At 48.9% G+C, this 108,371-nt stretch overlaps 1 protein-coding gene across 4 annotated transcripts; it reads right to left on the bottom strand.

Moving 5' to 3' along the window:
* Positions 1–15,012: 15,012 nt before the first annotated feature.
* On the bottom strand, positions 15,013–89,360 carry ACSS2 (acyl-CoA synthetase short chain family member 2). Of its 4 annotated transcripts, none has more exons than XM_039498327.1 (19): positions 89,149–89,360; positions 86,428–86,623; positions 43,882–43,973; positions 42,910–43,013; positions 42,398–42,470; positions 41,405–41,480; positions 40,381–40,498; positions 37,783–37,821; positions 31,765–31,902; positions 31,219–31,389; positions 28,829–28,962; positions 26,528–26,660; positions 25,819–25,875; positions 25,251–25,331; positions 23,645–23,753; positions 23,346–23,414; positions 18,840–19,016; positions 17,305–17,379; positions 15,013–16,986 (listed from the first exon to the last, which is right to left on the bottom strand). In XM_039498327.1, the coding sequence occupies exons 1-19, from the start codon at positions 89,270–89,272 to the stop codon at positions 16,859–16,861; spliced, it is 2,094 nt and encodes a 697-aa protein (XP_039354261.1). In that variant the 5' UTR covers positions 89,273–89,360; the 3' UTR covers positions 15,013–16,858. The 4 variants fall into 4 exon arrangements, with proteins under 4 accessions (XP_039354261.1, XP_039354265.1, XP_039354262.1 ...); XM_039498331.1 differs by lacking the exon at positions 89,149–89,360 and adding an exon at positions 87,727–87,748; XM_039498328.1 differs by lacking the exon at positions 37,783–37,821 and having other exon boundaries at positions 89,149–89,359.
* Between the last annotated feature and the right edge of the window lie 19,011 nt (positions 89,361–108,371).

Here is a 108,371-nt window from a genome sequence, read left to right as displayed (position 1 = left end):
GGTGCGCATCAGAGAAGCTTTGAAAACGAGCTTCATCAATGGCCAGGGTACAGTGTGACTGCTGTGTTTGTTGATGAACACCCACCCCCCTTGATTGACTCATTCCCTGTAAGCAACTCACCCTCCCCCTTCGAGTACAGCTTACTTATGCAAATAAAGGCACTATATTTTAAAAATCATGATTTATTTATTAATTCATTATAAAAAGAGGGAGAGAAGTAAGGGTGTGGTTTTGGAGGAGGATAGGAGGGATGGAGAAGGGCAGTAAAAACATTTCACAGTAATGACAGCCTTCTGGTTGGGCTGTCCACGGGGGTGGAGTGGGCGGGTGCACGGAGCCTCCCCCCATGCGTTCTTACACGTCTGGGTGAGGAGGATGTGGAACATGGTGAGGGTTGAGGGTGGTTATACAGGGGCTGCAGCGGCACTTTGTGATCCTGCTGCCGTTCCTGAAGCTCCACCAGACGCCGGAGCATGTCAGTTTGATCACGCAGCAGCCCCAAAGTTGCATCCTGCCACCGCTGATTTTCCTGCCGGTCTTCCTGCCGCCACCTCTCATCTCGGGTGTCTCTCCTGTCCTCACGTTTACTGGCATCTTTCCTGTAATTTGATACCACGTCCTTCCACTCATTCAGATGAGCTCTTTCCTTGCGTGTAACTTCCATAATATCCGAGAACATTTCATCTCGCGTCTTCTTTTTCCTCTACCTTATCTGTGCTAACCTTTGGGATGGAGTAGGGAGGCTTGAAAAATTTGCAGCTGCATGAGGGAGAGAAGTATTTAAAAAGATACATTTTACAGAACAATGGTTATACTCTTTCACAGTGAACAGCACTATTCACCTTACATAGCACATGTGATTTACCTACAAGGTCGCATTTTTCATCTTAATACTGAGTGCCTGCAGCTCTGGGGTTACAGATCTCACAGACACAGGTCTGGGCATCAGAATTCAGCTTGCATGCAGCCATGGTAAGCCACTGTCTTTCGGCTTCTGCAGTGATTTACCCCTCCCCCCAACGCATGGCTAATACCATGCTAGCTCCCTGCTAATCAACACCCTTCCCCGCCACTGCCTGTCTGGTAGCTTGGGGAAGATCCCCACTGACCAAACACGAAAAAGATCATCGGTATTTCACTCCTCCCCCCCCGCTTGGCTACGTGCAGGAAAGGGTTTTCTTTTAAGCTGCTGCAGTCCACGAACCCAGTAGGAAAATGGCCATCCCCCTTACTTAAATTCCTGATTTTCAACCAGGTTACCCTGAACGATATCACTTTGCTGAGGATAACACAGTGAGACAAAGAACGGATGCTTCTTGAATGCCAGCAATCACCGGGACCATACGCAGCTATGCTTTGCCATGCAATGATACCTGATTACTTGCTACATGCATGGCGTGGTAAAGTGTCCTACCATGGTGGACGGAACAAGGCTGCCTTGCCCAGAAACCTTCTGCAAAGGCTTCTGGAGTACCTCCAGGAGTGCTTCATCGAGATGTCCCTGGAGGATTTCCGCTCAATCCCCAGACATGTTAACAAACTTTTCTAATTAACTATACTGTCAGCGAATGCATCCCAAGTCCTCAGGGCAAATCAATCATTAAAAAACGCTTGCTTAAAAAACAATCTTTGATATTTGCAAAGGTACACTCACCAGAAGTCCCTTCCATGGCTTCATTGTCTGGCGTAGTGGGTTGGGAGGGTAATTCCGTCAGGGTGAGAAAAAGCTCCTGGCTGTTGGGGCTCACGGAGTGCTGTGTGCTCTCTGCAAGGTCATCCTCCTCACCTTCTTCATCGTCATCTTCCCTGTCCGCATAATCCTCAGACATGGCAGAGATTACAACCCCCACCTCGGAATCCATGGACAGGTGTGGGGTACTTGTGGTGCAGCCCCCTAAAATAGCATGCAGCTCAGCATAGAAGCGGCATGTTTTTGGCCCTGCCCCGGACCTTCTGTTTGCTTCTTTGTTTTTCTGGTAGGCTTGTCTGAGCTCCTTGACTTTCACTCTGCACTGCAGTGAGTCCCTGGTGTGGCCTTTATCCGTCATAGACCTTGCAATTCTTTCAAATACTTTTTCATTTTGTCTTTTTGAATGCAGTTCTGTTAGCACTGAATCCTCTCCCCAGATAGCGATCAGATCCAGTACCTCCCATGCAGTCCATGCTGGGGCTCTTTTTCGATTCTCAGGAGACTGCATTCTTACCTGTGCAGCTGAGCTTTGCGTGGTCACCTGTGCTGATGAGCTCTCCACGCTGGGGAAGCAGGAAATGAATTTCAAAACTTCGCAGGGCTTTTCCTGTTTATCTGGCCAGTGCATCAGAGGTCAGAATGCTGTCCAGAGCGGTCACAGTGGTGCACTGTGGGATACCGCCCGGAGGCCAATACCGTTGATTTGCGGCCACACTAACCCTATTCCGATATGTTAATCCCGATATTAGCGCTACTCCTCTCATCGGGGAGGAGTACAGAAACTGATTTAAAGAGCCATTAAAATCGATATAAGGGGCCTCTTAGTGTGGACGGGTGTGGCATTAAATCGGTTTAACGCTCCTAAAACTGGTTTAAACGCGTAGTGTAGACCAGGCCTCAGACAAGCTCTTACCATGAAGCGTGGGGAAAAGAGGTTAATCTGAACCCTCTAGGGTAGGGGTTGGCAACCTTTCAGAAGTGCTGTGCCGAGTCTTCATTTATTCACTCTAATTTAAGGTTTCACGTGCCAGTAACACATTTTAATGTTTTTAGCAGCTCTTTCTATAAGTCTATAACATATAACTAAACTATTGTTGTATGTAAAGTAAATAAGGTTTTTAAAATATTTAAGAAGCTTTGTTTAAAATTAAATTAAAATGCAGAGCCTCCCGGACCGGTGGCCAGGACCAGGGCAGCGTAAGTGCCACTGAAAATAAGCTCTTTGGCACCCGTGCCGTAGGTTGCCTACCCCTGCTCTAGGGCTAGATGATAAAACCAAAGAACCATGCAGGAGGGCTGGGAAACTTGGCCTGAAATACAAAATGTGTGGGCTAAAAATTCTCTGGACACAGAAAAAGTACAGACCTTAGTTACCTTGGAGGGAGATATTCCCCCATTGGTTAAACAATATCCAATACCCCAGGAAGCAAAGGAATCATTATGACAGGGCCTGACTTTTGCGCATAGCCTGGTTTTTGCTGATTTTGGTTCAGCCCTTGCACCAGGCCCCAGGCTCTCTATTTACTACTGCCTCCTGATTCTACGCCGAGGAATTAGCAATTCCTGCCTGGAGGAGGCAGCAGTACTGTTTGCACTGGAGTGTAATTATGCCTTTTGGCACACAGGACACGCCTGGTCTGTTCTGGTGCTGCCTAGTTCTTGTGTGCGGTTTAGTACAGATTGGTTCCTCTTCACTCAAAGTAATCAACTCACTAGCTTCAGACTGAGCAGGAAAAAAGTAGCTAAGCAGAACTGCAGCCTCCGTTCAATGTGATTTTCACAGAGCTTCTCTGCTATGGCAGTGCTTTATCTGTTCAGCTTACTGCTTGCAACCCCCAGTAATTTCACCCTACCCAGCCAGCTGATGGCTTTACTGTTACGGGCAAAACCAACTCTATCTTGGAACGAGGGGTTATTGATAGTAGCAGAATAAAGTGCCTGGGGCTAAAAAAGTCTATCTGATCCCTCTGTGATGTTAAGTAGAGAAGAAGAGTGGCTAGATGAGTCTGGTCCCTTCCCCCATGTCGCTGTTACGTGATTACATTGCACACACAAAAACTACCTAAAGCTGCTGAGGTTGCAGAGTTAAGTGCGTCAATGTTAGGAAATTCCAGGACTAAGGTTGCCTGTGAAATCTTAATTCAGCCCCCTTGGTCCACATGCATTTGGGTACAGTCTTTCATTAATTTAGTCTTTAATTTAGTTACATGGTCACATGGTACATTTTCAACAGGCCTTTCCTCATTCCGTGCACAGGATGTCCAGCACTCACTGCGTGAGCAGCTGTTTGGTTTGTTGTTGTTTAGTCAGTGGCCCCAGACCTTATTTACTGCACACGTTTCACACCCTGGTCTCATACAGAATTGAGTTCCTCTCGGGGTTGGTACTCATCACTATGGTATCCACACAGGGCCAGATTAACCTTTTGTGGGCCTGGCTCCAAACATGTTTGTGGCCCCCATGGGGGCAATGGAGCATGGCGCAGGGAGGTCAGTCCTCAGAGCGAGGGGCCAGCCAGAGGCAATGGAGCATGGCACTGCTGGGGCGGCCCTGCTCCCAGCCCAGTGCGAGGGCACTAGTTACAAACCAGTAGTTGCCAAATGCACAGTGGCCCACCTGGCCCTGTGCAGCCAGTGTGCCCCTTCCCCTCGGGGATGGGCCCATGCTGTGCCACACAGCCCCCCTTGCCCAACACGAACACCACCACCCCCAACTCCCCGGACCTGCTATGCCCAGCACCCCTTCCACAAATGTACAGCACCCCAGACATCACCACCCAGGCCCACAACCCCAATACAACTGCCCAGGACCCCCACAGAACCCCCATTCCCTAGTGCCCCAACACACACATCTTCCCCGTCCCAGAGACCCACTCCCCCAAGCCCTGCCTCCTAGCCGCACTCACCAGCCCTGCAGGGAAGTGTCTGTATCTGCTGGGCTGAGCCAACAACGCATCCAGGGCTGTCCTGGGGCGCGGAATTGCTCCTGCCCCTTGGGAGTTTCGCAGTCAGCCAGGCTAGTGCCTGCCCTGGCTGGGCTCCCTCAGGGCCTACTTGCCTGGAGGGGCCCAGCCAAGCCCCCCACACTGTTCCCTCCCCGCTAAAATGACTGAGACTGGTCAGGCTTCTGCACCAGTCCCAGGTGGCTCAGCTCCAGGGAGACCGGCAGGGCCCCACAGGGAAGCAGGGACTAGCTGGAGGTATGCTGGGGTCCAGCCAGGGGGCAGAGAGGAGCTGGTGGGTGGGATCAGGGGGTGGAGAGGAGCCCTAGGCTGACCAGTGAGATTTGGGGGGGAGAGGGGTTCCCCAGCTCATTTTGAGATGCCTATGACCTGGTTTTTAAGAGTACTTAGCATTTTATAGCACTTTATGTATTCAAAAGAAGCAGCAAAGAATCCTGTGGCACCTTATAGACTAACAGACGTTTTGCAGCATGAGCTTTCGTGGGTGAATACCCACTTCTTCGGATACATCCCACGAAAGCTCATGCTGCAAAATGTCTGTTAGTCTATAAGGTGCCACAGGATTCTTTGCTGCTTCTACAGAACCAGACTAACACGGCTACCCCTCTGATATGTATTCAAACACTCCCAGTGACTGTAACGCGTTCAAACACTCCCGGTGACTGTAGTTGCAACAGAGTGCTCAGCACTACTGCAAATCAGGTGCCAGGTCTCAAGGTGGGCACCCGGAAAATGAGGCACACACCATTAGTGACCACCTGTGAAGTTCTTGATAATGACTTGCCTAGCATCGCGTGGGAACTCTGCCAGAGGTAGGGCTAGACTCCAGGTCAGTAATCAAGTGCTATAAGGAGACCCACCTTTCCCTCATGCTCCTCTACCTCATGTGCAGCCTTAATCCTGGAATCTCCTACCTTTTCTGCGCTTCCCTGTGCCACCTTAATGTTCTTTTTAACATTGTTTCTGTGTGTATAATTTCCTAGAAATCCCACCATGTTGACACCCCCATGGTGCATCAGCAGGGCTGGCACCTTAGCTCCACCATACAGACCCCTGGCAGCTGATAGCAAGAGTAGCTTGTCATCCTGTGTGTGGACAGCGCTGTGGGGGAGGGGACACTTTTGCCAGTGGGTTCTACAGGTATTGGCTGACAGCACAGGAATGGTGAGATCTATGAATTTTAGGGTCTAGTGTTGGCTCTGGAGGGGAGCGTTCTCTACTTGGACAGACTTTTCTCCTTGATTGTCTCCCCCTTTGGCCTGTCCTCTCCACACTGTCCCAGTCCTGCTCCTCTCCCATGGCTCTTTGTCCCAGGGAAAAGCCTTCTGTGCCCCCAGCAAGCACTCTATGCAAATAAGTTTAATTTTATGCAAATCAATCTACTTTTTTTGGTCAGCAAATGTTGGTAGGTGCAGCGTACACATCCATTATTTAGGGTGACTGACATTACAGGGCTGGTGTCATTATAAATCCCTAGGTTATACCCACCCTGGAAATTCAGTTAAAATGAAACATGAGAGCTGTAGGCCTGGTAGGCTCTAAAGATGCCCTGGGAAGGCACCAGACAGCCTGAGCGCTGCCCTAGAGTGAGAGCCACCATGGAGGGAGACTATTCAATAAAGCCAACAGTTTGTTAAGAAGCCGTTTGAGCTGTGCCTACAAACACCATAGGGCATGAATCATACTTGCATGGTTACTGCATGGGCTTACTACAGAGCAGAGTTACACGTGTGGGTGGCTTAACTGTGTTTTTAACAGTTTGGGTTTATTTAAGTATAACTTTAACTCTGAATTTCTTGAGTTTATAATGCTCAGTTTGGGGATAATTACAGCACTCCTATCATGCCGATTGCCCTGACTTACTAATGTCCTCGCACACTTCGCTGAATTTTAATGTCATTTTTGTCTGGGCGTATTAAGTTGTACTGCTGCATTTGCTATTCCTGTTGTACATTTGTACCTGAGGACAGGGGTGCCTGGAGCATATGGCTCGGCCTCCTTAATTTAGCATTTGCATAAATCTAACTAAACAAATAGCCCAGGCCCAGCCCATTTTCTCTGCACATTTGCTAGCGGAGGCCTGTTCCCCACTTCGCTTGCCCCACCTGCATCCTGTTCCATGTCAGACCCCTCCAAGCACCCCTAGAAAAGGCCTCTCTCCACCCCCAGCCGGCTCAAGCCCTCCCCTGAACTCCTGTCCTCCCTTTCTGTCCCCCTCCCCACCCATTGCTGTGACAACACTCAGTGCTGGGGGCAGGTGAGAGTCTCACTGACGCAGCACTGTTCTGTGGGTGCTGTGCCTGGAACCGCCCTGCTGCAGCCGGGAACAGTTACACACTCCTAGACATGAAGGGCAGAAGAGCCCCGCGTGATAATTTCGCAGCACTTTCCAGAGCGATTGGTCTGACCCTTGTGTTGCGATAAAGTCTAGTGTTGCCTCCTCATAACCAAGGCTCTCTCCTGCCGCAGGGCTGCTGCTGTAGTGCAGACCAGTATCACGCACTGCACATTCACGGGAACTTCCCTGCTGAGAAACTGGCACTAGGGAATACTAAACGCCAAGGCTGGGCTATGAAGAGCTGCTAGATCACTGGCGCTTAGGGTGGCCACCCACCCTCAGCAGGCGGCACATCTCAAGAAAAGGCCTGAGCTGGAGGCAGCAGCTCATTCCCATGCGTCCCCTGCATGGAACTGTTGGCAATTGAGCCCCCACGCCCCAGTTACTGTTACACAGAGAGGCAGAGGCCTCTGGAAAAGATCCCTGCTTCCCCTCTCTGATACCCTCCATGAGAGGGGAGCAGACCAGCCTGGCCCCTGGCTGCAGGAGTTAATATGGTGGGGACGGGAAGCAGGAGATAATATGGGGGAGTCAGAGAGCGGCTTGTGCCACACCCTGGGTCTGAGCAGCCCCAAAGGCCATGGGAGTGTGGATTGGGCGCTGAACTTCATTGCTTGGGGCCCACTCTAGGCTGAGGCAGGAGCCATTGAGACCAACGTGAGTGGGGTGAGGCCAGCAGGTCATAACGATGGAGTGGGGAACCCGGATAGTTTAATAACATGCGATTGTTTAGCTGGGACCATCTGAAAGGACATGGGTGTTGTGGGAGAGTTGAAGCACAGAGGTGAGCCTGGGCCGATGACACTTGAGCCTGTTCTTCCCCCCCTCCCCCCCCCGTTGTGATGCAGGGAAAAGAGGGCTAGTAAAGTCATTTCTTCTGCACTGTTCTTCAGCACCCCGGCAGGCCTCACGGGGAGGTGGGAATGGGGCATCCAGCTCCCCGCGACATCATGGGGAACAGGTGTTGGTACTGCCCACATGAAGTCAGTTCATCACAACTTCCCCTGGTGCCTCAGTTCCCAAGGGCGATGGTCTCTCCCTGAAGGTGCAGAGGTTCCAGTAGCTCCTAGTCCCTCCTGCTGGGCCCTGGCCTGGCGCAGAGACCGTGGCGATGAGCTCAGGCTGCAGTGCTGGGGGTCACCTGGGCCAGTACAGGTGCCTGGGGGAGCCGACCCTGTCCCGATGCCTTAGTGGGGCTGTGAAAGCCCTGCCTCTGCCCTGCTTACGGGGAGCCCCATACCACACAAGGGAGGCTCATGGGGCTAGGGGCCACCTGGCTTCCTGGGGCCTTCTCAGGAAGGAGGTGACAGGGAGACATTAGGCACCAACATCTCCTCCCTGATCCAGACCACCAGGCCCCATTTTGGCCAATACCCATCTGTTAGGATATAGATAGGCCTGTCTGTAAAGGCCTGTACATTAAGAATTTAGGTACGTTTATCATTTAGCTAGTTAGAGGTATAAAAGAGAATCAGAATCACCGTCTGCCTGTGCAAGGCCTTCTCTCACTGACACAGCCTGAGGCCCTGTTCTTAAGCTAAGGACTTTGGCTAAGCAGTGGACGCAGCCATAAACTGGAAAGCGAATAGTCATGTCCTCACATTTCAAACCAGTCTCATTGAAATAAGGCAATTGGGGGCTCTTAGAAAGGTGACCCGATCTATCACCTCCAGAGAAAGGGAAGCGCCTAGAAGACGTAAAAGGAAATTTAGTTTGATAGTTTTCTCTTTGGCAAGAACTCACTTATCAATAGACATAGTTGGGAAACCCTTATGTCTTTACAGATGTAGTTGTGAAATCCTCACTTCTGTATTGTTTTGTCATTATCGTTCTCACTTTGCTATTGTTTATTTGCATGGTCTCTGTCTGGTTCTGTGATTGTTTCTGGCTGCTGTATAATTCATTTGGCTGGGTGTAAGCTAATTAAGGTGGTGGGATATAATTGGTTAGCTAATCATGTTACAATATGTTAGGCCTGGTTAGGTAAATTTCAGTAAAATGCTTGGTTAAGGTATAGCTGAGAATATTACTATATAAATTAGGGGCAAGCAGGAAGTAAGTTGGGATTCAAAAATAAAGAAAAAGGAACTTGGATTTAAGCTTGCTGGAAGTTCACCCCAATAAACATTGAATTGTTTGCACCTTCGGACTTCGGGTATTGTTGCTCTCTGTTCACGTGAGACGGACCAGGGAAGTGGGAGAGTGAAGGAATAAGTCCTTTAACATCTTGGTGCCGTGACTCGGATACATCGCATCAGATAGGTGAATGGCAGCCTGTAAGTCTCCCTCCCCAACAGTCCACTTGGAGGGGGTATGGCGAACTCTCGTGGTGGTTGTTGCAGGTTCTGGCAAGCTGGGGTAATGGATTTTTGAACAAATGGATAAGGAAGAATCAGGGCCCATACCAGGTGCAGGGGTCCACCTGGGATGAGATTAAGAAGGAGATGGGGGAGGTTTTGGGAGACCCCAAGGGAAAGGCGTGTAGGGAAAAGGGACTGGTATTACAAGGTTTGTGTGCTGGGATGGCATACTGGCTAAAAAGGGAAGCCGATCTCCTCCAACACATTAAGGATTTGGAGGGGAAAGTGGATCATCAATGGATTTTAACAGAAAAATCTGCGTTAGCGGTAGAGGTTTTGAAGGCATAGGATGCTGCACGGACAGAGGAGTCTTGTGAGGCAATCCGGCGAGAGAGGAATGAACTGCTGGGGAGAGTAGGAGACTTAGAGGAGGAATTGTATTAATGGAAACATGGGGGCAATGGACTTGGGGACCCCAAACCATCCACCCCCACTAATGGAACGGAAGGAGACACGTCCAACACCCTACCCTGAAAATACACTGTACCCACCACTGTCGGTGGACATTGTAAGCTGTCAACTCACAGTTACAGCCCCTGCAAGAGAGGCTACCCGGAAGGAACTGCAGGAGGCAGGAACAGTGGCTTTGGTTGCAGGGTGGGGGGACCATGCTCCACAAGTAGTAGAACAGGCAGAAATCCGCCCCTTGTCCCTGAAGGACGGGGAAGCAGTACTGGGCCATTTGGGAAAGGTTCCCTGGGATGATTGGGATCAGTTTGTGCTGTGGCTAGTGGAGGTGGGCAGGGAGATGGAGGGTCTAATTCATGAGGACCAGGTGATCATATAGTGTAGTCGTTTGGGACAGGGAATCGATGTGGCAGGACTTGTGCACCCATTTCTAATCTCCGGACAGGTGGCAAAACAGTTGTTTGGGATGTACTCTTGTACTCTCATGCTGCGGGGACAAATAAGATAAAGCAAATCCCTGGGGAAACAGGGTGGGATGCACTTAATCACATACAGGCATGGGCACGGTGCTGGGTGGATCCCCTGGACGGTCCATGGGTGATACCCCAGACAGGGGCACCAGGACCTGGTGAGGGTGTGGAGCATGGTAGGGGTGCGGAATTGCTGGAGAAATGGTTGGAGCTGAGCGATGCGCAGGTCATGGGGCACTTAAGGTTGCAGCACCCTGAACTTGCTCCCAATCAGCTACCCCAGTCTCTGGAACAGGCAGATGTGTGGAGGCAGATGCCTCGAGGGGGAGAGCCAGTTCATGTTATTACTGCGGGGGATCAGTACTGGGTCAGCCCAGAAGGGAGGATGTAGAGGGAGAGGTCGTAGCTTTGGGCGGGGGAGTCAGGGACGAGTGGGCAGCACAACAGATCCTGAGGCTGCAGGCTGAACTGACTACCCAAGATCTTACCAGATCAGGGGGAAAGTGGCCCTGGAGGCCAGGAGACTGGGACTGCCTGAAATGCCAGAAATGCAATTTTGCATGGAGACAGGAATGTGTTCAGTGCCAGGACCCCCGGTTCCCCTGCGAACCAATGGGAGGGACAGAGGTGGGTGCTGCGACTTAGGGGCACCCTGGGAGGCATCCTGTCCATGTTCTCAGTTTAGGACGGGATGCATCTGGTCGCTCCACGCTCCAGGGGGCGATCGAAGGGAGTTCCATGAGAAATTTTTTGATAGACACTGGAGCAGCCATCAGCTTAACCACATGGGGGCAGGGGAGGCCCTCAGAAGGAACTGTGACAATTGTAGGGGGAACGGGAGGTAGGGGCAACAAACAGTTAACCCTGAGGTGGGGACAGATCAAAGGAATCTGGGGGAAAGGGGAGATTATGTGGGGTTGTAATGATGTGCTTAATCTGTTGGGGGCAGGAGATTTACACAAACTGGGACTTGTACTGGATTTAGCCAATCAGGTGTGTTTACTGGGGCAGACGCAGGACGGTCAGGGCTATACCATTCCTATGGGGACAGCCACTATGACCATTAAAGCAGCACATGCCCTCCCACCACACCTGGCAGGGTGGGAACACATCCCTGTGTGGGCTACGGATAACCTGGATTGTGGTAGGGGCAGCATGGAGGTACTGCTAGAACAGGGGTAGGCAACCTATGGCACGTGTGCCGAAGGCGGCATGCGAGCTGATTTTCAGTGGCACTCACACTGCCTGGGTCCTGGCCACTGGTCCAGGGGGCTCTGCATTTTAATTTAATTTTAAATGAAGCTTCTTAAACATTTACAAAACCTTATTTACTTTACATACAACAATAGTTTAGTTATATATTATAGACAGAGAAAGAGACCTTCTAAAAATGTTAAAATGTGTTACTGGCACGCAAAACCTTAAATTAGAGGGAATAAATGAAGACTCGGCACAGCACTTCTGAAAGGTTGTCGACCCCTGTGCTAGAGGGAGGGAACCCTCCCCCACAGAACCAATATCCTATTCCTTGTGAGGCATTGGCAGAGGTGGGGGCAACTCTTGGGGAATTGGAACAACAATTCAATTGAAGGGTGAGGGGACACACCTGGAATTGTCATCAGAAAAGGGGATTGTGGGCAGCAGGGAACACTATGCTGGATACATGGAATCTGGGGGACGAGTGGGTAACCAAACAATTAGTAAGCCAAGATGTGAGGTTTCAACAACAAATTAATGAATTAATGGCACAGCAACTATCGGCAGTTACCACAGGGTGGAGGACAGCAGCAGAGGTAAACTTGTAGTTAACTCACTGGGCAGGGGACCTGGTGACGTGGGTGGGGGATGGCTTCAGAAGATTAACATGGGGAGAAGTGTGTGTAGGTATTCAAAATGCTCAGTTAATAATGTTAATGGATATTATGAGAGATGCTTGGTCAGAACAATGGCCTTCAGTATTGAACTGGGAGGCTAGCCCATATTTATCCACAATTGCAAAAACATACCCATCTACCTGGAAAATAACATCCCCAACCTGCGGGGACCGATCTTGTGAAATTGTTACTATTATACCATGGGAAGTAAATGCAAATAAGGTGGTTCCCCTTGGACCCTATGGAAGGGGGAGCACGTTGGGAGCCACGTAGAAATAGGCCGGGGCGGGGGGTGGAATGGGGTAAATTGAACTGTCATCACATTAAGCAGTTGTATATCCAGAGAAGGAATATGGATGTGCAGACTATGGAGGAGCAGAATCAGTGGCCTATTACAAAGGTGGGGCATCTATGTCTATGGGGTACGGTGTATTCTGTTGGGAATGTATGCAATCCTGCAATATAACACTAGGAGGCAAAATCCTTCCAATATATGACCAAATTATGAACGTCTATACTCTGCCACCTGGACTATGGTGCACCAATGGCTCAGTGGACTTAATCATTGTAAATAATCGAACCAGCACCTACTACCCCATGCTGTACCAAGTAGTTGAATTGGTTTGGACAATACCAAATTTCACAGTGGCTATTCAATGGACACACAATATGGACAAAACTACACAAACATTACAAGAGCAACTTGCTGCAAGCAATAGTTGGACACACTTACAGTACACACTACAGGATAGTGCTGACAAAATTTTAACCCTATCAAAGGAGGAGAAGCAGTGGTTTTGGTGGTGGCCAGGATGTTGGACCATACTGCAGTGGTCAAGACTCTTGGTGTTGCTGTGGATTATCATAGCAGCTGGTGTACTGTTAACTGTATTTCTGTTACGTTGTATATGGAAATGATCAAGGGGGGCACAACCCCCTAGAAAACAGCCACTAATTATAACCTATAAGTAATGTAGTAAGCCTTCCTTCCCCAGTGTACTAGACAATCTGGACCGAACCTTCTCGGGCCCACTCTAACGGGAAAGCTGGAACACTAATTGGAATAGGTGTGGTCTGCCCATACAAAAGAAGTGCAAGGCACAGTACTACACAAGGGGTAGTGGGACAGATAGAATAGTGACACCTTCCACCTTGATGCCTGCCCCTATCAGGATGTGTGTCACCATATGTCCTGTGCTTTTCCAGGAATACCTGGGCAGGAGAATCCCAAAAGAAAAACGGGGGGCGGGTTGGAGTTTTAGGATATAGATAGTCAGGCCTGTCTGTAAAGGCCTATATGTTAAGAATTTAGGTACACCTCTACCTCGATATAACGCTGTCCTTGGGAGCCAAAAAATCTTACCGCATTATAGGTGAAACCGTGTTATATTGAACTTGCTTTGATCCACCGGAGTGCGCAGTGGAACAACTCATTGAGGGTGTTGGTGTATTCTCCACCACTGACAATTTTTAATATCAAGATTTGATGTTCTTCTAGAAGATGTGCTCTAGGAATGATTTTGGGGCAGTTCTGTGGCCTATTATACAGGAGATCAGAATAGATGATCACAACGGTCCTTCTGGTCTTGGCCTATGACCCTATAAAGGTAGAAGCAGCAAAGAATCCTGTGGCACCTTATAGACTAACAGATGTTTATAAAGGTAAAAGATGTTGCAGTGGGTCCAATACTAGGGGAAAGCATGTGATTACGTGGAGGTTAATTAATTAATATCTTTTATTGGACCAACTTCTGTTGGTGAAAGAGACAAGCTTTCAAACTCCACAGAGCTCTTCTGAAGGTCTGGGAAAAGTACTCAGTGTCACAGCTAAACAGAAGGTGGAACAGATTGCTTAGCATGAGGAGTTAATACACATTTCAAGGGACCATTCAAGGTGAATTGGCCCATTAACATCTCTCCACTCATGGGGGCGGGGGAGGCAGGTGCAGGGGGAGTCAGGGGGCAGTTGTTACTGGGTTACAGTTTGTTGTAATGAACCATAAATCCAGTGTCTGTTCATTTCATGATTTTTAGTGTCTAGCAGAGTTACGCATTTAAGCTCCCAGGCTCGTGTTCTGAAGGTGCTGTGCAGGTTTCCTTGGAGGATGAGGACTGAGAGGTCAGACCCAACGTGATCGCTTTGGGAGAAGTGTTCACCCACAGGTGACAGGGTGGTTTTGTCTTTAATCATTTCCCTGTGTGGGTTCATATGAAAGCATCATGATTGTCTGGCTATGGGACCCTTCATAACTTCTCAGGACAGCTGGGCTGATGCTCACTTTCCCCAACCGGCAGCCCTCTGCGAGAGGAGCACATCCAGCAAGGAGAAGCCATTCTTGCGGGACACCCCTAGTTAAGTGCTTGGCGATTCACTGCAATCCTGAGCAAAACAGCATCTCCAGGGCGAGTGGAGGGCTGAAGGGCTGTGAAATCCAGTGAGACATGAATGGAGGACAAAGGTTTCCAGGCTGCCATGCAGTGAGCTGGAGTGCCCCCCCATCCCTGCACCTTTATGTGAAATCTGTAGGTCTCCCATCAGTGATCTCATGTGCTGCAGCAAGGCTCCATCTTGGGCTTTGATCTCCATAACCCGCAGTTTCAGCTAAACATGGTTTATGGACAATGACAAGAAGTCCAGTCACTGCCTGCCTGCAAACCTCCTGCCGGTATACACTGGTCACACAGAAACAGGACACGGATCTGAATCTATTGCACACTCAGATTTACCGTAACTGCAGAATTTAAACTCCTGCCCCAAAATTCCAGGTGCCTTCTGCATCAGGTGAGTGATGGTGCAGATCTGAAGCGGTAAGTCCCAGCCCAAATCCACGAGGGCACTGCAACTAAGATCTCCATTTACCAACCACCCCCAGACCGTCACCTGCAAATAGCGAGCGCTCCAGAGTAGGTTTCATTTTTATTTCATTGAGTTTTATTCCAACTAGAACAGGAGTCTAGCTGTTTTCCAACCAAAATTACAGACCAAGATAACAAAGGACAATATGGTTTTGAAGCTATTCCTATGAACAGAATGTAGCAGGTTAAAGGCCCAGTCCCATTGCTGTTGATTACACAGGTCAAACGGATACACAGAGGTTACAGATCACAGACATGTACATGTAGCATAAGAACAGCAGAAGTGAGTGACATTTAGCAATGAGACAACTCAGGGCGACCCTAACGTTATCGATTAGGACTTGGCTTTTGGGACAGAGCTTGAATTTGTTTTGGCCAAGTGCCAAATAGTTGTATGGATAATTCCAGCATTTTTTGGGCAGCCACAAGACAGCCAGGGTTGCACATTTGAAAACCTACTTTCTCCGTATGTTAACGTGTAAATTATCAAATGAGCCTGGAAGCCATTTCTAACACAAACACATCACAAAGGCAGTGTCTCCCCAGAGCAGTCCCAAGGCACGGCCGGAATTAAGCAGCATGGAAACTGACTCGTAGCAGAAACCCTGTCACCATCCGTAGCCTTCATTGTCAGGTATGTTCAGGCTGTCGGTCCCGAGTCCGAGCAAGGGTTTTCCCACCATGAGGCAGCACGTCCGATTTAAAGCGTAGACTTGATTTAAACCCCTTTCACTCCGTTTTTCGGATGAGGAAGCACCTGGTTGGAATAGTAAGGCCCTGCCTGCCCCTTTCCACGTACTGTGAGACGGGACACCTCTGGATACGGGTCCTGTTTGCCTAGCAACGGGGAAGACACCTCTGCATAGTTCTCAATCACCTTTCCTTTGATATGTGTAGCACCCACTCTCCCGCCCCTCCCCCCAAGGCAACTGGATGAGCTATCCCTACGGAGATTAACTGGCACCAGCATGATCTACTGGAACCAGCAATTGGACAGCAATAGCACACTATGGAGCACAGCACGTCCCAGCACTGAACTCAGCCCTTCCTGACTGTGATTCCCTCATACATCCACTGCTCATGGAGGACCCAGTGCTGGGACAATCTAACTCCTGGTGCCAAGCAGTTAACATAACAAAATATTGGTACCAAAAGAGTTATATAAAACGTCACTAATCCCCAAAGCCCCCAGCCACACACTACTCCCTTGCCGAGCCCTGGAGAGCTCAGCTAACATACAGCTCAGACTAAACAGATTTGGTGGAAAGAAAATTAAAAATAACTTGCACAGCTACAGAGTTGCAGATGCTTTTTCCAAAACTCCCCTCAGCCTCCAACAGATGGATACAGAAGCAGCAGCTTATTTGCAATGTGGATAGTGGCAGACGAATCCCAGTATACTCTGGTTTACTGAGAGCAATTCCAGTCGTTCTGCATTAACTTAGAGAGATTGTTGCCGGGAATCTGTTGGAGCCCAAGGCGCATAACTACTGTTTGGGAGCAAAACACCATTTGCCATCAAACCACCAATCCCCACTCTGGGCAGGATGCCAGGCCCTGCCCATTACACAAAGTCAATTTAAAAAACATGAATAAAATGATGGAAAAGAAAACAATGCAAGTCATTCTGCAATGAGTGACTGAGGCTGGAATTTCAGATACGCAGTATCAATCAACAACATAATGTACATCCTCTCCAGAGGCACAGACAGCTAGATATAACACAGAGAGAGGACCAGCTCGAGAGCCCATCTTCGCCTCACTGATGGCATTTCACATTCAACTTGACAGGTAATGGCTTCTCTTCCCCAGTGAATACAATACTCCTCCGGACGGCCCCTGCTCTACTAGGACTTGGTGCTTCGGCGTCTCTAGTCTGAAGGACGGCATGCAGCTCTGCTACAGCACAGTGTCACACCTGTTGCTGAACAGGTGGTTTATAACAGCTGGATCTGCCACAGTTGAGGTATCTCCCAGATCTCGGTCGTTCTTTGCAATCTTCCTTAGTAAGCGCCTCATAATTTTACCTGTCAAACAAAGAGCTGTGGTGATTCACCTGTATGTCCAGAGAGTCAAACCAAGACTCAGTAGGTTTTCAGGGGGCTCCCACTGAATAAGCCATACTGGGACATAGATTTCTTCAAGTCTAGACATGCAGAGACCTGGGCAATCCAAGACAGCTGGACCCCACCAAAACCTATTGTAATTATCCTAGACTGCTGATCCCCACTGGGAGCACTCCGGTGACTCCCTTCCTCCGGGGCTGCCCAGCCTGCAGACACCAGGAGCTCTGCTGCTTGCTTCCCAAATGGTGTATCTGAGAAGAGTGAACCAGGACTCCTTACCTGAGCGGGTCTTGGGCAGACCAGGAGCATGCTGGATGTAATCAGGGGTTGCTATCGGTCCAATTTTTTCTCTAACTACAAAACAGAGATTTTCAGTATAATTATTAAGATTTCCCAGAGCTGCTTTTTAGGGCAAAGTGACTCAGTGAGAGCTGGAACTCAAGTGAGCAGCAAGTGGGACAAACGAGCCCACCAGGGCTGCACTGCGATGACTCCGATATCTCCGCTGTTGGCAAAGGTGCGGATGTTTGCAGAATGGGGCCAGGCAGCACAATTGCACTGCTCAGGATTCTGCACCTGGAGACCCAGGGCTGGAGGGGAGGAGAGTGCATGCAGCTCTCTACAAAACACATGTTCTCCAGCTGCAGGAGAGATGTTTGACCATTTCTATTCTCTCTCCATTGCTTCTAGGGCGCACTTAAGGACCTGAAATTAAGACAGCTTTCCCCAGGGTTTGTGCCCATTTCCACATAGCAATGAATGACCCCCCTCAGGGTTCCCCTGGAGCAACAGGCAACCTGGCTGCATTTTGTTTGCTGCCTTGTTCACGCACCACAGTCATCTCGGATGTCAATGGAGCTCATGTCAGTTTAGCTGGACTCCCACATGCATCACATCACACCCATCTATTTAACTGCTCTGGTACGGTGCACTGGATTCACCACCAGCTTACACGAGCTCTTCCAGTCTCCCATCCCGCTTGGTACCACGTATGTGAGTTTACAGCAGCAAATGATGAGCCAGGAGAGGAATACAAAGAGACTCCCATGGGGCCTCTGCATGCCCATCACTGTCACTATCACTGTCTTCATGCCCATCCGCTAGCAGTATGGATGGGCTTTGGAAGGGACGCCCTGAGGCGGACGTGAGACCTGGACTGACATTCCCTCCCCTTCTAGGAAAACCAAGTCCACAGACATTGACCAAAACATTTTGGTTTCAGTTAAAAGGCAGCAGCAAGCACAGCAACCCATACGGTCCATGCACCAGCACAGATCACAGCTGCAAGAACCACGCATGCAGCTCCCTCCCAGCAGCACCCACGCCTGCCTCCAACACACACTCAGCGAGCGGAGCTGGGGAATGAGGGGTCTGGGCACATGCCAGCACAACAGCCCCCATGCCCGGGTCTGGAGAGGCAGAGGCTGTCCTGGAAAGCAGGAGCCTCATGCCACTGCCAGCTCACAGGAGGCAGGGGGTGTCACATGAGCAGCCACAACATTGGGAGATCTAATTTTAGCCTCTGCCAGCCCTGGGACTCGACCCTTTTCCTTGATGCTGCTTTGTTACCCAGGCTGCAGGGGCACAAGGGGCTCAGATGGGAACTGGCCATAGCCCTGGCAGGGAACTGGTGTTCTCTAGGCAAGAGGCACCTTCCTTTGGCGAGGCCACATTGCTTCACTCCCCAGCAGGCATGTCAGCCCCTGCAGAGCCTTCGCCACGTCCAGCAGAGCCCTCCCCTCTTCTCTGGCGACAGGGGGCACCTACCACAACAAACCCTACACAAAAAATGCCGACAGCTCTGCCGCCGTTACCTTGTTTTCTCAATTCGTCCATCAGGGCCATGGTGAATTTTTGGCCATCCCTCAAGGTCACAAAGCAGTAGAGGCATTCGCCTTTCACTGGGTGGGGGTGACTCACCACTGCAGCCTCAGAAACGGAGGAGTGCTCCACCAGGGCAGACTCCACCTCCGCGGTGCTCAGCAGGTGGCCTGGAAAGAAAGAGGCAGCACTTTGCTGAGTCCAGCAGTGTCTGGCTCCCTTGCTCCAGAAGGGCTCGCTGCAGAAGGGCCCTGGGAGTGAACAGGGCCCCTAAGCTCCAGTTGGGTGGTCTGTTTGCATGCACTACAATGGACTCTTGGGAGATTCTGCTCGGAGCCTATGAGCAGCCCCAACCTCGTTCTGGGGAGACAGCAACGGTCCCTCCCTTGTGCCATGTGCCCCACCCCTGGATACTTGACAAACAGCAGGAGCTTTGTGTAAACAAAGGGAGAAGCCCAGGAAGCTACATTCTGTCCAGAACACGTGTCTCTGAGCCGGTCCTTCCATGGCTGGGCAAGCTGCCACCAACCACTGGGTGCTGATAACACCTAGCTAGCCCACTGGAATTTAATGACACACCGAGCAGAGCTACCCATTAGTTATGGGCTGTCACAGAACTGTCACTTTATCACACTAACGCCCATGGTACAGGAGAATCTGCATTCCTACCATACCCCAGCCAAAGGCAGAGGGAGCAGGTAACCAACAGGCCACCTCTGTCAGTTACAGGAGGCAGCCGGGGAGCAGGAAGCAGAGTCCAAAAGTCAATGGTCACTTTAGTAGAGCGTTTGATACACTGCACTGAAATCTTACTAGCAAACTTCAGTCAAGCTACTATGGAGAGGAGCAATTTCATGGGGACTGACACTGGCTGAAGGGCCATAAACAAAGAGTAATAACCAGTAGCAAGCTGAGGGAGGCACCTTGTAGGCAGCACAGAATTCAGGGGTGCATAGCATGTTAGTGACACTCCCAGAGTACATTAAAGCAAAAACAGAAAAAGAACCAGGGACCTGGTGAGATGAGAAGTGCAGGCAGGATCCTACACGGAAAGCCGGCTGAAAGACACCATCGATAGCAGGGGTGCAGACAGCACTACTGCCAAAAAAGAGCTAGGATCCATAGCGCACAGTGAATTGGAAGCAGCCTGCAGTACGACAGGGCAGCAGAATGGCTGAGGCGATAGTGGAGAGCATACACAGAAGCTAACCGATAGAGCCTATCAAAGTAACCTGACATCTTTTTTTTAAATGAGATTACAAGTGGTGTGAAAAAAATAATAGTGTTGATGTAATAGACTTAGACTTCTGTAAGGCATTGACTACCGCACGACATTTTGATTGAAAAACTATCAAGATTTAAAATAAACCTGGCACACATTAAATGGATTAAAATCTGGCTAACCAATAGGTCTGAAAATGTCACTGTAAGTGGGTAATCATTATTGAAGGGGTGGGTTTCTAGTGGGGTGCTGCGAGATTTGTTCTGGGCCCTACTTTATTTAACATTTCTATCAACGACCTGGAAGAAAATAGAAAATTGTCACTGAAAAAGTTCACGGATGACACAAAAACTGGAGGAGGGGTTAATAATGAAGAGGACAGGTCACTGATTCAGAGTGCTCTGGATTGCTTGGTAAGCTGGGTGCAAGCAAACAATGTGAGTTTAAATACGGCTACATGTAAATGCATACATCTAGATACAAACAATGTCAGCCACACTTACAGGATGGAGGATCTATTCTGGAAGCAGTGACTGAAAAAGATTTGCAGGTTGTGGTGAATAATCAGCTGAACATGAGCTTCCAGTGTAACACTGTGGCCAAAAGGGCTAATGCAATCCTGGGATGCACAAACAGGGGAAACTCGAACAGGAGTAGAGAGGTTATTTTGCCTCCTGTATTTGGCACTGGTGCAAACTGCCGCTGGAATCCTGTGTCCAGTTCTGGTGTCCACAATTCAAGAAGGATGATGATAAATTGGAGATGGTTCAGAGAGGAGCCATGAGAATGAGTAAAGGGTTAGAAAACCTGCCTTATAGTGATAGACTCAAAAAGCTCAACCAATTTAGCTTAACAAAGGGTGACTAGATCACAGTCTACAAGTACTTACATGGGGAACCAATATTTAATAATGGGCTCTTCAGTCTAGCACAGGGGAAGGTCTAATAGGGTCCAATGACTGGGAGCGGAAGCTAGACACATTCAGGTGTAAGTGTTTAACAGGAGGGGAATTAACCAATGGAACAACTTACCAAGGGCCCTGGTGGACTCTCCATCACTGGCAATTTCCAAAACAAGATGGGCTGTTTTCCTAAAAGCTCTGCTCTAGGTGTTTTTGTGGGGCAGGTCTCTGGCCTGTGTTACGCAGGAGACCAGACTGGATCACCACAATGGGCCCTTCTGGCCATGGACTCTATGATTCTATGTAACAACCTGCTGTGTCATGGAGCAGTAACCCAACGCGGTCTCCTCAGACCTTACCCAGCGTACGATAACCAGCACTGGGAACTGCCTTACAAGAGATGAGGGAAAAAACTGAGGGAGCTCGGAGGGGGAGGAAAGGATTGTGTTTCAGAAAGGTTTAGAAGAATGTCTCCAGCTCCAGGCACCAGCTTAGCAAGCAGGTGCTTGGGGCGGCCACTCTGGAGAGGGGCGGTAGGTCCAGCTATTCGGCAGAGGGTCCCTCACTCCCGGTCGGAGCGAAGGACCTCCCGCTGAAATGCCGCAGATCGTGATCGCGGCTTTTTTTTTTTTTTTTTGGCTGCTTGGGGCGGCAAAACCCCTGGAGCGGGCCCTGCCAGCTCGACCAAATGATAGAGGGGGGAGAGAGAGAGAGAGAGAACCAGCAACCAGGATCCGACTCGGCATGCCAGCAAGGGAGGGGTTATTTAGCCTGATACACTGAATGAGGAGCAATGGGATAGAGGGAATTAGAGACATTGGCTGAACCTCAGACAAAGCTTCCAGACTGCATGGTCATCAGCCCTGTGGAATCGTCTCCCTGGCAGTAGGCAGGCACCATACCTGGAGACAAGATAAAGCACCAGAGAATGGCTGGGGACAGCCTGCCCTGGCTCCGGGAACAGGGGCTAATTTCACCAGGAGCTTCCCCCTCTCCCAAATGTCTACAAGTCAGATTAACAATGTTATTTACATGGTGCCTTTAATCCACTAGCAGGAAGCGGTAACCATGGTAATGCGTCTCACTGAGCTCCTAGAGCATTCCCTGCTGGTCACTACTCACACTCCTCCAAAGAGAGGCAGGCTGGCAAGGCCCTGCCACGAGGCCAGTCCCGCTGGGTTCAGTGGAAGTGCTCCTGTAAATGATGCCTCCAGACACCTGGCAGGCATGACAGTGGGATGTCTCTCAAGTTACGACTCTGGTTTGTATCATGGGCTGAACACACGTCTGACCCTGCTTACTATTGTCCTGTATTGCAGCCAGCACCTCGTTTAGGAAAGGTGCGTGATGCCTTCCGGAAGGAATATCGCTGAGAAGATGGCAATTGAGGGCCACTAACTCCAAATGTCTCAATTACCAGCCCCTACCCATGCACCGATGGATCTTCTGCACAGGGACTTGCAGGGTGGGGCGAGTATGACTGGGGGAGGGGCCTGGAGTGTCCCAGTGGAGCACCTGCAAAAGGGACAGGAACTCTAAGAGCAGAGGTGCTGCTCTGAGTGGGGAGCCAACCGCTGCCTCATGTATGATGGCCTGGTAGGAGAGAGAGGGCAGACAGGACATGATGTAGCTGGAAATTCTAACAAACCTTACTCTGAGGGCGAGATCAGACTGTGGAGGGGGGTTTCAGGACTTTTGTTATTTTTGGCTCTTGAGCTATTTAAGAGTAAAGTCACCGTGGGTAAGAAATTCCTTTGCTAAGCCTGTGTTCCTTGCTTTTATGCCGCACTGTCCATGAAAGAGTTAAACTAGAAGCCCAGTGTGCTCACAGCCTAGATGGAACTCTAGGGGAGCACGTGTAAGTGACAGGGGAGCTCGGGATGTTTCATCCACCAGATTCTGGATCTGTGTGGTTGGATGAAGGTGTCCCAGGTCCTCAGACAAGAGTGCGCCGGAGGGTCCAAGAGCTTGAAACTGTGACTAGTCTCTACACAGACTCAGCTCTTTTGGAAACCTGGGGCTCAGGAACTGGCTGCACTCATAGGCTGGTGACAGCATAGAGGGACAATGGGCCAGGCTGCAACAGCTAGTGCTTGAGTAAGCCCCACGCATGGCTGGCTACAGACAGTTTACTGGCTGTGTGCTTCCCTTCTCAGTAGCTTCAGCTGAGACTATCCAGCTGTGGCCAGAGGCTGTGCAAACAGCCACTGGTGTGAGTGCGCCTCATGCTGGGCGAGGAAGAACTTGCTGCCGGTGGCTGGGAGTGAGGGGGGATTCCCTCTCTCACTGCTTTGTAAAGGTTAGCTGGAATTTTTAACCTGCACCTTTAAAACACGTGCCTCCTCTCTCCACCACAGCCAAAGGGTCTGTTCTCACCAGAGACGTTCAGCATATCGTCGATGCGCCCCGTGATCCAGTAATAGCCGTCCTTATCTCTCTTGCAGCCTACAAAGAACCAGTCACCAGCATGAGGACACAGCAGCAGAACTCAATGCATCTGACAAACGAGTCAGGGAATGGAATGCAGTGAGATCCCAGGGGCTCTCCCACCCCATGTGCTGCTAATCCCCAGCTAGCAGAACAGCCTACCAACCCTCCTGCTCAGAAAGCAGGGATACCGAGGAGGCCACACAAGCTGCCACTCCCTGGGACAAGGCTGCTGCCTGAAGTCTTACCATCTCCTGTCACGTAGTACCCTGGGAACTTCTTGAAATAGGTGGTCTCAAATCGCTGGTGGTTCCTGTACACTGTGCGCATTATTCCAGGCCAGGGCTGCTTAAATACCTGTGGGAGAGGATATAGAGATGTGGCATAGAATCAGGAAGCCCCTCCGGTACACAGCCTTACATGAGCATGAGTTCTTGGCCTAAGTTGTAGGTCACGGTCTCTAATGGGCTCTTACTTACACAGCCAGAGAAAGACAGAGGAGTCTAGCCAGCAGATAGCCATGTCTGTCTCCTGCATTACTCCTGGGCCTATTCACTAGCTCAGGCCCATACTACCCTTTGTCCGATCTCTGATCTCAGCTGCCGAGAGCAGGATGCTACAGCGTTTTAACCAAAGTCTCTCAGCACCCAACACACAAAGGGCAATATGCTGCTTCTACCTTTACATCCCCATAATTGTATAGTCATTAATTACAGGGTATGAAGTGTGTTTTGTCCCTTGCAGAGAAACCGTAGATTCCAAGGCCAGAAGGGTCGACTGTGATCGTCTAATCTGACTTCTAGAACAGTGGTTCTCAACCAGGGGTCCAGGGCCCCTTGAGGGGCTGTGAGCAGGTTTCAGAGGGTCCACCAAGCAGGGCTGGCATTAGACTTGCTGCAGCCCAGGGTAGAAAGCCAAAGCCCTGCTGCATGGAGCTCAAGCCCAGGGCCTGCCGCATGGGGGCTCAAGTCGAAGCCTGAGCAACTTAGCCTCACGGGACCCCCTGTGGTGTGGGGCCTCATGCAATTGCTCTACTTGATACCCCTAATTCTGGCCCTGGGTTTTATATAGAAAAACAGCTGTTGTGGCACACGTGGGCCATGGCACATTGGGGGGGGGCTCAGAAAGAAATAGGTTGAGAACCCCATTCTAGAACATGGGCCATAGAACTTCCCCCCAATAATTCCCAAGCCATACCTGTTAGAAAAACATCCTACCTTGAGTTAAAAACTGTCAGTGATGGAGAATCCACCGTGACCCTCAGTAAAAGATTTAATCGTATAGGGAAGAGCTGCTCCCTCATTATGAGGGACATAAGTAAGATCTCCCACGGGGCAGCCAATATTAGAGAGGTAGGACACTGCCCTATCAACATCCCGGATTCCCAAACAGTTGCAATCACTGACTTCACCCCGAGCATCAGCTCATGCTGCAGAGAGCTGATGGCTGGGAAAGCCCCAGGTCCCCTTGCTCCTGATGGCGCACTCTACCGCAAACTTCCTAAAGAGGGGAGGATCTCACTAAATAGCCTTTAATCCCCCGTCCGCAACACTTTCTTCAATTATACAATAGCTCTGATGACAATCTACGGGACTCCTACACTGGCGGTTAGAGTCCAACGTCATTTCTAATGGCACAAGAACGTCTTGCAGCACAGATGTGAAAAGTGTAACTAGACATGCTTGTGAGGGGATAATCTCACACCAGTTCAGGTCCCTGGCTTGGAACCAACACGCATGTGACTCCTGCTCCCCAGTGGGAACCAGCCAGTCACCCGGTGAGCCCCAGCTTCTCCACGGCCCTGGTGTAACTGTGACAGGGCTTGGTCCGAGCCTAAGATCAGCAGTTCTTTACCAGGTAGCCTTCTGCTTCTCCCTCCAGCTCCTCCCCGGATTCATCCAGGATAGCAGGGACAACACCGAAGAATGGAAACGTCTGCAGGAGATGTTCATGGAAAGAGAAAGTTGAACAGTACGAATTAAAATCCCTTAAAACAGACAAAGGAAGCGCAGAGTGAGCCTGACTTTTGGGAGGGATTCAGTCCCTGAGTGTCTGCCAGTAACCATACAGATGGAGCAGTAAGTCTCTCGCTAGGCTCCATTATGGCCATAGATCCCCAGGGAATTCACCCCTGCTTAGGCCTGGCTCAACCCCTTCCAGCCAATGCTCATGCTGCCCAGGCTTTGGGGAGGGAGAGTTCCCCCCACAGATTATCTAGGGAGTTCAGTATCACGCCTGCACTGGGCAACGTAGCAAACCAGGTAGTTACGCTCACGGAGGGCCCTGTCGACACAAATGGGGCCTTACAGGTGACACTGAGCCTAGGCCCCAGCCCAAGTCACTGCCCCGGAAAAATCCCAGCAGCAGGAGAGCACAGAACAGAGCACGCCAGCCACAGGGCGCTTGAATGGTTTCTACTCACCGCGGAGCCCGGCTTCAAGGGTGTGGCAGCGGGGAGCGGCGTCAGCACATGGCCACCCTGCGGGAGGAAGCAACAGAGATCAGCCATTCACACTGCCTGGCCCCTCACACACAGACACTACCCTGCCCTGGATTGTGCTCGGATGCTGGGCAGCAGCTCGGGGCACGGCGGGAGGAGGGACTGGTGCACAGGCAGGATGTGTGGCAGGGAGTAATGCACTGGGGCAGCTTGGCAGAAGACAAGAAACAGAGGGAGGAGTGCGGGGGCACAATGACGTATGGGCTGAGGAGAGGCAAATGAGATGCCTGGAGAGCAGTAACAGCAGCAGCCAGTTGGACACAATAGGAACAGGAGGCCAGAGAGCTTGGTCTTCTACCCCGCCAGCCCCTAGCAGTGCCCCTGTCTGAGAGGCGGGCCCCTTACTGCCTTGTAATCAGAGATGCACCGGGCAGGGGGGAAACAGGAACAAGCTCCCCACTCACCCCTAGCCTCCATGGGAGCATGTGTGGCTGTGACGCTCCCTGGGCTCCCGGGAAGGTTAGACCCCATTGTGCTGACACGACACTGGAGCAAGCCCGCAGAGCAGCCTGGCACCTCACAGGGACTGAAGGGGGGCAGCGCCTGGCACCCTTAGAGGTTACAGAACTCCCAGGGCTCCCTGCTCTCAACCAGGGGGAGGTCTGAGGTGAGCTGGCAGGGAGGAACTCACAGTCTCTGTCTGCCAGAAGGTATCCACGATGGGACACCTCTCTTCTCCAACCACCTGATAGTACCACAGCCAGGCTTCGGGGTTGATGGGCTCCCCGACCGTCCCCAACACTTTCAAGGATTTCCTGCTGTACCTGCAGTGACAAGCAGTGGGTTTCACACATGCGCACGCGCTCTCTAGCCTGGACCGGGCCACAGGGAGACTGGCTCATAGCCCTGTTTCTGAGCTTGCCCAACCCGGACAGCCAACTTCGGCATAGGGGACCTCACTGACCATCCAGTTTGGGTTTTCAAGAGCTCCTCCAGGACCCAGCGTGTGCGGAGAGGGGAAGTACACAGAGCAGCAGCAGAGCCAGCCCCTTGGTCTGACCCACAAAGACACTCCCTAGCAGTAACGGCAGCTCAGACAGCAAGGACTAGAGTCCTTGCAGACTATAAGCTCAGGGCAACTTCTGTTCCCATCAGCCTTCTCAGTCCCTCCACAGTGTCTGGGAACATCAGGCTGGTGGTGGACATGGAACACCTCCAATGCAGGAGCTCTCTGTGCCCAGCACACACCCCTGCAGTCCCGCTCCAGGGCTGATGGGAGTTGTCCTGCCACGTAATCCGGCCATAGCCCAGAACTCTGGCATCAGAACATGAGGTAGGTGTTTCAGACTCTACCTAAGATCAAGCCAGGGGCAGCACTGAGAAGTGACATAAAGCAGCTCACCATAACCCACTGCCCAGGGTTCAGAAACGCAACCTCCAGATTCCTGGTGCCCACTTACAAGCATCGTAACAGGAAGGTTCTCCCAGTTGTGCAGGCCAGACACAGCACAGACTCATTGACTCAGGCTTTAGAGCCAGACACGATCATCTAGTCTGACCTCTTGCACATCGCAGGCCACAGAACCTCACTCACCCTCTCCTGTAACAGACCCCTAACCTCTGGCTGAGTTACTCAAGCCCCCAGATCATGGTTTAAAGACTTCAAGTTACAGAGTACCCACCATTTACACTAGTTTAAACCTGCAAGTGACCCAGGCCCCATGCTGCAGAGGAAGGTGAAAAACCACCAGGGTCTCTGCCAATCTGACCTGGGGAAAATTCCTTCCCAATCCCAAATATGGCAATCAGATAGACCCTGAGCACTTGGGCAAGACCCCGCAGCCAGACGCCTGGGAAAGAATTCTCTGCAGTAACTCAGAGCCCTCCCCATCTAGTGTCCCATCACCGGCCACTGGGGATATTTGCTGCTTGCAGTGGCAGAGCGGGTACATGCCATCACAGGCAGTCTCATAGATTCATAGATTCTAGGGCTGGAAGGGACCTCGAGAGGTCATCGAGTCCAGTCCCCTGCCCTCATGGCAGGACCAAATACTGTCTAGACTATCCCTGATAGACATCTATCTAACCTACTCTTAAATATCTCCAGAGATGGAGATTCCACAACCTCCCTAGGCAGTTTATTCCAGTGTTTACCTAGGTAACCCATTCCAGTTCTTCACCACCCCCTTTCAGGTAGTTGAAAGCAGCTATCAAATCGAAACACCTACCCATAAGTTTAACCACCCTGACAGTTAGGAATTTTTTCCTAATGTCCAACCTAAATCTCCCTTGCTGCAGTTTAAGCCCATTGCTTCTTGTTCTATCCTTAGAGGCTAAGATGAACAAGTTTTCTCCCTCTTCCTTATGACACCCTTTTAGATACCTGAAAACTGCTATCAAGTCCCCTCTCAGTCTTCTCTTTTCTAAGCTAAACAAACCCAATTCTTTCAGCCTCCTTCGTAGGTCATGTTCTCTAGACCTTTAATCATTCTTGTTGCTCTTCTCTGGACCCTCTCCAATTTCTCCACATCTTTCTTGAAATGCGGTGCCCAGAACTGGACACAATACTCCAATTGAGGCCTAATCAGCGCAGAGTAGAGCGGAAGAATGACTTCTCGTGTCTTGCTCACACAACACCTGTTAATGCATCACAGAATCATGTCTGCTTTTTTTTGCAACAGCATCACACTGTTGACTCATCAGAGCATCCCCTCCATATACTTATCAAGCTCAGTCTTGAAACAAGTTAGGTGTTTGCCCCACAGCTCCCCTTGGAAGGCTGTTCCAGAACATCACTCCTCCGACAGTTAGAAACCTTCATCTAAAGAAAATGCTCCAGACAGCTGCTCTTGGGGATCCACAACCCATCTGCTCAAGGAGGGCAGGGAGCTCTCAGGCAACTAGTCCCAAGCCAGTCCTGTGCTCTGGGGTCCTACTGCCTTGTGCCCACGGAGCTATCGGGGTCCCTCCCCCGCTGGGGAGCTGTGCTTACTTTTTGACGGGCTCATCGCCGTACTTCATGAGCAGTCGGATGGCTGTGGGCGCAGTGTAGAACTTGGTCACCTGGTACTTGTCAATGATGCTCCACATGCGGCTGACGTCTGGATAGATGGGCAGACCTTCAAACTGAGCGTGAGACACCAGTCAGCACAGCCACTGCCCAGCCCTTGTGACGGGCCCTGGGGAGAGCCTGGCACCCTGCCCTGGAACCCAGGCAGCTGAGACTGAGCACAGCGGGGCCCAGGGGATGCTGGGAGCCCACCTCGCTCCAGGCAGACCAGGCATTAGGCCTAGGCTCTGCTCTGTTCAGGCAGCCCTCTGTGCCACCGAGTAAGGCAGGGACCAGGTCTCCTCCACGATCCGGGCTGGGAACCTCTCCTGAGCTGAGCACAGCTGTGCTTGGGGGCACGAAGGAACAAGAGCAGATCAGAGGTAGGGATCTAAGCTACCCCGGCCCCCCCACCAGCCAGTGCTCCAATCAGGGGCGGCTTTAGACATTTCGCCGCCTCAAGCACGGCAGCACGCCGCAGGGGGCGCTCTGCTGGTCCCACAGCTCCGGTGGACCTCCCGCAGGCACGCCTGCGGAGGGTCCACCGAAGCCGTGGGACCAGCGGACCCTCCGCAGGCACGCCGCTGAAGGCTGGCGACCGGCAGAGCGCCCCCCGCAGCATGCCGCCCCAAGCACGTGCTTGGCTTGCTGGGGCCTGGAGCCGCCCCTGGCTCCAATGGCTCCCAAGGTTCAGCAGTTCTGCAGAGGCGAGGGCCCAGAGACCACTGGTGTATGTCCTTTAGGTTGGAGATTAAGGGTGACTGGCTCTTCATGCCTCCCCTGCTCCTCCCAGTCCCAACCCCCGCCTCACTTTTTCCCACTCCAGGGAGAGCTCCCCCTGCACACTCACGAGGGCTGGCAGGGCTTTCCTCCCCGCAGGCACAGCCCCCTCTGCTGCACCCCCTGCTGGTTCTGGGCTCCATGGCTTATCAGCGCCAGGTAGGGACACATCTCCCAGGCAAGTGGGAGAGAAGGCCAAGTGCAGACTGGCTCCAGCCAGACGACGGCCAACGTGGCCCCTTCTCAGGACAGCCATAGCACAGAGCCTCCTGGATGTGGGTCCTGCAGCTCGCCCCCAAGACAGGTGGGGAAAGCCAGCCCTACCATCCCAGAGAACGCAGCTAATGCAGGCTATCGGAACAAGGACAGCAGAAAACTTCCGTGTTCCAGAACTGCACTGGGCCTGGAGGGCGTAACACACGGCTTGCAGACCCTGCCATCCTGCTTGGCATCGCCCCAGAAAGGAAAAAAAAAGTTCTTCCTCCTCCTCTTCCCCCCGAGGAGTCTGGGGTCTGACAAGTCCCTGCCCTGGTTTTGCTGGGGTTCCTGAGTGGGGGTGCTGCCAGCCTCTCTTCCAAGTGTCCTTCAGGCACTGGAGATAAATGTGCTAGCAAAGCATCACAGCAGCAAGACAAAACCCCTCCCAACAGCAGCTCTGCTTTCATGCTGTCCCAATACCCTGATTCATTCACTCTCCCATCCCCGCAGCATCCTCCAGGCCCTAAGGGCAAACAAAAACCACTTGTTTTCTTACACAAGTGTGGAAGTACAGAAAGAACTGACAGGGATTTGTAGGGGATCTTAATGCATGACAGTCTTTGTTAGCCAGAGTTAGGCTTGCTGTAACCCTAATAACGCGAGATTTGTAGAAGCGAGGATTGTGTGAGGCGAGCAGAAAAGAACTGTGTGAGAAGTTGTTTTGACTTTGTGTAGATAATGTGTAGATAGACTGGCGTCTCTCAGAAGTGAGAAAAACAAGATATCAGGATGACCCATGTATAAACAAAATGTGGCTGTTGCTTATTATTGTCTGTAACAAAAGTATAAATGCTTGTTGTAATTGTTTACCTATTGAGAGACCTGTCTAGGAAGGGGAGACCCTATGTCCTAGTGCACTCTCTCCCTGCTGTAGCTGCTAAACAGAATAAAGTATCTGACTCTGCTGCACCCAAACAAAAAGCGAGAACTGAGTTTTTCTCCGACACAAGAATCTCACAAACCAAGCCCTTCCTGCCTTATCACAAAGCAGTGAGAGCAACAGGCACTGGCCTCCTCTGCTGAGCCCTCCAACTCCACTTTGTGAGGCCTGCATACCGGGTGCCTCGCCCTCCTCACGGGGCAGCACTCTGCTGTTGCAGCCTCCAAGGCGCTGGTTACTGCACAGCATACGCACTGACTCCCAGGCTGCTTTTCAAATGAGGTAGAGAGAAGAGCAGGTCACAAGGGCAGGGGGTTGTGCTCATTGCAGAAACAGACAGATATCAAGGGAGGCTGCTCAGCAGCAGGCTGGTCTCTACCTTTGGGGAGAAGCTCCCAGCCCTCACAGAACTTACCAATACACTGGTTGCCCCATTTGCCAGTGGTCCGTAAGTGAGGTAGGAGTGGCCAGTTATCCATCCGATGTCAGCCGTGCACCAGTAAATGTCCTCAGGATGGTGATCAAACACATACTTAAAGGTAGCAGCTGTAAAAATCATATATCCACCCACCGTATGCACAACGCCCTGCAACAAGAACACGTGATCAGCAGGGGACGCTTCAAAGGCAAAGCCACCCCCAGCCCTCCCAAGCTGACCAGCACCAGACTGGCAAGTACCAGGAGCAGGACTTCAGAGTCTGAACTGGAAAAAGACAGCTCCATCCCAAAGCTTCCACCTCTCCAGCTCACAGCTCGCGCAAAGTGCAGCAGAAAAAACAGAACCGTAAACTAAGTACTTCATCGAGTGCTCCATACCTGAAGTATGAGCGTGGTTCATCTCTAACTTCCCCCAGGGGGTAAGCCCCTATTACTGATATCTCTGAGACCTAAGGACTAGTTCCCATTACAGACATCATTTCTGGCCAGCGAAGCAGTATGAGTTAGCCATTGTGAAAGATACCTTGGGTTTCCCAGTTGATCCACTGGTGTAAAGAATGAACAGCTCATCTTCAGCATCGCACCATTCAGGCTCACACTCCTTGCTGGCATTCTTCATAAGCTCATGCCACCAAAGGTCAACATGGGAATTCCATGGAGTCTGAAGAAAAGTGAGAGATGGAGGGGATGATCTCCAAAGGCAGCTAGACTGGGCAAGCAGAACACGCTGTAGCAGAAGGCTAATCAGCTCGGAACAGTGCTGCATGTTCCATGCCCCTGAGCACACCCCTGCTGCAAAATCATGCTTCAGAACCACAGCCTCCATTAAAAAAAGGGATGTTTCGCACCTACAGGGTTACCAAGAAAACTTTTAAAACGTGACCTGAGCATAACAGGTGCAGCAAACGTCGGCTCAAGTCTGCAAACAACCTGAAACTACTGACACACCCCCATCCACCACAAGAACTTGGCAGTGCAGTTAGTATTAAAATACCTAGCCCAAGGGACGCTGTGCCAATGGGTATTCATCAAGCCTCCAGGTTTTCCTTTATTGGAAGCTGCACAGACGCTCAACTGGTCAAAGAACCAGGGGGCCGTGCTGCAGAATTTGGGTCCAGTCTGCTGTGGAGGACACAGGCCTCAAGTGGAGACAACCGCAACGTGGCTCAGGGCCTTTCCTGGCCATCAGTGCCAAGCTGCGCGAGCTAGTGGCCATTAACCTGACAGCCACTGTTCATGTAACTGAATATCTCCCCTCTAAGGAATGACATCCCTTCCCAGCTATGCACAGACAAACCTGACACACTCTCCTATCTTACTGGAGAGGCGGCATTGCACTGCCCTGCACGGAGCTGGCCAGTACCCAGGAGAAGGGGCAGGGTTAATAGCCAGCTAGAAAGCCCAGTACAACGCCCCTTTGTGCTTTCACTGCCCATCAAGCCACAGAATCCGACCTGGCAAAGACTCGCCCACCTCCCAAGAGCCTCGCCAGGCTGTTCTCAACACAACACTCTTTGGCACTTTGTTCAGTCTAGTTTTAAGATGTCTCAAGTGATGGGGCTTGCAGCCTTTATGGAAACTTATGTCCCACTCATCACCATCACTTAGTTTAGCGTACACGGTTTATCTTTCCACCATCCCTGAGAAGTCAATCTCTGCAGCTCCCTCCATCGCGTCTGTGGCTGGGCTCTGAGCCCCCTCCAGTTTGTCAATACAGTTCTGGGAACATGCTGCTCACAAATGAAAGCAGCATTCCACAGACAGCTGCTCCAGTGCCACATGCACGACTTATCTCCCTCCACTGGAACGTGGGGCCTCCGAGCTGCACCTGGGTCTCCTTCGGCAGCCATTTCACCTTGCTCACTCAGCTGGGAGGGAAACCCTAGGCCCATCCGGCAAAGCTTTTCCCATTCTGCCTTGGTATGAAAGTAAAACTGTACATGTGAGATTGCCCCCTAGTGCCCTCAGTGCAGCCCTGCACAAGTTTCCTTTCTTCGATCCCCAAATAAACTCCACACAGGATTCTCCAGTCCAATCACAACAGTCCTCCTTAGGGTTTGATTTACTAACAAAGTTCAAAACTAAACACAAGAGTTTTCTCTCCAGTCAGGCACAGCCCAAGCTCCCCGCGTCTGCTTAAAGTACTTCCTTCCCTAGCAGGCTACTCTCAGCTGTTCTCAGCAGCAGCAATTCCTCAGAGGAAGGGATCGGACTTCTTCAAGGGACGGCAAAGAAGAAGGCTGGGCTGCTGTCTGGTAGGAGGAGGAAGCGGATTCAGCATTGTAGGAACATAGGGTTTTGTAGCAATTCCTACAATGGAGTTAAGGTCTAACTTGCCTGAAGCATGAGGGTTTATATCCATTATGGTTTGGTCTTGTCTAATGTAACTGAGGAGATCCTCATTACCCACCATATACGAATCCTTTGTTAGAGAGACCAGGTGGGCAAAGTAGTATCTTTTATTGGACCAGTAACAGATATTCCCTCATCCACCTTGTGTCTCTAATAGCCTGGGACTGACACAGCTACAACTACAGTGCATAATCCTTTGTTGGGATTCAGCTACGTCGGTGTCTTCCGTGGTGGCTTGTGGCAGAGAGTTCCACACGTAATTATAAACTAAGAATATTCCTTCTTTTTCAGTGTTAAACTTGTTGCCTATAAAATTAACTGAATGATTCCTTGTTCCTTTATTATGAGAATGGGAGATCCTGTTGCCCAATCTCCCTTCTCTATATTGTCTATATCACATCCCTTCTTACACATGTCCTCTCTAAATAGTCCTAATCTTTCACACTCTCTTTATATGGCAGTATAGTACTAAGTTTTCCTCACCCATCTCTGCATCCCACCACCACCACCCCCTGCCCCATCCCGTCTGCTATATCCTTTTTGAGACAGGATGATCAGAAGCAAAACCAGCATTCTGGGTGAGAGCAGGTCAATTTAAATAATCAATCAATTTATTTCCCAAGACTTATGATTTCTCTCCCCTTTGAGCAGATGCTTTCACTGAGCTGTACATAGAAATGCTTCTGTCTTTCCCTTGAATTATTAGTTAGCTTGGAATCTATCAATGTGTTGGAGAAACTCAAATTATTTTAACCCGCAGTATCTTGTACTCATCCTCAGTGGCATTAATATGCTATCATGTACTCTGCCCACATTCCTGGCTTTATCAGAGGTCCCTCGGAAGTTCTTCACACACCATTAGTTAAGTTACTGAAGACTACGATCTGAAAGTTTTGCCATTTTACTGCCCCTTGTAGAACGGAACTTCGTGGCAACCCACTATTAACTTCTATCAATATTGAAAACTCCCCATTTTATTCCCACTCTGTTTCCTGTGTCAGCCAGTTTCTGATCCATGACAGTAGTTTGCCTCTCAGCTCATGACTACTTGGTTTCCTTAATAGCCCTCTCGTGAAAGACTTGTCAAACACATTTTTGAAGCCCAAAAAAGTATCAATGGGTTCTCCTTTACCTACCATTTTGCTGACATGTTCAGAGTTCTGTTCTGGGGTCTGAGACAACTAAGGAGGCATATGATAAAAGTGCGTCAAATCACAAATGGAGTGGAGAAAGCAAATAAAGAAATTTTATTTACCCCTTTCACATAACACAAGAACCCAGGGTCACCTGATGAAATTAATAGGCATCAGGTTTAAAAACAAAAACAAGCAAGCAAGCAAACAAACAAATGGAAGTACTTCTTCACACAACACACCGTCAACCTGTGGAACTAGTTGCCAGGGAATGTTGTGAAGGCCAAAATTGCAACTGTGATCAAAAAGAACTAGATAAGTGTACGGAGGATAGGTTCATCAATGGCTACTGGCCAAGATGGTCAGAGATGCAACCTCATGCTCTGGGTAACCCTAAGCTTCTAACTGCCAGAAGCTGAGACTGGATGAGAGGGGATGGATCACTTGATGATTGCCGTGTTTTCTTCGTTTCCTCTGAAGCATCTGGCCCCAGCCACTGGCAGAAGATAGGATATTGGGCTAAATGGACCAAAGGTCTGACCCAGTATGGCTGTTCTTATGTTCTAGTAGATTAGATGCATGACTTTGTTTGTCCCTATTATGTTAATCTAGGCATTGTTATAACTAACTTTAATGATTGCTTAGACTGATTTCCTTGATGCCGAAGCAATGTTCACACAATTGATTTCCTGAGTCACCCACAGTGCCTTTCTGAAAGCAAGGTACATTTGCTACTCTCGAGAAGATGAGCTGATTTTAAAAAGTGACTGCGTATTACTGCTAGTGGGTAAGCCACATCATGAGTTCCTTTAGAACTCCTGGATGTATCATCCAAGCCTGGTGACATGTTGCAATTTAGTAACTAATGTACCTCAACACCTCTGACCCCTCGGTCTGACAGTGGCTCCTATTAACCTAAGGAGTAGGTCTGGAGTAGCTCTCTCCCCCATACCCTCTGATTGACATCCAGGTAACGATATCCATGCAAATAGTGATTTAGCTTCTCTGATTTACTGCTTTAATTCCCTAGTAGTTCAGCTAACCCGCCAGCTCTCCCCAAGCTTCCTGCTTCTGCAGTATACCTAGAGAATTCCTTCTTGTTTGTGTGTATATCCCTTCGGCTATCCGTTCCTCCAGAGCCCTCTTAGCCCTCCTAGCTTCCCTCTGACATGCCATGGCTCACACTCCTTTCTATTGGCAAATCTTGACTTTATCTTGCTAGTTACCCACACTGTGCTATCCTGGCCAGTCTGCTCCCACAGGGTGACACAGGCCCTGTGTGACTCCATTATGGCGGTTTACAAAACCATCCTGCAAAGTAGAGTAGAGAGATTTCTGAGTATTTCCTCCTTTTTTACTTCAGAGCCTTTTTTAGCCGCTTCCTCTATTTTTCGATACCCCTTCTCTATAGTTGATGTCACCGTGCTAGTTTTTGGTAGAATTCCTCCCCTGAGTACGTTGCATTCAGTTATATTGTGCTCAGCATTACTCGTGGGTCAAGTAGTAATTATAGTTGAGCCAACTCTTGTTTGTTCTTCGGACTAAGTCGAGAGTACCCTCTGCTCGTATGTACTCTAGAAATTAGCTAATACAATTCTCTTGGCTTCTGTCCCGCAGCTTGGGACAGGCTCTCTGCTCATTCCCAATGCTACGGCAGGAATTAGCGAGATACAAGAGAACAGAGGGCAACAGTGATGATCTTCAAAACAAAAAGGTGGGATTTTCATAAGGGCCTAAGGGAGGTCAGCACCAAACTCCCATTGACCTGAGCACCTAATTCCCTCAGGCTCCCTCAAGCATCCCAGCCTAAGAACTGGGCAAACCCTCCATTAATGGAAACAGTAGGCATGCAGTGTCCACGCCCAGAGTAGCAGCACCTTGCCAGCAGGAACAGGATATCCTGCTGCAGTTCTCCTAGAGCCACCCTGTGCCCCTTCCTGCCCAGCCTCCATTACCCATGTCAGCACACTTATAGGGGCCAGCCAGTATATGAGAGAAGTGGTGAACAGCAAGATAGGCCCATTTCCCTGCTGTGTTAATACGGGTGGTAACACAAGGCAAACACCTTATCACCAAAGCGTACACACTATTATAAACTGATAAGAGACTTTATTCCAAGGAGCTGGTGAGAGGGCTGGGCCGGGCAAGTTCCTGCTTGTTCAGAAGAGCCTACTGCTTAACAATGTCTCGCCCACGACACTGTGCCATGGACAGCTGCACTGCCTAGCCACCTCTTTTACGATGCAGAATGCTTTCTGAAGAGCCTCCCTCATCCAGATGGAGCCCCTCACGCAAGCTCCTTTTTCACGTAAGGCAGGCATTAAAGCTGCAGGCTCCTTGCTGCACAAAACCCCTCTTACTTACCCATGTCAATGTCTGTTCAGTTAGAAAAAATATTTCATTTGAAAAGGAACATCAATAACGGGTTTAGCGAGGATTAGTAGCAGAGCTCTCCTTACACAGAACAGCTGTTGGAAAGTTAACTTCAATTAGTGCCAACTTCACTACAAAAAGAGGCTAATTTTAAGACCCATTTTTAAAGGTAAACAGATTAAATGCCATCCTAATACTAGACACACGGCTCGTACATCTGCCGTGAGCCTGCTGAGTATTGTGCGGCTCTCTCCACACCATCAAAATAAAACTAGGACTTCTGCACTAGTCGTTTACGAAGGGGAAAAAAAACAGGCAAGGATATTACCACCAGACAAACCCTGACCCACATTATGAGAGTCTCTGATATTTGTTTCTCCATCTACGCCTCTGCACATTCATACCACTACAGAAGATTTCTAAAATGTTAACACAATAAAGTTAGCAACAGCACCCCATCCCAGGGGAGTGGTCTGCAGACCCCTGGGTGACTAAGGCCAAGGGGGTCAGTGAGTCTACCACTAACATGCAACTGCTGGTAACCCGATTAGGAAAATACACATGGCCGTGCACAGAGAGAGAGAGAGAGAGAGAGAGAGAGCGCTGTTAGAGAGGTGGAGCACTGAGAGGGAAGCAAAGGGGAGAGGCGCTGAGAGGAGGAAGCTGCTGCTAGAGGTAAATACCTTGGGATGGAATCTCTTTGAGCTCTCAGTCTCTTTTTCCTGTTAAAAATCCACAAAGAGGGTGTGTGAGTTGAGAAGTGGAGGATCCACACTGGGCCTTTGTCCACTTCTGTGCACGCAGGGAGTTTTCCGAGCTAGCATAAGAATGGCTCAGCAGGCAACACATTCCTATTTTCATGGTGACGGACGCTCAGCCAGGAGGCACTCTCTGAATGAATGCCTGCCCTTCATTTCCACTTCAGTTCCACTCCCTAGAGATTCGCCTCTTCTGATAAACACTGTCCAGGCCACCACCACTGAGCGTGCACACAGTCCATTGGGAGTAAAAGCACAGACCAGTTACGCAGCTATTTAACCCTCACAAGGTGTGTTCCGTCCAGGAGCAGCAAGTGCAGGTGGACAGGGACAGGCATGGACTCAGGACTAAATATCAGTATTTCAGAGAGCGCTTAAATGGATTTACCAGGAGGAGGCGTTGAGTAATTAACAGCACCCCACAGCATCCATCACCCTTCTGGGTCTTGACAAATAGTAACTCAGTCCTAGGTTACACACACAACCTGACAGGCAGGGCCCAGACAATATGTACCCAGTGTGAAGGCAGGCACCACCACCCCGAGAGAAAGGACAGACTACAGCCTACAGATCAGATGAACAGAAGCAGAATCGCTAGGCTGCAGTTAATCTATTTGTTCAAAATGAAGTGTGCCCACTATTTTCCCTGTATTTGGAGCTACCCAGCACGGCTAACAGGCCAGAGTTGTAGTGTAGATCAACATACAGGGCCAGATTGTCAGAAACAAGATGGGGACACACTGCCCCCTACAAAACAGTGCTAACATCACAGATCACCAGCACGCCTATGCAACCTGGAGCCTGCACATCCATGCATGCAAATACCCCATCTGCTGTGCACACATTTTTTGAAGGATGCATATGGATCATTACTTTGAAAACATGCCCAAGGAGCGTTCACTAAGCCCTCCCACTGGAGCATAAGATATTGCGTTCCACACTTGGGCGAGCAAGCACACCGTTCAGCAAGCCTCAAACCTGCCATGTATTGCCACTATTTCCACAGTAGTCAGTTACCACGACGACATGTCAGAATAGCAGCTCTCCCAATCACTCAGTCTCCCACCCATTCCGGTCACACTTGGGACCGTTGGATTCTCTTCCCTAGACATGATGGACAGCACAGGCACTGACCTGTGATACCACCTTGCAAACAGGGCAGAAGGAGCAGCTTCAGGGCACTAACTGGAGCTTTCGCAATCTTGGGTAACTGGCAAGGAGGGATTCCACCTCCACAAATGGGCTTCAGTCTCCTTCCAGCGAGAGGAGGCAGAGATGGGCAGCATGTCTCTTGAAGTGTGCATGTGCACAGCATGACTGCATGCCCCCTCAAGTACTTGGACACCATGGGCAGAGCATCTCCCTCCTTTTTCAGTCTCCTGCACTTCACTGGCTTCCACCCCTGCCTGAAGTGTTCTCCAGGCATCTGGCCCCAAGCCCCTTAGGCACCTTCAGCTGTGCTGGAGAATCGCAGCAAGCCCTCAGGCCCAGCAAGGCCACACTTCACAGAGTTCTCCCACCACAGAGAGAACAGACAAGACTGCACTCAGGAAACATGCTAAAAACAGACTGAGTCTGTGCAGGGCAATGCCCAGGGACCTATCCAAAGGTGGTACTTCCCACGCCCGATCCTTCCCCGGGAGAGACAAGCGATCTTCTAGAATGCAATGAAGTTGCTAATCACCTAGAGAATTCCACTCTCCCCACCCTGCCAAGCTGCGCTGCCTTCAACTCCATCTGCAAGGAGGGAGGACACTTGCCCTAGGGTCCCTAAAATAATTTTATAGGCAGCTGGTTTCTCTCAGATGGGGGAAAGCCCTGGCTTGCAGACTGGTTGCCTCCGAGAAAGCTGGACATTTACTGATCAAACAAGACCCTGTGCCTTGCCTCAAGAAGCAAATGTCACGTGCCCAGCAACTGCAGCTGTTTGACCTTTCTAGTCAGCTACTACAATACTGTGCACTTGGTTTGCCTCCAGGCCACTCAGTGAAAGCTCCCATTTACCCACAGCTTGAGCCGCTGCTCAGCTGATACAGCCGCCTCTCCCCATGCTGTCAGCAAGGAGATAGAGGCGAGGCTGGGAATCGGACTCAGCTGTCAGGGTTATGGGCACTTTCTGGGAAGACTTGTCATTGTGCCTGGGAGGGGAGATGGCTATTTTCGTTCAGAAGGAAAATTCCCCTCAGGGAGAGGAACATGTCTTGTTCTAGCTCCTGGGCTGCTCAGCGCAAGGAATCTTGCACTAATGTGGGTACCCCAGCCATTCCTTTTGGGAAGCTGCCAGGGAGGTTAAAGGAAACAGCAGGATGCCAGGAGGGGCTCAATCATTTCATTGGGTGGGTGGTGGTTCTTGAGAGGTCACATTGCACCATAAATCCAAAGGGGCGGGAACAAGCAGCAGGGAAGAGTCTGCACATAAACGCCCAGAGAAGCATCACAGTGGTGGTTGTACTGATCGATTTGTTGGGCTCACACCCAGAGCAATGAGGGAATCCCTCCTCCTAGCTTCCTGCGGGAACCCACCTGTACATCCTGGCACAGCCTCTTCAGAGGTGGCGATTTGCTGCATATCCCATCTGACACCAGCTCCTCCTCCCTTCCCAAGTGCTTGACCACAATGCAGTTTTTCAGAGGGGAGTCCCTGCAAAGGGAAAGGAGGAGTCATTAGCCTGCCCCCGTAGAGCCACCAGGCTGGGCAGTCACGGACCCGTTATACAGGCCGCTGCAGAGAGAATGAGGCTCTCACTGCACTGGCTGAGCATGTTGGAGCTGCACAGCTCTCTGAGGCCAACATGCTGATTTTATGCGATTAGTTACTGCTGAAAGCAATCATTCCACCAGTAACGGCACGTGTTTGCTCCCACAGCCACTGTCTCAAGGAGCTAACTGGCAGAGCAGGGAGGGCACGGAGTCGTACTGGATTCACCTCGTGTCTCCCTCGAACTGAGCACCTGAGCTTCCAGCCTCAACATCTAACTGACACATAACCAAACAGCAAGGCTACCACAGCAAACGACTCAGCATTCACCTTCATTCCACTGCTGGGGAGAGACCTGCACCTCCATCACTTCTCCCACCACCACTCATCTCCCTTCCCTGTGTCATTGCCAGATCCCGGGACTGTATTTCCTAGCACCTCAGGGAAGGGGCTTTCCCAGGCAACCGGAAAGGAAAAACTTCAGTCAATTGTCTGGGTTTTTGTTTTGCTTTTTGCCAAACAAACAACAACAACAAAAAATCAGCCAGAGGGCACCAGGTGAGATCAGCTTCCATCAATGGCTACTGAGCACACGTTACACCCAAGACCAAATGGCCTGCACAGCCATAAGGTGCACAAGGTACAATATGCACATTTAGAACAGCAGCTCAAGGTAAAGAGGTGTCTTTGCAGTGTATATCTGGGCACACATTAGGACCCACCAAAAGGGGGTTGCTTATTTCCAGATTCTTCATCACCCTCCACATGGGTATTTGTAGGCTTAGGCCTACACCAAAAAGATGCCTCAGCTGACTAAGATCCCCTCATTCCAGGCGAACAGGAACTTACATGTCTTTGCATTTCTGCAGGGCCTCGTCTGCGATCTGCTTCAGGTTAATCAGCTTATCACCTCTATAAAAGGCATCTACAAAACAGTAAGTGAATCATTAAACTAGCTCACTAGCCAGGACAGCCTACAAATACTTGAAGGTTATTGGTATTAAGGAGGGGAACGAATGGTTCCGGGAGGATGACTGGAAAAGACCAAACGAAATGGGGAAGAGAATATTTACGCAGGTGTCAGGAAAGGTTGCCTAACAAGATCAGTTGAACTACAGAAGACTTCTCCAAGAGAAGTGGTAAAATCCCCTCCTTGGGACAGGTTCACATTTAGGCTGACCAAAACACCTGGGAATATTCTGTAGGGAACAATCCTACACTGTCAGAATGCAGACTGCACAATCTAACAGGCTTTTCCCATTTCTCTGGTTGATTAATAATATAACCAGTGCTATAGAGAACATGGCTGGGCAAAAGGCCGGGGACTAATATGCAAATCTCACAGCACTCCAGATGGACTGACATCTTGCTTTACAAGTTAAGATGTGTAGCAACACATTACAGGACTTCTTCAAAATGCTGCAGTTTACTGGAGGGGTGGGAGAGCACCACATAAATGATGCATCCGGGAAACTGCATCAAGGAACATCCAATTTATTTCAAAGACAAAAGCTGACGTGAAGCTAGTTTTTTAAAGTACACTTGCTATGAAGAGTTGGCAGCAACACAAGCCACTGAGCAAAGTGCACAGGCTGCTTTTAACTCTCCACTGTTTATCAGGAAAGGGGAAACAGTTACTAAAGCACATTTGCCAGTGGAATGTACCCCGGAACTGGGAATTCTATTCAGAAACAACTCCTTCCTCCACCCCATCTGAACAGAATACCCCATTTGCAGGAATATATTTTTCCTTCATTAATAGTTAATCCAGTTTTAAAAATAACGTATTTCCACAGCTAAGGCCGTGGTTACAGACCTGCAAGGTGGAGGGGAATATTTTACCTGCTGTAATGAGGAGAGAACAATTGGAATCGAGAATCCGTTCACAAAGGGAGTCTGCTGAGAAACCTGCGAACTGACAAAAGAACACAATCATTCAACTCAGCAGCAAAGGATGCTGAAATGCTGGGAACTACAGGATTCAAAAAGGCAACAGTGACCCTCAGAGTACTAACAGATACTGCCAGAGGACCAGGAGGTGCACTGGGCTCCAATGGGCCAGTCAAATATCTGAGGCTCCCTTTGGAGAAGGGCAAGGTGATGTCCCCCTCCAGGCTGTTGCCACAGTACAGCTCACAAAGCAAAGCAAAAAGCTGCTCCACTTTTAAACTCAAGTCTTTTAGCGAGGGCAAGTGGGATAGGAAATGGCACCTTAATTTTAGCCACCATCCATCTCATAATCACTGCCCAGCTTACCAACTCTTCTCAGTCCTCTGTCACTCCGCCACAGGAAAACTATCTATATCCCAAGCAGCGGCTCTGAATTTAGCATAATTCCCAGCAGTTGCTCCTACCACAATGGAGTGAAGCGCTCCAATCCTGGCACAGGCGAGCATGGCAACAACCAGCTCAATAATCATTGGCATGTAGATAGAAACTCTGTCTCCTTTCTTTACTCCTGTGAAAAGAAACAGAAGATATTTCCCATGCCAGCAGGCTGGTGGAACAGCTAAGATTTCAGCGACACGAGGCTATCAGAGATCTGTGCGCTGCTGCTCCTAGAGAAAGCATAGGAAACAACCACTACAGGAGACAGGAAATAGGATACAAAACCACAAACTAGCAGAATGTTAATCAACATCACTGCCACATGCAAAGAAGCTCTCAGTTTAAAGCTCAGCTGACAGGAGCCACTGGGTTGAATGTTTAACCCTGTATGCATTAATGTGTTTAATAAAGATGCAAGGCCCCACTGAAGATTCCCAGTGACATTAGCTTGGACAATAATGACTGACTGGCATAGTATAAAGCCAAAGAACCAAAAGTGCTTACAAAGTTTTATAGTGAAATGGCAACAATATGAATGCCAGCGATTTCCAAGCCATGTATATGCAGATGCACAAGTGTGCGCACATACACTTTGCTTTTGTAATCACTGAAGTTCTTGTAAGGCACCTGAAAAGGTTACTGCACCAGGGTGCCACTCTATGCAATGCCCCTTTAAAGAGGTACCAATGCAACCAACTTCCGGTGCTATCATCAAAACCTCTAGTAAGTTCCTAGCAAGGTGTCAGTTATAACCTAACTAAACACAGTAATGGATTTAATAACAATAATCTCTAGCCCTTGTATCGTGCTTATCAGTAGCTCTCAAAGCACTTTACAGAGGTCAGTATCTTTATCCCCATTTTACAGTTGTGAAAACGGGTGCACAGAATACAGGCCCGTAGCAGAGCTGGGAACCCAGGTCCCAGTCTGGTGCCCTCGCCCCTAGGCAATACCACCTCCCACATCAGAGCAGCATAAAAGTGAGCTAAGTCAGGTACCTTGTCCCCGGAGAACATTGGCAAATTGGCAGACCTTGTGCAACAACTCGCTGTATGAGATCTTCATGGAATCCCCGGGTTCGTTCCCTTCCCTGCAAAAACAGAGATCAAGAATCATTCAGAGAGGATTACAAGGATAAGCAGTAGCTGTGTAGCTTCAACGCAGCTCTCAGTACAGCTTATCGTCTCTAATGAGCTGCCCTTCTGAGCAGAAAGGGCCAAGCCTACCCTTCTCACCTCAGGCCAAACTCGCAAGAGCAGTAGGATTTAACCCAGAGTCACAGCCAAGCTGAAACCCAGCTCCGGGATAGGGGGGCAGCATGGACGGAAGCAATCTGAATTCCCTGAGCAGCACTGAATTTCCAGTCTCTGAGGGTGGGGAGGATCACAAACAGTACAGATGGCAAGAGCCAATAGGCACCCCTGCCACAAAGAAACTCATGCAGCACATCCCTTCGTGAGCACATGCATTGGAGAACAAAGCCCAGATCTGCAGCACTGCATCTTGCACGGGACCACCCCAGTTGGGCATGCAAACATGGATTCCTGGAAACCCAGGCCAGTGTCACCATTGGTGACTCGGCCACAGCCAGGATGGAAACCCCATGCCGCAACAGATGCAAAATGAAGGAGCAGAGGAGGACAGGGAAGGCTCCCCTCTTTCCCAGTACCGTTTACCTGACTGCTGGGGTAATGCGGAGAAGCACCCAAAGACTTTTAAAAAGCTCGCCCACACTGCAGTGCCCTGTCTGTAGCCCCACTGGGTCTGCACTGACTAACATGAACGCTCCCTGCCGCAGCCAAGGAACACATTCAGAGGCTCAGAATGTGTCATGATTGGCAGGAGAGGTGGTGATGGGATGAAAGCCGAGAGCTGTCACTCAGGGCTTGGCTACACTTGCAGATGTGCAGCGCTGGGAGTTACAGCTGTGTTCGTACAGCTGTGTAGGGAAAGCGCTGGTGTGTGGCCACACTCACAGCTACCAGCGCTGCAGTGTGGCCACATTTCCAGCGCAGTTGGGAGTGGTGCATTATGGGCAGCTATCCCAGCGTTCAAGTGGCAGAAACGTGCTTTTCAAAAGAGGGGGGTGGGGTGGAGTGTGACAGGGAGCGGGGGAGAGAGAGAGAGTGGATTTTTGGAGCCGACACCAGCTCCCTGCCTTGCAAAATCTGAACATTCACTCTTAACTGCAAATAGCCTGCAGACCAGATAAGCAGCTGCTCCAACGGACTCCCTTTCTCCCCCTCCCCCCGCTGTTTCTCTCCTCAAGCAAACACTAAGCTGTACACATTCATCCCCCTGCCTGCCTCATTCACAGCAAGGTAGTGGGTTATCTCAATTGATTGTTCACAATCAGTTACAGATTGATCACAGCAACCGGGAGCTATGTTTGTTTTTTAGAGAAGCAGCTCCCAGAGCCCCGAGTTCACAACAAAACAAAGAGAGGCATCATAACAAAATAAAGAGTAATTTAGTTAAAAGCATTCTGGGATATCTCCTAATACCCTGGAGGCCAATAACAGCGCTGGTGTGTGGCCACACTTGACGAGCAGCGCTGCATCACCAGCACTGCACTCGTTATACCCCAAGCAGACCAGGTGTACAGCCAGCGCTGCAGCCAGGGAGTTGCAGCGCTGGATGTGCCTTGCAGGTGTGGACAGTTAATAAGTTCCAGCGCTGTAAAACCTCCACCAGCGCTGCAACTCTCCAGTGTAGCCAAGCCCATAGAGAGAGGGGAAGTGCTTGCTGCCATACTGGGCAGGGCAGTGCAGCAAGACAACAAGAGCTTTGTTTTTAATTTGATAACATGCTGCATCCACCCCAGTGAAGTGCACGGGGTGCGGCACATGGTTAGTCAAAGGGTTAACATGGGGGATGCAAACAATAGCAGCCAGCAGACTTCCTACCCCACTGACCAGAGTTAGCGCCAATGGAAAGGAATATACAACCTGGGCCCTTCCAATGGGACGGCACCCGGCAGTTCTCTACCAGATCCTGCCAGCACACAAGCTTCAGTCATCTTTCCAGAATCGTGAGTCTCCAACTCCTTCTCACCTGCATCCAGGATGGACCCTACATAGCTCCAGACAGCAGGACAAGTGCTGCCTCTGGGGAGAAGGCAGAACCATACCTGCATACTATCCGCAGCTCAGGGGAGCAGAGCCCTCCCTGGAACTGTCCCCTCTGACAGACACTGCCCAAACCACAATGCTTGCCTGGTCTGGTGCAGAAAAGAATATTCTAACGTGGGAGCACAGACCCAGCAGTTTAAAGCATCTGAAAATCTACTGCCTACAAAGGTAGATGCTGGGCTCTACTCAAGCTGCGCCTTGGACACCCATATCTACACATGAAAGGACAATTGTACCTACACAGGTGTGTGCATATGCATACACACTGCCCAAGTACTATACCTATCTGCACACAGGTGTGCAACAGGCAACGGATCTGTCAATCAATGGCAACTGAAAATATATTTCCATCTTGATCACAGGTGCCAGCATGACCTCTGGCAAGAAGGAGAGAGTAAAATGAAGGGTGGGAAGTGAACTAATGATTAGTGCAGGAGGCTTGGGCCCTGTTGACACTAGAGACAATTTTCAGATACTTCCCACTATTGCTAAGACCAGTTCAGCTCTGCCGCCATGAGCAACACTGGGAATCCTTGTGTAGTCAGACTCACTTTGAGCGAGGTTAGGTGACAGGAGGTTTAGCCATGGCAGCAGATGGCAACCCACTTGCAGTAGAGCTGTCAACATTGCCAACACAAGTGCAGATGAACTAGGCAATTTAAGAGTGGCCCTTGTATAGTCAGGACTTCAGGGTCAAGAGAGACTCGAGGAACTCTTCAAAGCTGGGGTAAAGCTGATGCAACTCAGCTGATTTGAAGGAGTTGCACTGGCTTACACCGGGTAAGAACTTGGCCCCAGAATTCCATTCTTGGATCTGCCAGGGAGGCTCTCAGTGACTAAGTTGACTGTTGAATCCAGTTCTCTACGGAATGTGACTCTCTCACTGGGAACAGAGAAGGGGAGCTGCTTCTTCCACCTACACTCAAGCAACAGGGCAGAAGTTAGACAAAGCACTCAGAAGACCATTAGCAGAAACATCCAGCAGATGAATCCCACGTGGGGGCATGTTGCATGAGGAGGGAGCATGTCCAGACCACAGGTGCAGCATGCTAGCTGGGTGCTCAGGCAGGCAGCACAGCATGCTCCAATGCCAGCAGAATTCTGTCCTGGCCAGCAGGGCAGGTTTGCTTTAGCCAAGGACACAGCTAGCAGTGTGTCTGCTCCCCTGCCCCAAGCTGTCTGGGGTACAGTGTGCCCCACGCTGCCTATCAGGGAATACGTACAACACTCGCCCCACAAGGGGCTGGGAGGCTCAGCAAGCTAGAAAAGCCCTAGGATCCTCCCTCAATAGTTACTGAACTTCACTTCAGTGCTCACTGGAGTTGTTCCAGGATGGCTTGGCTTCCTGCCTCAACTATTACTTGGCTGCATTTAATTCCTGTGCCATTAACATATTATTACATCAGCAGTCCCCTCCACGCTCCCTCCCTGGCAACAAACTCCAAAGGAGCCCATTTGTTTGAGGCGAGGGTGGTGTCTGCTGGGGTAAGATGAGCCGATCACTACACCCTGGTGCAGTAGCCAATGAGAACAGATTACACTTCCCACCCTGCGCTCTACAGAGGGTCAGACCAGTGGGGAGACTGCAATCCTGGCAGGCAGCTACAGGGCCGGAATTGGGAAACAGATCCAGAGATGCCAAGGCCAGAAGGGACCACTGGGATCACCTAGTCTGACCTCTCCTGTACAACACAGGCCAGAGACCTTCTCTACAATCATTCCTAGAGCAGACCTGTTAGAAAAACAGCCCATTTCACGATGGAGAATCCACAGCAACCCTTGTTCCAAGGGATAATTACCCTCACTGTTAAAATTTTACACCCTATTTCCAGTCTGAATTTGTCTAGCTTCGACTTCCAGCCAGTGGATTGTGTCAGACCTCTCTCTGCTAGACTGAAGAGCCCAGTATTAAATATCTGTTCCCCATGTAGGTACTTGCAGACTGTAATCAAGTCACCTGTTAACTTTCCCTTTGTTAAGCTAAATAGACTGAGCTCTGAATCTATCATAAGATAGTATCAGAGGGGTAGATATGCTTTCTAATCCTTTACTCATTCTTGTGGCTCTTCTCTAAACCCCCTCCAATTTATCAACACTTTCTTGAAATGTGGACACTACAGTGGGACACAAGATTACAGGAGCAGTCACACAAGTGCTAAATAGAGGTAAAATAACTTCTCTGCTCCTACTTGAGATTCCCCTGTTTATGCAGCAGATTGCATGAGCCCTTTTGGTCACAGCAGCGTTCAGCTATCATCCACCACAACCCCCAAATCATTTTGAGTTGCTGCTTAACAGGATGGAGCCCCCCATTGTCTAAGTACGATGTGCATTCTTTGTTCCTAGATTTGCACATTTAGCCATATAAAAAACACATACTGTTTGCTTGAGCCCAGCCTATCAAGCGATCCAAACTGCTCTATCAATGACAAGTTTACCACTCCCCCAATCTGTGTTTCACCTGCAAACTTTATCAGTGATAATTTTATGTTTTCTTCCAGAGCACTCATAAAAATGTAAAATAGCAGAGGGAGAAAACTGATCCCTACGGTAGCCCACTAGAAACACACCCATTCAATGATTCCCCATTTACAATTATATTTTGAGTCCAATCACTTCACCAGCTTTTAATCCATTTAATGTGTGCCAGGTTAAATTTTATATCTTTATAGTTTTTTTTAATCAAAATGTCACGTGGTAACAAGTCAAATGCCTTGTAGAAGTCTAAATATTTTATTTCAAGACTGGTACCTTTATTAACCTGTAATCTCATTTAAAAAAAAAAAGTGCTTTCCAGGGTGAATTACCCTCAACTTTGCCTCAGAATACCTTGCCTCACTGTATGTATTAGAGTCCCACCAGAACGCATTCCCCACACAAAGCGACTGCAAGGAATGTACAAGTTCCCTTTGCCGTGGGGCCTGTATGTCAAATTGTCACTCTTAATCCCACAGAAAATTCACCCAGTCCCCCAGGAGCAGAGCAGCTAGTGGCCACTGATCACAGAGAAGCATTTTCCTAAGTGTGGATCACTCTGGCTTCCTAAGACACAGCACTTGCTTGGACTTGTAATTTTAAAGTTATTTGTCTTCTTAATGAGCACATGGTACAATAGGTGAAACACTGGGGGTGAAGAATAAAGACTGGACAGGATCAAAGCCTCAGCATGCACTTCTGCTTCTTTTGGGGTTTGTTTGGGTTTTTTTTTAAATCCTTTGATAAGAATTAGCTTCATCTGCTCAGTGTTTAATAGGGTTTCACTTGACTCGAGAATGAGAACCTCAAGCCTTGTGATGTGTTTGAGGTGCAAAATTTAAACATCTAGAATATCTTCCCCATAATGTTAGGGCTGTTAGTTTGGTATGGGTCCATCTCTACAGAAAAGGCTGCACAAACACAGTGTGGGAAAACCAATCAGGGAAATTGGCTCGCTATTTTCATTACTCAGGCTGGGTGAACTTCAAAAATAAGACTCTATAAATGACAAAGAGTAAATTTACAGAGTTCTTACAGTTCAATAGCCTCATGTGTTAGTAGCAGAGGCAAGAAATTGCTGAAGTGTGATTTTTCCTAACAGTGTTTTCTTTAAAACTGTGAGTCAAGAACCAATTTTCAAAATTGTTACAAAGGAGAAACAAAAGCTCCTTGAAATACTTTACTAAATTAAATACATCTATAAATGCCATTTGGACCTGACACTTTTCCAATCCACAGCACAGTTTGAATCCTGGCATTTAACTGTTACTTCATAACTTTATGACACCACATGTATCACAACACGAAGATTTAACACTTTCAAGCCCTTGACAGAGTCATAGCTCCGTAACACAGGGCTTCCAATCCTATGGTTTAGGAATCCCCATGCTGCATGTGCATATGTAACCCAATGGTGTGTGTTACAGGACCCCCTCTGTGCCTGATCCACAGAGGATATGAACCAGTACAGCCCATAGCTACAGAGGCACAGTTCTTTAGCTCAAGCTGTAACAGGTCATGCTGTTAGCTCTGGAGGTCCCTGGCACAGTCTAGGTGTGTTGGCCAAGAAGGCAGAGCATGCACGCATGCACACACACACATATACACACACACACACACACACACTTTGCCTACAGAGCTCCTGCAGAATTAATTTTCAATGACTGTACACTGCAAAGTTAGTGACTGACCAAACTAAAGATACTCATGTCCCTAATTAAGCTGGAACAAACACACAAAAGACTGCTCTGGGAGATGCTCAGGCAGCTGCCGGAGGGAGCAGATCAGCTTTGAACTATGCTCTGAACGCAGGTTTCCAAAAAGGAAAATGGATTTCCAGAGTCAAGGGCCTTCCACTGAAGATCCCCATCCAGCAGCCCCCAGATACCCACTTCCAGGAACTGTTAGCCAGAGCACACCAACTGTTAGCCAGAGCACACCAACAGGTGTCAAATAACATATTGGTGCATTAGAAGGGAGACAAGTGTCAGGTAACAGGTTTCCGAGTGGTAGCTGTGTTAGTCTGTATCAGCAAAAAGAACAGGAGTACTTGTGGAACCTTAGAGACTAACAAATTTGAGCATAAGCTTTTGTGGGCTAAAACCCACTTCATCAGATACATGCAGTGGAAAATACAGTAGGTATATATATATATACACACACACATATGCACAATATATGGAGATATTCCTATCTCATAGAGCTGGAAGGGACCCTGAAAGGTCATTGAGTCCAGCCTCCTGCCTTCACTAGCAGGACCAAGTACTGATATTTTGTCCCAAATCCCTAAGTGGCCCCCTTAAGGATTGAACTCACAACCCTGGGTTTAGCAGGCCAATGCTCAAACCACTGAGCTATCCCTCCCCCCATAACACACAGAGAACATGAAAAGATGGGGGTTGCCATACCAACTGTAATGAGAGTAATTAATTACTCTCAGGTTGTGGGTGCCAAACTCCATAGGGCTCTTAGCTCCTTCTCATCACACCATGTTTTAGGCAAGGAGGGAGCCAGCAGGCTCTCCAGAGCATGCCTGCAATGTGCTCCCTGCAGCTAACCCAGTTCAGCAAGCCAGCCATCAGATTCTGAGCAGCTGTGGCACAGCAGTCACCCCTGGAAGTATGCCACAAGAGGAGTGAAATAGAGGAGGAGTAAAAGGCTGAGGTATCAGTAAAGCAGTATGGGACCACTCCGGTGGATGAGATGTGGCCAGCTGGGAGCAAGAGGTACACAGAAATGACTGCCACCCCAGGGAGAGGTGGGGAAAAGCCATCCCTTAGTGAGGGATCAAAGAAGGATCTATTATAAAAAGATGATCCGTAGAAGCCTGGGAGATCTCATTATGGGGGCAGGGGCTGGTTTGATTAGCTGAGGTATTTTAATCTGCTGCAGAGTCCCAGAGCTGGAGGAGCCAAGGACCTCTGTTATTTGAAACATGCAGCATCCCAGCCCCAGGCTCGATTGGGAATCAAGTTTAACAAAGCTCTTGAATACGGCAAAGGGCAACAAAGGCCAGCAAAGCTGTTAGCATTCAACACCCATTCTCCCTTCAGCACAGGGCAAGCACAGAGCCCTTTCTCCAAAGCCACCTTCACTGCAGCATTCTTCAGCCATGGAGTGCTAGCTTCATCTGCACCAACTGACGGGGTGACAAAGGCGCTGATGAGAAGTCTGGAGGGACCCCCGGGTGTGAGGAAAGGTGGTGTGGGAAGAAGAGCATGGGGACTAATGCCTCACCTAGCACCGGCAGCTCACACCAGGAGAGGGGAAGCCAAGAACCTGCCCCAAAATGAGTCACAGGAATAAATGTCAACATCTCAGTGCACCTTAGGGCACGTCTTCACTGGCAACGTTAAAGTGGTATGTGTAGTCATGGCATAGCGCTGGGAACAGTTTCCATGAGGGGAATAGCTCCCAGTGTTGGTGCACTGTCTACACTGGCACTTTACAGCGCTGAAACTTGCAGCGCTCGGGGGGGGGGGGAGGGTTCACACCCCTGAGCGAGAAAGTTGCAGTGCTATAAAGTGCCAGTGTAGACAAGCCCTTAGATTACCTTGTAAGCTACTGTTTGTGTAACCTGCTTGAGCAATGGTCAAACACAGCCCCACTCAGTGTTTACACAAGCAGCCATGGCTTTTATCAGCAGGGATCAGGTCTGAGGGAGATATCACCGATAAGCAGGTGTAAGGAGAGAGGGGTTGTTCAGGCTGGGCGGGGGAAGGATAAGGAGTAACAAGATGAAGCTGAGCAAAGAAACAGTCTCTGGAAGGGAGATCTGCCAGGCTGTGGGACAGTCAGTCTCCCAAGGGAGGTGCAGCAGGACCTGAGGCACAGCCATGTTTGGGGGCCCAGACAGAGCCCAGCAAGAAGCCAGCATAAGGGTAGAGCCAGACTAAGCCTTTAAGAGCATCTCCCCCATCTCCCTTTGGCCAACAGTACGAGGGGGAGGGCACACACCAGCTAGAGCAATGGCTTTCAACCTCTTTATCATTGTAGGCCACAAAGTGTTACCTGGGCTGCAGGTTGAGAACCACAGTGCCCCCACCTAACCCTCCCCACAAACTCCTATGCCCAGCGCGCTCTAGCCAGAGACTACTCCACCAAGAGGGGCCAGGAGCGGAGAGCCAGGCATGGGGGCAGGGACCCTGACCCCGCCGTGTGGGGCCGTGCAGCAGCCGGCAGCCCGGACCCCACCGCAGCCCGGACCCTGTGCCTGCCGGGTGGAGCCAGGACTCAGAGCCCCCACGGCCTTTAGCACACAACTGAACTGGGCCGCAGCTGTGTGCTAATTGGGCTGCATGCAGCCCACGGGTTGAGAACCGCTGAGCTAGAGGCAGAGGCCCAGCCAGTGCCAGCTCTGTGGCCTTCTACCCGCTCCCCCTTCCCCATCCTACATGAGGGAGGCCTATATGTGAACTCCTAGGGAGACACTATTAAATAGGTGGCTGGGGACAAGGGAGGGAGGGATTTCAGGAAGGTGTGGAGAAGGAAGGAAGAGCTCCCAAGGGAGGAAGGACCCCTTGGAAGAGGTGTTCTCTAGCTACCAGGGAACAAGGGAGAGGGAAGTCCTGTTCCCAGGTTGTGTGACAAGGCTGGATATACACACAGTTTGTATGGATGGAGTTACAAATCCAACGTGCCAACAAGCAAAAATAAATCTTGCCTGAATGCTCTGGGCAGTCACGGAGGCTGTTATTCTAGGGGCGTAAAATGACAAGTTAGCCTCAAAGCCAGGAGGTTTAGACACCGCCACTAAATTGAAATCTAGCCCCTCTGCCAACCCGTGGGGTTTTACAATACAGGAAGATACGATTTGTAACACATTTTTCAGTCCCTTGCACTGGGTGACAGCACAAGAAAGTGACCAATTCTGCAGAGAAACAGGCACTCTGACCATATACCCAATGCTGTCAAATGCCCAGCATGAACTAGCTGGGAAAACCGAGACAAACTCCTATGGGGGGGAAAAAACTTTTCTGACTGTGCTGACAGCGTCCCTTTAGCTGGCTAGAAGAGCTCCCTAAGGCACGAGAGGGGAAAACTTAACCCAGTTATATATGCAAAAGGGAAGTACGCAGTCTTTGGACAGGAAATGCTGAAAGAGGCCTGAGGTACACAACTGCACAACAGAAAGCTCACATGGGAAGCCAGAAAGCCAGCTCCTGGCCTGCAGCATGACTCAGCAGCGCAGACACAGGAACCTTCAGGCAGGGCCGGTTCTAGGTTTTTTGCCGCCCCAAGCAAAAATTTGTTGGCTGCCCCCCAGCCCTGGGCTCTCACTCCTCCCACACCAGTGCCCTCCCCCACCCACCCCACCCCCTGCCATCCCAGCCCTAGGCTCCCCCCCACCAGTGCTGACTCTGCCCACTCCCCCCTCACCTCCAGCCGGTCCAGCCCTAGCAGAGTCGGGGTAAGCAGCAGGGCTCCCGGGCCGCGCCTCAGCTCAGGGTCCCTCCAGCCGGGGCTCCCGCCTCCAGGACTGGCCGGGACCCGGGAGGGCAGAGCCGGGGGACTGCCCCGGGAAGGTGCTGAGGAGCCAGGGCAGAGTAGCCCCAGAGGGAGCGGAGCCCTGGAGAGCGGAACGCGGGCCCCGCACGGCAGCACCCCACCCTCTATGGCCCTGCTGCTGCTGCTTCTGGCCACCCTGCCGCAGTCCCTGAGTGGCTCGGGCTGCTTCGCCCAGCCCCGGCTGCGACACTGGGGGGTGGCCGCCTTGCGGCACCTGAAAGCGGCTCCCACAGGGCAGCCCCCAGCCTAAGTGTCCCCCACTTGGAGCCTCCCTGGCTCAGCCACAACATGCGAGTGCAGCTCCCCCGCGGCACAAACCACAGCGGCCCCAGGGCGCCCCCCGCGCACGATGCCCAGCTACTGCCAGGGCCGGCTCTAGGCTTTTGCCACCGGAAGAGGGGAAAAAAAAAAAAAAAAAAAAAAGATGTCCGGACTGCCGTCCCTGAAAATGTGATGCCCCAAGCACGTGCTTGGTTTGCTGGTGCCTAGAGCCAGCCCTGCCTTCAGGAAGGTTTGGTCGGCAACACAGAACTTTTATAATCAAGTCAAAACGTGGTAACTGGAAAACCCGCCATAGCCTAGGGACCAAGCCAGTTCCTGGACCTGGGGCTGTACAGGCGGTCATCCCTCCGCTCTCCCAGTAGCCCTTCCCCTGAGCATAGGCACAAGCAGAGGGGAAAAGCTGGAATCAACCGCTCATCTGCTGGAGACCAGGTTGTAGCCCTTGTGGTATATCCCTAACCAGTCCAGAATGCTCAGAGGAATCAGAAAGGTTTTTATCAACCCAATGTAACAGTAATGCCAGAGTCTGGGAAAGACGTGTGCCTCTAATGGGCCCACATTCCTAATTATAACCTAAGAAAATGGGCTGAAACATTCAGCTAAAATCCTCTGCAAAATGCATTAACAGGGATCATTTAAGATTATGATGAAATGAACAACCAATAGATAAAGGGAGAAGGTTATTTTTCCTGGCAAGCACAACAGAGAAACACTGGCCTATTGATCAGTATTTATGCAGAAGAGAGACTTTTCTGTGGGTGGAGTGAGTCCTAAAAAATGGTCCCACAGAAAATGGGGATTGGCACAAAACATTAAGCCTGGACGGAAGCCCTACAGGCCATGCGAAGAGAAATCAGAAACAGATCAGATTGAACTGGGTGTTTAATACACGCCACGGGAGACAGCCTCTCCATTTGATGCAGAAGCTCTCTCATAGGCCTGGTCTACACTAGGAGGTTATGTCGAATTTAGCAGCGTTAAATCGAATTAACCCTGCACCCGTTCACACAACGAAGCTATTTAGTTCGACATACAGGTCTCTTTAGTTCGATTTCTGTACTCCTCCCCAACGAGGGGAGTAGCGCTAAATTCGACATGGCCATGTCGAATTAGGGTAGGTGTGGATGGAATTCGACGCTAATAGCTCCGGGAGCTATCCCACAGTGCACCACTCTGTTGACGCTCTGGACAGCAGTCCGAGCTCGGATGCTCTGACCAGCCACACAGGAAATGCCCCGGGAAAATTTGAATTCCTTTTCCTCTCTGGCCAGTTTGAATCTCATTTCCTGTTTGGACATCGTGGCGAGCTCAGCAGCACTGGCAACGATGCAGAGCTCTCCAGCAGAGGAGTCCAGGGAATCTCAGACTAGAAAGAGGGCCCCAGCATGGACTGACCAGGAAGTCTTGGATCTCATTGCTGTGTGGGGCGATGAGTCTGTGCTTTCAGAGCTGCGCTCCAACAAAAGGAATGCAAAGACCTATGAGAAGGTCTCCAAAGCCATGGCACTCAGAGGATACAGCCGGGATACAACGCAGTGCCGCGTGAAAGTCAAGGAGCTGAGACAAGGCTACCAAAAAATCAGAGCGGCAAACGGACGCTCCGGAGCCCAGCCCCAGACATGCTGGTTCTACGAGGCACTGCATGCCATTCTCGGTGGGTCTGCCACCACTGCCCCACCAGTGTGCGTGGACTCTGAGGATGGGATACTGTCGACGGACTGTTCCTCAGAGATGTTCGCGGACGGGGTAGATGAGGAGGACGAGGCAGTCGACAGCGCTTACAACGCTGATTTCCCCGACAGCCAGGATCTATTCATCACCCTCACTGAGATCCCCTACCAACCCTCCCCAGCCGTTACCCCGGACCCTGAATCAGGGGAAGGATCAGTCGGTACGTGCTTTAAACATGTAAACATTTATTTTTAACAGAGCAGGAGTATTAACTATGTGAAAAGAAGGTCAATATATATGGGGATAGAACAGAAATCCTCTTGGGAGATCTCCACGAAGCTCTCCTGGAGGTAATCGAAAAGCCTCCGCAGGAGGTTCCTGGGGAGAGCAGCCTTATTGGGTCCTCCATGGTAGGACACTTTTCCGCGCCAGGCTATCAGCAGGTACTCTGGGAGCATTGCCTCGACGAGCATAGTGGCATAGGCCCCTGGTTTGTGCTGGCTTTCACGCAGCATGCGGTCTCTCTCTCTCTGTCAGTGATCCTCCTCAGGGTGATCTCGCTCAGGGCGTCCTGCTTTGAATTAGGGGAATGTTAGTATTGGGAATGCTAGACTGTTCCTTTACATAACAATAAGCGTTGGTTTACAGCCACATGGTGGAGGCGGTAGCGGGGCAGCATACAGGGATCTTTCCCGGGGACAGCCGCGAGGGGGTGGAACAGGGGCAGAGTTCATGCTTTCCAGATTGCCGGCAGCAGGAACTTGCAAACGCTATGACCATTGCTTTGAGCGTGAAAGGAAGGCACTGCTATACATTAAGTTTTAAGCAGCCAAAAGTCTACGGCTTACCATGTGTGCCTGCTCCACGAATTCTGCTGTCCTGCCCCGCTTGTCTGATCTCCAGTGCAAGACCCCAGGCAATGAATGCGAAGGCCGAAAATTCGAACTTGTCCTGAGTGCGCATGAGATAGGTGCTGTGCATGGTCTTGTTCACAGAGCTATGTTCATTGTTCACAAAAATGTATCTTTGTAAGGAATTCACTCCCTTTTTCCCATCACACAGCTGCGACTGTTTCCCGACCTGCCCCGGCATCCCCCTCACAGAGGCTGGCGCAGATTAGGCGGCGAAAGAAAAGGACACGGGACGCGATGTTCTCTGAACTTATGGGCTGCTCCCGAGCCAAGGCGGCACAGCAGACCCAGTGGAGGGAGAACATGTCTCAGTACCAGCGCTCACACAGCGAACGGGAGGACAGGTGGCGTCAAGAGGACCAGCAGGCGACTCAAACGCTGCTTGGGCTAATGAGGGAGCAAATGGACACGCTCCAGCGCCTTGTGGATGTTCTGCAGGACTGCAGGCAGGAGGTCAGAGCCCCACTGCAGTGTATCTGTAACCGCCCTCCCCTGCCACAAAGTCCCATACCCCCCTCACCCAAAGTAACAAGAAGGAGGGGCACCAGGGGCCGTGAAAACTGTCACTCCACCCCTGCAGAGTGCTCAATTAACAAAAAGTTCTCATTCCCTAAATTTTGAGAAGTCCTTTCCTTCCTGCCTCACCCAAGCCCCCATCCCAGTTTCATCCCCTAACTGTCTAGGTGATAATAAAAAAGACTTTTCTGTTAATTACTGTTTCTGTCATGTTCTTTTAGAGGAGACTGTGTTTCAAGCGGGGAACGGGGTTGGTAATTGGACAGGTCAGTCACCTGTACCAGGGTACAGACACGGGGGCAGGTTCAGCAGCAGGTCACACACACAGAGCAGTCACTAGGCACTCTGGTCAGTCTGGGAGGTGGTTTTCATGTTCTGTGGAGGGGGGGGGCTATGTGACTTTGTGGCGGGGGAGGGTGGTTAGAGATCTTATGCAGTGGTCCTTCTCCTGGATCACAAAGCCACGCAGCAGCTGATCTGTAACCGTCCTCCCCCGCCACAAAGTCACATAGCCCCCACACACAGAGTCCCGAGAAGGAGGGGTGGCAGGCTCCGTTGAAACAACCAGTCCGCCACCGCGCACCACTCTAGGAGCAGGAGCCTGTCATTCCTCGAGTTTAGAAGCGGTCTTTGCAGCACTACACACCCTACCCACCACAGTCTGCATCCCAGTTTTAACCCTTTACCGCGAAATCAGTACTAAAGAAAACAGTGTTAATTAACAAAGTTCCATGTATTTTATTTTTAAACATGTGTTGGAAGGGGGAGAACGGGGTGAACAGGGTATGTAACTGCAGAGGATAGTCAACATTAACTGGGTAAAGAAACGGGGGCAGGTTCAGCTTCTCTGTAAACAAACTTAATAGTCACAGGTTACCCTGCTCACTGAGGAACCTAGCTTTCAAAGCCTCCCGGATGCACAGCGCTTCCTGCTGGGCTCTTCTAATTGCCCGGCTGTCTGGCTGGGCGTAATCAGCAGCCAGGCTATGTGCCTCAACCTCCCATCCCGCCATAAAGGTCTCCCCCTTGCTCTCACAGAGATAGTGGAGCACACAGCAAGCTGCAATAACAATGGGGATATTGGTTACGCTGAGATCAGAGCGAGTCAGTAAGCTTCTCCATCTCCCCTTGAGACGTCCAAAAGCACACTCCACCACCATTCTGCACTTGCTCAGCCGGTAGTTGAAGAGTTCTTTGTCACTGTCCATGGCGCTTGTATAGGGCTTCATGAGCCAGGGCATTAGCGGGTAGGCTGGGTCCCCGAGGATCACTGTAGGCATCTCCACATCGCCAACAGTTATTTTGTGGTCCGGGAAGAAAGTACCTTCCTGCAGGCGTCTAAACAGACCAGAGTTCCTGAAAACACGCGCGTCATGAACCTTGCCCGGCCATCCGACGTTGATGTTGGTAAAACGTCCCCTATGGTCCACCAGTGCTTGCAGCACCATTGAAAAGTAGCCCTTTCGGTTAATATACTGGCTGGCCTGGTGGGCTGGTGCCAGGATAGGGATGTGAGTTCCATCTATAGCCCCACCGCAGTTTGGGAATCCCATCGCGGCGAAGCCATCTATGATAACCTGAACGTTTCCCAGGGTCACTACCTTTGAGAGCAGGAGCTCCACGATTGCGTTGGCAACTTGCATCACAGCAACCCCTACGGTAGATTTGCCCATGTCAAAGTGGTTCGCTACTGACCGGTAGCTGTCTGGCGTTGCAAGTTTCCAGAGGGCTATGGCCACTCGCTTCTGCACAGTCAGGGCTGCTCGCATCCGGGTGTCCTTGCACTTCAGGGCAGGGGACAGCAAGTCACACAGTTCAAGGAAAGTGCCCTTACGCATGCGAAAGTTTCGCAGCCACTGTGATTCATCCCAGACCTGCAGCACTATGCGGTCCCACCAGTCCGTGCTTGTTTCCCGGGCCCAGAATCACCGTTCCACAGCATGAACATGACCCATTGCCACCATGATGTCCACGGCGCAGGGTCCCATGCTTTGTGAGAGGTCTGTGCCACTCTCACACTTGATGTCCTCACCGCGCTGCCGGAGCCTCCTCGCCCGATTTCTCAGCATCTGACTGTGAAAAAGGTGGACGATAAGGTGTGAGGAGTTGACAACGGCCATAACTGCTGCGATGATCGCAGCGGGCTCCATGCTCGCAGTGCTGTGGCGTCCGCGCTGTCACTGACCAGAAAAGTGCGTGAACAGATTTCCCGCCAGCGCTTTCAGGGAGGGAGGACGGGAGTGACGATTGAATGACGACAGTCGACACATATTTTCCCCCAGCAGGCATTGGGGGCTCGACCCAGAATTCCAATGGGCAGCGGGGACTGCGGGATAGCTGCCCACAGTGCACCGCTTCCAATCTTGACGCTTGCCCTGTTAGTGTGGACTCACAAAGTCGAATTACTGTCCTTAGTGCGGATACACACGTTCGACTTTGTAAGGTCGGTTCCACAAATTCGAGTTAAGTAAAATCGAACTACTCTGGTAGTGTAGACATACCCATAGACTGCACAGAGGAATGAAACTTACTGTAGCGGATCACTGTCTGCTACACTCAAGGACAGGCCTCAGATTAGTTAGGGACAAGATCTAATAAGAGCCGTCTCCTAATGGGGAGATTCTCCCCCTTCCTCACCTACTAATGCTGAGGTTCCACATCTCCTGCCTCTCCCCAACCCAATACACATCAGCTACTTAAGCAAACACCTGAGGTGCTCTGGCTTTCTACAGTGACAAATGCAGGGCGTACTTTTCATTAGGAGTCTTGCCAAAAGGCCTGTTTCTGCCCACCCTCAGCAGTCAGCCTGACATCTTATTTCCTCCTGACAACAAATACAGAGGTTTCCATTTGTGGGGAGCGGAAGTTGATTTGAACATCACAATCTGTAGGGGAGCCTGGGAGGTTTGGCACAGAAGTAGTTCCTAGAAGTTCTGACTAATTTGGCAACCTTTTTACTGTTTGAATGTTAGTGCAACAGAGCAGCAGAAAGCACCTCTGCAAAGCTCAGCCTGGGCTACACACAGGAATAGCACTGCTTTCAGGGGCGGCAGGTTTGTAGAAATTTTGGTGGTGCCCAAACTCTGTTCCCCTCAACTCTGCCCCCCACCTGCCCAAGGCTCTGGGAGGGAGTTTGGGTGAGGGAGGGGTGCAGAGGGATGGGATGCAGGGGTGAGGGCTGTGGGGTGTGGCTTCAGATGAGGGGGTTGGAGTGTGGGAGGGGCTCAGGGCGAGAGTAGGGGTGTAGGGGGTGAGGGCTCTGTCTGGGGCTGGAAATGGGGGGCTTGGGGTGTGGGAGGGGCTCAGGGTGAGAGTAGGAGTGTTGGGGGTGAGGGCTCTGGCTGGGACTAGGGATAAGGTGTTTGGGGTGCTGGAGGGGCTCAGGGCTTGGACAGATAGTTGAGGATGTGGTGGGGGTGAAAGCTCTGGCTGGGGTGTGGGCTCTGGGGTGAGGCAGGGCTGGGGATGAGTTTGGGGTGCAGGCAGGCTGCTCCGGGACAGGGGCCAGAGAGGGGGACTCCCCCCAGCCCTTCCCTGCCGGCAGCAGCAAGCTCTGGGGGAGGAGCCCCCCTTTCCTGCCCCCCCCCAGCAGCACACTCACCCCCACCACTGTCACTGGATGTGCTTTTAGGGCCTCTCTCAGGTCCAGGAATCTCCCCCACCTCCACCATGGTGGGTGCCGGGGGGTGCTGCGTGTGCCTCCTCCCCTGTTGTTGCCCCTGACTGTAGCCTCACTGGGGCTGAGGGAGGGGGCTGCCTCCTTGCTCAGCATGGGGCAGGAGCAGTGACTGTGGGCCGGGGGGGAGGGGGCTGTGCTGCTGGAGGGTCCTGCCGGAAAAGGGAAGGGTTTGAGGGGGAACGGCAGGCTCAGAGTCAGTCTGCCCTGACAGTGAGTGGGGGCACTAGGACCCTGCGGCCGCAGTTGCTCCAGGGAGGCCCTGAAGAGACAGTGTGTCAGGGCCTCACTGCTCTGGAGCCCGGGAAAGGCGGGTGTGGGCAGCAAGTCAGGGCCCGGGGACACTCGGGGAAGGTGTGTGGGGGGGGAGGCACAGGTGGGGCCGGATCTCCCCCCCCGGCCCTAAATATTCGTGGAGCTGGGCCCCTAGGCTCTGAATATTGCTTGTACCCGAGCACCGAGCACCACGTGGGTATGGAACTCGCCGCCTATGACTGCTTTAACTACACTGGCTCTAAATCCCCTTCCAGTCCATGCAATCCCCTTGTGTGGGCATTCAAACCAACTGAAACTTTCCACACAGGGGAGTTGCATGGGTTTCACTAAGTAGAGTCAGGCATTCTCTACACACAGACTTGTAGCAGTTTAACTAAAAGTCAGTCTAAAGTATCGTGTTAGTTAAACAGGGCAGGTTTGTGTGCACACCGGGCCTCAGAAGCCAGTTTACTTCAATCGGTGCAGTTTCACCGTGCAGATCAGGCCTAGGAGACTACTTCCAAAATAAAGCACTTGCACAAGAAGTGTCTATGTAGGCGGCGGCCTTGGCACAGCCAGCACATCATTGAGAAATGATCTCCTGAGGCACCCAAGCTTTCAGCCCCCGGGTTGGGAGGGGACTGGCACTGGCAGCAGGGTGTTTTCTGCAAAGGACCCTCCACTTTGGATATGACTGTCCCCCCTGGTCCAGAACACTCCTTATATAGCACCTGGACGAGCTGCAAGGCCCATCAATCCGCTGGAAATGGGGGTGGCGGGGTACTTTATTTTCCTGTTTGGTGGTTGGAATGGCTAATTGGTTGGTTGGTGATGTGGGCGGAAAGTGACACCGGCTGGACTGGCTGTTTTAGTCTGGACAGGCATTTGAACAGATCATATCATTTAGATTATGTGCAAACGCCTGGAGCTCTGTATGGTATCTTAACCCTTTGCCTGCCGGCCCTGCTAGCTCAGTGCTGCTCAGATTGACACGCAACCTCTGTGACAAGGTTAGGAGAACATGACTGACTGTTTAGACCCATAACATAGCCCATCGTAGTCTTGTTGGAAGAGGCCTTGGACGATTTAGCCAAAACTCCCAAGGGGACTAAATTTACTAGCCAGAGGCAGACACAGTAATCCAAGGAGAAGTCCAGCCCAAAGTGCTGGGGTTCCTAGTAAGGAGCTATTCCTGGCCCACCAACATGGGCTGCACAGTAATACAGACAAGGCCCCTTTACCTGTGGGTAAGAAGCATGAAGAACGTGGGAGCTCTATTATTTGGAGTGGTGTGTGAACCTCCACTTGTTCGATTCTGAGTGGGTGGTGGCTCTATGGAACACTTGGTCCTGGTGGGCTCTGGAGGGTTGCAGGAAGGCAAACAGTTAACCCCAATATAGGTGTCAGCTCCTTCAACAGTAGCCCCCCCTCACTCTTGACCAAGGCTCTGGCTGGCCCCACCTGTGAGCAGCAGGTTGACCAGGTTCAAGCGTTGCAGGGCAGACCTTGACTAGTACAGAAGACTGCCTGTGAGCTGAGAGAGACACAGACCGGGTGACAGAGGCAGAAGCTGTACAGGTAGATCCTCTCGCCCAGCCCCAATGTTGGGGGGGGGGGGTTGGGTCAAGTGGGGCCTACTTCCCCTGGCAACGAAAGGCTACGTTTAGCTCAGACATGTCTGAAGCTGTCCCGAGTCACCGAGATTTCATACTCGTCACAAGCTCCCAAAGAGACGCCTATTAGCAGCTGTGGTGCTACAGATGGTAACCAGCGGGGGTTGTCGCTTGATCAATCCAGTCCAGAAGTGGGATGAAGCACAACACCGCACTCACAGAAGGAAAGGAAAAGTGCCTGCAGAGACATAAAGGGCAAAGGTCCAGCTCACCCTTAACTGTAACAAGTTCAGACCCTCACACGGCATTGCAGCTTCTGTGCACCTACTGTTGCAGAGGAAGCACAAACTGACCTGGCAAACATTTCTCTGCCTGGGCGCTGCTGCCACTGTTGATGCTGTGCATCAACAAAGTGTGAATTGAACCAGCTGGTGTTGTTTCACTCCCTGTTTCTAATGGTCCTGGTAGCAAGAATCCAGAGTTACCCAACACAGGGCAGGAAAATGGTATTTCCAAGTTTATATGAAGTTATTACAAACAGAGGATAAGAGACACCAGTATGAACACACTACTCTTTCAAAGTGCATTTCATCAGTAGATCTCAAAGTGCTTTACAAAGGAGGTCCATATCATTAGGCCCAGTTTACCAATGGGGAAACTGAGGCAGAGGTGAAGTGGTTTGCCCAAAGTCACCCAGAAGGACAGTAGCAGAGCTGAGACTACAAGTGGATCTCCAGAGTCCCAGTCCAGTGGGTTATCCACTAGGCCACACTGCCTCCCACCCCCAGTACCCATTCCATTCTGCCCAGCAAGCTAATCGTCTGAAGGAGAACAGAGCTTCACAGCACAAACTTCAGAATATATCTGAAAACTAAGTGCAATTCTAACGAGATTTTTGGTGTCCCTGCTGCTGGCCGCAACCACCTTGCTGGATGAGTTATCCATGGAGATTGTTAAATGACAAAAGCACATTTGATTTTTAAAATTTCAGCCCCAACTCTGCAATTGAATCTGCACAGATTCACGCCCAAACCCATGCAGAACCCCAAGGGATTAACCTAGGTAAGGATTTTTTTTTTAAACTGTCTTTGTCATGTCCCTTTAAGCCTAAAAAGATTTCTATCACCTGCAAAGGTCCTTAGCACTGCCTTTACGAGTAACACTTCACTAATGTTAAAATGCAACCTACAGTCATAAGCAGCAAACAGAACCTGTCCACACACAGAAAAACCAAGCAGGCAGCTCCCACTCTCCTGTATCAGAGTCAGCTCTGCATTAATATGATGCCTTTTGGCCAGTCAGTCTAATTAAAGCAAGGCAGGAAATTCTGGGCCATTTATATTACTTACAGCCTTTCAGAACTTGAGAAACTGCCAGGAGCTTTTAAGAAAATTACACTTGTTCTTTCCAGTCCAAACACTGCTTTGCATTCTGTGCTGCTCCTACAGCCCTGAAGTCACCCAGCTGGAGAAGGACGCTGCACCAGAATGCATAGATTTGTCTAGTAGATATCTAGATTGGTGGGGTTATTTCATCTTGTTTGCGGAGCTATGCAATAAAATTCACTAGAAGTATCAGATTTTGCTGGACTGAAGACTCTGCCTGGACACCGCTGATGAAGTCATCACAGAAATTCTCTCCTCAGTGGATGGGGCTCAATTAATAACTACACATTCACTCAACACACACCTCTGTAGCTAGCAGCCAGCATACGCACATTAGTGAAGCAGAGCAGCATGGCCTTCGTTTCACACTGGACAGTAGGGAGGCTACCTACCTTCTCTAAGGACCCATTAATGCCCCTTACAGAAATGCTTCCAGTTACACCTTTGTATTTCACTAAGCAAAAAACAGAATCTCAGGTGAAGAACGTTTAAATCAAATACAAACACTTGCAAATTGTTTGGCTGTCGTATACAGCGTTACTCAGCGTTGACTACTATATAAATATAGGCCAGGGGAAGTTTCTGTCTCCCCCATCCATAACTTTGGGTTACACGACTCTGCTAGCCTAACTACAGTAGTAACTACGCCCAGCCTAGAGAATGTATGTTGTGCCTATTGGTTGATACACAGTAAGTGCCGTTTAGAGAGAACACCTTACTGCTAAGCCTTTTTTAAACAATGTATTTCATTCCCAAAAGCTTGTTTTCAGGGCAGGTCTACAATTGTGATGCTTTCTCAGGGCCGTCCAGAACTATAGGCGACCTTGTTACCTTTCTCCTTTATCAAAACAGATTTGTTGGTGTTAAACTGATAACAGCGCCCTGTAACTAGAGCCCTGCATGGATACGAAATTTGTACCTGCATCCAATCCACAAACATGGTCCACGGATATCCACAGATTTGCCGCGCTCTACCTGTAACCCCAGTTTGTCAGCCAGCCAAACTCCCTAGGATTCTGCCAGCCCTCCTAGGAGAAACTGACTGGATACACCCTAATCCCCAAACCCTTTGGAAGAGCGCTCCTCTGCATTATGCAGCTCATCACTGGACACTCACAGACATTTAGGGTGACCAGATGTCCCGATTTAATAGGGACAGTCCCAATTTTTGGGTCTTTTTCTTATATAGGCTCCTATTACCCTCCACCCCGTCCCAATTATTCACACTTGCTGTCTGGTCATCCTACAGACATTACCTCTGCTGTCTCCCATGTGTTGATTTCACAATGCTTAATTTACATTAAAGGCAGGAGGATAACTACCTTCCCTCCTGTCTGGAAGGAAACCTGTTTCTCCCTTTGTTTGGTTACAAATTTTAAAGTATATCAGTAACTATTCATAATTCTTCATTTAGAGTTAACATACACGTTTTCACAATGATATTAATTACCAGTGTGTTACCAGCTTTCATTTGATACCTTACAAGACACTAGTAATGTACGAAAAATGCTCCTTGGATTACGCAAAATCCAGTGATTCATTCAGACTTTTGAAGTAGGCTTGTTACGAATTAACAAGCAAAGGAATAGTAACAGCAATGTTTAATTGATTGAAGGATATTTACTTTGTATATTTGACATGTGATGCTGACCATTTGTGTTTTAACAGTTTATAAAGCTTTAACCTTTTGAACCCCAATGTGTACTGTCCTTGAATAATTGTCTGACCCCACAGTGAAAATTTAAAATAGATAAAAATCTTTAAAAATGCTTAAAAATAAACCTGGATATTATCCACCACAATTATAAAACCTGAAAGTCACATTCTGCCAAGCCTACATGTAAGTGTGGTTATAGATAGCAGCCACACAGTGTTTCTATTGTACATGACTTTAACCCCAGCGGCTCCCTTGCTGGTTCAAGGGCACAGATACCGACATTCTCCAGCACAATCTGTAGGTCCAAATCTTGCACATATGTGTTTGTACTTTTCTCCATCTGGAAGCCAGGGTGTCAAGCTCTAACCCACAGAGTTTATTATAAATCAGCAACACAGAAATATGGGAACGGACAGACTGGATCAGACCCAAGGGCTACAGCTCAGTGCCCTGCCTCTGACCATGCCAGCATTGGATGCTTTAGAGCAGTGATACTCAGTCTGAGGCTCTCAAGCTGCCAGTGGCTTTTTTAATGTGTCTCCTGTGGCTCTTGACAGCACATGATATTAAAACACTCTGTCTGAATACAGAGCAGGACAGTAAATGAAGCAATGAATTCACACTGCTGTGGCTCTTTTCGGTAATGTTAATGGCTAATTTGGCTTATGAACCACTGAGATCTGATATAATTTGCAGTAGAGGAAGGTGTAAAAGCCCTGCCATAGCAGATGTGAGATAATCTGCCCCTCATATAAGTCTGACACTGATCTCTCAGAGATTGGCTTCATGCGGCTTAATATCTCTGCCAATATTTGTCAACAATAACAGTTAACTTCTTATCCATATTATCTTGTTAGATTCAGCAGGTGACAAACTAGTTTACCAGCTGTGCCCCCAAACAGCTAACGAGCAGGGAATGCATCTGCAAGAGTGTCCTTAACTAGGCATAAGCCTCACATTAAACCTTGAATATCAACTGATCTGTGCATCATCCATGTGCTTTCCTTGCCTTGCAGCAGGTAGGGGTAGACAGTGGCTCTCCGGAAGGCTGACAGACAAGCAATCCCATTAGAATAGAGGTCAGTGAACCCGAAAAACTTGCTGCAGCAATGCTGGGCAGTTATAAAACTGTGATTAAGGTTCGTTTGTTTTCTCCAGCTCACAAAAAGCTCTACTGGACAAGTGACACATTCCTTGGAAAAGGAAAAAGGCATGCGTAACACAGAGCATCCAATAGATAGAAGATACATGGGAAGACACCAAAAGAAAAAGAAAAACAGGAAGAAATTCTTGAGCTAGTTATCTGTGAGAGACATTTTAACTGATGAGTTTGAGTACATGATTGTCCCAAATCAGCACTGGTTGGAAAGAATAATGCACAGAAAAGCCAGTTCTTATATAGGAGAGTGAAAATAAAAGGATTGATTTACCAGAGTGTCTGTAATTTTTCCTCAAATCCTGGGAATCTGTGCAATAAGGATCAGGTGCAGCTTGGCACATGTTCCAGAAGATTGTGCAAGTCAAGGTTATCTCTTTAGTACTGTACACTACACAAATGATGGTTTCTCTTGTGTGTGTGTTACTTTTTCTGTATGGTGGCCCATCTCAATAGCTTCAAACAGCGGGCACATCCTGTTAGAAGTTAATCAAGACGTAAAGCTCTATCATGTAAACAAATGACAAGTGCTGAGAGTCTCCTAGAGAGGATTTTATTTCTGTCCTCTTCATGCTTTGGAGCCATTTACCTGCAGGATTTAAAAACCTTTTGCCCAGAACATGTAGGAAGCTTCCCCAGGCAAGTGTCAACCCTTTAAAATAAAAGCTTAGATTCTGTACAAAAGTTTCTGGCCTTTATGGTTACAAAGATAACCCTTCAAACATGAACCAAGGTTAAACCAATGTAATGTTCAGTCTGCAGACAGACTGCTCCAGTGCTGCTGCTGCTGCCCAGAGCTTCCATAAGCTGCAGGAGCGAAAACTAGCCAGTCTTGCTAGTTTAACAATGCGGCTTTTCAGATCCAGGTGGACAGCCCTGAAGTTGACAGCCATCAGGTCAGTGTCATTCTTCAACAGCTTACAAACATTCCTAACTGCAGAGACAGGTGTGAGAACTATTCTCAGGGGAAGGGAACTCAAAAGTGAAGCCCAAAATGTGAGGGGAGAGAACCCTCTTCTTCCCCCCTTGCAGCCACCAGGAGACTGGGGAAGGTGTAAGGTAGCAAAGATTCAGCACCTGCACAGAAACCAGGAGGTTCGAGGAAAGAAGGAGGGCAGGGTGTTGGGAAGGACAGAGGAAGAGAACTTGATGTTTATCAAACACTAACAAAATAACATAAAAGAAGGAGTCCCCAGAGCAGGGTCCAGGGACAGCACCCTCAGAGGAATCCCAGCACGCTTCCCTTTCTCAACAGACAGAGGGGTCAGGAGATGCCCTCTCTCCGATGCACTGTCCCCGATTGGTGAGGTGCCCATACCTCTGGGGTTAATAGGTTTAGTCCTCTGGCTATTGCATGTCTGGTAAAGTTTCCAATATCTGTGGGGTACCTGAATGGGGGAGGCTGGAAAGGTCTGGTGTTAGAACAGAAATAAAGCAGTCAGAAAGATTTAGGGGAAAACAAAGGAAAAATATGCAACAAAAGGTAGGAAAAAGGAAAAAAGCAGAGGGTGAAGACAACTCAGGAAGAGATGTATCGTACTCTGTGAAAGGCAAAAACCTGGGGAGTGGAAAGAAGGAAAGAAAAGAGAAGGTCTGACAACTCCAAGGGATGTAGTAATGTGGGTTATTGGAGCAGGATTCATATATACTACTAGATGGATTTGCCCAACATTTTGTGGCATTTCACCAGCTCCGTAATGAGTCAAATACTATTCAGTAAATAGATTAGCACAGCATTGGTGAAATTAGCCTATGAAATTTTATTTTCTGCTATTTGACCAGCCCTGGTAGTTAAGCTATAGTCAGGAAACCATCCCCTACACAGAACTGACAATATGCTACACACAGAAGCAGCAAGAACTGTTAAAATGTCAGGAACACGGTGGCTCAAGCAATTTTTTGCCCAGAGTAGCAGGCTTATTCCTAGGACTAGGAGGGGTAATATGCATTTTTCAAGCCCTGTTCATCAGTGACTGTGTTGACTATCTGCTCCTGGATTAAAGTCTTTGTATACAAACACAGATGACTTGCACAAGATTGAAGTGTTAATGTATATTCCGAAAGCCTTCTATTGGACTCTTTCATTCTCTTTCCAAGCTCCAGCCCCTCCCCATACTCACCTCTCCACTTCCCCAGGTCCATTTCCCCCATGCGTCGTTTGTCCCTGCCCAGTAAAGGACGAGGGTCATTAGAACAGCTTTATATTTTGCATAACTGGACTTTTGAGACAGCACCAGCAAGAAATTGATGTGTATTATAATATGGAACTATTTTCATTCTGCTGGTGCTAGGAAAGTGATACTGACATAACTGCCACCAGCAACTACAAGATTATCCCATTGAGACATCCAAAACACGGAAAGGGAAGCATTTGGAGGAAGCTAAGCAAAAATCCTGATGTGTCCATTACTCTGTGTCACTGAAGATTTACTGAAGATATTTTATTTTCCTCCAATACACAACAGAAACCCATTGCTCTAAAATGCACTGCTCATTTTGCAGGCATATCTATGACATTAGCAAGTATTTAAGTGGATTACATTGCAGTAGCTATGGTGGTACATACGCCATTCCTATCTTAGTAAGTATCTTACTTGTGGTTCTCTTGTCTGCCCAGAATAATTTCATCTCAGAGATCTGTATCTGTTTTCTCTCCAAGGTTAATTTCATAATGAGGACAAATAGTAATTTAGACGAGCTTTCAGCCAGTCATAGAAACTGAGTGTAATCACTTAAAGCCTGGCACAAATCCATGCAGACAGAAGATGAGAGATTCATGCCTATTTATCTTGCCACGGAAAAACACCATGGTAGCAAGAGAAAAAGTTACCCACATCTGCATGTGCCTTCAAGGTGCAGATTAGCTCATTCTGTAGCTCAAACTGTACTTGATATTTTCTTCTTTTGAACGTTCACTCAACTTTTAAAATAATCTTCCATGAACAATTTAATCTACCACAGTATTATTCACTACAGCCAACCAGCAAAGTTACAGGTGGAAGCAACAGTGAGTTGTGTACAGAAACAACAGGTATACAAACTACCACTTCCAAAAGGAGAGTCATGTGGAGAGCAGGAATTCCTTCATGAGTGTTTCTAGTTCTCAAACAAGTTAGACTTATTTGGTTTGCCCTCTGGCCAGGGTTCTCCTCACTTGGTGTTCTAAGAAAGATGGCATCAAAGGCAGAAGTTAGCCTAAGCAATTTAGTTGTAATGTCTGCTTTCCCTGAACTACTAGCTGCACCAACACACTTGGAAGCTGAGCCCAGCCCTGTCCTCCCCAGTGACTGGGTACACCAGTATAGCCATCAATGGACCCTCTGGATGCTACAGTACTCTAAGCCCAAAAACCCAGAACCAGGTTGCCCACAGATATGTGCCTATTCCTAGTGAGAACACAGACTTCTACAGACTGATTGTTTCTGCAGTTTCCACAGGAATTCTGCATCCCTGGCTTTCCATCAGCTCTGCCCAGGGGGTCTGTAACTTGGCGATTGAGCTTGTTGGGCCAGGAATCTCATTCACCCTCTTTCTTTCTGGGAGTTTTTAACTTTCTTCTTTGGGTAGGGACAGCAGCGATCCGGAGCCAGTGGGAGCCGTGATCGGACGGACCTGGGGATGGGGGCAGGTAAACACACCGGCCCAGCCCGCCAAGGGCTTTCCCTACACAAGCGGCAACCCCTATTTGAGAAACCCTGGCTTAAGCAAAGCCAACTCCTTACCAAACAAAGCACCTGGGTTTGGTTGAGTTGCAAAGGTACAAACCGACTTGTTTTGTAAACTCCAGAATATTTCCATTGTTTGCTGCCTCACTCAGTTGCTATCGTGACACGCCTTATGAACAAGAAGGCTAACTGGTACCAGTTATAGTAGGGGTTTTGAGGATACCTGTCTACCGAAAACCAAAGCCATTAAAATATTTCCCCAATTGGGCCAATTATAACAGCACAGAAATGTTAAGTCTGGGAGGGTTTAACTAAAGCAAGAAAACACGCCCGCCATGGCCTTTAGATGGGTCATGTGTTTTTTCATAGATTCCAAGGCCAGAAGGGACCACTGTGATCATCTAGTCTGGACAGTATAACACAGGCCAGAGAGCTACCCCAAAATAATTCCTAGAGCAGATCTTTTAGAAAAACATCCAATCTTAATTTAAAATTTGCCAACAATGGAGAATCCACCACAACCCTGGGTAAATTGTTCCACTGGTTAATTACTCTCATGGTTAAATTTACACCCTATTTGCAGATTGAGTTAAGTAGTACCTGTCCTCCTGCATACAACAGCTGTGGATGTAACAGCAAGTACAGATATTTACTTCAGCAACTTCAAGGATGTGCATCTGCATTTAAGTTCACTTCAGTGCCTCATACAGGAAAATGTACTAGGGAAGTGTTGCAGAACAGGATCTGGCTGATTATGCATGTCCCAGTTTTTCAGACTCTTGGTCTTTACAATTACTGGGGTCTCCAGAAGTGGTTGCCAGGATGACTGCACTCCAAAGCCACTCATGCACCAAAACGCCCTCGCAAATACAAAACATCAACAGTAAGTGAACCATCAGCAAGCTAATCATTCACACTCAGCCCTCCTTTCACAATTATTGCTCAGTGGAAGGGAAAGCTTCAGACCTTTTTTAAAGTGACAAATCTGAGGAACTGTCCAAGATCCAGGTGTCAGTAGAGGAAGTTTTGGAACAAACTAATAAATTAAACAGTAATAAGTCACCTGGACCATGCGGTATTCACCCAAGAGTTCTGAAGGAACTACTAACTGGTATGTAACCTATCATTTCAATCAGCCTCTGTACCTGGAGGATAGAAGAGAGTAGCTAATGTAATGTGGATTTATTACAAAAGGCTCCAGAGGCGATCCAGGCAATTACAGTCTGGTAACCCTAATTTCAGTACCAGGCAGACTGGTTGAAACTAGAACCAAATTATCACACACACAGACAAACACGGTATATTGGAGAAGAGTCAGCACGGCTTTTGTAAAAAGGGAAATAACGCCTCACCAATCTATTAGAATTCTTTAAGGGAGTCAATAAACATGTGGACAAGGGTGATCCAGTGGATATAATGTATTTGGACTTTCAGAAAGCCTTTGACAAGGTCCATCACCAATGGCTCTTAAGCAAAGTAAAACAGTCATGGGATAAGAGGGAAGGTCCTTTCATGGATCAGTAACTGGTTAAAAGTCAGGAAACAAAGAGTAGGAATAAATGGTCGGTTTTCACAATGGAGAGAGATAAACAGCAGGGTCCCCCATCAATCTGTACCAGGACCTGTCCTGTTCAACATATTAATAAATGATCTAGATTAAGAAAAATGGGAAAACAGTTTGGTGGCAAAATTCGAAGATACAAAATTACTCAAGATGGTGGGGAGGGATAGCTCAGTGGTTTGAGCACTGGCCTGCTAAACCCAGGATTGTGAGTTCAATCCTTGAGGGGGCCATTTGGGGATTGGTTCTGCTTTGAGCAGGGGGTTGGACTAGATGATCTCGAGGTCCCTTCCAACCCTAATAATCTATGATTCTATGATTCAAAGCTGACTGCGAAGAGTTACAAAAGGATCTCACAAAACTGGGTGACCGGGCAACAAAATGGCAGATGAAATTCAATGTTGTTAAGTGTAAAGTAATGCACATTGGAAAACATAGTCCCAATTCTACAAACAAAATGATGGGGTCTAAATTAGCTGTTACCACTCAAGGAAGACATCCTGGAGTCATTGTGGACAGTTCTCTGAAAACATCCACTCAACATGCAGCAGCAGCAGTCAAAAAAGCTAACATTAGAAACCATATTAGGAAAGGATTAGATGATAAACAGAAAAATATAATGCTGCTATATAAATCCATGGTACGCCCACACCTTGAATACAGTGGGGCAGTTCTGGTCATCCCATTTTCAAAAAGATATATTAGAATTGCAAAAGATCCATAGAGAAGGGAAAACGAAAATGATTAGGTGTATGGAACACACGTAATACAAGGAGAGATTAAAAAGACTGGGACTTTTTGGCTTAGAAAAGAAACAACTAAGGGGGCACGTGACACAGATCTATAAAATCATAAAAGGTGTGGAAAAAGTGAATATGAAAATGTTATTTACCTCTTCACATAACAAAAGAATGAGCGTCACCAAATGAAATGAATAGGCAACTGATTTAAAAATTAACAAAAGGAAGTAACACTTCACACAACATACAGTCAACCTGTGGAACTCATTGCCATGGGATGTTGTGAAGGCCAAAAGATAAATGGGTTAAAAAGAATTAGCTATGTTCATGGGGGATAGGTCCATCAATGGCAATTAGCCACAATGGTCAGGGATGCAATCCCATGCTCTGGGTATCCCTAAACCTCCAATTGCCAGAAGCATCTGGCACCAGCCAGTGTCAGAAGACAGGATACCAGGCTAGATGGACCACTGGTCTGACCCAGTATGGCAGTTCTTATGACTTAAAGAAAGCCCGACTGTTTTCACTCTAGTGAAAGCAAGAAAACAAGCAGTCTATTGCAGTGGTTCTCAATCAGAGGGAATGGCAGCATGGAATAACTACCCAGATTCTCCCAGAATAAACTCCATTGATACAATCATGGTTAAGCAGCGTGGAAAGTGTTGGCCATACAAACATGCACAGCCATAGTTGTGAGGCAGAAAAGCTGCCATGTGAGTTCAACTCAGCTGTGTGTGTTTCACCCAGGTCAGATGAGAAAGTCACTAACTGGCTACAAAGATACCGTTAGACTCTGTCCGCATTACAAGAGTCAGTCACCGATCCCAAGGCATAAAAGAATGTGCCACTCTGTCTGGTCTTCATAAGGCAGAAACCCCCTCCACGCCACACATCTAAAGCTCACCCCTAAACATTGTTTATACCACCAAATGCAGTTTCTGGATATGGGTATCCATTCAGCAAAACAAAAAAGCTAGTTTTATTTCCATATAAATGGCTGCAATGTCACATTCTGACAATTATTTTAAGGTCTCTCCTAACAGAGAAATGTTTTTCCTCATCTAAGCTGCCATTAATTAAGCTGGACCACCAAATTTAATCACTGTATTGGTAATCTATTTTTCTGACTGTATTGTGTTAAGTAGTCTGGCTTCTTACTCAGTTACTGTCTCCAGAGATATATCATTGCTAATGCATTGCAATTTCAGGAAAGAAATCTTGCAAGAGCCATAAATTGTACACACCCTAGCAGGACAGAGAGCAAGAATGAATGCCAAACAAGATGCATAAGAAAAATTGTAGGTGGTAATCATACTTAGGAAATAGGAACTGCCACAGCAACTCAAACTAATGTTCCTTTGCAGCCTGGAACTGAATCTCTGCCAATGACAACAATGCGATGAAAAAGGACTCCGAAGAATCACCTCAGGAATAATCAAAATCAGAAGCTCCTTCCCTAACACAGGTAGTTAGCTGAGCTTTTTGCTTATGCCTTGTGCATGGGAGTTTCCACATGAACAGTATTGCAAGTGAACATGGGTGAACATTATCTATGGGGTCTTTTGCTAAAAGGGGATTGTTAGCTGAGGACTCAGCTCTGCCCTTCTACTGTGAGCCTCTGGGGTTTGTCTCTTCATGGAGCTGTTCAGGGCCAGCTGCTCCTGAATAGCTCTAGACATGGACATGATTATTCTGGAAGAAGTGTTTTGTTCCTGTGTAACATTAGTTTAATGCACTTTGCAAGTGGGGTGAAATTATGCAGGAACAAAACCCCTATTCCAGAATAAGCACATCCATGCATGGGGTTATTCAGGAATGACAGTTCCTGAATAGCTCCATGTGTATACAAGCCCTTAGTTAAAGGCACCATGCACCAGAAAAAAGAGACTGAGCAGTCACTGCCCTTTCCCTTCGGTCTTTCTCCTATATGGCCCTGGACACTCATTATCCGAGAGCAGCACCATCCCAAGCCATATCCGACCACAGAGCAAGGAAAACAAACATGGCACTGGGGAGCAATGGAAGGAAACATTCCTATGCAGGCTCCCAACTGCGTCTTGCTATCAGCCCAGCCTCAGAGAGAGGCTACGTCCTATGACAAGGAGTGGAACCTTGATTTGTTCTGCACGGAGGCCCTCTTGCACTGGGCTTCCCTGCTGTGGCAGCTCAGGTCTGTTTTGGCCCTAAGGAATTCCCCTCCCTTCACCTGCCGAGTGCCAAGCTCTGGATTTCGCTGGCTACTGTTGGTGGCCCCACTAACATTTCAAAGCAGCGTAAGGATTCCTTGCACCATTCTAGATGTTTGAGACACCAACTGTTTGCAGAAGAAAAAGTCCCAGCCTCAAGTCTTGGAAGGTGATAAGCTCTGCAGATCTTCAATGTCGATGTCAGTTCAGTGACCTGGCTTACACACAGGTCTCGTGAACAAGGGAGGGTCACTACTTTGTAAGAAGGTTGGAGTTAGTTTTATGGACAGGCGTTCTGGTCAGGAGTTACCTTCTACACTGAGATGCCTTGGGTCACATCTCAGCCCACACCATGCCTCTACTTGCTTTAACCTTCTGTTAAAGCAAGAAGTTCGCTATTCTGGTGCCAGCCTATTCTCTTCACATATTCCTCAGTGTCACAGCCAGGAACATTTCAATCTGATAGACACACAAGTCACTGCAACAAGCACTGAGGTAACCAATGTGCAAGTTCAGCATGCTCATCCATCAATGCTACGAACACAGCAGAAGCACTTCCTGGCACCTCTCTACGCTCTAGCAGTCTATACCTGCCATGCAGACTTCACGCTTTGCTTCTTGCTCAGCTTTCAGAAGCGAAAAAACAATTCCTAATGACCAAAAAACCTGTATCTCAGCTGTCTGGATAACAACGTCTGGCATGGCATGGCATGGCAAGCGAGACAATGCGTCAAGCACAGATTTATAGGTTTTAGTAAGTAGTCTGTTATAAGAGAATTGTAACGAATCACTCGTATCACTGGGCTGATACAGACTTTGCTAAATTGACAATGGGGTTTTACTGCTCTGATGTGTTTATGCATTGTCACAAAGTGTCCCCTCTGTAACTACAGCATTTCTGATGAGATGGCTGGGGCAGAGAGTTTACGACACAGGCCATTTTGAGGGTGAGTCACAGGCCATTTCTTCAATAACTGCTGGAATTCTGAAGCTCCGATCATTAAGAAATGTATATTTTAATATGGCCTAGATCTACATCTCACTCTAGGGTGGGTAGGAGTTTGATGGACACCAGACCCCAACCTGATTTGGAAAACTGCCCCCTGGAAACAAGTTTCAGACATTGGCAACTGTGTTTTCTGGGCCTAGCCACCATTCCCCTTAGACCAAGCCAACAAGATCAGAAAACATTTTACCATGCGTGACCCTGCTGCCAAGAGACTCTGCCTAGCTCCATCTCAGCTGCAGCCACACCTATCAAAAACTAATCTCATTTAATCACACTAGTTTTAAATTACAATCAGATAAACTCCCACACCCTAATACCAAACAGCTGAATATGGAGGATCTATCCGTATAACTTCACTAAGAGAACAAATACCAAGTTCCTTTCAATCTCTTCTCTGATCCTTTGTGCTTTTGATATAAATAGCCAAACCAAATGACAGTTCCCCACCTTTGTCACATCCAAACAGAGCTGGGAAGCCATTCCACTGTATTTTACACACACACACCCACCCACTCCACACCTTGGGAAGAGCTCTTATGCAATCTTGCCACTGCTAGTGCTGAGAGCCTTTCAGCTAACCATTCAGTTGGTGATTTAGTTGCTGTTGGTCCTGCTTTGAGCAGGGGATTGGACTAGATGACCTCCTGAGGTCTCTTCCAATCCTAAGAATCTATTATTCTATAAACCAGCTAGGAGACAACACTCAGAGAAGCTCACCAGGATCTCAATGGCCTTTGCTAAACAGAAGAACAAAAAGTTCAGCATCCCCAAACTGAGACTAGTTTGGCTTTACTCAGTATCCAGGAGCTGAAGCACCCCAGAGTGAGTGCCTCAGACCAGTCCCAGCTGTGATGCAGGCGTGACCTGAAATCAGTCCTCTCCACAGAACGAGATACGCATTACCGCTGAATGACCAAGGGCAAAATCAGCTGAAATGCAGTGTCCCAACATAGCTAAAGCTCTCTCGGTCCAGCTTCTGACTTCAGTTACACACTACAAATTTTCCACCACTCCCTTACTTTAAGGACAGGCTCACTGGGCAAGTCATACCCATGAGTTTGTCAACACTAGATTTTAACTCAAGTCAGTGTTTATATACTCGCCAGGACACTCCACAAACATTTGTGGTTGCCCCTAGGATCAGGCAGCTTGTGGACTTTCTTCACTGGCAGTATATATTATGGCACCTGGAAAGTCTGGCTGGCAGGAAAGTTCTGAGAAGTTTCCTGCACTGAGGGCTTCCACCTCAGTATAGTGTAGAAGCATTTTGCAGTAAGAACACCCGGGAACTGGCCTTTTGACATATGAGCTATGGAAGCATATTGGGCAATAAATATGTCCATCCCATACTCCACACTAGTAGACTTGGGGCTGGAGATATGTTGTGAGACTCCCCAGGGTTGCGCTCATTCTCAGTGGATGCTCTTTCACACCGTTTGCTCTGTCTGGTCATTTGCTTCGACAGAGCCTATTTAGTCATTTTTCCAGGTTTTCTTCCAGGATCCCTCAATAGACTGAAAATTTTGAAGGGTTTTTCTTATTTCCTGTTTTGTGCCTCTTCAAAAGACAGCCAGTCATTAAGAGTCACTGGCAGAAACCATCCCCACCCAGATGCTGAGTAAGTTTGATCCACAACATAAAGGCTTCTCTCTGTTTCATGTTTTAATATCCAGCTCTGTCTTGGTGCTTCTGGGGCTCCCACTAATGGGTTCACCCGCCACAGCTCTGTGAAGCAGGGAAGTATTCTTGCAAGATTCAGTGAATGTCACTCTTGCACTGAAAAAGCTGGCACTGCTTCTGCATTGAGTTTCATAGCAATCCCCTGGAATCTGGAACTCTCAGATTGCACCACTAGGCTACAACACATTTTAGTTACAACACAAGCACTACTTTTACCCTCATTTTTAAGGGCAGCAACTGTCTGGGTTATTCAAATATATTTGATTTATTTTACTGTTTACAGCTTTATTCCAGCCACTCTGGGTGTGTGTGCATTAGCTGGTTATTTCTGGAAGGATGGAGAGCACCAAAATGATTGACAGGGCTGGACTGCAGGGGGCTACCAACAGCACGGTATGTGAAACAGCAGTACCATCACAATGGTTTGGTACTGGCCCGTCAGCCAAAGCAGCTGAGCTCCTTAGAACATCATAGGCAGTAAAACGTGGGCTGAAAGATACTTTACAGAGCTCTTAGTAAACAAATATTACCCTCTCCAATTCCCAAGTGGCATTTTTTTCTCTTAAAGAGCATCAGGTCAGCTGGGCTGTGCCTGCACCAAGACAACCATGTTTAGAGAGGCCGAGCAGTTGAGCACAAGATAAATCAATCAGGGAGTTATTAAACTGAAGGGTGAGCGTCGAGGAGCCTGCATTCGTCACCTGCCCAAAGTGAGACAGAAAGTGGGATTTTCAAAGGAGCCCAGCAATGGCCTAACTCTGCCCCACTGAAGACAATGGGAGCATTACAACAGCCCGCAGTGAAAGCAGAGCTAGGCCAACATGGAATGCTTCTGAAAATCCACCCTCAAATGTTACAGCAACACTGGCCCAATGCTTACTTTGGGCTAGCGGCAGAGAGACTGCTCCATAATTGGGGTTCAAAGTTAATACACAAATGATACTGACGTGCGATGCGTGTCCTGATGTGTCAGGCTGCCCAGAAGCAAAGGCAAAAGCTCCTCAGCCATTTATGGTGTGAAGGCATTTGGAAGCCTTACGGGTCAGAAACTTTAAAGAGTAAGGCATGGTGAAAACACAACCTACAGCTACCATCATTATAGTATGGAGGTGTAGCCTATGGAGACTGCATGCAGCGCTTCATCCTAAGCTGTGCACGAGGCTGCTCAGATGGAGGTGGCCACCAGCATGCAATGTGCTTGTAGTTTCCAGGGGTCATTCTGCCAACTCTGAAAACTGATAACAGCAATACGTTCCAATCACTCTTGAAAATTTGTCAATGTGGGCCTCAGCTGGGCAAAATGCTTGGTTTAAATTCAAGTTTAGATTCTGGAGAACTTTATAATGTGCAGAAAAACCCCAAGTCCTGCCATCATGTATACGTCCACAGCCAGGTCATCAGCCTGCCAATGTTGTCCCACATTGGCAGGCTGTGTTAAATAACTAATCTCTCCAGTCTCCTGGTTCCTATTAACAACACTTAGCAGCAGTCAGAGAACACTGTCTGGTTTTTCCAGCAGTGCATTTCTAAACCCACTTAGCTTTCTTCCTTTCAGAGAGATTTATTTGAAGAATTTTGGAATAAATGCCCAAACACGTTGGTTATCAGCTGAAGCAGTAGCAACTCTACCAGATACTTTTCCCTCTACAATTCATCCTAATATTTGCTCCTTCTTAACACAGCACATTATGTTTACCCCAGATTCAGACTGGGCAAGTCCATTAATCGTAATATCCTCTTTTTTTTTTTTTTTTTTTTTTAAACAAAGCTGCAGTAAAACTGCCAGAATGTGTTACTGTCTCTGCTTCCCCCTTTTAAAAACGATGATTCATATTTAGAGCTCAAGAAAGCAAGTAACCAAAACGCTCTTAAAATGATCAGAGCCGGCAGGCACCGTAGAACTCTCAGAGCTGTGCCACTATCCCACTTGACCAGCAGCATGCCAATGCTACCCCAATCCTAGGCACCCCTCACTGCTCTGCCAGAGCCCCTTGGTCCTCATTTGCAGCACCCCTAGAGCTCCAATCCCACCCCTCCCTGAATACATCCCCAGACCCCTAAATCCCAAATGGCTGTCACTGCAACTGTACAATGCGCAGGCTGTCTCTCTTCAAGAGGCCAAGTTACATGCTACAGGTTGTCCTACACACAGGCCAAGGTTTAAAAAAAAAACCCAGTTACTTACCTACATTGTAACTGTTATTCTTCGAGATGTGTTGCATTATTTAATCCACTCCAGGTATGCGTGCGCCAGTGCACTCAAGATGGTATGCACACCCCTAGAGTGGAATAGACGTGGGCAATCCCTGGAAGAGCACATTTCTACCTTGGGATTTAGAGGTTGGGGCGGTATTAGGTAACCAAGTTTTTCCTTTTAACCCTCTTGCCTAGTTTGTTTATTTTTAACACCTCAAACTATTGAGGCAGTGACGACATAACCCTGTGATCTCAAAGCCACCTCAGCACCAGGTAACTAACTGCAATGCTGCATTTAGGACAAAGATCTTTTATTTCAGACAAATGAGTTATTTGGGACACATTTCCTGGTTTTCTGTTGCTTTTTAGGCGATGGCAGCAAAATCAATCACAGGAAGAGGACTCACAAGTGGCGGGGGACAGGAAATAAAAGTACTTTCAAATGTTCCTAGGCAGCAGGAGATGCTCAGGAATGATCTGCAAGGGGGAGAAACTGAAAACATCTTGCATTTACTCAAGCTGGCTTCTGCCTCTATTCCTGTTGGAGTTCTGTTATCGACAAAGAGAGTCCTTTTAAAGCGAATAAAAGTGATATGCACCATGCATGCAGAGGCAAGAGATCAGAGAGATAACTGCTGCCCTTTGTGCCGAAAAAGCAACCCCATGTGGGCAACAGTTACACTGCTGCCAGCGGTTACGACCCTGACATACCACCAAGCCTGCAACTCTGCTCTGGCTTTCAATTCCCACCCCCTGCAGCTCTGGCCACTTTACAACAGTCTTCTATTACAAATTTCAACATTAGTCAATTGCATACGGTTCCTCTGGGAGGTCTGGTGACAATTAGCAGAGCTATATCACCCCACCAGCGACTTCTGACTAACGAAATGGCACATGATTCTCCTCTCTTTCATGCTGGTGTAAACTGCAACCAAAGCGTAACATCACTCTCAGTCAGGTGTGGGAAGGAAATCAGGCCCAAGAGTTAACTTTTGGCATTCCCTTCCCATGTGTTTATTACCAGACCCTACATTACACACCATCATTGCCAATTGCTCTTCTCCAGAAAGGACAAAAACCACATACACCTCTACCTCGATATAACGCTGTCCTCGGGAGTCAAAAAATCTTACCGTGTTATAGGTGAAACCCTGTTGTATCGAACTTGCTTCGATCCACCGGAATGCACAGCCCCGCCCCACCGGAGCACTGCTTTACCACGTTATAGCCGAATTCATGTTATATAGGGTCATGTTATACCGGGGTAGAGGTGTAGCATATTTATCTGCACCATGTTCTGGAGCTAGTTATTTTCCCACAATCAGTGAGCTATATTCCATCATAATCTTGAATTCTCTCTCACCTAACTTTGCCAAAATTTAACCACCTGCCTGCAAATTAGCCTGACAAGAGCCCTCCCAAGACAGGAGATTCCGTCAAACTTGCCATCAAATTAGTCAAGGTATTTCCCGATCTAGGGATTCCCTAGAACAGAGGTTCCCAAACTTTTTTCCCTGAGGCCCACCTGTGGAGCTGCAATAGGCACCGCGGCCCACTATTAACATGCATCCATCAGGTAGAGAAGCACCCTGGGGCATGCATGGCCCCTTGTCTCAGCAGAGACTGGGGTCAGCAAGAGGACAAGGGGGACATGCACACAGCAGGTGCCACAGCCAGTCCCCACTGACACCCTCCACCTCAGCAGCGTGTTGAGTGCCTTGAGCTGGTCACCTGGCAGCCCTACACCTCAGTCACCCACCCAGCACCCTGGTGCACCTCACAGACACCCCCTGCCCAGGAAGGGCTTGGGGGCTGCCAGTGCTGAGCAAAGACAGGCGCTCAGGTCGGGCCCGACTGTTACCTTGATGGTCCCAATCATCCACCACTAATCCTCGATCCCTATGAGGACTGTGGGGCTGATACTCCAGGGGGCCGACAGCCACACATTGGGTGAGGCAGCTCGGGAGTGGGGCTGGCCACGAACCCTCCTGCCTCCTTCAGCCGCCATGGGAGCCACCACTTCTCGGAGCCGGCCCCTTCTATTGACCCTCTGCCTCCATTTCACCCTCCAGGGGCGCTGGGCTCCTCTAGCCCTGGACAGGGGCCACCACTCCACCAATGTATAGTTTGGGGGGCAATGCCCCACCATGCCCCCCAACTCCGCCCATGGTGGACCATGCAGGACTGTGTTGCAGCCCACCTTTCGGCCGTGGCCCACACGTTGGGAACTCCTGCCCTAGAAGGGCTGTCTGGACTTTCAGAGTCTCTCAGAGTCTTTTTGACCTGTCATAGCTCAAAAATACTTGGATCTAAACTCCCAACATTTGTATTCCAGAGATGGCTGAGTGCTTTTCACTAATGTGGGGGTGGAGGGAATAGTTATAATTAGTTCTGGGGGAGGTATAAGCACTTTAAGTTGTGTGCATGTTTCCAATGTACAATGCTCTCCTTCTGACACTCTCAGCCCCTGCTTACAGACTTCCTAAAGGCCGACTCCATAGCTACTGTGCCATATTCTCCTCAGGTCCATAGCCACATGTGCCTTATGTTCCTTGTACCACTTACTCCTGGGGGAATTCTGCACTACTGCGCATGCACAGATTTTTTCCCATGTTTCCCTGCAGATTTTTTTTCTCCTCACAAAATACATTCTGCAGGAGAGGCACTACAGTTACACCTTTCGACCACCAGGTGCTGCTGTGGCACCAGAACAGAGGGCAACCAGCTCACCGGCCATAGCAGCTAGCCATGGAGAGGAAGGAGGTGGTCGCGTTCCTCACAGCATCCGGCCCGCAGGGCCAGGCGAGGAGGCAGAGGATGAGGCGGGGGGACAGACAGAGCAGGGCACACGGAGCTGCTGGAGAGGTCACATAGATTGGGGTTCAGAACGGCTAGTGGTGGGGACATACTGGGGCGGGAGCTGAATAGGAGTGGGGTTGCAGGGCCACATGGGGACAGAAATGGAGGGGGTAGCGGTGGGACATATGGGAACAGGAGCAGATGTGCCCGACTAAATGGGAGAGGCTAGGGGTCAGCTAGTGAATGCACGGGGGAAGCGCCCCAACTCCCTAACAACCCCCCAAAAAACCCTGTTCCATATTTCTCCCACCCACATCCAACAACCCTCCAGGTTCACCCCCAGGCTTCTTCCCAGCTTCCTTCTCCCTCAGCTCCTTCATTACCCCTGACTCCTCCAATTCTTTATACTGCTTCTACAGGGTGCGGGAAATACATTTCTGTAGTGTAGTTAAAATGAAGTATTCCTCACAGTTCTGTATTAATATACTTAGTGAGGAATCTATTTGTCAAAAATCATTTCTTGAATCTTTTTTGTTATCTGTATTGTTACAAACATACTTGCTGAGAGGTATTTTGAAATAAATTACCAAAATAATTGAAACTGGTGTGATTATATTGTGTTATTTTGACAAATAAAATATGCAGAATTTTAAAATAGTGTGCAGAATTTTTAATGTTTTGGTGCAGAATCCCCCCAGGAGTAACCGCTGCATGCACATCTTATAGCTACAGACATTCTAAAGCCAGCTTCAGAACAAGCAGGTCATGCCGGCTTTAGAATGTTCATAAGCAAGCCAAAGATTTCTCCAACAATATTTTAATTTATGACCCTTGTGTGCTACTAAAATTTATTTTACCACCACCACATCAGTTCTGCAAGATGTCCAGAACCAATATTTACATCTCTGACATCCACTGAGTGTGTCAGACACTCTTACAAAGCCTGTCAAATCAAATCCAAAGAACTTCAGGGAAACAACATTTTTTACCCTTACTGAAGGTTGAAAGTCAGAACCTTCTACATACAGGTTTATATGAACTCCAATTGCCCAGCCTGAATGAACAAAACATGCTCATGCACATAGAAATCCTGGCCCGATTGCCAACCTGCCATACAGTTTGTAAGGTGTGTACTTTTACCTGAATGAGTTTACAAAAGGAATTTAAAGAGTCATCTTAAATTTAGAAAAGCTGCAGAATTTGTTCAGTATGTATGTAAATAAATATTTTTCACCAATATGTAGGCCTGTCTATACTAATAAAAATTTACCAGTATAACTATTTCTTAGGGTGGGGTGATTTTTTATTGATGTTTCACTGGTTAAAGCTCTTGTGTGGATACAGTTATATTGGTATAAAGGTGACTTGTACCAGTCTCCTCCCACTACAAGAATAGTTACAACAGTATTAAAGTACCTTTCTACTGGGGCCATGTCTACACTACAGACTTCTGCCAGCATAGCTGTGTCAGTTAGTATGAAGAGGTGTGATTCCCCAATCGACACAGCTATGCCAGCAGAAGCCTCTAGTGAGGACATAATTATACCAACAGAATTGTGTTTTTACAGTGTAGCTTGTTTTGCTCAGGATGTGTATGAAATAAGTTATACCAGTAAAAGCACACCTTTGGCCAGTATAAGCTACATCCACACTAGGATCAGTATACCTGTACTGGTAAAGAACCCCTAGTGTGGACATGGTCCAATATACTAATATAAATGCATCCAGTCTAGAGGGTTGTACCACTTTGACTACAGCGCTACACTTCAGAGTTGTACAGCTTCCTTCCATACTACCACTGGTTCTTACCACATAAGACCCACAATTGAGGATTCTATGCTTAAAAGGTTCATATCTGTCCGTGGGGGAGCTGAGTGTCTGATATCTTTGTATTTGGAGGCATGTGTCCCTTTGAAAGGCAGTGTGGAATGAGCACACCCAGCTTTTGTATATTATAACCAAGTACATGTTTTTCAGTGGACTGCATGTGACCCTAAAAAAACTAGGAGTCATGGGAACATGTGATATAAACAGATGCAGTCTGGTTCAAGTGATACAGAAGCACGCGACCCCTTCAAGATGAGTACGGTAGCCTAACCACTACCACGTTTTGGGAGTCACTCATACTGAGTATTCTTCAACATCGCACCTTAGCACCAAATCTCTAGGTTTTCTAGCAATTGCTTTTTTGGTTTAGGATGGGAATTCCAGGTGTAAATAACTCTATAGAAAATGTTTTCAGACCTGTTACTGGCCTAAACTTTCAGCCTTTTCCTCAATCAAGTGTTTTACCTGGGACTAAGAGCAAAACACGCAATGCTTCAACAAGAATGTACGAAAGGCACATGGACTCAACTGCACTGACATATCCATAGATTACTTTGCTTTCCACACAAAATTCAGCCTTTTTCACCTTGAGCCTGCAGCCTTGCCCAAACGGCACAAGACTGGAGCTAGGAGGTGCATTTCAATCTCGTTCTGACACTGATTTGCTTTGTGACTTTGCAGAAGTTTATATCTGACCCTCAGTTTCCTCATCTGTAAAGTGACATTTATCTGCTTCACAAGGGTATGTAGGTGCTATCAGCCAGTGACTGAGGTAGGACTACGACGTGGGAGGTGCCGCCTACCACTCCAGCACTTACTCATCTAGACCACAAGGCCCCTAGCAATGCACCATCTTCTCAGCATAGATTTTACATTATTTAGAAAATCTGCATCTGCTGACGGCAAGCTTCCTAGAATACATACTCAATTCTAGGCCAGGCCATTTTGGAATTCCGACAAGCCAGCAAAGGTTAAAACGTGTTGAAGGGGATCTCGCCACTTCATGTTTTTGCAGGTACACACCCTGGAGTTTTGAAGAAGTTAGAGAAGGTTTCACAGCCAGCATCTAATGGGAAGGTAAAGCTAATCGTAACTATGGAAAGAGCGGAGTCTCCCCATCATTTACCTCTCAGGTCATTATGTTTTAGCATGTACCTTAATAGAAGTCAGCATCAGTTATACACTTTACTCTAGGACCATGGTTTTCAACCTTTTTTCATTTGCAGACCCCTAAAAAATTTCAAATGGAGGAGCGGACCACTTTGGAAATTCAACCTGTGGTCTACGGACCCCTACCAGAGATTTTTTTAGACTGAAAACTGACTGAACAGAATGCAACTATAAATGTTGCACATGCTCGGCATGTCATTTGATCCAGAGTGAGAAAGAGCGCTAAACTGTGGGCTTCTAAAGTAACGACAACACTTCCGGGTTTTGACCTGTAGGGGGGGTATTCACATAGTTTTCATTGATCAGAAAAATGGAATGCCTTTTCTGGAATCTGAAACTTTATTTTCATAGTCACCTTTTGTGGACCCTTAGGTAGCCTGCAGACCCCCTGAGGTCCACAGACCACAGGTTGAGAACCACTGCTCCAGGATTACATGCAGACACTTTCTACATTATAATAAAAGCAGAACATTACCAGTAAAAAGCAATTTTGTCCCCAATTTTCTTTTCGTTGACATTTCTATCCAACAGGTTGTAGCAGATGTTGGTTGTAGCCCCTTTCATCCATTCAATAAAGATTTTTCCTTTTGTCACATCGAAATTGTACTTCAGAAAGGGTCCAGAGTGTTGGCTCCTCCAGTAAAATTCCTTAGCAATGTCATCCCAAAATTCTGCAAAAGTAATAGTCAAATCTTAAGTGACAAAAATGGATCAAGACACATTTAACATCTGAAGATAAAATTCAATGGTCCTTGATAGGAAACAAAAATAGGGTCAAATTCAGTGGAGGCTGCAAATCTTCTACACTTCAGCCTTTACCACCCTCATCAAGTCCCTCTCTAATACTCACTCTTATACTAAATTGGTTCAACTGAGATTACAAGACATGGTGGTGCAGTTGCAACCAACCTATTCTTCAAGTATGTGAAAGCATTTTACCTTCTTCCAAAATTTGGAGATAATAGGTTACATTTCAAACTGGCAATTTCTTCTAATGTTCAAGAGATCCATCTCCAGCTGTGTCCTCACACCATGCAGATTGTGTAACACGCCCACTCTTTCCAAAACGAAACCCCACCCCTTTTTCAAGAAGCAGATTTTTCCACTATCCCACTCTGAGCTTCAAATCACGGTGAGTAATTCCTGAGAACACCACCATTTCCTGTCGTTTTTGAAAACTAACCGTATGTCCATTATATGGACTGGTTAATATGAGCTCAGATATGGACAGCACCACCCTCACTGACAGGTTTAGACGCACAGGCATTTACCCAAGAGAATGTTTGACACAACATGCACAGTTCTGATGAAAAACTCTACACCTACTTATACTGTGCAAGCAGAGTACTTTGCATTTAGTTATAAGGAAGTCTCAAAACAGAGTGACAGCCCTGGGAAATGTACCGAGTACATTACATCTGAGAACAACAGAGAGATACCTGTGAGGTGTAGCCTAGGAGAGCATAGGAGATGGCATGCAGAGACAGTGGGAGGTGACTAACAGCCAGCCTACTTCCACTAGCAAATGCCTCCTCAATGACCTCCTCAAAACCCATATTTGTCCCTCCCCACTGCCAAACCATACAAAATACTGCTGTTAAGACAATTCCCCTCATGCCCAGTTTCCACCATAATAATCCTCTCCCCCCATCTTTCAATCCCTCCCTTCACTATATCAAATTCAAGCTTGTTACCACCTTCGAAGCCCTGTGTAACTCTGCCCCCTCTACCCGTGACTCATTCCCTGTCCTCCCCGGACCTTCCACCTCACTACCTGTTTGCCAGCATCTGACACAAATGTCCGTGCTTTCCTCCACACCGCATCTAAGGTTCAGAAAATCCTTCCTGAGTTTATGTCAAGCCTTTCCTCATGCCCAACCCTCCAGGAGAGGGATCCTCTAGGGTGCTGTAGGGGATCGATCTTGCCACTTCCTGAAGCTTTGAAGCTGTTAGAGAAGGTTTCACAGCCTGTTTCTAATGAGAAGCTAACTCTAATCGTAACTATGTCACGCCTAAGTAACTTAGACATTTAAATATATTTGTGGTGTTGACGCAAATGGATATTAGTTGCTCATACACCATAAATCTGCCCAGCTGATGAACTGTGCCTTCCTGTTTGAAAAAGATCTAGTGCACAGTGGGCACTGCAGAAATACTAATACAATTATTATATTTTTCCCACCCACAAAGATAAGGCTCATTCTAGGGAGAGGTAGAAAGGCAGGGTTGGGGTGGCAGTCACCAGCATTCTGGCATACTCTCCTTTCCAACCAGTCGCAGCAAGATCACTCTCAAGCAGTTTTGCTTCCTCGCACTGCATAAGACAGCCCTTGGGCAGCACCACAGGGCAGTGGCTCCGGCATGGGACTGCAGCCACAGACCCAAGTTCCCTTCCCAGCAGCGCTTCTAGCAACGTGCCTGCTGCCCGGGAAGTAAGAGCTTCTGTACCTCAGATTCTCCTTCTTTAACAGAGGTAACAGTGCTCACTCGCCTGGGTAAAGCCCAGCCCTGAGGCTGAAAAGCGCTCCCTTCCTCCCGCCCCACGCTGGCAGTGCCCTGCTGCATGGAGATCGGAGGGGAAGGATTTGAGGTAACGAACAGAGAACGGGTTTCAGTTTTAGAAAACACCGTCTGGCTTTACAGCCAGGGTTCCCCTAGGCAAACACAGGGCGGAAGGCCCTGCTCTGAGGCACAACGGTGCATAACTAGCACAGGGCTTAATGTGTGCCAGGACCGAGCCCCAGCACCTCTGGGCTTGGCGGTCAATTGTTAAAGTAAAAACACCCCGGGAGCCCCGCACCGCCTTCGCTCCAGAGGAAGCGCTGGTCAAGCGCACCAGAGGCTCTGCTCTGGTTCAAGCAGCAAGAGCCCAACGGGCACCTCGGCCCGCCAGGCGGGAGGGTCCGGCGGAACTGCCCGCACTCGTCTCGGTGCGAAGCCCAGCGCCCGCCGCCGCACGCTGGTTTTACCCCGCGCCTACAGGCCCGGGGCTGGCCGCAGCCGAGGGCGGCTCCAGCTCAGCTCTGCCCCGCGGGCCCCTGGCACACTAGGGCTGCACCCGGCTCCTGCCCCGGGGGCTCCCGCCCAGCACAGGCCCAGCAGGGCAGCGGGGTCCCGCCCCAGCCCGGGGAGCGGCCGGGCACCGCTGGGCCGGGGCTCCGTGCCCAGGCAGGCCTGGCCCCGCCCCGGCACTCACCGTGCGGCTCCTCCACCGAGCGGCGGTAGCGCTCCCGGTAGGCGGCCAGGCTGGGCACGTGGGCCTCCAGCACCAGGCTCTGCGGCGCCCGGAACAGCCCGTCGCGCTCGGCCGGCAGCGCCATCCTCCTGCCGGGTAGCGGGCAGGGCACTGAGCGGGGCGCGCCGCACCGCTTCGGAGCCGCCCGGGGAGTGAGGCGGGCGGGCGGACCCGTCCGGCAGGGCCCGCCCCTGGAGCCGCCCCCCCGGACCAGCGCGCCAGGGGAGCCCGGGCCGGGAAGCCTCCGCCTGGGGGCGCTTTGCCCCACCCCCGGGAGTAACCTGCCCCCGGGGCAGTGCCGCGGCGGGACTCAGCCCCTCGGGGCGCTGCACAGAGTACCCCGTCCCACGGCACTCCGCCCCCCATGACACACCCCCCCCCCAGTGTTACTACTTACTGTACACCCCCCCCGTGTCATTGCGCAGGGTTGGCTATGGTCTCCCCCTGGAACCGTGTCTGAGCGGGACTCCCTCCCCCATATTGCCCTGAGCTCAGCACTGTTGAGGAGCAGGGTTTACAGCAGAGCAAAGCAGGAGGGACCAGTCTCCCTCTGCAATTAGCGAAGAGCGGGAGCTGTGAGGACAGCCGCCCAGAGGATTCAGGGGGACTGGGGCAAAGCAATTTCAGGGGCCCCTTCCATAAAAAAAGTTGCAATACTATAGGATACTATATTCTCATGGGGGGCCCTGCGGGGCCTGGGGCAAATTGCCCCACTTGCGCCACCCCCCAAGGGGAAGCCCTGAGAAAAAGAAACATTTAAAAACCTTCTAAATCTCTGCACAAACCCAGTTTTTAGAAAAACTTCTTTTCAAGTCACCTTTACAAGGTATCACTGGTTCTCAGCATCAGCTAGTGCTAAAAGGCACTAAAGCTCGTTAAAAGAGTTGGACAAATATTTTCCGTCAAAACTTTTTTTTGATCGAAAACTAGGGATTTTTAAAAAGCAGAACAAAATCACAGACAATGGCTGCTTTCCTTCAAAATTTGTTGTGGTTTTTTTAATTGAAAAGCTGAAATTAGTCTGCCAAAACCTGAACATGATTTCAGAAGTGTATGGCCAAATATTTGCTGCTTGCTGTGTTTGATTGTTTAAAGAAACAATACAAAAATTCTGCTTAAAAAAAATCCAAAACTTTGGAACCACCTCAGCCCATCCAGTCAGAGATTTTTGCAGGTTTCTGATACTCTGCTGGCTTCCTTGACTCACATCTGTCTCCATAACTTTGGGTTCATTTAGCTTAGAACATAAGACCATAAAAATGGCCATACTGGGTCAGACCAAAGGTCCATCCAGCCCAGTATCCTGTTTACTGACAGTGGCCAATGCCAAGTGCCCCAGAGGGAGTGAACCTAACAAGTAACGATCAAGTGATCTCTCTCCTGCCATCCATCTCCACCCTCTGACAAACAGAGGCTAGGGACACCATTCCTTACCCATCCTGGCTAATAGCCATTAATGGACTTAACCTCCATGAATGCATCTGTTTCCTAGAGACTGGCTCCATGGGGTCCCTCACAAACTGGAGACGGTTACTGTGGGTTTGTCTTTAGTATAACTTATGTACATACTCCACGAACTGAGCATTTGAGCTTGTTCCAGAATCTGGGATGAGCCCATGTTGTGAAAACTGAAATGCTCAAAATAGCACATGCATGTGAATGGACACAGGGTGCTAAAATTAAATTACCCCAGGGGTTCTCAGACTGGGGGTCGGGACCCCTCAGGGGGTCACGAGGTTATTATTGGGGTTGCAAGCTGTCAGCCTCCACCTCAAACCCCGCTTTGCCTCCAGCATTTATAATAGTGTTAAATATACAAAAAAGTGTTTTTAATTTATAAGGAGGGGGGTCACACTCAGAGATTTGCTATGTGAAAGGGGTCATCAGTACAAAAGTTTGAGAACTACTGAATTACCTGAAGAACCTCTGGAGCCTCGGGGAATGCAGGGGAGGGGCGTCTCCCTTAGTAGGGTTGGGAAGGAGGTAGGTGGTGTAGGATATTGCTCTTCTCATGTGATCCCTCCCCCATGGAAAAGATAACAGCTTGGCTCTTTGTGTTAAATAGCTGTCTGCAAGCCTCAAACTGCTGAATGAGCTTTAGGGTAGGGAAGGCTGTGCCTCCCCAAACAGCCTGACCCTGCCCCCTATCCGACCCCCACCCACTTCCTGCCCCCCGACTGCCCCCCTCAGAATCCCTGACCCATCCTGCTCCTTGTCCCCTCACCGCCCCCGCGAGACTCCCTCCCCAACCACCACCCCGGGACCCCACCCGTTCCCTGTCCTCTGACCGCCCCCCCGAACCTCTGCCCTGTCCCTGTGCCCTGACTGTCCCCAGGACTCCCTGCCCCTTCTCCACCCCCACTCCCGGCTCCCTGCCATGCTGCTTAACTCCGCCTCCCCCCTCTCCCAGAGCCTCCGCACACCGTGTCCAAGAGCTGCCCTGGCCCCTGGACAGCGCTGCAGCGGCCTGGCTCCAGCAGGTCCCCGGAGCTCACAGCCCCGCCCCTTTACCATGTGGCTCTGAGCGGGGCGGAGCTCAGGCCCCGCTAGAGCCACGCTGCTTTAGCTTTGTCCAGGGCCACTCCTGGACGCGGCGCGCTGAGGTGCCGGGGGATGGGGGAAGGCAGAGGTGCATTCTCTTGGGGGCCCCTGCGGGGCCCAGGGCCTGGGGCAAATTGCCCCACTTGCCCCGCCCCCCCAGGCGGCCCTGGCTGTGAGTGTGCTCTCCCCTGCACCCTGACCACATGCAACCTCTGCTGAAGACAGTGACCTCCAGCAAGGCCCCACTGCCTTAATTTCAACTATTAATGACACCCCACACTGATCAGGGGGCTGACTGCACAATCCTCATAGCACTCAGACCAACTTCACGATCCCCATTGCAGGGGCAGGGAGCAGAGGCACAGGATACTGAAGTGACATTCTCAGGAAGTCAGTGGTAGAGATGGGCTGGGAGGAGAGGTGCTCTAGATCCCAGCTCCAAGCTCCCTCCATGGCATCCCACTGCCTGTCTAGGGAAAGAGAACTACTTGGGTAAAGTCCATTTTCATTGCATTATTATACTCCTAGTATAGCACCTTCACCTGCTCTTTGTGGGCTTGACACCACCCACCTTCAACAATCCTCTTGGCTAAAATCCCATAAACAAAGCTGATGACTTTAATTTCTAAAATTGGAGGTCTCATCCCCAACCGAGCTACTGCACAGGAGTTAATAGAGTTGTCCTTAATTACTTAGAAACCATTAGGCTGATGCCCTTTCATGATTTCAAAATGTCAAATGTAGGTGCTCTTCTGTTATCAGTGGCCTGCAATGAGTGTAGCATATTTGAAGACTGACTTAAAGGAAACCTGGACATGAATGTGGTCAATCTTTCATTCAATCTATTATATAAGTGTCTTATATTGCATTGTGAACATATAACAAGGTAATAAATCTGAAACAAAAATAATAATAGAAGGGAAATAGAGGGGAGATGCTTTGTAACCAGGCTTAAGATGGTCCTGGAATACCCTTGACTGGATTCTGGGCTCACTCTAGCAATGAATAGCCACTGAAATCAATGTAATTACACTAATGCACGGTGTGAGATCAGAATCATTCACAAGCACGTGAGAGGCTTGCACCACATCTTCAAGAGAGAGGAGAAGGCTGGGGCTGTGGAAGTATCATCTCCCAGGAGCCACAAGGAGCTGGGAGGCTGGCTATGATTTCCTGCCCATCAGTTGTTAAGTTTTACCTTTCTCTGTAAAAGCTTCCCAGTGCCATGAACCCATCCACTAGGATAGGCTTGAGTAATATAGGTTCTGAATAGGCCCTTTTCATTTCATGTTTCGTCTGCTGCCTTGGTTTTGTCTTTTAAACAGTTCATGCTACGAATAACATTTCCTTTAACTGCACAATATTTGAGAGCGCCAACATTGCTTTTTCAGAAGTTTGTTATGTGAAAGGCAATGTGGTCCAGGCACTGCACTTGGTGTCAGAAGATGTAGGTTCTGTTCTCAGCTTTGACACTGACCTAGGGCAAATCTGCCTTTGTTTTCCCTCCCACGGTTTGTCGGTCTTGTCTATTTAGATTGTCATTTGCACAGTGCCTGGCCCAATAGTCCCCCATCCTCATTTGGGGCCTCTACTGTATAATAAACAATAATGTTATGAACAGGGCTGCTCTGATCACATTAGCTAGGCATATAGCAGAAAGTTTCAAAGTCTGGATCCTTCACCTTTGTGGTACAAAGTTTCATTGTGCCTGAGGAGCAATGTTGTCAACCACAGCCCACATCCTGGAGCTTTATGTCATCTTTTAGATATCTTGGGCCCAGGTGTGGAGCCCCTGCAAGATACGGACTGAGACCTTGAACTTAACTTGATATTCCAGGGGCAGCCATTGTAGAGAGCAGAGGATGGGTGAGATATATGATGTGGTCCATGTTGATGAGGAGACACGGTACAGTGTTCTGTAGTGCTATAGTCCAGACTGGAGGTATATAAATAAACCAGATCATCATCTGCCAGGATGTGACAGAGACTCCTAGCTGAACAGGGTTGGTAGAAAGTGTCACCCATGGACGCTGCTATGTGAGAGCTTAACATCAGTAGGGAATCTAGTAGCAATCCTGAATTGACCAAGTCTGGCTGTGCACCAGCATCTTCAACCAAAGGAAACTGCACCATTGCTGCAAACTCTTCAAAATGCTTTCCTCTGCCCACCAGCATCACTTTTGTCGTATCTGGGTTCAGCTTCACCTATCTATGGTCCCATTCAAGTCAATGGGTATTTTGCCATTGATTTCAATGAGAACAGAGTTAGGCCAATGCTGGACACTTTTGAAATCCCTCCCAGAGTATTTAAAATGCTTTAGCCTTGTCTACCAGCAAGGATTTTGGCAAGTTAACCACTGTTTGGACAGAAAACTGTTGAAAACCCCATATTTATAACCTTGACACAACCTCCTACAACACTCTATGTATTGGCATGCATATCTCCACCACAACAGCACCTACCATGGGTTTCCCAGTCCTAGACTGATCAGAAGTGACCCCAGGCTCCACAGCTTCTACAGAGAAATCACCACTCTCTTTTCCACGGGGAGTAGAACTCCTGTCCTGGTGCTGCACAGTTATATCCTCACAGAAGTAGAGAAAACTCTCCTTCCTCATTCAGCAGCTCTGCAGCCAGATCTTGAGAAGAACCAGGCTGATTGTGGTCCTGACTCAAAAGTGGCAGTTCGTCCAGTAACGTTTGCCAAGGGACTCACACAGCTGCTCATGCTGGGGTGCAGGATGATGGGGCCTCTCCCACTTAGCTGTAGCATTAATTCTGTGCACCGCTGGTCTTGGTCTTTGGCACTCCAGGTGTTTTGCTGGAACACCCCACCCTGTCCCTGGGTCCCTGGAGACACTTTGTGATTCAAAAAACTGTCTCTGAACAAAGAGAGAGATCTGGCCGTACAGCCTGTACAGTGAATATTTTCTGCAAGTGCTGCAATTCCTAGGGAGTTATGAGAGGTTATCTCCTTCTTTTACAATCCCCTGGGTCTCCAGAAGGCCTTTTCAAAATCCCACAACCACTGCTTCAGGGAGCAGTTTGGCTAGGTACCAGAGGGTAGTAACAACTGCAACAGCCATCAGAGTGCTGAGTGTGGATATAGGGCAGAACCTGACATCAAACAGCTAGTGTGAACATCTGCACTATTGCTCTTTCAACTGGTGCAGTCCCACTAGACCCACTCCCACTTTGTTTTTAAACCTGCCAGGTCTTCTTTGCACTTTATAAAGAAGCAAAAAAGGGCACAATCTCCACGTTTAGAAGTCCTCCACAGGTCACCTTATACAGAATAAGGCTGTACACCAGGAAATGTCAGCACTTTGTGTTAGCAACTTAGTTCTGCTGGATTTTGCATTTGCATGGGGAAGGATTAGTTAGATCCCTAACAAGTGCCATTGCTTTGTCCCTCACTCCTTAAACATTAAGCTCTGCACCCTTATGCGTCCCTCCAGCCCCTGATCAGGTTTGCCCTCCCACCCACTGCTGGACACTGTTTCTGCTCACTGTCACCACTGTGAAAAGTTTGCCTTGTCCTGGCTGGTCAGTTTCAGGGCAGTGCATATCTTGTTATTTCACTGGGTGGCATTTGCTGTGCTTGTATTGAATATTTACTGTGCCTTAAAGCTGCAACTGCCTAATAGTTAATCTAATTCAAGATCTGTCCAACAGAACCCTTCTTCTGTATGCAGCTGAGATGGTGGGAAGCACAGAAAGAAGAGCTAGTGTGAAGAGCTGTTAGGATATATAGCCCTCTGTTCGCTTTCTGTTTTGCCTTTTACTTTGGAGTGGCACATCTGTCAAACTGAAATTCTCCACCAAGACCAATGACAGTATGATTTCTATCTAGCAACTGTTCCTCGTGGTAAGCAGGACAGGATAACTTGTCGGAGACAGTGGCAGTCAGCTGTCTGGAACCAAGAATTGCCCAGTATGGCCTGGCCGGTCTGAAGAGAATGTTAGCCCCCTTGGAGTTGCCTCACTTGTCAGTCACATTCTGTATTGCAGTCAGAATAATTCCATTATTGTCCTTCAGTGTTCCTGCATGTCTATCCATCCCTGAGTGCAGGGACACCGATTGAACCTGACTATGTCCAAAACTGTTGCAACAGCTCACATGAGATCTCTGAACAGGGCTCGCTATGTCAGCACAGCCAGCATCCCTGGTGAACCCTGAGACTTCAACCTGCCCCAGGCAGCCACACAACTGCCACCAGAGGCAGCAAATAAGACTTCTTCGTGGAGTCAGATATTCAGTGTAATTAGGCTAGTGTCTCAGGGAGGAAAACAATACACCAAGCCCATTAATAGCTCAGTCACAGAATAAAGGTCGAGGCAGCATTGTCTAGGGGAGTGATTCTCACTCAGACTTTCAGACCTAGCATACCACATCTGAAACTTAGTACTTGGCACCTTGGCACCTTTACTCAATTCCTATTCTGATACCATACTATAGTAAGCCAGCTCACATACCACGGGACTGCCGCCTGCATGCCACAGTGTGAGAACTGCAAGTCTAGTGAATAGAGCCTGGGGCTGGGAGCCAGAAAATGCTGTAAAAAAAACAGGAGTACTTGTGGCACCTTAGAGACTAACAAATTTATTTCAGCATGAGCTTTCGTGAGCTAAAGCTCACTTCTTCGGATGCATAGAATGGAACACACAGACAGGAGATATTTATACATACAGAGAACATGAAAAGGTGGAAGTATGCATACCAACAGGCAGAGTCTAATCAATTGAGATGAGCTATCGTTAGCAGGAGGAAAAAAAACTTTTTGAAGTGATAATTAAGATGGCCCATAGAAGGTGTGAGGAGAACTTAACATAGGGAAATGATTCAATTGGTGTAATGACCCAACCATTCCCAGTCTTTGTTTAAACCACAGTTAATTGTATCTAGTTTGCATATTAATTCAAGTTCAGCAGTCTCTCTTTGGAGTCTGTTTTTGAAGTTTTTTTGTTGCAAAATTGCCACCTTCAAGTCTGTCACTGAGTGGTTAGAAAGGTTGAAGTGTTCTCCCACTGGTTTTTGAATGTTATGATTCCTGATGTCAGATTTGTGTCCATTTATTCTTTTGCGTAGAGACTGTCCGGTTTGGCCAATGTACATGGCAGAGGGGCATTGCTGGCACATGATGGCATATATCACGTTGGTAGATGTGCAGGTGTACGAGCCCCTGATGGTGTGTCTGATGTGATTAGGTCCTGTGATGGTGTCACTTGAATGGATATGTGGACAGAGCTGGCATCGGGCTTTATTGCAAGGATAGGTTCCTGGGTTAGTGTTTATGTTGTATGGTGTGCGGTTGCTGGTGAGTATTTGCTTCAGGTTGGGAGGCTGTCTATAAGCGAGGACTGGCCTGTCTCCCAAGATCTGTGAGAGTGAGGGATCATCTTTAAGGATAGGTTGTAAATCTTTGATGATGCGCTGGAGAGGTTTTAGTTGGGGCTGTAGGTGATGGCTAGTGGTGTTCTGTTATTTTCTTTTTTAGGCCTGTCCTGTAGTAGGTGGCTTCTGGGTACTCTTCTGGCTCTGTCAATCTGTTTTTTCACTTCAGCAGGTGGGTATTGTAGGTTTAAGAATGCTTGATAGAGATCTTGTAGGTGTTTATCTCTGTCCGAGGGATTGGAGCAAATACGGTTGTATCTTAGAGCTTGGCTGTAGACAATGGATCGTGTGGTGTGTCCGGGATGGAAGCTGGAGGCATGTAAGTAAGTATAGCGGTCAGTGGGTTTCCGGTATAGGGTGGTATTTATGTGACCATCGTTTATTAGCACAGTAGTGTCTAGGAAATGGACCGCTTGTGTGGATTGGTCTAGGCTGAGGTTGATGGTGGGATGGAAATTGTTAAAATCTCGGTGGAATTCCTCGAGGGCTTCTTTTCCATGAGTCCAGATGATGAAGATGTCATCAATGTAGCGCAAGTAGAGTAGGGGTGTTAGGGAACGAGAGTTAAGGAAGCGTTGTTCTAAGTCAGCCATAAAGATGTTGGCATACTGAGGGGCCATGCGGTACCCATAGCAGTGCCACTGACTTGAAGATATATATTGTCCCCAAATGTGAAATAGTTGTGGGTGAGGACAAAGTCACAAAGTTCAGCCACCAGGTTAGCCGTGATATTATCGGGGATACTGTTCCTGATGGCTTGTAGTCCATCTTCGTGTGGAATGTTAGTGTAGAGGGCTTCCACATCCATAGTGGCCAGAATGGTGTTTTCTGGAAGATCACTGATGGATTGTAGTTTCCTCAGGAAGTCAGTGGTGTCTCGAAGATAGCTGGGAGTGCTGGTGGCATAGGGCCTGAGGAGAGAGTCCACATAGCCAGACAGTCCTGCTGTTAAAGTACCAATGCTTGAGATGATGGGGCGTCCAGGATTTCCAGGTTTATGGATCTTGGGTAGCAAATAGAATACACCTGGTCGGGGTTCCAGGCATGTGTCTGTATAGATCTGTTCCTGTGCTTTCTCAGGGAGTTTTTTGAGCAGATGGTGTAGTTTCTGTGCTCTGCTGACTCACTGGATGGCCTTGGGAAAACACCTTAACTTCTGACTCCTCTCTAAAGTAATAATGAAACGGGGAAAAGGATGTGGTAATACAACATTACGGTTATAAGTTTAACCTCAGAAAAACAGAGATTGCACAGGTTAAAGTTTGCATAGTGACCTTAAGTCACCCACATTGCCCATGCTGTGTACACAGCTAATAACCTCACTTGTCACTAAAAATAATACAGATGGGTGAGTTAATGTTGTTATGAGAATCTTCACTTTTGTTTCCCTGGTCTTTCTGTGTTTATGTATATGTAAGCTCAGTGTTGTTATGTATGCAATGTGTTGGTTTATGTAAATATGTTACCTTAATGTTACATGACTGTAAGGGTTATTTTTCTATTAATTTCCTTGAGTTTTGTAAAGAAAAAGCAGAAAGAAGCTGCCCTGGAAAGTTGTATCACTTTAACTGTACTGGGGTAGGTGTGGCTGCACATACACCCCCCCCCCCCCAGTGTGGATGCACTTCTTTTGGTATCAAGATGCTCAGGCTGTGTCTAGACTTCAAATACTACAGCAGCACCATTGCAGCACTTCAGTATAGACACTTACACAGTGACTGGAGGGCTTCTCCAGTCGCTGTAGTTAATCTACCTCCCCGAGAGGTGATAGCTAGAATTCTTCTATCGAACTAGTGCTGTTTACACCAGGGCTTAGGTTCGCTCAACGACATCACGCAGGGTTTGGATTTCTCACACCTCTGAACGACCTAGCTATGCCAATGTACTTTTTCAGTGCAGACCAGCCCTTATACTGGTATAACTTATTCCCATATGGGCGGCGGGGAGGGGACTATGCTATATATGTATAAGGGCTGGTCTGCACTAGAAAATTAGATCAACCCAGCTACATTGCTCAGAGGTGTGAAAAGACACATCCCTAAGCGATATAGTTAAGCTGATTTAAGCCTCCTATTAACTACAACGACAGGAGAACAACCCCTCCCTACGCCCCCCCCCATCAGCTTATAGTGTCTACATTGAAGCATTACAACAAGTTTGTTACCATCACCTACGATAAACCTCATTACGTCCCTGTCAGTAAACACCACATTGACACCATCACCATTGAAATAAAGACAGATCAGAACAGACGTGTCTCATTTCGCTTTGGCAAGGTGATTGTCAAGCTGCATCTGCGTCCGCAGAGAGCATGAGGTTTCTAAAAAGCAAAACACTATTATGGCGATCCCAAAAAATTATGGCGACCCCACCATCTACAGGAGCTATTACAAAGCCCAGGCTGGATACACCCTTCCTGGATATCATGGGGCCCCCGTGATGTACGGGGCTGGTGTGGGTTTAATAATCTCTAGCCCCTTCCTCAAAAGCGGTACGGCTTTTCAAAAGAGGCTACGAAATATTCCACCCACACCAGCCCCGTACATCAACAAGCCCTAAAGTAACTGTATCCTGGTATAACAGTGTCTACACTAAGGGTTGTAGCAGTATAACTATATGGGTAGGATTACACCCATAACCAGCAGAGTTAAAGTGGTGTAATAACTGCATGTGGACCTGGGCTGAGTGTTCAGTGGTTCCAGGAAAGCTTTGAATTTCCCATATGGCGATGAGTGGGGAGGTAAATTATGTAGTTCTTAGTGCACTGTGATGAATGGGGTGAGGGAAGACGCAGTGCTGAATCATTCCTGGGGAGCATTGGGTGGCCGGGTGAGCTCATCTCTGTGCTGTTATTGTTTAACTGAAGGCATTTTTCTGACAAATCTGGGGGTATGTCACTATGGAAACCATGCTGGCACTGCCCCTCGGGCAGACACAGCGTGCGCTGCCAGACAGGGATTTCCGCTAGTCTGGGAGCAGACCTCCCCAAAGGACACTCGCTGTGCTGTGAGAGTGCTGGGCAACAGCAGCTGTACCAGCACTCTGATCACTGCATCCCCAATTAAATCACCCCGAGTAGACCTGAGGGACTGAGCTGTGCCTAGCTGACAGATTAGATTGGGCTGGGGTGAGTTAGAACACTAATTAGTTCATTAGCTCAGGGAGTAGAAGACACAGGAAGGAAGTGGAAAGGGGGAGAAAGAGCTTGAGTGCATGGAAGCCAAGACAAAGTTCCTCCCTCTCCACTCTGTGGTCTAAGGGGCTGAGGAATCCTATGCATTATAGACAATGTGCTGCCCAATGCTGTAAAGGCGATGGGGAAAGTGAACCACACATGGAGTTCACAAGCAGAGTCTCCTAGCGGTCTGCGTGGGCCGAAGGGGTGCCCTTGTACACATGCCAGCAGAAGCTCTCTTCTGTCTGCTTAGCCGTGGCCACACTGGGGTGGTGTCAGCACAGCAGCGTCACGGGGGGAGGGAGGGGATGTGGTTTTTCACATCCCTGATTGACATAGGTCAGCCAGTATAAGCTTTAAGTGTAGATGAGGCCTAAGTTTACAGGGCAGCATTAGAGCATCTCAGAAAGTGACAGAGGAAGCCAACAGCACCAGAAAAAGACAGCAAGTGAGGCCTCAATCCTGCAGACATTGAGTTGGATGGGAAGAGTTTAAAAAACGGAAGAAGGAAGATCCAGGGAACTACAGGCCAGTCAGTCTCACCTCAGTTCCTGGAAAAATGATGGAAAAGGTCCTCAAGGAATCAATCCTGAACCACTTAAAGGAGGGGAAAGTGATCAGGAACAGTCAGCATGGATTCACCAAGGGCAAGTCATGCCTGACTAACCTAATTGCCTTCTATGATGAGATAACCGGCTCTGTGGATGAGGGGAAAGCAGTGGATGTGCTATTTCTGGACTTTAGCAAAGCTTTTGATACAGTCTCCCACAGTATTCTTGCCAGCAAGTTAAAGAAGTATGGGCTGGATGAATGGACGGTAAGGTGGATAGAAAACTGGCTAGATGGTCGGGCTCAACGAGTAGTGATCAATGGTTCCATGTCTAGTTGGCAGCTGGTATCAAGTGGAGTGCCCCAAGGGTCGGTGCTGGGGCCGGTTTTATTCAATATCTTCATTAACGATCTGGAGGATGGTGTGGACTGCACCCTTAGCAAGTTTGCAGATGACACTAAACTGGGAGGAGTGGTTGATACGCTGGAGGGTAGGGCTAGGATACAGAGGGACCTAGACAAATTAGAGGATTGGGCCAAAAGAAATATGATGAGGTTCAACAAGGACAAGTGCAGAGTCCTGCACTTAGGACGGAAGAATCCCATGCACTGCTACAGACTAGGGACCGAATGGCTGGGCAGCAGTTCTGCAGAAAAGGACCTAGGGGTTACGGTGGACGAAAAGCTGAATATGAGTCAACAGTGTGCCCTTGTTGCCAAGAAGGCTAATGGCATTTTGGGTTGTATAAGTAGGGGCATTTCCAGCAGATCGAGGGATGTGATCATTCCCCTCTATTCAGCACTGGTGAGGCCTCATCTGGAGTACTGTGTCCAGTTTTGGGCCCCACACTACAAGAAGGATGTGGATAAATTGGAGAGAGTCCAGCGGAGGGCAACAAAAATGATTAGGGGGCTGGAGCACATGACTTACGAGGAGAGGCTGAGGGAACTGGGATTGTTTAGTCTGCAGAAGAGAAGAATGAGGGGGGATTTGATAGCTGCTTTCAACTACCTGAAAGGGGGTTCCAAAGAGGATGGATCTAGACTGTTCTCAGTGGTAGAAGATGACAGAACAAGGAGTAATGGTCTCAAGTTGCAGAGGGGGAGGTTTAGGTTGGACATTAGGAAAAACTTTTTCACTAGGAGGGTGGTGAAGCACTGGAATTGGTTACCTAGGGTGGTGGTGGAATCTCCTTCCTTAGAGGTTTTTAAGGTCAGGCTTGACAAAGCCCTGGCTGGGATGATTTAGTTGGGGTTGGTCCTGCTTTGAGCAGGGGGTTGGACTAGATGACCTCCTGAGGTCCCTTCCAACCCTGAGATTCTATGATTCTAAGCCCAGTGCATAAGGGTTTGCATCTTTGGGAGGATTATGCTTTGTGTGTTTCCATAAGAGAGACTCCCTCACCTGCAAACTGTTCCAGCAGCGGCTCCTGAACTGGGCCAGGCCTGGACACTGGATATGATGAGGTTACAGGCAGGCGGAAGTAGGTTCAGCCCCTTGCCTGTTTTTATGGTTGCAGTCACGTTCAGGGGAGAACATTTTGGACTGTGGACGTGGTCTTCGATGAACATCTCTCCAAAACAAAGCAAACACTCATAGGGATTGAGCTGACATACCAGGGTAGGGTGACCAGATGTCCCGTTTTTAAAGGGACAGTCCCGTTTTGGGGGACTTTTTCTTATATAAGTGTAACCCTTCTGCTGGTCTGAGTTGGCAGCAACAAGGGCTGGGTTCAGTATCTAGGGATTCCATTTCAATAACACAATGCAAAACCGGCTTGAACCCCCACCCAGTGACCTGGGACAATTACATACCATCCCCTGGGTGCCTCTAGGAGGCAATACTTCCCCTCTCACAAGCACGGAGTTTGAGTGTAGCAAAATCCTTTTAATAAAAGAGGGAAACATTGCGGCATTATGTTGGGGAAACACCACAAACAGGATTCATAACACAAATCGTCAGCAAAAGACTCACCCCCAAGCTAGCTTGGCAGGTCCTTTTCCCCTCAGGGTCTTAAGTCCAACCACCCAAAAGATCATCTCAAAATCCTAAAGTCCAACACCCCATGAGTCCCTTGAGTCCAGCACCCAAAAATCCCCCCAAAATTCCAACCACCCAAAAGTCTCTGTCCCTGGTCAGTGCAGCCCCAGAGTTCAAAAGTTTATCTGCAGAGCTCTACACACTGTGTTAAGAGGCACCTTATGTGGTCCCAGGCCAACTGCCCCGCCTCTCCGGGGGGTTCTGCTGCAGCCTTCACCACAAGCCACGCCACGCCACAAGTTGTCCTGTGAGCTGCTCCCACCAAGACATGCACTGCTCCGCCCCGCTCCACTCGCCATCCTGCGGGGCCGCTCCAACCCGCCCGCAAACTGCTCAGCTCAGCTCCGCATCCAATGGGCCGTTCCAACCCGCCTGCAAACTTCTCAGCTCAGCTCCGCTCCACTCCACTCACCATCCCACGGGCCACAAACTGCTCAGCTCTGCTCACCATCCTGCAAAACTGCTCTGCCAGCCACTTTGAAATATATCTTCAGGCTCCTCCACTAGTCAGCACACCACGCAGTGATCTCAGCTCCCAGAACTGTTAGCTCTTTAGTGATTTCAGCTCATAGTAGGAGAGTCCCAGTGCTGGTGCACCATTGGCCCAAAATGAATTCAGCACAGCAGCCTGCAACTAAACCCTTAATAGAATCAAAATTAGTTCTGCTATTCCACAGTGGAGAGAGGAGGAGATGCAATCAGTGTTTCACATCCTCAAAAACAGCCCATACCATCCAGTATAAATACTTACCCCCAGTCTTTCTCAATTCCCTAGGGCATTGGAACCCATGTCCCTTGTCTAGCGAGTGCTACTTAGTTGATGGTGAGACCCTCTGTCATAAAACAGTTTTGTAGTCCTTCATTCACATAATCAGGGTAACAACACTTTATTCCTTCTGCCCCAATAACAGAGAAACCGGGGATCCCACAGCTGTCAAAGTGACCATTTTGGGCTGCTGTGGGCTCATGCTAGGCAGGGTGGGTGTGCCTATGCAAACCAGATCAGCCCCTAAAGTTCTTTTCCACACTTGCCACAATTCACCACCAGATGTCAGGGTAGAGCTCATCCTGACTCTGCTTACATTGGTGCCTATTACCCTCCACCCCCATCCCATTTTTTCACAGTTGCTATCTAGTCACCCTATACCAGAGGCATCTGCATGGCTTTACTAATATATCGGAGAGCAAGATGGAGAGATTTATTTCTCTGAACTGGAGGCTATAAGAGAAGCAGGAAATAGAACAGAATAGAGATGAAGAACAAAAGAACAAGGGAACTGGAAGAAACTCCGAATGACAACAGCAAATGCTTCAGACAACTCCTTGCCAGGAAGCTATGGGAAAAGTGGTCTGACTCTCTGAGAGATGGTATCAATTTACCACTTGGACAGTACAGCTAAAAGGACACTGTCAAGGTTAGTTAAGTTAGAAGGCACTTGCATTGCAAATGTCGCCCCTGGCAGGTTTCCCCCTCTGATGCCTGCTATAGTCAGAAAGTGTGCAAGATGAGGACTTTCAATGGGACTGTCAGCAAGAGAGCGGATCTCACCACTTACGGGAACATGCTGTATTTTATCTGAGAACCAGCTCAGAATGTAGTGTGTAGCTTCTGGTTTATTCTGCATGCAGTTTATGTTGGAGTTAAGTCAATTCTACTGACAAGAAGCAAGGGCTTGTCTATATGGGGAAATTGATCAGCATAGCTGTTCTGGAATAACTCCTCTGCAATAGATATTCCGGAATAGTTCCCTGTGTGGACCCTTTGTTCTGTGATAAATTCTGGAATAATTACTCCTTTGCTGAGTATCACTTTTATTCTAGAATAGTGTGTCTACACAGGAGGTATTCCAGAATAGCTAAATTATACCAGAGTAGTTATTCCCATGTAGACAAGGCCTAAGTAACCTTCCCCTCTGCAATGTATTTGACCCTCCTATATACCATGGTGACAACAATTCACTAAAGGGCAAAAACAGGCAGAAAAAAAAAAAGAGACGCAAGGAAAACAAGCTAGGCAGGAGCAATTGACTGAGCTGTGGGCCCAGCTGTGCCTCTGTCATTCCCTGACCCCTAACTCCATTGCTCCATCTCATTCTTCTTCCTGTGGGTCTCAGGCTGGCAGCAGCATCTCTACCTCGGAGAGGCATGGCAGAGTGAGAGTCCTGTTTGGTCTCCACACTCACTGGTCTCCATGTTCTCTTCAGTAACAATGATAGATCCCAAATGGTCCGGGTGAATAGCTTCAGTGTAGTTCATTCAGCTCCCCTGGCTAGCGTGTTTCACAGCCACAGCTGCTGTAGAGGAGAATTCTGTAAAGTCATTAAGCTCACAAGCTGATAGATAACAGAGACAGACCATCCCACAGAGCAGAAATAAATGTGGATGTGTAGCAAAGCGCCTCCTGCTGGTTGTCTTGGGAATTAGCTCTCCAGCATCGGAGCGCCTCCTACTGGCCAGTGTCTCACCTGCCACTGGCCCCTGTGTCCCTCCGGGACTCCGGTGCTCTTTACCTTGGGGTGCTGCCCCAGCAGTACCCCATGATGCTCTGGGTCTCCCCTCCCAGGGGAACCCCCAACCCTCTCACCCACCTTGCCTCAGTGGCTAGTGCCGCTCACTGGGGCAAACTGCAGTCTGTCATGGCCACTCATCATCGGCAAGGGGGTTAGGACCTGCTGCCTTTGCTTATCCCTGGGCTGCCCCTCTGCAGCCCCAGTACCTTCTTTAGACCTTCTTTAGGCCTTGCACAAGGCCTGCAGCCTCGGGAGTTGCCCCGCTACAGGGTGCCAAAGGAAAGACAGAGTCAGAGAGAAGCAATTCTGCATAATGTATGTTCCAGAAATGTTCACTTGCTACAAAACGTCCTGGTCCAGCATGGGAGATGGCAAAGAGTAATGCTGCTAGTCAGATGGAGACACCTGTAAAACAAGGACAATGCTGTCATAAACTGGCTAGTGTGTGCCTGTGTGTGTCTGCGCATGCGTGCATGCACCCAAGTGCACAACAGTTCCCTCTACTGGATGAAATCAGCATTGTTCAGCTGTGCCCTTGTCTTCACTCCACAGTTAACTCAGGCGTTTCCCTTAATCCAGCTCTCGTCCAAACACAAACCTTTGCCCCAAGTGTGGTGGTGCTTTACATGCAGGCTGCCTGGCTCGTCTGGGGCTACAGGCTAAAACAGGAGTGCTGCTTACACTCTGGTCAGTCACCCACCCACTTTACAGGGAGGCTGCAGACTGGAGTGCTGATAGTCCTCAAATGTCTTCCCACAATTCCCTCCCCACCATCTGCCTAGAAGGGCAGACAAGTTCTCCCACAATTCCCAGGGAAAGAATCAGCTTACTGAAGCACAAACAACCATGGGATATGCTCCCAGCAGTCCTAGCAACTCTCAGAGTGAGTGCAGCACCTGTGGATGCCGTCAAATGGACACTCAAGTCTGACCTTTGTAGTGTGGCCACTCAGCTCCTGGCTCAGTTAACACTGCAGTGCAGACATACCCTGTGACTCATAGGCCCTATACTGTTACAGATAAAGAAGAGTTACCTAGGTTGAGTTGTAGGGACCCTTGCTTTTGAAACAGGAGCGTCAGAGCTTGACAGAGTATAAGGCCAGAAGGCACTATTAAATCATGTATCCTGACTTCCAGTATATCACCTTGATGGATCGGTCCTTCAGCCCTCATATAGATTGTGCCGATCACAACATCTCTTCCATTCTTCTCGTATCCTGGCCTTCCTTCTCCATGTGCAGCCATGTCTTTTCATGATAAGATCTTCCCATCTCTTTGGAGCTTGGCCGAGTGGTCGTTTCAGTTCCCATTGGTACCACTCGGTGACAGCTGCAGTCCATTGATTATCAGTGAGTCTCGCTATATGCCCGGCCCATCGCATTTTATTATGCCTGCTCTCAACAATGACGTCCTGCACTCCACTCTGCTGTCTGATCACTTCACTGGGGACTCGATCATGGATTGAAATTACCAGAATTCTTTTTTCCATCACCCTCTCCGTGACAGACAGTTGCTGCTCCTCTGTCTTCGTCAGCACCCGTGTTTCGCTGCCGTACAACATTGCTGGTAGTAATGTTGAGTTGCAGAGGCTGGCGCATGTTGCCTTGTTGATTTTTCCTTGGAGGACGTCCCTGATAGAACTGAATGAGCACCAACCTGCTTGCTTTCTTCGCAAGAGTTCACCGTCCTGATCATGGCGTATGTTAATTTCTTGGCCCAAATAGACATATTGCTCAACTTCTGTTTGTTCTCCCTTGATTGTTATTTGTGCTTTTGGCAAGGTATTAGACTGCATACGTTTCCTTTTGGAGCGGTTAATTTTCACACAGTTACCCCATATAGAGCCCAAAGACTTTAGTTACACTAAAGCAGGAAAGTCCTCAGGAGATTGTGTGCCACAGGCAGAGAACAAGAGAGACTGAAGCCTGGTCTACACTAGGCGTTTAAATCGGTTTTAGGAGCGTAAAACCGATTTAACGCCAAAACCGTCCACACTAGGAGGCACCTTATATCGATTTTAATGGCTCTTTAAACCGGTTTCTGTACTCCTCCCTAACGAGAGGAGTAACGCTAGTATCGGTATTAACATATCGGATTAGGGTTAGTGTGGACGCTGATCGACGGTATTGGCCTCCGGGAGCTATCCCACAGTGCACCAGTGACCGCTCTGGACCGCAATCTGAACTCGGATGCAGTGGTCAGGTAAACAGGAAAAGCCCCGCGAACTTTTGAATATTTCCTGTTTGCCCAGCGTGGAGCTCCGATCAGCACGGGTGGCGATGCAGTCCAAATCAAAATAAAAAGAGCTCCCGCATGGACCATGCGGATGTGATCGCTGTAAGGGCAGGCAAATCCGTTCTATCAGCGCTCCGTTACAGAAGATGAAATTCAGAATCCTTTTTTAAAAATCTCCAGACAGACGCCATAGCAGGGACTCAGCGCACTGCAGCGTGACAAGCGTAACGGAAAGCCAAAGAATCAAATGGATGCTCATGGACTGGAGGACTGAAGCTATCCCACAGTTCCTGCAGCCTCCGAAAAGTATTTGCATTCTTGGCTGAGCTCCAAATGCTTCTAGGGTCAAACACAGTGTCCGCGGGTCAGGGCATAGCTTGGCAATCTACTCACCCACCCCCCACCCACCCCCAGAAGCGAAAGGTAAAACAATCCTCTGACTCTTTTACATGTCACCCTATCTTTACTGAATGCTGCAGATAGACGCGATAGTGCAGCACTCAACACCAACATCCTTGCTCCCGCCATGGGTGGCTGATGGTACAAAAAGATGGAAATCCATCCTCATCATCAGCCTCAGCTGATGGTACAAAAGGACTTGTAAACGTCATTGTCATCAGCCTATTGGCCATAAATTTTTCTGGTCGATGCATGTTGCAATATGGCTGGTAACCATCCTCATCATAGCAACAGGGGCTGAGCTCCATCAGCCCCACCCTTCCTGTGTAAAGAAAAGAT

The sequence above is a fragment of the Mauremys reevesii genome, linkage group 13 (assembly GCF_016161935.1).
Source record: "Mauremys reevesii isolate NIE-2019 linkage group 13, ASM1616193v1, whole genome shotgun sequence".
NCBI classification, from domain to species: Eukaryota; Metazoa; Chordata; order Testudines; family Geoemydidae; genus Mauremys; species Mauremys reevesii.
The sequence above is the reverse complement of the archived record's forward strand: the minus strand, read 5'-3'. Positions and strand labels throughout refer to the sequence as shown.

Excerpts from the sequence above, each read along its gene's own strand:
- ACSS2 (XM_039498327.1), bottom strand. The coding sequence starts at position 89,272 with ATGGCGCTGCCGGCCGAGCGCGACGGGCTGTTCCGGGCGCCGCAGAGC. Across the intron at positions 42,471-42,909 it reads GAGCGCTTCACTCCATTGTG|TTCGCAGGTTTCTCAGCAGA; the intron begins GTAGGAGCAACT and ends TTCTTTTGTCAG. Across the intron at positions 26,661-28,828 it reads GGCGATGAGCCCGTCAAAAA|GTACAGCAGGAAATCCTTGA; the intron begins GTAAGCACAGCT and ends TTGTCACTGCAG.